Here is a 144179-nt window from a genome sequence, read left to right as displayed (position 1 = left end):
TTGAGAAGTCACTCAAAATATGCCCTAATTTTTCTTTTTGGAGCACTAATCATACATTCCATGGCAAAACGAACCCCTTCATTTTGTTCCTTTTTAAATTAAATGTTTTAATAGTTACCACTTTATTCCAATCAATATGGCTTCAGGTGTGCCATACGTTTGTCATAAGTAGGACTGTTAGCGCTCTAGTTGTTCTTTAGAACACTCTGGGAAGCTGCAGTAGAACACAAAGGAATCAACTGACAGTCTCTGCTCTTGTTGGATGTACATGTTTTACTGAGAATGTCAGACGTCATTCTCACATGACTGAGAAAGATAATGTGAATTTACAGAAAATATATTCTCAGTTTAGCTTATAGATCTCCTTCCAAACCTCTGTGTTTTCTCTCATGATATCCCAGCAGAAGGCTTTTTCACATGGTAAAATCACCTTAGAACACACCACAATTCCTAAAATGAGTATGGTACCATCAACAAATGATTTATAATGTAACTACAGTCTTAAACTTTCTATTAACTGAAATGCTTTTAAATGAGGTGCTATTATGCATATTGGTCCCATGATGGCTGCCAACACTTCTTGGATGAAGTGCTGACAGCCAATCAGATCTCACGATTGTTAGAATTGGGGGTCTCTGGTTGGCGCAAGTATTCACTTGTGACAAGCAGGGACCCTCTCCTCTAAGTCAGGGCGAAGGATGACCCCTTAGAATTACCCTTGCTCACCCTCTAGGTGCATGGCGTGAGCAGCCAAGGCTATTCTCCAGGCGTTTCTGAGTTAAGCATTTGTAATAACACACACAGTAAAATGTACCAATCCCCCCACAAATGGACACCAGGCTGTGAATATATTAAAATGGATTCCTTTATGTAAAAATATATATGCAGGTAAGACTTATCACAAGACCAATAATAAAGTTTTTAAATTAGGCCACAAGATTGTAAATAGGCAAGTGTTTCTCAGTTACAGTTCCAATGTATCTTTTGTCTTGTTCAACTCACTTGTAAACAGTTCTCTCAGTTCCAGTTATGCAATAATTGGGGACTCTTGCCCCGTTCCTGGAAGGTATGGCGCTCCCAAGCGCCTCTGTGGGCTTCGCAGCGCTCCTCTGTGCTCCACACGGAAGAAAACCCCGGGCCCTACCAATGCTCACGCATCTCGCGGTGTGGGTTGAATGGAGACCAGAGAGGGGCCTCGGGAAACCCTGGGCCTTTTACGGAGGTGGGAGCTGAGCTGCGGAGCAGCAAGCAGGCGATGAGAGGAGCCTGGAGGAAATTCCGGCGGGAGGGGCAAGAGCACTTCAGCGCGCTCCAGTGGCAGGCAGGGTAAGGAGCAGGCAGCCTGACCCGGGGGCAGAGAGCGACTCCAAGGAGAGAGGCTCTCACGGGTGAAGGACAGGCGAGCTCCCGAGTGCCACAGCCCTACGAGGGGGCGATGAGGGGCGCAGTCTTACTCCGGCGGGAGGCACACACGGCTGGCAGATGGCAATGAGCGAAGACACAATGAACCCACTAGTCCTGGGGTTCAGTTCAGGGGGCAAGCTCAGTCAAGCCCTTGGAGAAAGTTTCTAGCACAAGTCAGCAAAGTCTTTTCAAAGTCTTTTCCTCTCCTTCCTCAGCAAGGCAAGCAGCAGGCCAGTCCTTCCAGCGTCTTCTTCTCCTTCTAGTTGGGCAGATGTTCGTTGTGGGAAACAGGATTCTGATTTACAAGGAGCAGGGCTCCTACTTTTATACAGCATTTCCTTTGTCTTTTCAGGCCAGGTGGTCCTTTGCATAACTTCATTCAGTCTCTGAGCACTTGTTGGGTATACTCTGGCTTCTGCTTTCAGTGTGAGGGGCAGGCAAATCAGACGCTCCACAGGAGGTGGAGCCAGCATTGTGTGGACAGGGGCAGCCAGGAGTATCTTGTTGACGGTGCTTCGCCCTTCCTGGGCCAGGTGCAGGCTGAGTCATCAGTCGCTCCCCAGGGGGCGGATCCAGCATTGTGGTGGCAGAGCACAGCCCTATTAAGAGTCATGGGGCACTCCTACCTCCCACTAAGGTGTAATCCTTCCATTCACCACCTGTCATCCCCCAGCCCTGTCACTCACACATCCCAGACAGTCAGATACACATACTAGCAGAGGCGGGCTGAAATGGTTAGGCAAGCAAATGCTAACTTTCTAAAAGTAGCATTTGCAAACACAGGATATTAAAATAAACTTTACTAAAAGAAGTATTTTATTATTCAGAGTTCAGGCATACTAAACTTTATTTTCTACCATGTTCCCTGAGCCAGCTGGGATTATAGAGTGTAATAATTCCAGCAGCCCATCTGGCCTATAGAGAACAGGTAGCCTTACAATAGTGAAAAATCGAATTTGGCTGTAATTCACTATTAGGACATGCCACACACATCAGAGCATGTCCTACCTCACACTTACAATGCACCCTGCCCTTGGGCCTACCATGGGGGTGACTAATATGAAGTTAAGGGAAGGTTTAGGGGCTGGCAAGTGTGTGCACTTACCCAGCCAGCATGACAGTACCAGACTGCACGCAGGTTCTGCCATGGCAGACCCTAGACACATTTTAAAAGGCTGCTTCTGTGGGTGGCGCAACCAGCGCTGCAGGCCCACTAGCAGTATTGGCATTTACAAGCCCTGGCACTCCTGGTGCACTTTACTGGGGACTGACAGTAAATCCAATGAACCAATCATGGAAATCAATCACAGTTACATTTTACATTGGGAGAGCATATGCACTTTAGCACTGGTCAGCAGTGGTAAAGTGCCCAGAGTCAGTAAACCAACAAAAACAGGTCCGAGAGAGTATTGGAGGAAGGCAAAAAGTTCGGGGATGACCCTGCCAAGAGGGCCAAGTCCAACACAACCCCCTTCCAGCCAAAACGCAGGGTAGACCATTCACCACTGTGATGGGCTTCCCTGCTTTGGGCGATAGAACATGGACCTGGCCCGCAACAAGAGGGGCACATTCCAGTTCTACGCCAATCTGAACCTATTTCAAATCCTCTGTCCATACTCTCAGGGTCCACCAAGCTAATCCATGGGGCACCCTTCTCTTCCTCTGTGGACGCCACCTGTGCAGCCTCTAACCTCAACTTGCTCACAGGTGTGTCCCAACAGACAGTCATCAAATAATAGTGGCCACTGACAGTAGTCAGGGATGAGACCCAGGCCTTATGCCTCTCAGGGCTTTCAAACCTCTGGGGCATTAAGGAGCTGGGGGCAGTAGCCCCAGGTGCTTGGCACCTTTTGTCCACTCTCCCTCCTGTCAGGTCAGGTATGTCATCCTGGCACTGACCCACCAGCCCCAGGCCTGTACCTGGCGGCTGGACCAAACACGGGGGTGGCCTCTCCCACATCCGGTCCTCCTCCTTGGGGCTCTGTACCCTCCCACCTGGAGTGGTACCCCCTTCCAGAATTGTCAGGGCACCTGTGGCAGGTGACCTGCACAATTCGCCCACCAGTTCAGGGGTGCTATCCTGCAACTGGGGCACCAGGTCAGGGGGGACACCCTGCACCTGGCCCTCTATCCTAGGGTCTAAACCCTCAAACCACACCGGGGTCAGAGGCAATGACGCCCTCCCTCTGCACCCCCTTCCAGAGTACTACCCACTCCCCACTGGAGGGGTACCCCTAGAAGCGACATGGGCCAGGACACTGATTACAGTGGTCCCACCCTCCAGGTCAGACAACACCTGAACCTGGCTCTCCAACTCAGGGACCCAGCTCTGCAGTTGAACAATTGCCTGGTGCACCAGGACTTCCCGGGGAGCACGCATGCTCCCCCTGAGGGTGGCACATAGCTCATGTGTCGTGCGGCAATCTGCCTGGCGCAGACCTCCCAACCCCTGTCCCTCTGACAGTGTGGGAAGATCCCCCAAGACAGAAGTAGTGTCCCCCTGGTCATTCACTGGTGACACAGCCCTGCTGGCTGGCCCCTGACCCACTGGTTCTTCCACTGGGGACTCTTTCCCCCTCTCGCCCCTCCATCTGGACCTCTGCACCCTCCCAACTGGAGCGGTACTGCCAGACACCAGAACTACTGGAGCTCTGCTTACAGAGCCTCCACGTTCTCTAGCCACTGGGGGATCCCCCTCAGAGGGTGACTCATCCGGACAGCCTAGGCTCCCCACCTGGTGTTCCCTTAAAGAACCATCCAGGCTCTGAGACTGAGGTTGGGCACTACCGGGACAAAACCCATTCTCACTCCTTCCCCTTAAGGACAGGACGTGAGGCCCTACCCCCCTCTCACTACTACAGGATCTAGCTGGGCTACTCTGCGCCACTTCCACCACTCTGGGCTGGAAGATACCTGAGCCACTCCCCACAGGATCACACCCCAATGCCTCTCCAGACCCCCTGGAATCCACCACAAGGTCTGCCTCCAATGTGAGCTCCCTGGGGTCAGAGAACTCACTCTCACACAGGTGTTGGCATAGCTCTGGAAAACTGGGACTTACATTATGGTCTCCCACAATTGGATTACACAGCCCCCTAGCAGGGTTAACCAATCTATCCTTCACCTCACCATCCAGTGCCTCACACACATACTCCACACCATTCTTCTGAGACTGGCCAGACAGTAGCGAACTGTCTCTGTCACACAACCCACACTCTTCTGGGTGGTCTTTACACTCACCCACCAGGACCTCAACCATGGGGGAATCCCTCCCACCACTAGGACCATGAACTCCCACGCCAGCCACCCTATTCCCTTCAGGGACGCTGCGCACTGCTGGAGCTCTCTCATGCCCTTGAACCTCCTGGTGTATGTTAACCCCCTCCAAGTCAGGTGCCATATCTCTAGGTGGGCGCACTATGCTTTCAGCACTGATACCTGAATGTTGCTGCCATCAGCTGAGCTGGACTCCACCTCCAAGTCAGCAAAGCTCAATCTCTGAGCTACACAAATCTCTTGTTGCGGGGCTGAAGCCCTCCTGGCTTCAAGCTCCAAATCAAGTTCTCTCATTTTCAAGAAGTGATCTCTTTGGCGTTTTTGCACCTCCATTGCCAATTTTTGCTTTTCCATTTCCAATTGTCCAGCTAACTTTTCCATCTCCATTGCATGTGCCCTGACTGCTGCCATGTCTGCCAACTCCTCCGGCGACAGGCATCTGGTTGCTGCCTTTTCCATCCTCACAGAACCAGGCATGACGTTTCAAAAACACATGGAGATCTCCCAGCAAAATTATAAAAAATGGAAATCTGTGGCTGCGTTATAGGTCTGCTCTCACTATGTGGTGATCAGCAATTCACTGTATGTCAACTACAAATGCAAATTCGCAAATCCTCACCGCTGCGTCCAATGTTAGAATTGGGGGACTCTGGTTGGTGCAAGTATTCACTTGTGACAAGCAGGGACCCTCTCCTCTAAGTCAGGGCGAAGGATGACCCCTTAGAATTACCCTTGCTCACCCTCTAGGTGCGTGGCGTGAGCAGCCAAGGCTATTCTACAGGCGTTTCTGAGTTAAGCATTTGTAATAACACACACAGTAAAATGTACCAATCCCCCCACAAATGGACACCAGGCTCTGAATATAAAAATACGTTACTTTATGTAAAAATATATATGCAGGTAAGACATATCACAAGACCAATAATAACGCTTTTAAATTAGGCCACAAGATTGTAAATAGGCAAGCATTTCTCAGTTACAGTTCCAATGTATCTTCTGTCTTGTTCAACTCACTTGTAAACAGTTCTCTCAGTTCCAGTTATGCAATAATTGGGGCCTCTTGCCCCGTTCCTGGAAGGTATGGCGCTCCCAAGCGCCTCTGTGGGCTTCGCAGTGCTCCTCTGTGCTCCACACGGAAGAAAACCCCGGGCCCTACCAATGCTCACGCATCTCGCGGTGTGGGTTGAATGGAGACCAGAGAGGGGCCTCGGGAAACCCTGGGCCTTTTCCGGAGGTGGGAGCTGAGCTGTGGAGCAGCAAGCAGGCAATGAGAGGAGCCTGGAGGAAATTCCGGCGGGAGGGGCAAGAGCACTTCAGCGCGCTCCAGTGGCAGGCAGGGGCAGAGGAGCAGGCAGCCTCACCCGGGGGCAGAGAGCGACTCCAAGGAGCGAGGCTCTCACGGGTGAAGGGCAGGCGAGCTCCCGAGTGCCACAGCCCTAGGAGGGGGCGATGAGGGGCGCAGTCTTACTCCGGCGGGAGGCACACACGGCTGGCAGATGGCAACGAGCGAAGACACAATGAACCCACTAGTCCTGGGGTTCAGTTCAGGGGGCAAGCTCAGTCAAGCCCTTGGAGAAAGTTTCTAGCACAAGTCAGCAAAGTCTTTTCAAAGTCTTTTCCTCTCCTTCCTCAGCAAGGCAAGCAGCAGGCCAGTCCTTCCAGCGTCTTCTTCTCCTTCTAGTTGGGCAGAAGGAGATTCTGATTTACAAGGAGCAGGGCTCCTACTTTTATACAGCATTTCTTTTGTCTTTTCAGGCCAGGGGGGCCTTTACATAACTTCATTCACTCTCTGAGCACTTGTTGGGTATACTCTGGCTTCTGCTTTCAGTGTGAGGGGCAGGCAAATCAGACGCTCCACAGGAGGTAGAGCCAGCATTGTGTGGACAGGGGCAGCCAGGAGTATCTTGTTGACGGTGCTTCGCCCTTCCTGGGCCAGGTGGAGGCTGAGTCATCAGTCGTTCCCCAGGGGGCGGAGCCAGCATTGTGGTGGCAGAGCACAGCCCTATTAAGAGTCATGGGGCACTCCTACCTCCCACTAAGGTGTAATCCTTGCATTCACCACCTGTCATCCCCCAGCCCTGTCACTCACACATCCCAGACAGTCAGATACACATACTAGCAGAGGCGGGCTGAAATGGTTGGGCAAGCAAATGCTAACTTTCTAAAAGTAGCATTTGCAAACACAGGATATTAAAATGAATTTTACTAAAAGAAGTATTTTAATATTCTGAGTTCAGGCATACTAAACTTTATTTTCTACCATGTTCCCTGAGCCTGCTGGGATTATAGAGTGTAATAATTCCAGTAGCCCATCTGGCCTAAAGAGAACAGGTAGCCTTACAATAGTGAAAAACGAACTTGGCTGTAATTCACTATTAGGACATGCCACACACATCAGAGCATGTCCTACCTTACACTTATAATGCACCCTGCCCTTGGGCCTACCATAGGGGTGACAAATATGAAGTTAAGGGAAGGTTTAGGGGCCGGCAAGTGTGTGCACTTGCCCAGCCAGCATGACAGTACCAGACTGCACGCAGGTTCTGCCATGGCAGACCCTAGACACATTTTAAAAGGCTGCTTCTGTGGGTGGCGCAACCAGCGCTGCAGGCACACTAGCAGTATTGGCATTTACAAGCCCTGGCATTCCTGGTGCACTTCACTGGGGACTGACAGTAAATCCAATGAGCCAATCATGGAAATCAATCACATATACATTTTGCACAGGGAGAGCATATGCACTTTAGCACTGGTCAGCAGTGGTAAAGTGCCCAGAGTCATTAAACCAACAAAAACAGGTCCGAGAGAGTATTGGAGGAAGGCAAAAAGTTCAGGGTTGACCCTACCAAGAGGGCCAAGTCCAACAACGATGAGATGTGTGGTTAGGCGCCACACAGATATATGTATTTCTTTTGAAATAATATTTAAAAAACTACTCAATAGATTTACACCATTTAACAAAAAGAGTTGTAATTCCGTTCAGTTTTTTGTGCCCAAAGTACAGAGTACCAGTGAAGTAACTGGCTGAAAAGCCCGCATATCACCGTAGAGACCACTGTGATACAAACGTGTACGAAAAGGGAAATGGTTCAAAGATGTGAGAATCAGAACCAGATAGGCCTTTATTGTGGTTGCCAAATTACCCAGAATACCAAGCAGTAAAATGACGTTTAACATAATTCTCATAGGACAAAAATACCTGGAAACAGGTGGAAAACAAATTACCACCGGGTCAAACTAAGCAAGAAGATAAGGAAGATGGAGCTCCACACTTGGATCTGAAAATGAAAATAGAGATACCAAATACAAAATGCTTAAATGAAAATGCACAAAAGTTTAGTATCTCCAAGGGACAGGAGAGCAAGAGCATATCTGTATAGCTATATTATAACACAGCTTACCCAAACTTGCTAAAAGGAGAACCGAGAGGTATAATGATTTTTCAAAGAATACGGACAATAAAGATCTTGCTGGTTGGGGCCCGGAACGGGCGCTATGCTGTAGATATGATGAATGAGACAGAGAGGATTCACCTAGACAAACCAAAAATTAACAACCAATGAGGCAAGAGCAGGTAGCTAAAACAGGAGGTTCAAAGACGGGATGATCTGAGGATCACAGGATGTGTTCTGCTCTACAGTGATAGGGAACGCCACTCTCTAGGGGCACACCATTGTATGGACTGATATGCAAAAGGGCAGAGTGTAACTGCATAAGGAGGTCTAAAAGTACAGGGTCCAGTACTTGGGAAGCTAATAAATATAAGATAGACATGAGGGCAAGGAGCAAAACCGCAGAAAATGCTGAAAAGTAGGAATGCGATCGTAAAATCCCATACGGTGACAAAATGGGCAAGATACGAATATGTCGATAAGTGTTGCTACTGCATGTTAATAGACTGGTATGCATGATCAGAAACACTGCAATATGGACATGCAGACTACTGAGAACTGGTACACGGCAGAGGCGGTTAGGTCAATTAAGGTGCGGGACACAAGGGCTTTCTCTCTCCCATCTCACCCACATAGGCTAGATTGCAGGGGCACAGGATGATATATATATATATCATATTAGAGGATCTGCAGTTTGTAATTTCTTTAAGGAAGACCGTTGTTTTGTTGTGAATGTATCTAGGACCCTATTTAAATATTCCCGATTCATGCCCTTATGTGGTTATAACAAATAATATCCTTATAAAGGCATAAGAATCATCTCCATATTTAGTCATAGCCAATGCATTCCAAATACGGCAAGGCTACTCCCATAGACTCCTAGAAATTACAACGCGTTCTTTAAACAAACCAAGCCTCCAGCAGCCCGGGAATTCTCCCTGCTTTTGTTTTGATTTGCACAAGGACTCCTGGAGTCCAGAAAGAACTGTTAGTTCTTAGTGACGTCTTATGTCCAACCTTACGTCAAACTCGGCACCTTTCAGGTATAAATATACCAACACTTGCCTTAAGCAAACACACTGTGGTTTGGAGCAGAGCGGCTATCTACTTGCCCGATGCCCAGCTGATGCGAGTGCTGAAGGAAGCCGACCCTCCCATTGACGCACTGAGAGAGACGCTACCTTTTCTCCTGCCAATAAATCCAGCTCCAGTGTTTCTAGTCACCCTTGCAGGTTGCTGGGAGAACGAGTCCTGAGGGTGAGATACAAGACCTCCTACATTCTATAAACAAGGTACGGAGCTGATTAGATCCTTAGAGAATTCTTGATTCAGATTCTTGGCAAAAGCTATCTTAACTTACTTACTCCTTCCCACGTATTAGGCTTAGGTCAGGTAGACCGGGGTAGGCTTATTTTAGAAACACCAGTTGAGCACGTTTAGTCAACCTTTTATCGTTGTATGTATTTTATGTGTTTTATCCGTTTTAAGTATCATATGGCTCAAAAACCATATCAATGCTTTTACAGTATCATTTTATAATACTACTTTTACTTTACGCACTTTACTTCATGATAAGTATTTCAAATGTGGCAACTCATTTCTCTTGCATGAGAAAGAGGACTGTTCAATAAATAACAACTTTTATTGAAAACGCTGGTCTCTATTTCTCTGCACTCCTGGTCAAATTAAGCATGCACGATTGACTGAGTGAAACAGCTGTCTATTGTTTTCACACGACTCTGGAGATATACTCTTTATTCTGAGGGAGCAAAGTTGTCATGTTTATGCGGTCGTCAGAAACTAATCCCTTCTTGTCTAATCAGGAAAGTTAACTCCTGAATATTCTAGAAAGTTTCTAGTGACCTCTGAGCTAGCTGGCAAACCTAATTAAGTCTAACATATTCAGTAGAGACCTAGATGACTTCAGTCCTAAGTCTAAACTGCTGTTTATGTTATTCCAATGCGCAGAGCCTATTGTGAATATGGAACTACACTACATGGTGCCCAACGTTTGTTAAGGCGATAATCTAACGCAATATACTAGAGTAACTCAGTCGTGCTTTTTCACACAGACCCCTTTTCCCGTAAAAACTCCAAAAGACGTCTGGAGTGGGTAAAAGGTTAATATCCGCCGGAACTTAGTAGGAAGAGATTCCTATGTATTAGTTTTTGGTTTTAGTCAATGTTGAAGGATACAGTGTTCCAAAATATTGTGCACCTAATCTTTGTTTCCTTGAAACTTGCTCTGCAACAAAACTTTCTGTCAGTAAAATGGGAGAAAGTGAAGACGAAAGGGAGAGAGCTAGAATAGCAGCTCAACTCCTAGCGGATGACACAAGTCTCCGAGAAGAAGACCCGAATGCTATAATCATTCCGATAAATGTAAGTAAAACTATAACTCTTACATTTATAGAAAATGGACTATCAACAAGAGGTGGTACAGTCATATTTGTGGTAGAGGCCATGAATATAGGCAGACAGAGGTATTCTATTCATGGATACATTTTCCAGCAGCACACGCTGTGACACAAGATTTCCACTATTACAAAATAGAGGAATCTCTGGATGAATACGCTCCTTTCGAGGACGTTGAAATTCCACTAACATACCAAGAGCACCTGCTCTGGTTTACTGGCGCCCTAAAACTTCAAAATCACATCACCAGGCTCGGTCCACTAGGTAGACCAGGAGCCACGTGACCGGTTCTAGCCAGCTACACACCTCATCCCGACATTGAAAAAATGTCAGACCGGGAACTTTTAGCTCAGCTAAAACAACTAATTAAAATACATAGACAATTGGTCCAATATGTCATGTGGACTTCAACAGTCCAACCAGCAATAAAAATTCCACAGACCACCCCTCACCAGGGGAACACAAATAAAATCACACCACAGAATATACAATCAGCCATTGGCAAAATACCCGCAAAACAGGAACAAATTCCATGCTGGTTAGCTCAGAAAATCACTCAAATAGAGGCAGTATTTCCTGATACTACACCTCATGAGAAACCCAGAATTCTGACTATCTGTCTTCCAATGGGAATCTCACCACATGTGGAGGACTGTGACACTTGGGGCACAGACTTTGCTTCGATATACACAAAAACACATGGTGTTCCGTCCATGGTGGTTATACCAGATGTACTAAGACAGATTCAAAATGAATACGGTCCAGAACCTGCTTTAACTTCAGGTATGAAATTACAGAAAGACTTTAAGCAGGTCTCGGCTATATTACTAGCCAATATAAAAGGAGAAGCAGCATCTGTGGCGATCCACCAGAAGTTGAAAGAAACAGATATAGCTGCACAACCTTTTGAACTTGCCAGAATCATAGAAAAATCCTATGAAGAACTAGGTAGAGATAGTTTGGGTGGGAAACCACTAAAACCCCAACTAAATGAAAATCCTGAAAAAAACATTTATTAAAAATAATCTCAACACTCCAAAAAAGAGTTGGGAGGGTTATAAACAATCCACTCCCAGAGAAAAACGGTTTCAGTCCAGAGGAAGGTCTCCTCAACGGAGAGATAGATCTCCAGAACGAGGTGGCAAGTCTCCCCACAGGGAACCCTCTGAAAAAAGATACAACCTTAGAGATAGGGATAAATTAAGAAAACCTGACAGATATCAAGATATTGATACGCGTCCCTCTCGATCTTTTCAGACTTCCTCACAATAATCGGAAAGAAGAGGACGGTCAGAACACAAAGAAGAGCACGTCAAGTCCAAAGACAAGGAACCTGCTCATCAAAGTAAAAAATGACAATATCCAAAGAAGAAGGTAGCTAGTAATAAAATAAAACATACCGAGAATTCTGAGGACAGAACTGAAAAATGGAGAATGGGCCCAGGGAGTGCTAGACAGTGCAGCAGAAGTGACCATAGCTCGCAAGATCCTGATGAATCTTCTGGAGACAGTGGACACGAATGAATACATTCAGGTGGAAACTGCAGACACCAGAGTTAGCAAACCTCATAAATTATACGAAATAACATTACGTATAGAGGAGGATAAAACTAGGAAAATAAGGGGTCTCTTTTGGGATAACCTTTCGAAAGGCTATGATATCCTTCTAGCAGAAAAAGACTGACCACCAGAGTTTGTCAGGGAGTGCCCAAATGGCGAAGTAATTATTATGCCTGCCTTCTCAAATCACATTCCAATTCATAAAAAATACACATTTGCAAAAAAATGGGCAGTAGCCCAAGCCCCTGCATTATATAAAAATCACGTAGGATGGGATGAGGATTCTCCACACCACAAAATCCAGTTAAAAAATCAACCCACTGCACAAAGGCAGTACCCAGTTACGCAAGAAGCTAAAAAACAAGTCAGGGAGATCTTAGATAAACTTGAATATCAGGGGGTGATTGAAACATGCACCTCACAAATGAACAATCCTTTGTTTCCTGTCTCCAAGCCAGACGATTCATATCATCTAGTTTTGGACTACAGACACCTAAACTCCTGCTGCAAAACATTTGCAGTACAGAACTCACACAGTGCAGCACTAATGAATAACATCGTGCGCAAAAAATATAAAACGACATTAGACATTTCAAATGGTTTCTTTTGTCAAAACATTGCACCTGAAAGCAGGTATTTGACCGCTTTCTCAACAATGGGAGCGCAAAAACAATTCTGTCGACTCCCACAGGGATTCAAGAATAGCCCAGGATTATTCTCAGCAAGGGTAACAGAGTTACTCCAAATGTACGATGATGAGGCATTATCTTATGTTGATGAAATCTATCTCACTGACGATGACCTGGAGACTCACTTAAAAAGAGTGAACACCATAATACTTGGGTTCGCAGCTGAAGGGTACAAATTCAACTTTAAAAAGTCACGAATTGCTCATCTAACTGTCCTGTTTTTAGGATATGAATTATCAAGTGAAGGCAAAAGCCTAGCAGATAACTTATTAGAGAAGTGTGCTGTACTCCAAGCTCCAAAAACACTGAAGAACTTACAATCAATACTAGGTTTCCTGAATTTCAGAAGAACATACATTCTAAATTATGCAGAGAGGGTTAAACCTCTCTACGAATTAATAAAACCTGATTTCAAACCAATCAATTGGACTCAAAAACACACAGAAATGTTAAGATCTTTACAAACAGACATGTTAGCTAAAACAAAACTGCGAACAAGCGAAAACGTATGCAACCTTGTAATCCGAGTCATCCCAGGAAGATGCGGATTCACATACCTGTTCTCTAATGAGGGAGAAACGGTACCAATAGCTTCTAAATCAAACTTGTACGCACAAGCTGAAATGAAATTCAGTTCAACTGAAAAAATTCTAACTGCGGTTCAAACTGCTGTAGCAAAAGAAAGAGCCCTAGTCCAAGGGAGACACATATCTGTTTTAACAGCTGTATCAGCCCTTGAAGCAGTAACAAGACCACGCATTCCAAATGCAGTGGCATTAGATCCAAAATGGATACAATGGGAAAATTCTCTTGCTGCAGAAGACGTGAAACACGCTTTTGTTCTGAAAATGAAAAAACTAGAAGATCTAGAATATGAACATGAATATCCTCTGCCAATCGAAATTCTGCCTCTAGAACAATAGAGCTATGTAATCTACACAGACAGATTTGCACAACACTATGTTGTGGATAAAAAATCTTACAATGCAGCATGTGCGATTGTCAAAGGTCGCTGGCGCTTAGGTAAATTCAGACCGATAATAACAAAAACTGAATCACTCAGAAACTGTACAGCTCAGCAAGCTGAAATAAGATCTTTAAAGATGGCGCTTGAAAATGCCGATCGTGAATTCCCCACACTAATAGTATGCGATTCGCATTACTGCGTCAGGTATTACAATAGTGACATGCAGACATGGATCAAAAATGGTTACAAAGATGACACAGGTGCCACAATAAAGCATAAAAAACTTTGGGAACAAGTAGTTCTTTCGATGAAAGAACTATGAAAGACTCACGTGATACATACACTGAGTCATCAATGTTATGGCGTTCACGTTGCAGGGAATTCATTGGCTAACAGAGTCACAGCGGCAGCGGTTCAACCGGCTTCCGTAGCCACAAAAAAGCATTAAAAAAAACACATAGATGGAGAAACCATGCTGGCAGTAAAGCCTCATTAAAAGGCGACTATGCAGCATTACCTCTCAACTATCCACTCAGTAATACATACATAATTGATGCAAACTCCGTTCCTTTTGCTCAAATCCCTGGAGTGGGGGACAGAGTAATTCCAAACATGAAACGGAGGGCTTACTTGATTCAAGAAGCACACATGGGACAGGGTCTGAGGCACCAAGAAATCTTGAAATCTCTAATAGAATTACAATCAGAGTACTGGTGGCCGGGGATGAGCTTGCAAATTTACAACTTTGCAATGGATTGTCACGACTGCAACAGATATCGCAGTTGTGAACCGGACCAGACTATTGCCAGGACACCTTTATTAGAAAGCATCAGACTATCTATACGCAGAAATCCAGCCGGAGAAATGCGTTCCCATGATTATTAGGACTAGATACACTTATAATGTAGGCCCCAGCGCTCGGCTGACGCCAGAACTGTTATAAAAAGATTTGCGAGTCTTTATCGGCACATACGCAATTGGCATGCTACATTCTGACCTGGGTCCTGCGTTTAGCTCTAGAGCTTACAAAGAGGCCATGACCAGCATGGGCATTGCATTGCGGTACTCTTCTCCCTTCCATCCTGAGGGAAATGCGGTAGTGGAAAGAAAAAACCGTGACATAAAGCAATCTATAACGGCGAGGGTATTAGTTTCGGGTGATGGGTGGGTGAAACTTCTAACAAGTGTCCAACGTAGTCTTAACAATCTGCCAAGAAATTCTCTAAGAGGTATCACTCCATACGAACTATTGTTCGGTACTAGAATGAAAATCCAGGACTTAGATTGTCAGACTTCAGTGGTAAAAGAAAAAGCCTTTGATATCAAAGATCGTTTGGCTGATTTACAGGACTTAAATGAAACAAGAAGAAGTCTAAGTAACATAAAGTTAAAGCCAACAGCCACTGAAGAAAAACCACCTGTCCCAGCAAGACCTGTCTGGATTCCAAAGACTGGGGATCTAGTCAGAGAAAAGATCGCGGTGAAGAAGGAATTTGGGCCTTCTTACAGAAAAACAGTACTTGTCTTAGCTGTCAGTGGAGCAAGATCAGTAGTACTACCGCCCCTTGCTGGTAAAAAGGAGAACAGAGCTGTATCCATCGACCTGGTAAAACCACAATCATGTGGCCAATAATAAGTAGTAGGCCCAGTGGACTCCCAAGAAATAGCAGAAGATCAAATCTTGCTACAATCCAAGACGTTCAAACTGAGAGACTAATCATATTTGATAAACCTACAGTGAATAAAAAAGGACTATGCAACAAAGCCATGGAACTTGTGCCTCTTGAAACCCAAATTGCAACAGTTGTTAAGAAACCCCTGTCTACAATGATGTAGCCTCAGACTATGCTAATAAAACAAAGAAAAATGCAAAGATTAATGACAATCCGGAAGCAATTCCAACAATTGACAGAACTGCATCTGGCTACTTCATCAATTTCGATGACTTTTCCGATGATCCAAGTGAGCATGAAGAAACGCCAGCAACAAAAACTTTCAAAGAAAAAATGACTGAACTCGTTCATCAACTCAAAGAAACATATCTGATTTCACCGTGGATTGAATTTTGGATTGTGTTAGGTGTACTTTTCCTCCTACTTTGGCTCATCATGGTTTTATGTTTTGGTAGATTTATTGATGGAAAATATAGTACAATGGACACAGCAAGTCAGAACATCAACTTGGTCCTAAAGCCTCACAGATCCTCACACATCGAAAAAAGAGAACTGTCATCAGTGAACATCACAGCCAATCCTATACCCGGTTGGGTAGCATGGGACAAAACGGATTATGAAATCTATGGCCCGATTGAGCTCTTGAAATATCCATATTAATTCAAGGTTTCCTTAAGTGACTTTGTGACACCAAGTACTTTCTCTAATGATTGGGACTTTGAAAATATTAATAATATGATGTCAGATTTAGTAATGTCAGCAAAATTCACAGAACACGATTATTTGCAGGGTTCATCTTATTATGAAGAAATGTACTGTTTTAACCACTATGGTCATCACTATTTGCATAAATCTGCTCAACCTAGAAATGTTTTAACTTATAACCAATGGAAACATTGTCCAACACCGCCAAAAGGCAGTTCGAAAACATTTTATAAGAAATGCCAATACTTCTCAGGGTTTGACAACAGTGATCCAGAAACGTTTTATTTTAAAATGTTAAATAAGACAGGTATGAAAACAATGTTGACAAATACTAAATTGATTTATTCAGAAAAAATTTATGATAAAATGTCTATATTTGGTTTTGAATTTTGGAAAAACAACATTGAGACAAAAACCATCTGGGGTACAAAAGACTGGCTGGTACAAGGTTTAGAATCATTATTTAGAGCCTGCATGATCCCAGAACAGATAATATTCCTGAATAACACCATTCAACAAACAAAAGACTTAAACAAACCATCTATTCCGAAGCCCATACTTGATAGTAATAGCACTACAGATGTGGAGATAGACGTATCCCATATATTACACCAAAACAGAACAAATCCTGATTGGAAAAAATGGTTGATCTGGCCCACAGACACAAATAACTGTCAAGATATATTCCTGAACAAAACACAGGGGTTCAAACAGAACAGGCCAGACCCAAGATATTCCCAGAGACAACATCCAGGGATAGTTACAACATACAGTGTAGGGAAACTATGCCTTGAGTGGCTACAGAAATCCACACTGCCTGAAATTAAGCAACACTTGACTTTACTTAAAGAAGGTGCTGACTTGCGAGATTTCATACTGGGACCTCGCAAACAGCGTCAAAAACGTTTCATATACGCCGGTATATACGCTGCTTACAACGAAGCTTGGAAAGTGACGCAAATTGAAACTGCAGAAAAAATACGAGACAATGATCGTATAAATTTGGAAAAATCCCTTTCTGTAGTGGACAATGGGTTAACGACTCTGTCCTCCAGAATATATTCACTGGACAGCATTGTATCATCTGCTATTGATATAATAGAGCAGGACTTGCTAATGTTACAAAATGGCCAGTCCCAATTGCGTTCTATTGTACAGCTAGGCTGGACGTTGCAAAACCTGCATTCAGGCTACGTGCCATGGCGTCTAATCAACACAACGTCATTATTTTCTATCTTTAACCTTACTGATAAACAAATCAGTTTGGCACAAAAAGGAGCAGACTATACGATTCTGAGCATTGAAAAACTTGAGAGATTACCATTGACAATGTCAGAGAGACCTGTCATTGAATGGATAATACATGGAACGATTACAATCCCAATAACAACTTTCCAGTTTAAATGTTGCCAAAAGTATATACCAGCAGGCCTGTATGAAAGGTTGGGTAAAGGATACATCAAATCAACCTGGAATTTACCTTATACACACAAATGTTATAGTGAAGGGAAAAAAGAAGTATTTCTTAGCGGTAACAACTGTAAAAAAATCACTAAGCGGTACACTTCTGTGTCAAGGTATTAACTTGCATGGAGCCTGCGAAGGGTCGTGAAATAACCTTTCATGTCACCTGCATGGCACTCCTGCAACACAGATAGAGCCTTTTTTCAGACAGCTTTCCAACGGTAGTTACGTTATAATAAGTGACCACAGCTGTTGTGGCATGGGGCCAGGAAAAGCCTATCTTGTAACTGTTACTTCCAGTGTCATTTGCTGTATGCAAGTATTGTATCCAAACAGCAATCCAGACATGGAGGCAGCCATATGGCCTTCTCTGAATATCTCTTCTATTCGAATTCATACTTTAAGCAGAATGAAGTCTATTCTTTTACAGACAACTTTAACCTCGTCCAAAGAGACGTATGATCTGCAAGTTGCAAGGACAGCAGCAGAGATACATACCCTATTATCGACAAATTGCCCCGTGCATTTCGTAGAAATGTTAAGCCAATTTTTAAACATGTCTGATACCAGTGGCATCGCACATGTATTTAAGACAATTTTTCCGGGACTGTTAGCACCTTTTGAAACAGTTCTGGGCATCTTCCCGAATTTTGTGCATTCGTTATTCAGCGGCCTGCCTCTTCTTTTGGGACTCGTAGCAGGAATTTTATTTTTGATCCTTCTGCTCCGATATGGCAAGCCAAGCCACAGACAAAACTCCAGCTACAATGGAAGAAACTATCCTAGCAATACGCTACTGAGACCGAATCACTGGAGTCCTCGGATTGGCCCGGCTAAGAGATCTGAATACAACTTGGTTTCTTTCATTCAGACCAATCTGGCAAGATTGCATCTTACCTGTGCTTCGATGTCTGTTATGCGGAGAAGAATGCGTGTTGGACGTCTGTCTTACACTACCATCAGCAGTACCTATGGATATCGGTACTTTGCTTGGTTCGGTAACGGCTCATGCATCGTGTTGTCCCCAGCGGCTACCTATTCTGATGACGACATTCATTGAGACTTCACCATTACGATTAGGTGGCGGTGAAGTACGAGATGAAAGCAGCATCACCAAGGTACAACCGTCTGTGAGCATTGCTGATCCAGACATCGAGATAGCAATGATTCTCACATTTGCACTAGTTCAGCTTTTTCGAACTTGGTCGAACTTTCACCTACTGTTGTAGACCAATTTTTCGCAAGCCTGTCTGATTTGATGTTCTCTCCCAACAACGAGAATAACTTTTAAAACAAACGAGCACACAGCGTTCCCTGAACTCTGAATTCGGCCTTCAGTTTTTGATAAACAACGCTACTGAAAACAATTGGCACTATTTTTTCCCCGGAAAGCGAAATTATTTTTTCCACTTCCAAAAAATTTACCTTTATTCTGGCACATGGTACTCTGCTTAAAGTAAAACTATTCTTAGAGAACAGAACTTCTATTTTTAGAGACACTAGAGACATGGAGCCAGATTCATGAAGCTAAATTGCGATCGCAATAGCTGCGAAAAAGCAATTGCGATAGCAATTTCCAGAAATGGAATTCAAGACAGTTGAAATCCAGAAATAGCGAATTCGCAAAACATTATTAGCGATATCGCAATAAAATTCGCAGAATCCTTGAAGAAGCTCATTAGCGAATCTGTAATAGCGAGAAAGCACAGATTCTGCGAATGAAACTGCGATATCGCAAATAAATCGCAATAGCTAATCATGACAAATCGCAAATAGCGAAAAACCCAAAAATCGCAATTTGCAACGCGCAATTTAAGGAGAATCCAAACCAGGTGGTAACCAGTAAGGAAAAAAAATTTGGGGGGAAAAACCATTTCCTAATTAGCAACAGGTGCAGGCCTGACCAAACATACTTAAGGACATGCAGCTGGAGCCTGAGGACTCTCACAATGCCGGGACTCTACATGGTGGTCAGGCGGCGAAGGCTACAGCGAGCAGCACGGAACAGACGTCGCATCCAGGAGCGGATATTCCGTCAGCGGGTCACCCTACTGGGCCAAACCAGGGAGCAAATCTACGCCAAGTACGGGCTAAATAGGCCAATGATCCGGAAGCTGATCCGGGACCTACACCCCCTCCTGCAGCACCCAACAAGGAGGACAAATGCCGTTCCCACCCATGTGCAGGTATTGTGCAGCCTGCACCTACTGGCCTCTGGAAGCTTCCAGGGGATAGTCGCTGTTGCAGGGGGAATATCCCAGCCCACCATGTCCCGCTGCCTAAGGAGTTTCCTGGAGGCCATGCTGACCCGCCTACACCACTACATCTCATTCCCCACCAGCCAACAGGACTTGAATGACACCAAGCTGCAATTTTACAATGTAGCACAATTCCCACATGTAATAGGATGCATTGACTGTACCCACATCCACATCTGCCCACCAGCACAAACGGAATACATGTATCGCAACCGCAAGTCCTACCACTCCCTCAATATCCAGATGGTATGCAATGCAAAGACAATCGAACGACAATCAAACGAGTCCGGTTCAGAGGTTAAGATAGGTGCTTAGCGGGTGGCGAGCGTTGAGGGCGGTGTGCCAGGTACGCTCCTACCCCCCTCCCGAGACCCATGGTGCAGCTAGCGCCATAACCTAAAGTGCAGAAACACTCCTAAATCAGGAGCTTTTTAGGAACGGGCTATTTGCTCTTCCTCCCCCCTTTTCTTTTGCACTTCACTACACTTTTTACTTTTTCATTTTCACGTCCCCAGGTTAGGGTGGACGATTAGAGAGTCCATACCGCCGGGGTTTACACTAGTCCTGATGAATGCCTAGGTAAATTAACACCACTGTAAAAGGCTGAAACATGTTGACTGACTTAATGTAATTTCTGAATTAAACCAAACCATTACCTTTGGATGTAAATCCAGACACATAGGAACTTTTTAACCGTGTCTTAGGGATCTATCAATAAAAAAAATGTTGTTTTGAGATACTCTATAGGCACTTTTATCTTTATACCTCACTGCACGCCCACTCACACAACCAGCTCCGCAGTCTTCTGGCGTCGTAGCACACCAAAGAGGCACTCGGCCTCTTTGGTGGGGCCCTATGATGAAGCATGACACTGACTAGGTCGGTGTGTGAGGGCTTTCTTATCTACCCAAATTGGGTTTGATATTCCTTCCTTGCATCGCTCCGTCTCTGTGGCTTCTGAGACACATTTAACCTCTCTTCTTTTGTTTATATACGATAACCGGGGACTAAGAGAGTGTTCCTGAATCTCCCTGCCTCTCCTTTTGTTGTTTCATATTTAGTCATAGCCAATGCAGTCCAAATACGGCAAGGCTACTCCCATAGACTCCTAGAAAGTACAACACGTTCTTTAAACAAACCAAGCCTCCAGCAGCCCGGGAATTCCCCCTGCTTTTCTTTTGATTTGCACAAGAACTCCTGGAGTCCAGAAAGAACTGTTAGTTCTTAGTGACGTCTTATGTCCAACCTTACGTCAAACTCGGCACCTTTCAGGTATAAATATACCAACACTTGCCTTAAGCAAACACACGGTGGTTTGGAGCAGAGCGGCTATCTACTTGCCCGACGCCCAGCTGTTGCGAGTGCTGAAGGAAGCCGACCCTCCCATTGACGCACTGAGAGAGACGCTGTCTTTTCTCCTGCCGAGAAATCCAGCTCCAGTGTTTCCAGTCACCCTTGCGGGTTGCTGGGAGATCGAGTCCTGAGAGAGAGATACAAGACCTCCTTCATTCTGTAAACAAGGTACGGAACTGATTAGATCCTAAGAGAATTATTGATTCAGATTCTTGGCAAAAGCTATCTTAACTTACTTACTCCTTCCCACGTATTAGACTTAGGTCAGGTACACCGTTGTAGGCTTATTTTAGAAACACCAGTTGAGCACATTTAGTCAACCTTTTATCGTTGTATGTATTTTATGTATTTTATCCGTTTTAAGTATCATATGGCTCAGAAACCATATCAATGCTTTTACAGTATTATTTTATGATACTACTTTTACTGTACGCACTTTACTTCATGATAAGTATTGCAATTGTGGCAACTCATTTCTCTTGCATGAGAAAGAAGACTGCTCAATAAATAACAACTTTTATTGAAAACGCTCGTCTCTCTATTTCTCTGCACTCTGGTGAAATTAAGCATGCACGATTGACTGAGTGAAATAGCTGTCTATTGTTTTCACACGACTCTGGAGATATACTCTTTATTCCGAGGGAGCAAAGTTGTCATGTTTATGCGGTTGTCAGAAACTAATCCCTTCTTGTTTAATCAGGAAAGTTAACTCCTTAACATTCGAGAAAGTTTTTAGTGACCTCTGACCTAGCTGGCAAACCTAATTAAGTCTAACATATTCAGTAGAGACCTAGATGACCTCAGTCCTACGTCTAAACTGCCGTTTATGGTATTCCAATGCGCAGAGCCTATTGGGAATATAGGAACTACACTACAGTTTCATTGATTCGAATATTGTCACTGACGATAGCAATGAGGCATGCTTGGCAAGAACCACATCTGTGTTTGCCTTTGATGGCTTCACCCACTGTGATGGATTTCTGGCAAGAGTTGTTACATTACATGGCGTTTTGCTCTCACCAAGAAGTTCCTGAGGTTTTTGTTCCTTTCAAATGCAAAAAGAGGTTTTTGTAGTTTTTGTTCCTGGCCATCAATGTTTAAAAGGTGCCATTGTGAGTTTAAGATTTGGCAAACCTTATGGTGAAAATTAGAGTGTTTTGTAACAGAGACAAGTTGATCAAGTTCCTCGGAATTCTTAGGTCTGAACATTGCATCCAAGTTGTAAAATCTGGCTCTCATGAGAGCGTCTTTGATCAATTGGTGGGATAGCCTCTTCTTATGAGTTTCTCTTTCAGGATATCTGCTTGTTCTAAGAAATCTCTGACATTTGTACAATTTCTTCGGACACAAAGAAATTGGTTGAAGGGTATCCCCTCCTTCTGGCATCGAGGATGGGAGCTATTAAATTGCAATAGCGTGTTTCTTGCCGTAGGTTTAGTGTATAAGGAAACCTGAAAGTGTGAGTCCTGATGTTTGACCCTAACGTCAAGAAACTCCACCTTGGTGTTACTCGAGGGGGCAGTAAACTTGAGGTTGGGGATCTGCCACATTTATTCATGGGGTGAATTCATCTAGGGCCTCAGGGTTGCATTTCCAGATGAAATAAATATTGTCAATGAAATGCGACCACTGATGAACGTTCTCAAAGAACGGGGCCATTTCATTGTATATATTCTAGTCCTCAAAGTGTCCCATGTAAAGACAAGCTAGACTAGGTGCACAGGCAGCGCCCACACTTATACCCTAATGGTAGGGTCATTGTATCTCCGAGCACGATCTCAAGACATTGAAGAATGAAGGAAGAATTGGTAATGGCAGGATCAGATTTGAGGATTTCCTTTAATGCTCTCATGGTTTTTGTGATCCATCTGTGTAGAGTTCAGTGGCGGTGTTGGGGGCGTTGTCTTCCATGGTGGTTGGGGTGGAGTTGCTGAGTGAGGAGGTGAGCTGGTATTCAATGATTTTGGTCCAGTTTCTTAGTGGGAGCCGGTGCTGGTGTCTGTGGAGGTTGGGTGTTCTGAAGGTGAAGTGGATGCATAAATGGTCTGTCCACAGAAGCGAGGATCAAGGGTGTGTCCCGCTGAGTGCATGGATTCAGTCACAATCTGGTGAAGTCCAATGTTGTGGAGGTTGTCTGAGAGGAATGTGGTGTTGGGGTTTAGTTGATTGTCGAGGAGGACATTGAGGTTTCCCAGCAGGGTGCAGTTAGTGGATGCAATATCATGCGGAAGATGATGTCTGTGATGGAGTCAGTGAAAGCTCTGTGGGGTCCATGGGGTCAGTAGGTGAGGGTTCTCTGAAGGGTGATGGTAGGGCTGGCCTGTATCTTGAAGTGCAGGTATTCCATCAGATCTGTGGGCTCGTCTGGGAGTGTGCTCAGGCGTAGGGGTAGATTTGAGGATAATGGTGATTCCTTCTCCTGGGCGGGTGAGGCAGTATTTCGTGGAGATCTTGTATCTGTGGGGAATGGCAATGGCGATGTCTGGCCCGGAGGTGTTGTAGGTCCAGGTTTCAGTGTTGAAAGCTATGGCCGGGCTGGTGCTGTCAAGGAGGGCGCTGATTTCTGTAGCATGTTTGTGGAGTGATCTGATGTGGAAGTGGAGGCATTGCAGGGTCTTCAGTTTGGGTGCGTTCTTGTTTTTGGGTTGCACTGGGTCCATGTTCCTGGCGGTGCTGTAGGTGTGCCGGCAGCGGTGACAGGTGAAGGGTTCGTGGGTGGCGGCTGCTGATGCTAGCTTGCAGTTATTGTTGAGGCTTGGTTTGAGTGTGTGGAGTGCTGCTGGGTCATCGTGTTGGCTGGCGGAGTCCAGGGTTCCTGGTGCTGGTTGCAGTTGGGTTGCAGACGGTTGCATACAAGCTTGCCATTAGCGCACCACCGCACGCCAGCTGTGCGCATCTGCTGGCTATGTATAAACTCAATGTGATCTTGATGTTTGACTTTGTTATCTCTCAAGCCATTTTCGTTCTTTAAACATGTTTTTTTCCCGGATGTTAGAGGTCACTATGGGTGACATGTGTAGTGTAAATATGATGCCTGAGTTCGATTGACAGTATAAATGTATATGAGATGTGAGCAGCATGTTGTTTATAGTGGATCTTTATGCGTATATTTAGGTATAAGTATTGTTGTTTCCTTTATTTTTCTTTATGTAGTGAGTTGTGACCCCAAGGGACACTATTGAATTCTGTTCTATTCATAGCCTTTTTTGTACATCTATGATTGAATAGTATTGTGAATAAATAAATTGAAATACCGTTTTAATATATAAGATGTCGTCATTTATTTTATTTTTTTAATTTCAAGGCTGTTTTAAGTCTTCTTAGCGCCATAGATTTTTAGAGAGATAATCCTGATCTATACTTCCAAGTAGGGAGTCTGTTCTGTTTGTATTATGGTCCTCCCAGGTTTGCCCCGGGAGCTCCTTGGTGTTCCCACTCCCGCCTTCCCCTAGCATGCCTGATCGGTCTTATTGCTGCCCCAGAGTGCTCCAAGCTCGTTTCCGGTCACTAAGGTGGGTCTCCAGATCCTCGCTTTCACTGAGCCATTTGCGAGAGCAAGAAGCTCACGCGTCCATGTTTGCCTGCGGTCAGGCCTATTCTCAGGGCCCGATTCACAGAACTAACTTAAGACAAAATCCTAAACTTACTACTTTTGGTATTCACAGAAGTTAGGATTTTGGGCCCGATGTAGGTAAATCTTTTTTACCACTTCTTAAATACCGATTCACATCGAATCGGTATTTAAGAAGTGGTAAAAATGAGGAGGGCAGATGTAGGTAATTGTATTTTTACAATTACCGAATCGGAAGGATCCGGTATTTACCGATTCGGTAAATACCGAATCGGTAATACCCATTGATTCCTATGGGCATTGAAGCCCATAGGAATCAATGGGCATTACCGATTCGGCATTTACCGAATCGGTAAATACCGAATTTTGCAAGGGTGCAGGGGGCGTCACTTTGACACCCTCTAGCACCCCAAAGATGGGCATGTGTGCCATGTGGCACACAGACATGCCCTAAGGGCATGTCTGTGTGCCACATGGCACAGGTGTGCATGCACAGATGTGCATGCACACCTGGATTCGGTATTTCGCCACCCAATTGGATTGGGTGGTAAAATACTGAATCTAAAAGGCCTGTAGCACTGGAAACAGTGCTACCTACATCAGGAAGTTTCCGAATCGGTAAAATTACCGATTCGGTATTTTACAGAATCGGTAAATTTACCAAATCGGTAAATTTACCGATTCTGTAAAATATAGCCCCCTACATCTCAATGACCCATTTACCGGTCGGTAACGGCCGAATTCGGCCGTTACCGACCGGTAATGGCCACCTACATCGGGCCCTTTGTCTTAAGTTTGTCTTAAGACAAACTTAAGACAGACTTAAGACAGACTTAAGACACAATTCTAACTTACACGTGAGGTCTCATTACAGCATTTTTCCATTTCAACCATCTCCTGGAAGGTGTAATATGATACTTTATAAACTGCAAATCTATGATTTATAACGAATGCTACAAGTTCGAAGAAACAGGTTTATTAACATATAAAATCCCCTATCAAACAGAAATTGAATATGTGGGCAGAGGATGAGAGCTGGGGACCATTAAAGTGGCAGCATTGTTGATGCATTACACAGTCAATACATCAGGCGAAGAGAAACTCGCTTTTCCTTTTCCAAGTCGATTCGTGTAGGCTGAAATTGCTGCTACCTATTGAGCAGTGCCTAGTTGAAATAGGACTCCAGGGTGCCTCGGCGACGGATGTCACAGGTCCAGCAGTGGAAGCCTCCTCCCAGGGAATTAGCATGACGGATATTCACTTTGATGGTGGATATACCTGTGCAAAATAAAAAGGAAAAAGTGTGAGTTGTGTGGACATTTACTGTACAGATACTAAAAAAGCTGTCTATTTTTATCACATGTAGCATGCGAGGGTTTGCAAAATTGGTGTAATTAAGTGAAATTTAGGCACAATCACACGTAATTACGCAAAATGCAATCATCGAGTGCCATATTTAATCGCAAAATGCGCCCTTGCATCAATTACTGAGGAAACATTTTGCAGTTTAAAAAATAGCATGAAAAAGTCAACACAAGCAACATTTTCTGAGCTAGCCGTTCGTGTTATTTCTGCATGCTACGGGTAAAATGTTGTCGCAAACTGTTCATAAATAGGCAATGTGGCATAATTCCAGGAACTCAAAATTCCAGAAATGATGCTAATTGTGCCAGAATAAATTAAATTCGACTAGGTCTAGTAGAAAGCACTTTGCATGATTCTAGTAGGTATCATGGAATATTTGTGAAATGTACAAATCGCATTATTTAACATAATACCTTCTAGACAAGCACCATTCTGGAATGCTGAATGTTGGTGATCTGTGCAGGTGTACAAGTGAGTAAATGGGCTGTTTTTCTTGAACACTGGAAGCCCCCTTTAAAGAGTGACTGTTGCAGGTCACTGTTTCCTTGGCAATTTTGGATATACCCTCACACTAGACCGTGGGTATTCTCATACTACTGACTCCTTCCTACCCTGGAACAGTCAGGGAGTACATCTTGCCACGGTGGGAAAACTGAGGCAGTTCTCCCAAAATTGGTGGAAAAGTAGGTAAAATGCTTAATTTTGCCTGTGAAGTAAAAAAAAGAAAACAGAAATGCAGCAATGCACAAAAGCAAGGGAGATGCTCCTCTGCCTTAGCGGAGGAGCCGCCTGTGGCCAAAAGATGTAAAAGGACGGTCGTTCTTTTACCCAGAGCAGTACACAGCCAAAGATTTCCTCACAGAAAAATACAATAGAGATGGAAAGCTGCAGTTGTCCTATACTACTAAGAGGTGTCCTCAGAGAAGATGGAAGACCGAAATTGTACTACAGGGAAGAAAAGGTATGCTCTCGTAAAAGTATAATGTAAATGGTGAAGAAAACTGGAGCTACACTAAACAGCCTCTTAAAAAAGACTAATGCCTAAAGAGGGCAGAAGGAGGAGTGCAATTCAGAGGATGGCAACACTTTGGGAGTGTCAAGGCCATTCTGGAGTGAGCACTGTTACCAATTTGGGTTACTGGTTGACTGGGGTAACAACATTGGTCAAGTTGCGATCAAAAACGTAGTCAGGGTTAGGGGCTGCCAAACCCTAAATTAACTTGTGCACACCCTCTGGTAGCTTGGTACAGAACAGTCAGTCTTAACCTAGAGGCAATGAGTAAAGTAATTGTGCAACACTTTAAACAGTAACACAGTGAAAACATCATACAAAGAGGATCCCACACCAAGTTAGAAAAATAGAACTGAGTTTAATAAATACAACAAGACCAAAATAACAGAACTACAATAAGTAGAACTGGGATTATTGAAGTTTACGTTTTATAGTGTGAAACTGCACCAAAAGCAGAAAGCGCTATATGGATAACTGGTCATGCTGGACTGGGGCCAAGTTTGATGTTTGGCTGGGGCGTGATAAAGCACAGGCCATCTACGGGACCCAGTTGCCTGCTTGATAGACTTGAGGCGATGCAGTGGTTCAGATGTGGCAAGGCTGTGGTAAAAGGTACTGTTGCATCAACATTGAGGATTCCGTTGACTGGTCTTGTGAAGCGAAGTCCTGTGTAGGGATGTGATGCACAGCTGAGGAGGTGCATCAATTCCAACGAGCAGTGTAAATACGATAAAGATTCTCAACGCAATCACCGGGGCTGCCGTTGACGAGATATGTGAGGACCTCCGCTGGGGAATGCAGAACAAAGTGGTGGTTCTGAAGGCGATGAGTCGGACCCAAGATATGGGATGTGGTGTCGATGCAAGTCTATTGCCATGGGTTCAATTCACGCAGCAACAGCAATGTGCTGCTTCTGCTCATGGATGTGCCGCTCAGCCAAAGTAATGTGTATGTTCTGCTTGACGATTCGTTGCTCAGTGGAGATGCATCGATTTTGCTCTTCAGCACCTTTGGCCCACTTCCAAGGGGCCAAGCGTTGGGTGCGACCACTCGGCAGGGTACACTCACAGATCACAGAGTCCTGGTACAGGGGTTGAAATCCTCTTATGTCCTTGAGGATTCAGATCAGGAGACCAGCAAACTAACCCTTGGAGTCATTCTCGTTTGAGGGGTCAAGAGATACAGGTTCAGTCCTTCTGTCTGGGGTGAGAGGGCAGCAGATTACCACATCAAAGTAGGAGTCCAGCAGAGTGGCAGTCCTTCAGGAGCACAGCAATGCTTCCTGGCAGGGTAGGTACAGGTCCAGAAGTGTATTGCAGTGATGGAGTCTGAGGCCCAGTACTTATACGCAGTGATGCCTTTGAAGAGGGGGAGACTTCAAAGACATGCCTTTTGCAGTGCACACATGTCCTCCCTTTCTGCCCTGGCCCCAGACTCAATACAGGGAGAAATGCAGCCCTTTGTGTTTAGGCAGGACACAGCCGATTCAGGTATAAGTGAGGCTGTGCCCGACTCCCTCCTCCCCTTCCTCCGGAGAGGGTCCTTTGAGACACACGTAAGCTCCCATTGCGAGTGGCTGTATGTTAGAATACACAATGCACAACTACCAACTACACCAGTCATGTGATTAGAGACAGGTACCAAATGGCTAAGGAAAGAAAATGCCAACTTTCTAAAAGTAATAAATAATATGCAGCTGGAATGCACTCAATGATTCTAATTTAAACAAATTAATCTCTTTACCAACTTGAAAGATAATCCTGTGTGCACCGGGTGAGGAGCTCTGTGGCCCACCTGATTCAAAGTGAAAAGGAGCAAACCCAGATGAGTATCCAGGAATACCCAGTGTACTACTAACAAGTCACTGTATAGTGTACACAAAATTGTCCAAAGCGATTATTTATAATACACAATATCTCAATTGTAAGCAACAATAAACCAAACAATCTTCATTGAATCCAAAGATGCAAGTAAAATCTTCCAGACATGGAATTGATTGTAATCTGCTTTATTCTTGATAGTTGCAGATGACAATATTATTCCAAATAGCAAACAATACAGCTTGTAATCAGCATAAGAAACAAAACTTCAAAAATCCCAATGCATTACGGGCTATGTAATGAGCCCTTCATCAGGGAAATCTGCAAGGCATCAATAATCTTATTTTATTGAAAAGTTGACAACAATAGCTGAAGCAATCGTAAAAAATATATGTGGGTAATATTGGGGCTCAATGGAGGGCAGGACGAAAAAAAGCGAGCGAAGAGTCTCCACCTTGTGCTGTGACATGAGACCGACATCTAACATGCTTGGTGCAAAAAAACAGATTTGTGTTGAAATGAAACTAAATGTGCAAATTAAAGCGTGAACAAAATAGAGCACAAGTGCTCATGAAATTAGAAAGTGCATGAATAAATCATGATGCGGATGGTGCGCAGCATACCTCTAACGCTTGTGTTCGCGAACTAAAGACAAAACGCAGAGGCCGTCGACACACCAAAAGTAACTGCAAAGAAACAAGACTATTGAAGAGTGCGTTTACACTTGAGTGGAAATAAGTAAAAAGCGTTCTGATACTCCGACGCTTACTCTGATTGCAAGCTGTATCGTTTGTTATTTGGAAACATATCTGCAACTATCAAGAATAAACCAGATTAAAATCAACTCCATGTTCTGAAGATTTTACTTACATCTTTGGATTCCTCGAAGATTGTTTGGTTTATTGTTGCATACAATTGAGATATTATGTATTATAAATAATCGCTATGGACAATTTTGTGGACATTATACAGTGACTTGTTAGTAGTGCCCTGGTATTTCTGGGTACTTATCTGGGTTTGCTCCTTTTAACTTTCTAAAAGTCGCATTTTCAGAAGTTTAATTTAGAATCCAACTTCTTAAACAGTTAGGATTTTAAATTAGTGGTCCAAAGACACTAAACTTGAACCAGTTATATCTTTCCAATGTTAACCAACGGGAGATATTGGTTTTGCAGTAGTGAAAAATGCATTTATGGGTTTTTCACTAATAGTGCATGTAAAACTTAAAAGTACAAATCCTGCTTTTAAATACAGTGCACCCAGTACCTTGTGACTGTCCTGGGCCTACCCTAGGAGTGGCATATATATTGTAAAGGAAGGTTTGGGCATGACAAAAGGTTTATTTTGCTAGTTCGAAATGGAAGTTTAAAACTGCACACACAGGCTCTACAATGGCAGCCCTGAGACATGGTAAGAGGGCTAATCAAGTGGGTGGCACAATCAGTGCTGCAGGCCCACTAGTAGGCTTTATTTTACAGGCCCTGGGCACTTTACTAGAGACTTATAAGTAAATAAAATAGGCCAATTTGAATAAGAGACAGTATTACTATGTTTAGAGGCGAGATCACATACACTTTAGTACTGGTTAGCAGTGGTAAAATTCTCAGAGTCCTAAGGCCAGTAAAAACAAATAAGTATGAGGAAGACAAAATGTTTGGGGTGACCCGGCAAAAAGGGCCATTTCCAACACATACCTAATGGCTCTTTCAGTAACAATTTGACTGCAATCTGGTAGTCGCAATATTCCATTAATAACTATACACAGGAATAGCAGTATTAGACCAAAAAGAAAATAAAGCTGGCCTTCTTGCACTCTTCATACATAGGCCTTGGAGGCTGAATTATGTAGTCTCTGTATCTATCTTGTGTAAATGTGAAACCATACTTGCAGCATACGCAACAAAGGCATGAGTGTGTGCTGACAAAGTTGACATCTTGAGGGAATACATACAGAAGAACTTTGTATCTAGGTCCATGATATTCACAGCCTCAGATAAGTGCTGGAAAGCTGAAACATTAATATACAGCCTGGAGAGGACCTTGTGGGAGAGTAGTATGGAGGGGAGAAAGCTTGTTGCACTGCAATTCAAACAGTTGTCCTCAGACAAGAGCACAAGAATGCTTGAATGCTGAAATTCCAACAGAGGTCATCATAGAAGAGTGCAACAGAAATGGAAAATGTGTTGCAATCTACTCCCAACAGTGGTCCTCTCAGAAGAGTACAATGAAGATGAAAAGGTGAGTTTGCACTATATTACCAATAGAGGTCCTCACAGATGAGTGACATGGAGATGTAAAGCATGTTTCATTATTACACGAACACTAGTCCTCTCAGACAAGTAAAATGGTTTCATAGCACTTCCTGGGTATATACTTTTTTAGAAATGTAAACTTTATTGGCATTTTCAATAAAGCGACATTGCAACAATTTCACACGTATACATTTTAGCATTGACAGGTTACATCACATTGTTTGCTCAATACAAATGTTGCCCCCCTCCCTTCGTCCACACTGTTCCATAACCCTGCACCATATTGACCAAAAGAAACTGCAACCCCAACTCCCCACCTCCCCACCTCTCTCCCCCTAGTCGATAACTGTTTAGTGAACTGCACTCTCTGTCTTCCATATGCGGTCTCTGACCACTAAGTCACTCATTTCAGTAACCTCCAGTCGTGTATTCTCAAGAGTCTGTGGGCTGTCTGTCCCCGTCTGTGAGGTCTCTACCCTAGGGGGTTATAAATCCGCTATCATTGTCGACCATGCCTGGATGTCGTCCTCTAGTTTTTCATCCCTCCTAACATGCACCATGCGGACACTCCTGGCGATTGCCCATTCAGTCATGTCTTTCAGCCATTGGTCAAGCATTGGGAGCAACGTTTTTTGCCATTAAATGGCATTGCATCTCTCTGCAAGTATTAAGCCTAGATTCACACATTTCCTGCTCAATTTTCTATTTTTCAGTGTTGGTAAAAGTCCCAGTATTACGGTCCGCACTTCTTTGGGAACCTCCCAAACTGTGGCAATTCTTAATTTTTGGAGAACTTCCACCCAAAACACTTCCACTTCCTGGGTGTATACTTACATTTTAGAAGGCTGGTTTGTGCAAAAGGCACACAATATTGACATCTGGAGAAAATACGTACAACACTACTTTACACCAAGGCTCATGTTTTCCTCAAACAATTGCAATAAATGGAATATTAACTTTCTGGAAGATCACATTTGCCATGCACTGACTTCCACGGTAAACCTTTCCTTACTCTTTAGGAATTAGAATGTGCACTCAAATACGTAATGCCAGCTGCACAACTATTCAGGGAACACCCTACTATTCTGGAATTTGTTCACACAATGAACACATGTTACTGCAAAACGAGTGTATAGGAAAGACAACCTACCACACACAAGTATTAGTAGTTACTGGTAAGTACAAGTGTCCAAAAAGACCTCTTATTGGGTAACTAGTTTTTAGGTGCCTGTATACATGTGCCAGAGCAAAATGCATTCACTCAAAGTAAAGACATCCAAATGCTGAACTTAGCTTATCCACTAATCTACACTTTTTGCAGTGTGGGAGGCAGCATGATTTGTGAAGCATTCCATTTTCGGTGGCCTCCGGGTGGCGGTACTAGCCGGTTAGCACACTAGCTCCCACAGACTAATTAAAACCTGGCATTTTAGTTGTGCAACGGACGCGCGCTGATGCATGACACTCGCACTATTTGTGATGAATATTTCTAGTGAATTAGGATTCTGTTTTCTGTTTTTAAAATGTTCAAATCAATTGCCGCTCATTTCACTTTCTGGGCATTGTGTTTTATGAGTCCCAGAAGCTTCTCCACTCCTACTTCTCACGCCACACGTTGGTATAGACCTTGGCATAAACTAAAGCCCAACCAATTCCTGTCCCCTTTCTGCTCCTGGAACATTGAAACTAACACTTATAGTGTAGAGGAACAGCTAGCTCATTTTAATTCCATTGTAAGGGCCACCATAGATAATGTAGCCCCTGTGAAGCCTCTGACCCACTCTCCAAAACACACACCCACTAGCTGGTGTTCCCCTGCCTTATGATCTGAAAAGGAACAGGGATGGAGACACTCACACAGTGGGCTAGACAAAGAGAGATATAAAACGGCACTCTCCTCCTATCATAAAAATATTAAATCCTCTTGCAAGCTACACATTACTCATCAGCTGGAACAAGCTGGGAACAATTCTAGGACTCGCGATCAGATCCATAAGTCTTACACCAATCCCAGGGCTTGCAAACGGTGGTATCCACCTCACAGTTGCTGTGCGAGAATATAGCTTCCTTTCTTACCCAGTGAATCTAAGTCATTTACCAAACGATTACCTCATCCAATGAAATGTCATCAAACCCTACAACAGTATATCCTAATTCCCCTAACAATACCTCACAGCTCGTCTGCTTTCCCTTACTCACTCCGGTAGAGGTTGATTCTCTCCTTACCAAAATTAAATCTGGTTCCCCTTAGATATTATTCCTGCAACATTCTCTTCTACATTTTCCACACAGTTTGCAAAACCCATCTGTACCATTCTTAACAGTTACTTGAGGACTGGCAGACCCCCCTAGAATGGAAAGCGGCTCAAGTTGTACCTATTCATAAAAATCTTAAGATCTCCACCACCAAGCTCTCCAATTACAGCCCCGCCTCTTTACTCCCCCTTCAGAGCAAGCTTATTGAAAAGTACATAAACAGATATTTGTCTGATTTTGTTGAAACCTCTCGCTGCCTTGACGTCTCCCAGTCAGGTTTCTGGGCCAAGCATAGTACCCAATCTGACCCAATTGAGGTAACTGATAACTTCAGAATGGCCCTGGACAATGGTCAGGTGGCACTGCTGGTGCTGCTTGACCTATCTGTGGCGTTTGACACCACCTCGCTCAACATCCTAGTGGAGAGACTTCATGGCATTGGAGTACAGATAGAACCAAGACGATTACATTGGGGACTTTTTGATCTAAAACCACCATGGGGGTACCGCAGGGTTCTTGTTGAGCTCTACTCTCTTCAACATTTATGTTACACCCTTGGCCAAACTCATGAGAAACTTAGGGTTCAGTCCCATTTCCTACTTGGACGACACGCATCTCCTCCTTACCTTTGATAAAAACAGACCTCATATACAAGTCAGCTTTTCTGAGGGCATAAAGACCATTGCTGCCTGGATGAGGATGAACTTCCTTCAACTGAACGCCGATAAATCAGAGTTCATGCTGTTTGGAGGAGCAGCTATAAGCTGGACTCCCATATGGTGGCTGGGGGAGCTGGGCACGGCCCCTTCCCCTAAAGAAGTGGTCAAGAATTTAGGATCACGATCGACCAAAACCTCACAATTGATGCTCATGCTACTACTACTGTGGCACCTGCTTCCACACACTAAGTTTGCTCAGAAGAGTTTTCCCCATGTTGCCTTCTTCCACTAAAAACACATTTATGCAAGTCCTAGTATTACGTCGTCTGGACAATTGTAACGCACAGCTAGCCTTGGCCATCAAAGCCTCCTTAAACACATTACAAGTCGTACAGAACGCAGCCACTCATCTAGTAGCAAATGCCCTCCACAGACCGGCTTCTCAATGGACAGGGGTCTTCCTACTTGTCTGCCAAACTTACCAAGTACACTCCCCCCACGGCCCCTTCGATCAGGCTCCAAGATTCTTCTTTGTACCCCTAGAACTAAAAAGGCTTGCAAAGGTGGCAAAGCATTTTCACATTTTCACATTTTGCCCCTAGTCTCTGGAACAAATTGCCCATCTAGCTTCGTGATTGTCAGAGCCTCTCTAAATTCAGGAAACTTTTAAAGACCTTTATTTTTTAGTCCCTTGGGTTTGGCTGCAGCACACCTTTCTAAGCGCAGAGATACCCCTTTGGTGTGATTCAGCACTATAGAAATTAATAAATATCACATTTGAATAGACAAATGACAAGAAACATTTGACTGAATGTCTCTATATATGTATGCACTCTTAGGAAACCATGAGGTTGGCTAGACAGTGAAAGCTGGATCTGAAACAATGAAATAAAAGAGCCTTGGACAGAAAAATGAATAGTGCGGAGTAAGTATGGATAAGCCGAACCCATTTAGGATCAGTGTGGGCAGTACAGATGGGGGAACAGCACTCTTGCTGAGCCTGGTGCCCTCCGCTGCCGCCAAATACAATGTTTCTACATAATCCAACTCCTCATTGACATGTCCTACTCTAATTTGAAATGTGGAGTATTAAAATGCATTCTGCAGGGTTTCTAGGTAGTCAACATTTCGGCATGATTTTATCAAATATTTCTATACTTAGTCTTAGTCTTAATTCATTTCCAGTGAATTTTATGGATCTTTGTCCATCCATAAAATTCACTGGAAATGAATTAAGACTAAGTATAGAAATATTTGATAAAATCATGCCTAAATGTTGACTACCTAGAAACCCTGCAGCCCCTTTTTCGACTGGGTTTGCTCGCTTTATGATTCACCACGGGCGAAGATCAGTTACGGGGGAGCGGAGTCAGCTACCTTCTTGATAGAAAGGGGAACAAGGCAAAGCTGTCCTCTGTCCCCTCTACTCTTTGCGCTATCTTTGGAGCCTTTCTTAAATGCCTTGACAGCTCAGGATAATATTATACCTGTACAACATGGTGGTAAAAATCTGAAGATAACTGCTTTCGCAGATGATATAGCGATATATACTACTGACTTGGTTACAGCCATTCCGGCAATAATACAAGAGGCTGAAAGTTTTGGAGCTGTGTCCGGCTATAAACTTAATGTAAGCAAGACACAAGTTATTGCAAACTACAAACCATTGGAACCAATCTTGGGTTTATGCCAAAGCGCGACTTATCTTGGAATCAAGTTGGCAGCTAATATAGACAAGGTGATAACTAGGTATTATGACTCTATGCTAAAGGAAATTATGTTACTCTTAACCACATTGGTGCTAAGGCAATTCCCGCTGGGTGCTGAAATTTACAAGATCCCATTCTTCATGACAAGGTCAGCTCGTCATTAGCACAGCTCCAGTGTGCCTCATGACGAGCTGACCTTGTCATGAGCATGGAAGGGGTTAAAAAAATGGCACATGATACCGCTCAGCCTAGTGGGGCGAATAAATTTAATTAAAATGAAGATTCTGCCCAAATTATTATATCTATTTAGATCAATCCCCTTGCAAATTAACAAACTTTTCTTTAAGAAACTAGAAGGCATCTGTAGTAGCTTTGTATGGGGCTATAAAAAAGCGCGAAGATCCATCAAATATTGGAGTTACCAATTGAAAAGGGAGGCTTGATGTTTCCTGATTTTAGATTATATTATTTTGCCACTTTTGTTCTACGTATACGGAGCTTGCTGAAAAATGAGAGTTCTTTATTCTACCACCACTACATGCTGGGATCTGACTGCAATCAATTTTTATTTCGTGTACACGATCCCAATTACTTCAAAAGAGACAAATTCAAGACCGCTAGGCACATTAAGAAAATTTGGGACCAAATCATGAATCTAGGAAAAATGTCTTACTATAATGCTGAGCTTAGACTCTGGGGTAATCCTGGGTTGCCTTGTATTTTTTCAGATGGCTTGGGGAAGACATGGGCTAGGCATGGAATTACCACTCTGGGAGACCTTTATGGCCCGAATCGTTTTCTAGATTTTGACACACTTAAACTTATTTTTGAATTAAATGATGATATGTATTTTAAATACATCCAAATCAGGGATTTTCTACGCCGCAAGATGAAGGTTGTAGAAGTATCACATTCGGACTTTTTAACGTGTCTTTACTCAGATAAAGTTAAATCACTTATCAGCTCAAGCTATGGCCATTTGATTGCAAACAAAAGGGACAATAGTGAGAAACTAGCAGCTAAATGGTCATCGAGATTAGGCGTCAACATCAACCCTAAACAGATTTCAGCCTCGTTATGCCAAATAAACCGGGTAGTCCATTCTTCCAACTTGAGGCTCCAGCTATATCGAACAGTCACTCAGTTATACTACACCCCACAAAGAATATTTAGTTGGACACGTGACAATCAGACCAATGATCGTACCAAGTGTCCGAAATGCGATACGGAAGCAGCAGGTATTGAACATATGTTGGTCCTATGCCCAAAGTTGTCTATATTTTGGAATGGGTTAACTGACGTTTTGTCGAAGAAACTAATTAATACTCCGCCGATATCGCCACAGTTGATCTTACTCGATCTTCATGATAACCCTAGCCAACATAGGGATCTATTAACTATAGTATATGCATGTGCTAGGGTAGTCATAGCGAGATCTTGGATCTCAAAAGACCCTACCAGTGTAATGGAATGGTGGAGTCTCATAAATGAAATTAATGTTATGGAACTCTCTCTAGCAAGACTTAGATGTCCTAACGCTTTGACAAAGAAGGAAAAAATCTGGGGAACTTTTTTTGAATTGTAAATATGTTTACAGACCAGTGTCAAATCTGCTGTTGCAATTACGCTTTTCTAAAAAGCATTTTTTTGAAATTATATATGTCTATTCTCTGCTTTAGCTGTTAAAGGAGAAATTGTATTTTCTTTTTGTTGTATTGAAATTTGATGAAGATGTTCTTCCTGCAATAATAAAAAAAAGAGTTAAAAAAAAAAGGATCTTTGTGCGTGGATTCTTTTCACTGTTTTCCATTTAGCTAGAAATGTCAGCAGTATTGACTACAGATCACCATCTCCTGCTACTGCAGATCATGTTGATATTTACGAAGCACTGCAATTTTATCTACAATTTGGACCTGAAAAAATGTGTGGTTTCATGCTTCATGAACACTCTTGGTCGCTATTCGATAATTCTTCTTGATAAAAATTTCATTATCCTTCTTAGCACCTCGCTAACTTGTTTTCATTGAGTTTTATTCTCTAACTCATGGGATATTTGAATCACTTTCTTTATATTGGCATGCACAGTTTTAAACGTTTGCCATCTAAATGTCCCTTTTAATTTACAAAGCTACTAGGATTTCTTGGGGTGTATACACAATATTGAAATCTATTGTTTGAACTTGATATCATTTATTTTAGTGTTTTGTAGCTGAAGTCAGATTACTGTTATTGACTTGCTTGTACTAGGTTATCGTCCAAATTTGTACTCTTATATAGCTGGTGATCCAGATGTATCCTGTCAGCTCCCTGGTTTGTTTTATCTTCCAGTACAATGGGATCTGGTATACTGAGGGATAGCACGTCTATTAATAGTGGTTGTTAGATCTGGGGGTCTCTAGTTGGCAGAGGTAAGTACCTTAGACCAAGTAGGGACCCTTGCTTCTAGTCAGGGTGAAGGAATACACACAGTAGACAACCTCCGCTCTCCCTCTAGGTAGCTTGGCGCGAGCAGGCAGGCTTATCCCCAAGGCAATGTGTATAATATTTGCACTTAACACAACAGTAATCCCCATCCACCACAAACTGAGACCACACAGGTAAGTCTATTTTATAAAAAATATATATCTTTATCTAGTTTCAGCCAGGTAAATAAAGCAGTTGCACGATAATCACTTTGTCAATAATATGTTGATCTTAATCTTGTGGTTGCAGTTACATTCAGGAAGTCTCTTTATCAAAAAACGATAGTCTCAAGTCTCTTGTCTCTTCAATACCCAAAAACGAGTGATATTGATTCACTGTACCAATGTGCTCTTAAAAACAAGCAGTAAACACAATGCCCACGTACGTTTTTATATGTGCCTTCAAGCGCTGCCAACGCGCATTACCGCGAGGTCCAGGGACTCTTCCTTTCCCCCGGTACAGCCTCGCTCTTTCTTATGGCCCCAGGCGTACCTCGCCGAGCAGATCGCACTCGTCCCCGCCCCGGCCGGTCCCCTTTCCTCTCCCACCCGCTCTCGACAATCCAACGAGCGGCGGGGGAGGTGGTGCTGCTCACCTTGGGGGGACGGCAGGCCAGGGGTGCGGGACGCTCTTAGATTCCCTCGGCGAGGTCGGCTCTCGCAGACGGGTCGTCTCCTCTCCTCCTTCTCTCCTTGCCTGGACCAGCCAATCCCGTCGCGGCTCCTGCGACGAGCCCCTCTGGACGGGAGGCCGCCAACCAATGGCAGCGCGGCCTCGCCGATGACGCTACGCTCCACGGGCCAATTCCGTCGCTGCTCTGGTGAGGGGGCTCGGCTCTCTCACCCAATCAGAGCGCGGCGGGCTCGATCTTCGTGGCGTCAACACCGGCAAAATACGGGGCACTTCCACGGGGGTTTACTGACCCCGGGCTGCGACGGTGACACGGCCCACAATTGTTTTCAGCGCTTCTTGCACTGGGGAGGCCCACAAGTCTCCGGTCTGCACCCCACACGTGTCGATGAACACGTCGATCTCGGCCACACAGCAGGCTGGGTCAGCGCGGCGCCCTCACTCAAATTAGAGAGCAGCCAGTGCGCTAAGAAGTCAAACTACAGGGTTTCACGATCTCTTCGCCACACAGCAGCTTCAGGGGGCACAGCAGAGTCTTGTAGTCCTTGGGCAACCTTTATGTCCCTGGGTTGCAGACAGGAGGCCAGCTCTTCTCAGGCCCTTGGAGATTCAAGTTTGCAGACACAGCACACAGCAAAGTCTTGGCAGTTTAAAGCAGGTAGGGTCACAGCACACAGCAAAGTCCCTTTCTCCTCCTCAGCTTTCAGTTGCAACAGCAGAACAGGTCAGCCCTTAGAGCACACAGCAAGGCAATCTTCCTCTTGTTCTCCAGCAGTCCTTCCAGCAGAGGTTCCTTCTTGATGGTAGAATCTGATTTCCTGTAGTCAGGGGTCCTTCTCTTATACCCCAAAAAGTCTTTGAAGTCCTTTGAAGTCCTTTGAAGTCTTTGTGCAAGTGGGCCCTGATCCCGGTCTAAACCAGTTCTGGGGGTAGCTGAGGCACTGGGGGTTTCCTGGCTTCCTTCTTCCTCTCAGTATCAGGGACAGAGGTGACAGTCGCCCAGCAGGGGGGTGGAGCCAGCTTTGTGGTCAGGCAGGCACAGCCCTGTCACTATCAGGTGTGATCTCCTCCCACTTCCCTGGCAGCAGATGCTGCCTTTCATCCACGGGCTGACTCAGACAATCCCCTGGGGGCTCTGCAGCCCCTGTCACACTCGGGCCAGACAGTCAATCCACAAACAGGCCCAGGCACACAGAAAGGTTAGACAAGAGAACAGCCACTTTCTAAAAGTACTATTCTCAAACACAGGATTTAAAAACAACCTTAACTAAAAGATGTGTTATTAAATTCTGAGTTCAGGGATATCATTCACTTATGTCCCATCTTGTTCCTATGGGAAGATAGGGTGGTATCCATTGGGACCAGCCTCCCCCATGTTACTCTATGGAGCAAGATAGCCTTACAGCAGTGAGCACACAAAATGGCTGCCGCTCACTACCAGAGCATGTGACCTGCACTAGTACATGCTCGACCTTATCCATACACTGCACCCTGCCCAGGGGGGTACCTTGAGCCTTCCATAGGGGTGACTGATGTGCAGAGACAGGGAAGGGTTAGGCCCAGCCAGTGGGGACACTGGCCAGGCGGACATGGCAGTTACTGACTGCACACAGGCCCTGCGCTGGCAGGCCTGAGTCACCACTTTAGGGCTACTCAAGTGGGTGGCGCAATCTGCGCTGCAGGCTGTCATCACCAGCCCTGGCACACACAGTGCACTTTACTAGGGACTTCATGGTGATACAAATATGCCAATCAGGTATATCCAATCAATATGACAATTTACAGAGGGAGCACTTACACTCTGGCACTGATCAGCAGTGGCAGAGGGTCCAAAGCATCTAAACCAGCAAAAACGAAATCCAGCACAGCATCAAAAATACATGAGTCAGAGGCAAAAAGATGTGGGGAAAACCACGCCAAAGGTGTCAGGTCTAACAGTGGTCCTATACACTTTCTATAGTCCTGGTGATTAATTGAGCCCAGTGCTTTGTGTGTTTGTGATTCTGTGGAAAGGCAGGTGCAAGTGTGAAAACGAATATCAGTGTCACTAATTACCTAATTTTTCAAACATCTGATGGATCGAGTGCTCGTTGACATCCACCATCACGCGCTTTTGATCAAGCATTAAGATGTTCATAGAGAGCCATTTGGATGCCATCCAAAGTGGGTGATCTAAAACCAGAAAACCAACACTATTAGAGATGCTGATACGGACTCACAAAACAAATATTGGGATTTTACATTTCAGAAATAAGCAAAGAATACCTTCAGGCATAAGGGGGGGTGGAGGAGTGACTATAGTCCAGCCAGCCTTCTTGAAGAGGTCAATCTAAAAAAACAACCCCTAAAATATAAAGCTAGTGACAACTTTTACAAATATATATTCTTCACCATGATTTAATGCTGCACTGGTCTTCAGATAATCTAAGGTGTAAAACTGTACCTGGTGGCAAGGACGGTCTGGGTTGGAAAGCACTAGGCCAGGTCCAATGATATTGAAGGTAGCATCAATGTGCATTGGGTTAGCATTCTTAAAAGAGATGATGTGGACTCTGTACTCTGGAGCAAGATGTCTTCGCATCCACTCAATGCCCTGGTAATTTGTAACCTAGAAGAAAATGTATTTTTTGTTAGAGTTCAAAGGTCCTGCTCAAGGTATTTTGCTGAATGCTCTAATTAGTGGAAATCAACTCTTTCAGCAACTCATTTTTCTTTCTCTATTACCTACTTAACAATTGCCTACAGTGTGCTGCTGGCAGTTCCCAGTACCAGAAGCATTTTCACTGACTCAGTGCAGAGGCAGAAAAGCATGAGAGACTGGCCTTGACACAGGTATGCCGTATTCTTCCAGACTAATTATATGTGATCCATTAAAGAAGAAGAGGGAAAAACCGGTTAGGACCCTGGTATCAAGCTCCACGTGGGAACTGAACATGACCCAGATGATTGTGTCTATTGAGTGTAGCAGAGAAACTCTGGAGCTCAAGACAATGAGACTTTAGGACAATTCCATATTTGTAGGAGGTCATTAGGCACTTGGAGGCAGGTTCACATAGATTTCTTTGTGCATGTGAAGCTGGAAATAAGGTTGAAATAGTAATTTATGAGTGACAACCCCTTTTGAAATTCATAAAACTTAGGCACTAGTAAAAGGATTTACTTACAAGGAGACTTCGTATGAGTAAATATCCTGTTGGCTGTGGGAAGTTGGAGTTCTGGTTTGCAGATGAGCTAGGAGTTTGTGAGCAGGCACAGTCATATGTGTTTATGATTTGCGTATGTGTGTTGTATTCATAAACCAATCAAATCAATAAATCAAGGAATTTGTTTAGCGCGCTACTCACCCGGAGGGTCTCAAGGCGCTTAGGGGGGGGTCCGCTACTGCTTGAACAGCCAGGTCTTGAGTTACTTCCTGAAGGAGAGGTGGTCTTGGGTCAGGCGGAGGTGGATGGGGAGGGAGTTCCATGTCTTGGCTGCCAGTTAGGAGAAGGATTTTCCTCCCGCTTTGGCTCTTCGGATGCGGGGAACGGCGGCGAGGGCGTGGCTGGTCGATCGAAGCTGGCGGGTTGGAGTGTAGAAGGTCAGGCGGTCGTTGAGGTATCTGGGGCCTTGGTTGTGTAGAGATTTGTGTGCGTGGGTGAGGAGTCGGAACGTGATTCTCTTGCTGACGGGGAGCCAGTGTGGGTCTCTCAGGTGTCCGGCGATGTGGCTGTGTCGGGGGATGTCCAGGATGAGTCTTGCTGAGGCGTTCTGAATGCGCTGGAGTCTTTTCTGAAGCTTGGCTGTGGTTCCGGCGTAGAGGGAGTTCCCGTAGTCCAGTCGGCTGGTGACGAGCGCCTGGGTGACCGTCTTCCTGGTTTCGGTGGGGATCCATGGAAGATCTTCCGTAGCATGCGTAGGATGTTGAAGCAAGACGAGGAGACAGCGTTGACTTGTCTGGTCATCGAGAGGGAGGAGTCCAGGATGAAGCCCAGGTTGCGTGCGTGGTCCGTTGGTTTGGGTGCGCTGCCCAGGGGAGGGGGCCACCAGGTGTCATCCCAGGCGGAGGGTGATGATGCCAGGATGAGGACTTCTGTCTTATCTGAGTTCAGTTTCAGGCGACTGTTCATCATCCACTCGGCTACGTCTTTCATCCCTTCGTGTAGGTTGGTTCTGGCGGTTGCTGGGTCGTTGGTGAGGGAAAGGATCAGCTGGGTGTCGTCGGCGTAGGAGAGGATGTTGAGGTTGTGTTGGCGTGCGATGGCCGTGAGGGGGCTCATGTAGATGTTGAACAGCGTGGGGCTGAGCGATGATCCTTGTGGTAAGCCGCATATGACTTCGGTGGCCTCTGATCTGAACGGGGGGAGGCGGACTCTCTGGGTTCTTCCGGCGAGGAAGGAGCTGATCCACTCCAGTGCCTTCTCCTGGATTCCAATGTTGCTGAGGCGCTGCACTAGGGTGCGGTGGCCGACCGTGTCAAAGGCCGCGGAGAGGTCCAGGAGGATGAGTGCCGCTGTTTCCCCATTGTCGAGCAGGGCTCGGATGTCGTCTGTGGCTGCGATGAGGGTGGTCTCGGTGCTGTGGTTGGCTCTGAAACCGGACTGCGAGTGGTCGAAGGATCCATTCGTCTCGAGGAAGCTGTCTGTTGACGGTCTTCTCGATGACTTTGGCTGGAAAAGGAAGGAGCGAGATGGGGCGGTAGTTTTTGAGGTCGGTGGGGTCCGCTGATGGTTTCTTCAGTAGGGCACTGAGTTCGGCGTGTTTCCAGCTCTCTGGGAAGGTGGTGGTGTCGAAGGAGGTGTTGATGATGTCCCGGAGATGGGGTGCGATGATGGAGTCGCCCTTGTTGAAGATGTGGTGAGGGCAGGGGTCAGTTGGTGATCCGGCGTGGATGGAGTTCATTGTGCGGATGGTGTCTTCAGTGTTGATCGGGGTCCAGGCGCGGAGGGTGGTGGTGGGGGGCATTGGTGTGGTCGTAGGGTGCGTCGGCTGTGTGCTGAAGCTGTTGTGTATATCTGCGATCTTGCTGTGGAAGAACGAGGCGAGCGAGTTGCAGAGGTCTTGCGATGGGGTGATGTTGTTGTTTCCGGCGCTAGGGTTCGAGAGCTCTTTGACGATGTTGAAGAGTTCCTTGCTGTTGTGGGTGTTGTTGTCTAGTCGTTCCTTGAATGCGGTTTTCTTGGTGGTGTGGATCAGCTGGTGGTGTTTTCTGGTGGCGAGCTTGAGGATGGTCATGTTGTCTGGTGTTGGGTCTCTGCGCCAGGCTTTCTCGAGGGTTCGGCAGTTCTTCTTAGAGTTCTTGAGTTCGTCGGTGAACCAGGATGCTTTCTTGTTGCCGGGTCTGGCGGGGGGGTCTTCAGTGGTGCGAGGTCGTCTGCGCAGTTGCTGATCCACCTTGTGAGGTTGTAGGCGGCTTGGTTGGGGTTCGCTGAGCTGGCGGGAGGGTTCTGGCTCAGGGATGTGGCGAGCTGGTCGGCTGTGATCTTGTGGCAGCTTCTGCGGGGAAACTGTTGCGGGTGGTGGTGAAGCGTTGTCCTTCTGAAGCTGAAGTGGACGCAGCTGTGGTCTGTCCAGTGGAGTCCGGTGGCGTGGCTGAAGGAGATGTCCTTGCTGGAGGAGAAGACGGGGTCAAGCGTGTGGCCGGCATAGTGGGTGGGGGTGGTCACCAGTTGCTTGAGTCCGAGGTTGGTGAGGTTGTCCAGCAAGGTGGTGGTGTTACGGTCGTTGTTGTTCTCCAGGTGGAAGTTGAGCTCCCCTAGGAGGATGTAGTCAGCGGAGGGGAGGGCGTGCGGGCTGATGAAGTCGGCGATGTCTTCGCTGAATAGTGTGCGTGGTCCCGAGGGTCTGTAGATGAGGGTACCTCTGAGGGTGGTCTTGGGGTCGGTGTGTATCTGGAAGTGCAGGTGTTCGGCGGCGGCGAAGGTGTCATCGGAGCTGGTCGTGATACGGATGGTGTTCTTGTGGATGATGGCGATACCTCCTCCTGTCTGGTTGACGTGGTCCCTTCGGGTGATCTTGTATCCGTCCGGGATGGCGATGGCGATGTCGGGCGCTGAGGAGGTGTTCAACCAGGTTTCCGTGAGGAAGGCGACGTCTGGGGATGTGGAGTCGAGGAGGTTCCAGAGTTCAACGGCGTGTCTGTGGACGGAGCGGGTGTTGAGCAGGATGCACTTTAGGTGGTTGCTGCTGGTGCTTGGCTTGGCGGGTGCGGTACAGGTCCGGATGCAGGAGAACTTGCAGGATTGGCAGGTGAAGGGTCCGTGGGTGCGTCCAGGGGTGGCTCGGTGGCAGCCGGGGGTCAGGCCGTTGTTGAGTGCGTTGAGGGTGGCTGCGTCGTAGGTCCGGCGGGTGGGCTGGCCTCTGCGGGGGCCAGGGGTTCTGGCGCAGGGCGCGGTCCAGGCGTGGACGGGCGCAGACGGGCTTACCTTTGGCGCGCCCACTGCGCGTACGCATACACTCTGCCATAAGGAGAGTCAAGTCAAGTCAAAAAAATTTGTATAGCGCACTACATACCCAGAGGGTTTCAAGGCGCTTAGGAAGGGGAGGAGGATTATTTTGGGTGTGGGGGGGGGGGTGAGGGAGGAGCAGCTGGGAGGCGGGAGCGGGGTGGCGAGTGGGGGGGAGCGTGCGGAGATGCTGGAGGGAGCAGGGGTGGGGCCGCGGGGGAGCAGTGGCAGGGAGCGGGGTGGGGCAGGGAACAATGAGGACAATGGGACAAAACTTATCGGACAACACGAAATAAACGAAAAAACGGCAGCAGAACAAACAGCTGACACGAGAAAACCAAGCAGGTACAGGGACAGTCAGGGACAGGGGCCAAACCAAGACAGGGGCAGTCTTGACTCGGCAGCGGTGGCGGCAGCGGGAGGGGATCGGGCACACTCGGGGTGGCCACGCGGCAAGAGGAGCGACCGGACTGACCAGGTCAGGTCAGGTCACAGCTCCTTGTCCCGTGAGCCACTCTTTATGTACCTTTGTGGGAGGGAGGAGCCGCTGGGAGGCGGGAGCGGGGTGGCGAGTGGGGGGGAGCGTGCGGAGATGCTGGAGGGAGCGGGGGTGGGGCCGCGGAGGAGCAGCGGCAGGGAGCGGGGTGGGGCAGGGAACAACGAGGACAATGGGACAAAACTTACCGGACAACACGAAATAAACGAGAAAACGGCAGCAGAACAAACAGTGATCTATCTATCATCCCTTCTCATCCTAGTAATGGTCAGGGTCAGAGTTGGACTTGCGTCAAGAGCTGAAGTAAATTCATTTTTAGAGAAGAAAGGGGAAAGATATACGCGAACCCCCCAGCCTCCTACTGAAAATAGTGGGAGTGTAGAGGAAAGGGTTTCTCCAAATGAAAAAGGTTTGCAAGCAAAAATGTGTGTATGTCCTCGAAGGTAAAGAGAAGTTAAAGGTTATCTTCTTTTTTTTTTTTTTTCCAAAAACCTTTATTTGAAAAAGATTGCACAGTACAATTACATAGTTCCACAAATGCAGAAAATTAGGCACACCAATACATTGCAGCACAGCAGAGATAAGTGCACACTTAACGTGAAGAGTTATCATAAACTCCTGTGTGAGGCAAACGCAGATGATCAGGGGAGGCACCAGACATAGAGGAGAAAGGCAGGGATAATGAAAAGGCCGTGGACTAGAGGGGAAAAGCTTATGGACTAATACCGGCGGACGCTACTGCTGGAGAGCCGGCGGGGAGCACGGCAGGAGTCTCAGATTGCTGAGGGTCATAACTTGAGAGGTAGGTAACAAGTGGACCCCACAAATCAAGTAGACGAGACCTGGCTGGCAAGACGTCCCAGAACTCAGACAGGAGGGTTTTCCAGCAGGATGCATCTTCAAGCCATAGTGTTGCCTTGGGCGCGGGTCTACTGCCCCAAGACATTGAGAACCTGCACCGTGAAAGGACCAAAAGCATGGCAGTCAAACAGCGGGAGACGTCCGGACAAATTTTATGAAGTCGAAGAGGCAGAACACGAGTCATGTCGGAGTGGTGAAGAGGTGATTTCAGAGCTAATTGCACAAACCTACAGCCAATATGCCGAGACTCACGGACACAACCAGGCGAGATGAGCAAAATCAGCCACGGGCGTGGAGCAGCGCAAGCATCTGTCACTTGTTACAAGGCCTAATCTATGGAGTTGGGCGAGGGTGCGATCCTGACTGTGTATGTATTGGAAGTGTATCAGATGCAAGCAGTAGTTGGGGGAAAGGCATTTGATCTGATTGCAACAGTACAGCCAATCCGCTTGTGAGATCTCGATTCCCAGGCCCTTGCCGCATGCAGTGTGCGCCCAATTGGTAGAAATGGAGGACGCTGCTAGTTTTTAAGCGTACATTTTAGTAACCAATTTCTTGGGTGAGGAAGAAGCATAGAGTAGATCAAGAGTGGCTAGCAGGGGGGGAGGTTGGGGAAAGGTGGAGTGAAGCTTCCTGCAAACAGCCCAGAGCTGGTAATATAACAGAGTGTCCAAGGGGCCAGTGTCAGGGCCAAGTGAAAAAAGGAGTCCCCAGGATAAAAGTTTGAAACTGTAGAGAGGTCAAGGCGAGCAGCGTGTTTAGCCATCATGGACATCTAGAGTGGAGGAAAAGCGGTGTGATGTGTAATGGGCATAGAGTTTGCGAATAGCATTTCCAAGCCAGAGATCTTAGAAATGCCTTCCCAGGTCCAGCGCAAGTTCTCGACCGAATCGATCTCAGTGCGCAGGAGTTTCGTCGGGGCAAAGAGTGCAGTTGTGAGCGGCGAATGGGCGGCAAGGTCGGCCTCCACTGCCACATTGGGTTGGAACTAACCCTGGGCATAGTGCTACGCTACGCTCACGTAGTTTGTGAAGTTTGCGCTACTTCGCACTATTCAAATTGCACGTAGCACAGTGCAAACACGCGTAGTGTAGCAGTCATTTTTTGCTTGCTTGAGGTCCTCAGCTTAAAGTTGGCGACTGCGAGTGAGCAAAAAGACATCCAGGTGAGACTTTTTCCTCGTTTGCCATCAGCAACATCAAGTTGCGATCGCGAGCGTGGAAAATAAGCCTCCCGGTGAGCTTCTCAATGCGGGGAGGTCAAGTTTCTCATTGCTAGTGGTCGCGTTTGCTCGCGACCACTCACGATGAGAAACTACCAGTCCACGTTGAGAAAGCTGCCGCTCAAGTACAAATCTACTTGAGCAGCAGAAAACAACCGCTTGCACCGTGCAAGATGCAGTTTGCACTGATTGCCTAGTGCGGACAAGCACCGGCACAGCAATCAGTGCGAACAGCATTTTGCACAGTGAACTATGCTGTTTGCGTAGCTACGCATAGCATGCATAGTGTGAAGTGCAATTTGAGTAACTATGCGTAGAGCTACTATGCAAACTACTCCCAGGGTTAGTTGAAACGGCATGGGTTGGAGTGAGAAATGAAGAAAACACTAAGAGCACAGAGCTTAAAATCCGGGGCTCCCAGCCCGCCACGCAACATTGGAAGGGTCAGGGTGTTGTAAGCGATCCTAGGTTATCGCCCCGCCCAAACCAGGGTAATAAGGAGCGGACCTTGCGAAAGAAACAAGCGGTGAGAGGGATGGGGATGTTGAGGAAGAGATATAACAATATTGGGAGCATCACCATCTTGGAGAGCCGTGGTTTCAAAGAGGGATCTTGGATTCTAACCAATCGACAGAGTGGCCAAAGTTGGCTATCTAAAGTTTATCCACGTCACTGGTCAACTAAATGCCCAGATACTTAGTTGGCTCGGAGGACCACATGAAAGGGTAGTCAGAATTAAAGGGGGTTGTGGCATCTGTGAGAGGAAATAATACGGATTTGTTCCAGTTAACATGACTACTGGAATAGCGGCCAAAGCTTATCACCTGCTTTGATCAAGCTTTGCAGAGCTTCAAAGAAACGTTGTTACTATCACTAATTGAAAGGTACACAAGTATAACTGCCTATGTAGATCTTCCACATAACCCATAACTAAAATTAATAACCTTTTGCTTCCGTGGGGCCGGTCAACATTGAACATAGTGTAAATATAGTAAAAGCAACATGCTGAATCTTGAATTATTTTAAGGAATACATACAAACTTTCGATTTCTACCTGACTCCTTTGAGCAAAAATGTCTCTTCCAGCTCTCATAAAATCAGCAGCATCAAAACACGGCTCAAACTCGGTTGTCACAAATCTTCCCTGAGCAGCCAGTCTATGCCTGTCTTCCACAGTACGTTTTAGATAATCCTGGAAATAACAAATGGGTAAAAAAAGCTAGTGAGGCACAGTTAGTGGACTAAAAACGCAAACCTGGTGCCATGTTTTCAAGGGCAACAAAAGAAATCAGAACACAAGTATAAGATAATATCTGCTGTAATAGATGGTTTAGGCCTGGATTTCTCAGAGAGGTGATGACTGGGTCACGACAAGCGAGGGCGTGGCCACGAAATGCAAGGTCTTCAGTAAAATGTGAGCTGTACTATGAAAGATGCAGCAGAAATACCAGGGGTTTGATTCAACTGTTCCTCGTTTGTATGACATTTAATAGTGTAATTTTCATAAAGTGAATTAAAATACTTCTTCAGTAGACTATAGTCTTCCTGAATACTTTGGGGCAGATTTATGAAGGCCTTGCGCCGCCGGTGCGTCACTTTTTGCCATGTTAAAAATGACGCACCGGCGGCGCAAGGCCTTCATAAATCTGCCCCTTTGACTATAGAATTGGTATTTTGCGTCTTAATAGGAAACAAAGTACAAACACATCTCAGAATAATTGTTAGCAGCAAATAAAACAAGTATTGGCAAATTGAAAACAAAGCGATTAGAAAAGTTAACATTTGTATGCAACATAATGACAAGAAACGTTTTTGCTTTTTTTGACATGTGAAGAGGTTTGCTTTTCTGGCAGTTACGGGTGACACTGTGAAGAAGCATGGAAGATAGTCCCTTGATTTAAGTGAAAGTGAATAAAGCGTAGTTAACAAAAACAAGCTTTGGCATATCCAATTGGTCTCGCATTTGGGACTTGGGACCTTATAAGTTTTACGCCATGCAGCACATTATTCTGGGTGGTTAACATTTACACGTTTTACTACGGGTAGCACTGGGTGGGAGATTGCTTACCTACTGAGTATTTCTGGTAATCCGGTGCTGACCCAGACAAACATCCAGGATAAAAAGGTGAGGAAAGCCCCACAGTATGTTCAAGTGCTACGTTGTTAGGTACATGTCTACCCTTGAAGTACAGTAGTAGACTGCTGCACTTTGGGCTGTTACAGGGACTTTTAGAAAGTATAGGATTAACAGTCAAATGTATGTAAGTGATGAGAGCTCACCCACAAAGATGGGTCAGAACTTTAACTTTTGTGCCTACATATCGAGCCTCTGGTGGAGCGGGTGGAATTGTGTGTGGTTTTTGGTCATTTATTTTGTTGGTAGTTTGTGACTCTACCCCAGTGCCTACTCTTTCCAGGAAGGAATCTGAGATGATGCTTGATGGTCCTGGCCACTGGTTGGGATCTCGCTGCTGGCTGGACACCTGTAATATGTATACATGTACACGTGCAGTTGCACGCGCCATTGTTTCCTTTCAATTCCGACTTCATGCGCACACTTTCTGTTAGGTGCGCATGAAGTCTAATGTTGTTAGCATTGTGTATTATTATTTAAATATGCATTCTCGTGAGGGCGGCCTGACTCTCTGGCATGGACGGTTGTACTTGTCAGTTACCGCTCATGCTCCGGAGAGAAAGGACGCACTCCCGTGATGTTCTGCAAATTACTGGATTAAATCTACTCTTTTACCTGAATACTTTCTGTGGATTATTTCCTGCATAAAACAACACCTCTTTACAATTGGCGACGTTTTCGGCATTTTTTGCACGAACATCACCAGTCTTTTGTGCTTCAAGTTTCCTTCGATCTGCTTCCTGCATCTCTGTTTACCCGGCAGGCATCCTGACCGGAGAGGAAACACATGATTCTTCCTTCAAGCCAAGGGGGCGCCTTGCTGGTAAACCCATTTCTATTGGTTTTCCCTCGTGCGACCACGCCCCCAAATCAAGTGATTGGCTTATCACTTGTTCCTTGTTGTTTAAAGTACTAAAGCACAATCGTTCTCTGGAAAACGATTTTACTGGCTTTTGGAGCAAACCGGAGCACAATTTTGAGACAGAAAGGAACTGTAAGTTAAAAAAAAAAAAAATTACTTTCTTATTCTCTTCATTCCTAAGACTGTTTTCTTAAGAGACATACTTTCTTTTAAAAAAGAATAATGCTTACTTGTGGAAACTGAACCTAAAATACATATTTGACCTTGTAAAATGAAGGAAGTGCTTAAACTTTATTTTCTAAAAGGCAAAGCCTTTATCACTAATGGCAAAACAAGAAATATTTCAATTGGAACATTTTTTACCTCACCAAGGTAAACCTAAAGAACCTTGGAAACTCTGGATTAAATCTTTTGAAAACTATTTAGTAGCCATAGATGCAGAGGACTACTCAGCTAAACGCAAACTTGCCATCCTATACAATTTCTTAGGGAGAGTTGGACGTGAAACTTTTAATAACTTACCGGTCACTATTCCACTTCCAAGTGGTGGTGAAGGATGGAATGTCTATACAGCTACTGTTCAGAGATTAAATAAGAAATTTCTGGAACAAGTGTAATGCTAGAAAGATTTAACTTTAGAAAGAAGAAACAGAGTTCAGACGAGTCAGTTGAAGACTATATATCGATTCTCAGGAATTTGGCATCTGAATGTAACTTTGGAGCAGAACTAGACTATCACATCAGAGACCAATTTGTATACTCTTGTTTTCATAAAAAAATACAGGAGAGAATTCTTAGTTGCAGAGATCCAACATTAACTGAAGTTATTATGATAGCAAAGGGAATAGAACGATCCATCATTACGTCTACTTGTCTGAATCAGGAAAATGTTTCTCCTATTAATGTTGTTGTACATGATTCTTCTGTTAACAATATTTCTTACAGGTCATGCTTTAGCAAGCCTTTTCAAACAAGACAAAACAAAGGTTCATCATTATGTTACAGATGTGGAGCGAAATCGCACTTGGGTGACAGCCCCATTTGCCCAGCGTTAGGTAGAAAATGCACAAAATGTGGTAAAACTGGTCATTTTTATAGTGTTTGTAGAAGCAAGAGAATTGTTAGAGTGAGTGCTTTAGATACTAGAGAAATTTCAAATGAAGATCCTTCTGAACATAATCTCATTCTTTCTAATAGTATGGAAAGAATGATGCTTTCTATTGATATTGATATTGTAAATATGAGTATCTCTGAGAAAAAGGTCAAGGAACCTTTAGGTGAATTTATAATTGGTGATTTAAAAATAGAAATGATGGGTGATTCTGGAGCACCAGTTACGATCATTTCAGACATACTATTTGAAAAACATTGGCCTGGCAAAGAATTGGAAACATTAGATAGTATTCCTAAAGGTTATGGGGGTAAAATCATTGAAATGCATGGTTATTTCCTTGAATTTGTGTCTTGTTTGGGGAGAAAAATGTATACAAAAGTGTATGTGGCTCCTCAAGGGTAAGCACATTATTGGATGGCAAGATCTGGCTAAGATGGGACTAAAGTTAGTTCCTGGTGCTGAAAATCCCATTCAAATCAATTATGATGTTTCTATTGATGTTATTGATAATTCTGAAGAGAATGATGTTTCATCTTTCAAAACAAAAATTTTAAGTGAATTTTCGGATGTGTTCACAACACGCATTGGTAAGATCACAAAGGTAGAGCATTTTATAAAGCTAAAGGAGAATGCTATCCCCATTGTACATAAGGCCAGGCCCATTCCTTTAAGCGTGAGGTCTGATTTGAAGATCTTACTTGATAAATTAGTAGAAGAAGGGATCATAACTCCCACAGACTCCTCTGAATGGGTGAGTCCCATTGTTATTGTGCGCAAAAAAGATAATTCGATTAGTTTGTGTGCTGATTTACGCTCACTGAATAAAAACATACTAGTAGATTGTCACCCATTACCGAAAATTCAGGATCTTTTATCAAATATCTCTGGTGCCACTTGCTTTTCCATTTTAGATTTAAAATCGGCTTATTACCAGATTCCTCTTTCCACTTCTTCCACTGACCTCACGACATTTATAACACCCTTTGGTGCATATAAGTACCTCAGGCTGCCTTTTGGCTTAGCCTCTGCGGCTAGCGTCTTACAGAGGTTCATGGATCACATGTTGGCAGGTATTACTTCAGTTCAAGCTTACCAGGATGATGTCCTGATTTTCTCAAAAAATAAGAATGAACACATTATTACTTTAAGAAAAGTACTTGAGAAGTTTAAAGAATTTGGAGTCACACTGGGTGCAGATAAGTGCAAATTTATGGTTCAATCACTAGATTATTTAGGACACACCATTTCAGCTTCTGGAATCAGTCCCAAATTTTCCCTTACAAAGGCTATTGACGAAGTGGTGGTTCCTCATACCAAGGATTTACTTAGGTCATTTCTGGGTATGACGGAATACTATTCTAGATTTATATCGAACTATGCACTGGTTGTCCAACCACTACGCCTTTTACTGAAGAAAAATGTTCATTTTACATGGAATGATGATGCACAAAGAGCGTTTGAATTAGTGAAGAAATTAATTATTCAGGCTCCTGCTTTGTCTCCATTTTCACCTGGTTTTAAATGTTTATTATCAGTGGGTGCGAGCCAAAAAGGACTGGGGGCAGTCTTATCCCAATGGGTAAATGGGAAAGAGAACACTGTGGGTTTCTCTTCCAGATCTCTCTCTATTGCCGAATCTAACTACAGCACAATAGAGAGGGAGGCTCTGGCTTGTACCTGGGTTGTTGAAAAATTTAGAACTTTTATTTGGGGCACACAGTTTGAAATTTTCTCAGGCCACAAACCTTTAATTCATTTATTGTCAGGAAATGGCACAGGTAAAGCGTCATCAAGGCTGGTAAGATTATTGTCTCGCTTGCATGAATATAATTTTATTATCAAGTATATACCAGGTGGTCGTAATGGTAGAGCGGACTGTTTATCTAGATTATCATTAAAAGATAGCTACTTGCCCACAAGGTTTGATGATGTAGAAAGTGTGGTTGCCACTATTGAGGATGTTATTTCTAACCTTCCTCATGTAACAAAGGACGATTGGTTAAAAGCTTTTGTAGAGGATTCTACTCTTCAGGCAGTTAAGAACATGATTGTGACTGGCTGGCCTAAAGAAAGGTCCTTACCATCCACTTTGAAATCTTTTGCACAAGTCAGTGAAGAACTTTCTATAGTAGGAGGTTTAGTTATGCGTGGAGATTTGGCAGTACCCCCTGTTTCTTTACGGAAAAGGATTTTTGACATAGCGCATGAGGGCCATTTAGGCATAGGAGCAACGGCTAGAAGATTAAAAGAAAGTTTTTGGTGGCCTGCTCTAGAGTCTAATGTTACTGATTGGATAAATGCCTGTGGTACATGTCTTGTCTCAGACAAGCACTGGAAGATTGCGAAACTCCCTCTATACAACTGATAGAGCAAGATTCGCATCGCGACTTGCTCGAGTCATGAACCTCGCCCGTGTGTAATCAATTAATAAATTTTGTACGTCTTACTAATGTTTATTTTTATATTCGACCGAAGTAGATGAAGCTTTTCTATGTGTTTTCTAATATAACTAATCTATGTCTCTAAAACATGGCCGCCGCTTGGAAAATCTCTTCTGCGCATGCGTCAGTCACGCTCACGTGTCCTGACGTAGTTATAAGTTTGGTGGGAAAAGATGCGTAATACACAGCTTTCGTGAATAACGTGGTGATGCTCTTGTGACAAGTGTATATGTTGCTAACATTCAAACTGCATAGTATATTTTTATAATGATAAGTTTAAAGTACAAAACCAATGATGTGTTTTCATACCGTCACTTCTATGTTTTAATTTGTTTTCGCTTACTTTTCATGTATCCTCGACTCGGAAGGGTGCTGGGCTGGGGAGTCCATCTTGGAGGGTATTTCTGCGCAGACTCGCCAGAAGCTACTATGGCATTGAACTGAGGCCAAAGAAGGTGGATGCCAGAGCCACCCTGGGAAAGGACACCTTCGCCCAGCAGCGGCATCATGATTTGTTCAATTGTAACGAAAATGTATTCTCTTCATTGTATTCTGCGCGACTTTCTCATGGGAACCCCAATCTTGCTAGGCGGTGCCCAGAGATGTAAATTAGGCCTCCAAATAGTCTATTCTGATTGGTGTGTTACCCAAATCCTACCTTAGGACCAATCCAAATTGAGGGATTCTGACACTTTGCAACATTGGGGGGTGGTACACCGTCCCAAAACAGTATAACTACCCTGGGTTCACCTAGGGAAATTGTCCGACTTGTCTGGTTTAGCTGACCTGTCACTGACCCAACACACTCAATAGGTGACTGAAGATACAGAGTACTGCGGAGCACTCTGTTCGAAATTGACCATAGACTAAGGTTTTACGCTGGGAGTTCGCTGACCCAAATCGGGGTCTTGATCGATAGCTGCAGAGAGGGTGGAGCGCAGGCGTTGCTTCCGAACTGCGGGTGCCGGTCCTGTCCAGAGGGTCCTGTCCAGAGGGTTTCCTGTCCTGAGGGTTTCCTGTCCTGATTCCTAATCTGAGGGTTTCCTGTCCTGTCCTGGGTGTCCATTCTGCACCTGCTGCCCACTGAGGGGTATCCTTCCTTGAGGGTTTCCTGCCCTTAACTGACCCGTGGCCAGGGTTTGGTTTCCACACCAGTCTAGGTATATATTGCTCTGAATCTTTAAATCTTGCACCTTCCTGAATTTCTGTCTTTTGCTTTAATAAAGACATACCTTTGCATATGTTAAATTTCCATGCTTTTTCCGCAACCATTGAATCATAAAGTCATTTGCATTCATTTCATAAAGTGTTCCTATGTTATCCTACCTGCTAGAAATTATATTTTGCATTGCAGTTTGTCATTTTCTGATATGGTCTAGAACCTCCTTACTTAAACTGTCTAAAGAACTTTTGCCCTAAATGCATAGCATATTCCCGTTGCATCTCATATTAGCATTTCAATGATTACCCTGACTTTATTTCGCTATAGTTATGTACTTTTCATTATCTTGATTATTGATTGTCTTATTCTTGTAAATCTAATGATTTCTGAGAACGAACTTTAGATAAAGACTTTAAAACTTCCAGTTGTCCGTGGTCATTTGCTAAGAATTTGAATGATATTGTGGGGTTTGTATTTTGCTGCCTTTCCTTTTACAGCTAGCTCCCTGATCCATTGTGGTCATAGGTACCCGCATCGGTGGATGGTAAGTCGGGTACTCTGAAGAATAACGAAAGGAACTCACAAACTTTGATAGCAGACCGTGAGGTCATCTGATCAATGTATATGGTGATTTGAAATATATGGGCCCGAAGCCGGAAGTGGCGAAATTATTGGTCGGGTGACCCGCGCGCTCTATCAGTTTTTCTGGTAGCAGAGCTATGGTTAGGGACTAGTTAAAGGTTAGGTAGGACTAGTTAGGCTAGTCAAGTCGGTAGCTGCTAGTATATAGATGCTGCTATAAGAGTAGGCACTTCAGGAGAACTGATCACTCACTTGAAATGTTTGCTTTGGAAAATTATGAAATGTTTTAAACTGTTTTCTAATTGATATATGTATTAACCAATTCGTTTACAATTGTTAAGTGTTGTCAGAACTCCCCGGGGATTTGAATGGCAAAGTGGTGAATAGAATCCATTTGCCTTGAGGTCGCAGGCTCGAGGAAAGTTAGGTGCAGGTTAGGTAGAACCAGGAAGCACTAACTAGGGTTTTTCCTGAATACATGTGTGAATAAATGTTAGTGACGAGGTTCATTGGCAAAATTCCAATAGTGGCGTAACCTAGTAAGGGTCACATCGGAAGAGTAGCAGGTTCATCGGAGCTTGGGTGAAAGCAAAGGGGTCCGCTGGGAAACCTTAGACTCGGATATATCCCGGAAAGAGTGGATGGGTCTAGGGAAGTAACAGGTTCACTGATGCTAGAGTGAAGGGTAGGCGGAAGAGATCTACTCGCAGTGAGTGAAAAGTAAATGGAAGTAGTTTACTTGCAGTAAAACAAACTCTTTCCTGTCTAGACACTTGAGCACTGTGGCGAATGTGTATTCGTTGTAAAATAACCAAGCACTAGCACTTTAGAAAGAAAGAAAGTTTCCGTTACCTTGTGAAGGGAGGGAGTCAGTCGCGAAGCGTCTCTGACGTCACTCCGTGCCGCGCTGGGATTGGTAGAAACAGCGGGCGGGTAGCGGGGCTGGAATTGTGAAGGAGGGGTGAGCGCCGGAGCGTGAGAACTGTCTCACGAAGGGGCCGCGCACCCATTGGCCGAAATTATTTGAACTCGTGCACCCCATTGGTCGCACGGAATTGCAAGACGCATTCTGATTGGAGGTAATTTTGTAAACAAAATTAAGCGTAGAAATCGTATGTGGCACTCGTATACTCCAGAGACTAGACCTGATCCAAGGCACCTAGGGTTTGAAAGGGATCAGTGGAAGGCTAATAGATACGATATTATGTACGGAACTAAGAGAAAAATGTCCCTTGTAAATAAGGTAAAGAATTACTTCAAGAAGGACAAGCCGATTATAACTAGAGAGGGCGTTATTATTCCACCACCAAATACTCCCGCCTCTTTCATGATGTTTGACAGAGGGTACAATACATGTGTGTGGTTAGAAAATTGGGTGAAGTACACAAAAGACGACGGAATAATGGCTTTTCCGTTAGAAGGTACCTTTAATGCTAGGATCCTATTTAATTTAAGAAACCGAATGAATGAATTACATCCCAGACCGAGACTAACGCAGTATGAAGCATTAGAGGAGTGGGAGATTGAGGCTTTCCAAAGAGATAAGCCCCGAATGGACAAAGGACTGACAAAGTTTTACCCAAAACTGAAACAAGAAACTAGAGATAAAAAGATGAAACAGTGGAGACAGAGCATGATTGTTGAGGGTCTGTTTCCCATGATGCCAGCAGAAGATCCTCCTGGGGGGGGGGAAAGGACAGAGAAGTCCAAACACTGGGGGTCCCTGGGAGAATCAGAGGACGAATTGTTAGATGACCTATGCATGAGAAGTCCGCCTCCTTATAATGAAGGATACCGTCCTGCAAGTGCAGGAGATATTCCCCGGAGACCTCTAAAAAGGGAAGAGATCAGGTCCGTAAGTGTAGGAGGGAATTATCTAATTCCTCCTTATACTGAGGATCTAGGACCTGTGGAAACAAGAAGTATTTACCCCAGGAGACTGGTAGGGGGGGAAATGGGATATTCACGGGAAGAAGATTTTTGTCCGCGTCTCCCCTACGGAGGCGAAATGAGGTCCTTAGGTTCAGAAAGGCCGGTATTACAGCCCCAGACTGAGGAAGATCCGAGAATTCTAGGCACAGGAAGTTTGTTTCAGAAGCCTAACTATGGCGGAGGGCCGAGTGAGACTCATCCCACTGCCCCGAGTTATGCTCCCATTCTAACCCCGCAGGTGTTACATGGAAACACTTTGGACAGGTTATTAGAAGAGAAAGAGCGAGAAGCACTGGAAAATCAGAGAGCTGAAATAATACGGAAAATGTCACAACTAAATGCAAGTCCTGAAGCCTTGACAATCCCAGTAACTATCGGGCCAGTGGTTCCGTTGTACGGGGACCGTCAAGGGAGTCCGAAACCTCCAGTAATTACTCCTGTCATTGCACCGACCAAACCAGAACCCTTAATTGTAGACGACCAGACAAGTGAGTGCGAGTCGGAGGTCTCGCTGATAGATCTGCCCGTTAGAAAGACCGGGAAAAAGATGCCGAGGCCGCACACGTTTAGTACGAGAGAAATTCAGATGGAATCGACCGCGGGTACTAGGAGTGTCACATTGGTGACTCCTGAAGAAATTGAAAGATGGAGTCAGGAATTGGAAAAGCAAACGTCCTCCACGAAACCTTTAGATCTCTACAAACTGAGAATAGAAATAGAGGAATTGAGGGCAGGAAACGTAGGATTAGACAGATTAAATACCTACTCTGAAGACGAAATGCTGTTTATCTGCAAAAGTCTCACCCGAAATACCCGAGTACTTCATGAAAAACTGACAGACACTGCTGCTAGCATGGGTATAGATATTTCAAGATCGAAACCGCTGCAAAAACCATATAGGGCAGATTTCTCAGACAAAGATTTGGAAATGCTACAGGGAAAAAAGCACAGGTCAAGGAACTATTGTCAGTATTGCAAAAATGGGGAGATGTGGAAAGATGGAAAGCAAGGTGGGTCAAGAAAAAGGATGAGGCCAGGTCTAAACAGGCAACTCCCGAATTTGTTTTAAGGGAAACTGAAAAACCAGAACAGTTATGCCCTATGCGTGAAGTACCAGGTGGAAAGTATGTGCACGTTCCATGGTCCAGACAGGATATTGTGTCCTTTACTAACGATTTCCCGAAATTGCGCGAAAAGCCAGTTGACTGGTACAGACAGGTGGAAAGGTTCGTAAAGGTACAAAAATGCCTGTGGAAAGACCTGGATGGGTTCTTTGACATTGTGGTCCCGGTAGATCTGTGGACCAAGTGTAAAATAGCCATAGCTTGGCCTAGTGAGGAATACCCGAGAAATGACAAAACAGGGGAACCGTCTGTTGAGGTGATGAAAAAATATGAACAAGTAATTCAACATCTGAAAGCAAAAGTGTCCGCAAAGGAAACTGATTGGACAAAAATAGATAGAACAACGCAGGAGAGAGATGAGACTGTGCACTCCTTTTATGAAAGGCTGTTGCAGGTGTTCAAAACATACAGTGGAATAGATAACATCGAGATGAAGGATATGACACATTTTATTTACAGGTTTGTAAATGGTTTAAGACCCGAAATTTGTCAGTGGATAAAAGACAACAAAATCTGTTGGCACACTAAAAAGATGGATGAGGTCCTACGGTACGCAAAGTACTGTGAGGACGAGATGGCAGAAAAGAAAAAGGCTCTCAAGGAGAAGGTTATGTGGGCTCAAGTGAAGCTCGCAGAACAGCAGGAAAAACAATTGAGTAAAATGGCCAAAACTACTCAGAACCAAGGTCCTGGGGGTGGGGGAGGAGGTAAGCCCCGGCCCAAAATGAGCAGGGAAGAGGCTAAGAAGAAATTTCCCTGCCACCAGTGCGGGGAAATTGGACACTGGCGAGACGAGTGTCCCTATTTGCCGGATGATAACCCCAAAACACCTGATTTAACTCCACAGACGCAGAAAGAAAGACCAAGAAAGACCCAACCACAGGTAAAAACGATTCAGTTGCCCCGAGCACCAAAGCAAGTGTTTAGGGGAAAATCCACGGAGGGTGATGATGTAGAAGTCTGGGAAGGCAATGAGAACAGAAATACAGCAACTTCGCAGTATTTACTAAATGATACCTTCTTTTGTGATGACCAGTACTGACGGGGCCTGAGAGGGGAGGACGAGGAGTGCGTACTTGGTGCCTCCTTGCCGGTAGACCAGTCCGGACCATACATTGAAGGAAAGGTTGACGGAAATGATGTCACTTTTCTGTTGGACACTGGCGCTACCCGTTCTACTGTAAGAACAGTGGACGTTCCAAACCTACCCCTCTCGGGAGAAGCCATCCAAGTAGTGGGTGTATCTAATCAACTGATTAGTACTCCTGTTACCGAGCCCATGGAGATCTCAATTGGAAACTTTAAAGAAATGCATAGATTTGTCGTTTGTGACACCAGTCCAGTGAACTTACTGGGATGTGATTTGCTGTGCAAAATGAACTGTACCATCTTTTGCACACCAAAGGGCGTTGAGATTCAGACCCCAGATGAAGATGGTATTTATAAATTAATGTTGATCAGACCTGACTCAGAAATTAAACGAATGACTATACAGGACTTGCCCAAAGAGCTCCAAGAAAAGGTGAGGCCCGAGGTATGGGACTTTACCGGAAAAGATGTAGGATTAATGAAAAACGTAGACCCCATACAGATAGCCATCAAGGACAATGCAGTATACCCTAATACTAAACCTTATCGAATGAATGCAGAAGTGAGAGCAGGTGTTGCCCTGGAAATACAGAAATTGCTAGAAGGAAACATCATACAGGAAGTAATGAGTAGCCCATGCAACTCACCGATTATGGGCATCAAAAAGCCTAGTGGCAAGTACAGAGTAGTGCAGGACATAAGAAAGGTAAATAAAATAGTGGTTCCTTGCTGCCCTATTGTCCCGAACCCAGCAGTGATTCTGTATCAGATTCCCTGGGACGCTGAGTGGTTCACTGTGATAGACCTATGTCATGCATTCTTTTCCATACCCATGCATCCAGACAGCAAATTTCTTTTCTCATTTGCTTTCAACAGTCACGTGTATGTCTGGAATAGGGTCCCCCAGGGGTACACAGAGACCCCCTCTATCTTTAATCAGATCTTGAAAAAATGTTTGGAAACTTTGGTCTTACCTGGAAATTCTGTCTTGGTGCAATACATCGACGACCTCTTGGTGGCGTCCGAAAGTCATAGGGATTGTGTGGTTGACACCATTGCCCTACTGAATCACCTGAGTGAGAAGGGACATAAAGTAGCCCCTGAAAAATTACAGTTCTGTGCAAAATCAGTGAAATATCTGGGGCACCAGATAGAGAAAGGCATCAGGAAAGTGACATCAGAAAGAGTGAGAATAATTCAAAAGATGCAGTTACCCCGTACTCAGAAAGAAATCAGAATGTTCCTTGGAGTGATAGGATACTGCAGGCAATGGATTGTGGGATTTGCAGTCCTAGCTAGGCCCTTGATAAAAATGACCAAGAGAGGAACACCAGAAATCGTAGAATGGGATGATGAAAGCTTAACAGCCTTCACCAAACTGCGAGACTGTCTGTGTACAGCCCCTGCGTTGGGAATGCCAGACTATTCCAAGGAATTTGCCCTGTTCTGTGACACTCGCGATAATTGTGCATTGTCAGTCCTAACCCAAGAACATGGCACAACCAGAAGGCCTGTGGCATATTTCTCTGCCACCCTGGATCCAGTGGCTGCTGGATTACCAGGATGTCTGAAAGCAGTAGCTGCTACCTGCACAAGTTTAGAGCAGAGTGAGTCCATTGTCATGGGACATCCTGTAACTGTGTATGTTCCACATGGAGTGGTAATTTTACTAACCAGAACGAAAACTCAGTATCTCACCCCTAGTCGTCTGACTAAATACGAGAGGATTCTCGTGGGTGCTGCCAATATAACAATTGTCAGGTGCAACATTCTGAACCCCGCCACTCTGCTTCCCGACTCAATGGATATGGAAGATGGGGAGGAAGATGAGCATAACTGCATTGATTTAACAGAATTGTGCACAAAACCACGCCCAGACATTAGTGAAACACCTTTGCCTAAACATGACATGGAATTGTTTGTGGATGGTTCATGCCTAAGGCATGAACAAGGAGGCCTAAGTGCTGCCTATGCGGTAGTCTCCTTAACAAAAATTGTAGAAGCAGGTTATTTATTTGAAGTAAAGTCTGCACAAGTAGCCGAATTGATCGCTATGATAAAAGCTTGCAAAATTGGAAAAAACATACGCCTAACAGTGTATACTGACAGTCAGTACTGTTTTGGAGTTGTGCATGACTTTGGCCAGTTGTGGCTACAGAGGGAGTTCCTGACTTCATCAGGTACCCCTATTCGAAATGGAAAAGTTGTTCAAGACCTTCTAGAGGCAATCCAGTTACCAAAGGAACTGGCAGTGGTCAAATGTGTTGCTCAGACGAGTTTTGACTCTGTATCTTTGGGAAATGATTTCGCTGATCGAGTGGCCCAATTGTGCGCCAGAGATCGATATATTATAAATCCAAAACGAGGGGGGCCCGGAAACAGCTGCCAACTTCGAGTGTTTGAAGAAGTGCCTACATGGGATGAAGTGAGAGAATGGCAGCAGGCGGCACCCTGGCAAGAGAGAGAGAAGTGGAAGGAAGAAGGGTGTAGACCAAGACGTGAGGATGGTGTCATCTTGGGCCCAAATGGTATGCCTGTGTTACCCAGACACTTGCTTGGCACAATGGCGAGATTGATACATGAGGGATCACACATTGGTAGGGACGCCATGATTCTGATATTCCAACAGACTTGGTACAGTAAAAAGTTCAGGAAAGTAGCGGAGTCCCTGTGCCAGAGGTGCCTGTCATGTCAAAAGATGAACCCAGGCAAGAGACAATGGTGGAACTGGGGAAAATTGGGAGGTCAGGGGGTCCCTTTGTGAGAATACAGGTTGATTTCATCACCATGCCACGTTGTGAGGGGAAACGTTATGTCCTTGTCATTGTCTGCCTATTCTCAAAATGGGTGGAAGCTTACCCTACTCCCCAAAGCGACGCACTGACAGTAGCGAAGTGTTTACTGAAAGAACTGATACCTAGATTCGGGGTTCCAGTCACGATTGAATCAGATAAAGGCCGACATTTTCAGATTGATGTGATCGACCAACTCTGTAAGGCATTTGGAATCTCGCAAAAACTCCACTGTGCATATCGTCCAGAGGCATCTGGAGTAGTGGAACAAATAAACGGGACTATCAAAAACAGACTAGCGAAATTGTGTGATGCATCTGGCATGACTTGGGTGAAGGCCCTGCCTCTGGTCCTGATGGGACTCCGAAGTATTCCAGACCGAAAGACAGGCCTGAGCCCCCATGAAATCCTGATGGGAAGAGTGATGAGACAAGCATGGGTACCAGGAAGCAAACTGTTGAGTATTACTGATGATTTGGTGCTTGAATACTGCAAGAGATTAGGTGACCAAGTGCGTTATATCTCTCGCCAGATCGGAGAAGACGCCGTCGCCAATCCAACGACCCCTCTCCACAAACTGGTTCCTGGGGACTGGGTCAAGATAAAGAAGCATACTCGATCGAGCTGCCTGTAACCAAGGTGGGGAGAGAAGCGCCAAGTGATCCTGGTAACGACCACAGCAGTGAAGTGTGCAGGTGTTCCCCATTGGATCCACGCCAGCCACACCCAGAAGGTATTACCAGACAAGGAGCCTGAAGAAGAAGGCCGCCCAGCAGAGGGGCCTGCAGAAGCAAGACCAGAAGTAGCTGACGACGTACAGCCCAGTACCAGTCAAGCTGAGGGATCCGCAGACGTTGGACCAGGAGTTGTTGTTGACGAACTGCCAAGAGTCCAGCCTGCTGGAGGGTTCCCAGAAGTTGGTCCAGAAGTAGCTGATGACGAGCTGCCAAGCATATGGCCAGATGAGTGGATACCCTTGATTGACCTCACCGAAGACCCAATCCGAACAAGAGAACGAATTTGGAAAGGTAGAGAGTGGGATGGAGAGGAAAAGCAAGGCACAGGCGAAGAACCTCAGACTATTGAGATTCACGTCAAACCTGAGGAAGGAGAAGGTCAGACAGGGACAGAACAAGTGATCGATACTCCTCCACTGACTCCTGATGTCGAAAAGGGACAGACTAGACATAGAATAATAGTTCGAGCGGAAGAAAATCAAGGGATCGAAGTGCTCGAACAGGATCAGCTAGGATTAGAGAAACGTGTTCAGGACACAGAAATAGAGACATTTGAAAAGCAAACACAAAATTCTCCTGAACAAGGCCAGATTAGTAACCAGGCAAAAGAAATAGATGCGAGCCCTGGAACTAGTCAGATAGGAAGGGAAGAAACTGAAGCAGAATTGCCACAAACTAAAGAAAATAAAAAAGCAAGAGAAGAAAACGAAATCCAAGTGCCAACTAAAAGACTAAAGAAAAGAAAGCACATTGAGCCTGGCTTCGTAAAGAAATTGAGGTTGAGGATAAAGACGGTGGAAGAAAAACGTGCTGAAGAAAGGAGAAGTGCTCGCATAGCTGAGCAACAAGAAGACACCTCCAAAAGAAGGAGCGATCGAATAAAGAGACAAAACAAAAAGTACAAGTCTCCTGAATGGACGCTCGTTTTGGAAGAATTTGAAGATCTTGATATAACTGACGAAAGCGACGGAGAACCAGTCGCCGAGTACTCTGCCGAAGAAGAAGAAGAGCCACCGTGAATTTGCACAAAGTAAGATACTTGTGTAAAGTCACAAAGAGGGGTTGAGAAAACTTCTTCTGAGCCAAAATGTCTGATTCAAGCGTGAATGGTAGACCTAGTCGCAGTTGTTGCAAAACATGCTGCAAGGTATGTGTATGTAGTATAATTATAGTGATATTAGTTTGGATAGGACTAACAGTGTTCATTCCTTTTGCGGTGAGCAAAAATACTAATGTTGACCCTACTGAAATTGTAAATACTGACAATGAGGAGCTGACAACACAGAGCGTAGCAAGGCTCAGACAAACAAAACGAGACCTAGAAGCATCAGATGAGCGAGGACTACATTATCATGGAGTTAAGAATAGGACACATTTAAATGTTTTCGCAAACTTGTTAATACACTATGTAGAGACTATGGAAATTGAAGATTGCTATGTCTGCATGAAGCTACCTACCTCTGAAGCTGAAGGCGTGACATACCATCACCTGCCCCTGACATATGGAATCTCCTGTAGCATTTTAGCAAGCTTATTTTACAAAAGAGGACCGTTACAGTACTATTACTCCAACAATGACGTGATCTTTTCTGAACTTCCTATACGTGGGAACCTGAATCCTGTACATACCAAAAGTGACGTTACTCGCTACATGGGCAAATACTTTCTGACTATAGGTAATATCGACATAGGTGACGCACACAGAGATAACTTGACCTGTTCTTTGCGTGAGCAGGAAAAGATGTTCCTGAACATGACAGAGAAGAGGAGAATAAAAATACAAAGAAAGGCAGATGACGAAAGGCAGAAAACGCCAAAATGGGCTGAAAACATGGAAGGCACCTCAAATGGTGGGGCGGGACCTGCTCTGTTGCTGGATTTTGAAAAGAAAGGAAAGCTATGTCTTCACCGCGAGAAGACTAGCTACTATAATAACATTTTCATTGGTTCCAGTGAATGTGAACATAATTACAAGGTAATTGGAGGATGGGGTTTCAAAAATGGGTCAGAGCCTGTGTTTCCCGGAATTTATTATATATGTGGAGACAAGGCTTATTTCAAATTGCCGGATCACTGGTGTGGAAGCTGCTATTTTGGCATTGTCTTCCCGAAAATATACCATGTGAATAAAGTTGCTGGAAGCAGTGAAAATACTAATGGCTTAGTGCGTAGTAAAAGAGAAAGCGTAGGTGAAATAATGGGTAGTATTTTCAGTGCACTGATACCTGGAGTGGGAGTGGTTCTGAACACTCACAGAATTTGCAAATTGTCCACAATAGTAGATGTGTTGTCTACTGACACAGCTCATGGATTTCTGCTGGTCAATACCGAAATGGTTGCGATCAGATCAATGGTTTTACAGAACAGACTTGCTCTTGACACCTTATTAGCAAAAGAGGGCGGAGTCTGCCGGATGTTGAAGGCGCAACATTGTTGCACTTACATTCCGGACAAAAGTGTGCAGCTCAAAAGATATGTGAAAAACATTACTAATTTGGAAAGGGAACTCAAACCACTCGAGGTTGACAGTGCCTGGAAGAGACTGGTAGATGGTCTCTCAAACGTAGGTCATTGGCTTGCTAGCTTAGGTAAAAGCTTATTGTTCAAGGTACTGATGCCAATTGGAATTATAGGTCTTATCCTATTCTTCATATTTGTCAGTTGCAAATGTCGTAAGCACACCAGAAAGCATCAAGTGAATGCCAGAGGAGTGAAACGAAGTGTGGATGAGCTTGAACTAGAAGAAATGAATAATCAGATATACAAAAGGGTGAAAAATTCTCACCCTACCAAAAATGAGAAGGAAAAGTTGAATCGGTTGTTGGAAGAGATAGAGCTGTATAAGGTGTGAGAAGTTGGCATCTGGTTCCATTATTTTTGTGATGATAGTAAATATCATCAAAGAGGGATTGATAGAGCAAGATTCGCATCGCGACTTGCTCGAGTCATGAACCTCGCCCGTGTGTAATCAATTAATAAATTTTGTACGTCTTACTAATGTTTATTTTTATATTCGACCGAAGTAGATGAAGCTTTTCTATGTGTTTTCTAATATAACTAATCCATGTCTCTAAAACGCTTTACAAATCACAATACAATACAATACATGGCCGCCGCTTGGAAAATCTCTTCTGCGCATGCGTCAGTCACACTCACGTGTCCTGACGTAGTTATAAGTTTGGTGGGAAAAGATGCGCATGCGTAATACACAGCTTTCGTGAATAACGTGGTGATGCTCTTGTGACAAGTGTATATGTTGCTAACATTTAAACTGCATAGTATATTTTTATAATGATAAGTTTAAAGTACAAAACCAATGATGTGTTTTCATACCGTCACTTCTATGTTTTAATTTGTTTTCGCCTACTTTTCATGTATCCTCGACTCGGAGGGGTGCTGGGCTGGGGAGTCCATCTTGGAGGGTATTTCTGCGCAGACTCGCCAGAAGCTACTATGGCATTGAACTGAGGCCAAAGAAGGTGGATGCCAGAGCCACCCTGGGAAAGGACACCTTCGCCCAGCAGCGGCATCATGATTTGTTCAATTGTAACGAAAATGTATTCTCTTCATTGTATTCTGCGCGACTTTCTCATGGGAACCCCAATCTTGCTAGGCGGTGCCCAGAGATGTAAATTAGGCCTCCAAATAGTCTATTCTGATTGGTGTGTTACCCAAATCCTACCTTAGGACCAATCCAAATTGAGGGATTCTGACACTTTGCAACATTGGGGGGTGGTACACCGTCCCAAAACAGTATAACTACCCTGGGTTCACCTAGGGAAATTGTCCGACTTGTCTGGTTTAGCTGACCTGTCACTGACCCAACACACCCAATAGGTGACTGAAGATACAGAGTACTGCGGAGCACTCTGTTCGAAATTGACCATAGACTAAGGTTTTACTAAACCTTAAAGTGCTGGCGGAGCACTTTGCTGGGAGTTCGCTGACCCAAATCGGGGTCTTGATCGATAGCTGCAGAGAGGGTGGAGCGCAGGCGTTGCTTCCGAACTGCGGGTGCCGGTCCTGTCCAGAGGGTCCTGTCCAGAGGGTTTCCTGTCCTGAGGGTTTCCTGTCCTGATTCCTAATCTGAGGGTTTCCTGTCCTGTCCTGGGTGTCCATTCTGCACCTGCTGCCCACTGAGGGGTATCCTTCCTTGAGGGTTTCCTGCCCTTAACTGACCCGTGGCCAGGGTTTGGTTTCCACACCAGTCTAGGTAAATATTGCTCTGAATCTTTAAATCTTGCACCTTCCTGAATTTCTGTCTTTTGCTTTAATAAAGACATACCTTTGCATATGTTAAATTTCCATGCTTTTTCCGCAACCATTGAATCATAAAGTCATTTGCATTCATTTCATAAAGTGTTCCTATGTTACCCTACCTGCTAGAAATTATATTTTGCATTGCAGTTTGTCATTTTCTGATATGGTCTAGAACCTCCTTACTTAAACTGTCTAAAGAACTTTTGCCCTAAATGCATAGCATATTCCCGTTGCATCTCATATTAGCATTTCAATGATTACCCTGACTTTATTTCTCTATAGTTATGTACTTTTCATTATCTTGATTATTGATTGTCTTATTCTTGTAAATCTAATGATTTCTGAGAACGAACGTATTTTGCTGCCTTTCCTTTTACAGCTAGCTCCCTGATCCATTGTGGTCATAGGTACCCGCATCGGTGGACTGTAAGTCGGGTACTCTGAAGAATAACGAAAGGAACTCACAAACTTTGATAGCAGACCGTGAGGTCATCTGATCAATGTATATGGTGATTTGAAATATATGGGCCCGAAGCCGGAAGTGGCGAAATTATTGGTCGGGTGACCCGCGCGCTCTATCACAACGTACCAACACCTGAGGAAGCATGGGTGAAATTGGCACTAGATTTTGCAGGCCCGTTTGATCTCCTTCCTAATGATAAAAAATACATTTTGGTGTTAGTAGATTATTACTCAAAATAGGTGGAATTTGAGTTTTGTTCTTCAGCCTCTTCTGCTTCTGTGATTAACTTCTTGGCAAGAATTTTTATGACTGAGGGTTTTCCCAAAGAGTTGGTCACGGACAATGGTTCACATTTTACCTCATCTAGTACGGAAATTTTTTTGTTGTCTCATGATGTCAAACATTTAAAAGTTGCTTTGTATTCCCCAGCAGCCAACGGTTTAGTTGAACGCATGAATAGAGACATAAAAGAGGGGATACAGACAGCTTTAACTGAGAGAGTTCCTGTGGATATTTGTCTAAAAAAAAACTTTGGGCATATCTTGTTACCCCACACACAACATCTGGTGTTTCTCCCTTTAGACTTTTGAGGAAAAGGGAACCCAATGGTACTCTGTGTCCTTCATGGATCAGGGATTTGAAGAAAAGTGGCAATTCATGTTTGGTTTGTAAAGATAAAGAGAGGATGCTCAAGAATGTTGGTTCCAAACAAGCTGTTCAAAAGAAATATTATGGTGGCAGGAAATTTAAAAATGATTCTGATTTTGAAATTGGAGATTGGGTGTTGATTAAGTCTCCAATGAAAGTCAAGAAGGGTCTCTCTAGGTTTTCTCTTCCTGTACAGGGTTTAAAAACTTCAAAGGGATCTTTATTCCTTGGTCAAAGAGGTTGGTGGAGTAAAAGAGTTTTGGTGAGGTTGACACCAGATCAAGCTAAAAGGATTATTGGAAAAAAAGAAGTGTTACAAGATGATTTACACTTTTCACATTTCTTGGAAGATTTAGGTGTACAAAGTGAGTTTCCTATTGAACCGGTTTCCCAAAACACAGGTTTGAAAAATAGTTTAGACTGTCAGGTTCAACCTGCTCCTCCTCAGGATCAGGAGTTGGGAAACTTTTCAGTTAGTCCGACAATTTCAAGTTCTTTAAGTAATGATCTGGAGTGTACTGAACAAATAAGACCCACACGTAATTGCTCTTTTCCTTCAAGGTACAAAGATTCTTAATTTTTGTTTATTTGTTTATGAAAGGGGAAGGGTGACATAATATGTATACATGTACACGTGCAGTTGCACGCGCCATTGTTTCCTTTCAATTCCGACTTCATGCGCACACTTTCTGTTAGGTGTGCATGAAGTCTAATGTTGTTAGCATTGTGTATTATTATTTAAATATGCATTCTCGTGAGGGCGGCCTGACTCTCTGGCATGGACGGTTGTACTTGTCAGTTACCGTTCATGCTCCGGAGAGAAAGGACGCACTCCCGTGATGTTCTGCAAATTACTGGATTAAATCTACTCTTTTACCTGAATACTTTCTGTGGATTATTTCCTGCATAAAACAACACCTCTTTACAACACCCTCACCCTGCGATCCTGTTTTAAAGGGTGGTGGGGTGCTGTCGAGGTAGGATTTGATGTTGCCAGTGGAGGACTGATGGCCGAGGGCCCGGAGCGGGGATTCCCCGGCCATGTTTACTTTTCACCCGCCACTCTGCATGCCTTTATGAGTGCATCAGTCTTGGAGGGAAGGTGCCCAGGGGAGCAGAGGCCGAGAGACGGCCTAACCGGCAGAGACACCGGGAGGTAAGGGTGAGAGGGCAGGAAGTGATCGAGGGGAGGTTAAAGGGGAAAGAGATAGTGACACAGAGGGAGATGTGACGCAAGATGAAAGGGGGCATCGGTACCGGGAGAGAAGAAAAGTTTGACGAGGAGAGGGCCCAGCCAGAGAGAGGGGCGGGCACACTGGCTAGCACGAGTCTGAATATGAGAGGAAAGAACAGCTGAGGAACTTAAACGAGGAGGAGAGAGCAAGAGTGAGGTGGAGGTTGTGAGACGAGCAGTGAAGACTGTTGGGCAAGGGGTGGTTGGTGAATACAGAGTAGTGACCGTCACAGCACGAGGACATGTGGGCGACAGGGTATATATTTTGCAGGTGACAGGCGAGACAGGCTGTGATTGGTGGGGACATGAAAGCCATGCTGAAGAGAGAACGTCTACGGAGAGTCGACTGCCTGCCGTAAGAAGTGGGGACGGCGGGAAGAGGGTAGAATTGGTGTATTTCATTTTCTCTTTGCAGTTTACTTGTGCAGTTATACACAGGGCATATGTAAGAGTAGAGGGTTGCAGACGCGCGGTGCTGCACCGTTGGGCTGCTGTCACTGCACTAGGTTCATCCTAAAAATAATCTTTCTTGATAAAAGGAGTGTTGAACCGAGATTGAAGCTGGCCTTAGATCCAGGGTCCAATTCTGCTCTGTTACTCCTTTTCCAGACATTCAGGGATGTGATCAACCCTAGATTCCGTAGTTTAAAACCCAGGACTGGACATGCTAGAAGTCGGTCACTGGTAACATCACATGTGATCCAAAGGGTTGCATGTCTGTAGGCCAATCACCACCGTGCACATAAATAGAAGTAATTGAGATACCTGGTCATAAAGTTCATCAGCCATCGTGGGTTTTGGTGCAGTGGTCCATTTGGCACCGCGGCGAAAGTATTCCTTGATAAGAGGTCGATATGCTCTGTATTCAAAGAAGCGAGAACGCCACGCCATAGGTGCCTCAATTATTTCATTTCCAACCACCAGTAGAATGTCTCTTGGCATTGCAGCATAAAGGCCTGCATAACAAATATAATTCTATTTAAAATACATGGGAATAACAGCATGTAATCACATCATAAAGCTCTTTTTTCAATAAGGGTCCACTGTTCCTTAAGACCAGGTTGTGAAACTCTACTTCCTTGCAATTGACGTTTGAACTATGGCGCTGAATATCATTGCAATGGCATTGATATAACAATTTCCATGAACGCCACTTCACTTCATGGATAATTCATGGCACCTAAGTGTTGTGCGCAGAATCTTGGGACTCTTGGCAGGCCCACAACTGTATTGACGGGAAGAACTTTCTTAGCACTCTTATAATTCTGAGAGAGGCCTTCGAGAAGAAATGCAAGACACCTGACTTCTGCCAGGTCTTCTTCTCTTCAATGAACCTTTCACCCGATTTTATGTGACAGCAAGTGACCTAGTAGTAAAGGTGAGGTATAGAGATAGATGATAAATAGACAAGACGTAAGATAAGACTGTACTATTGATGTCTTTAGAGAGAAAATACAATTTAAAGCAGCCTTTGCTTTAACCCTTTGTGAATGACTCCACATTTTCTCCTTTTGTCCGCTTTACCAGTATGTGAGAGATCTGAAGCAGCAATCATTTGTTTGACATCTTTTCTTGCATCCATGACCGGGCCCAAATTATATTGATCGCCCTGGATTGGCCAAGAAGGGTGTGGTACACAGATCTTATCCACCTCACCTCGTTTCCGCCGCTCCGTCTCCCTTTCAGGGCAGATCTCCTCTCTCAGATGGAGGGGTAGGTTCTACAACCCCAAATCCAGACCTTACACCTTCATGCCTGGAGATTGAATGGGGCAACCTGAATTCCTTTTATCGTAAATATGTTGCGTCAGCAACATTCGGAAATTCTTTTTTGTAGCTTCGCGCCGAAGTGGACGACGTCATAGAGGCACGGCATCACATGCAACTCCGCTGACGTCACCGACACCATAATAGGCTCACGCTGGCGTGATGACATCAGTTTCGCCCTTTTTTCCGTGCCTTCGAGGCACACGAACGGACCAATGACAGTAGATATATACACAGTATAAACAGTACATAAATGTCAAGATAACACACACAGTGTGAAGCAAATGAAGGAAAGCAATTGAAACAAAACATTTCCTTGACAATAAAATATATATACATTACATTACAGCAACTCAGGTATAGAAAAGTGGACAACGGGGAGGCGGGCGGGTCAGTGAGGAATCCACAGGCAGATACTGTATCTACCAGAAAAAACATTACCAAAGGTAAGTAATTTGTTCTTCTGATAGATACATCTGCCAGTGGATTCCTCACCTTGTGAATAGATTCCCACAGCAGTCCCCACTCCCGGAGGAGGGTGTCCACTCCTCTATACCAGGAAATCCTGGAGGAAAGAGCGCGCAAAGTGACTGTCCCTCCTCACCTCAGCATCCAAACAGTAATGCTTTGCAAAAGTGTGGAGGGAGGCCCAAGTAGCCCCCCTACAAATGTCCTCAACAGGTACACCTCCAGACAAAGCAGATGTTGCTGACTTTGCTCTAGTAGAGTTAGCTCTTATACCCTCTGGAGGGTCCTTACCCGCCAAGGAGTAGCAGATCTTGATGCATAGAATAATCCATATTGAAAGAGTGCGCTTGTGCACCGCTCTTCCTTTCTTGTTGCCAGCAAATCCAACAAAGAGCTGGCCATCCACACAATAGTCTTTAGTCCTATTGAGATAAAACCTTACCGCCCTCTTAGGCAGTGGCGACTGGTGACATTTGAAAGTGGTGGGGCGTAAAAGTTCACAAGCGTAGCGAGTGAGCCTGACTGTCATTACAAGGGTTCCAGGGATTCTCCCCTGGGAACATTTTGTAAAATGTGTGGGCAAATGGTGCATTTTCAAGTACAAATTAGAAAGCAAGAAGAGTCATAAAGCAATTGTGAAACTGTAGTTATGATATCAATAAAAATATTTCCTATGATATTGTCGGTGGTAACTGCTTATTCTGTATAATCAGAGAACTGCTATGCTAACTCACAGGCCTGTTTACGAGAACACAGTGCATGCTTTCTTTTTCAAATTGCCACTAGTGAGGCACAGGGTTGGAAAGCACTGGAAAGGGAAGGTTACGGCTCTGGAGCTGGCATGATACTGGCAGCAGTGCTTCCCTGTGCCTCACCCACACCAAGGTCAATTTTATCATCCTGTTTCAAGCCTCACTAAACATAAACAACACAAAATAGCACAATCCTGCCAAGGTCAGTACTTGGTACAGTGCAAACATAAATAAACTGAACACCGAACATTCACACAAAAAGATTGGCTTGCTTGCTGCTGAACCGTGTTGTCATAATCATGTGCACACTTTCTTTCCTGACCTGAGGTTCGCTCCAAATAAACTAAATGAGCGATTGTCATGAAATTAGAACTTCGAAATGGTGAGCAGGAGGTAGAACTGGCCTGTACCTGCCTTCAAGTTGCCCGATTCTTCCCCAGTACCTGCCTTTACACGTGACCCATCCTGCCCTGTCTACGGAGATGCAAGCTTCCGGCAGAAGTTCCCTTTGCTGGCAGCGGTCACACTCATAGCAGCTGAGCTGATCTAACACAGCCTATAAGTCAGTAAGTTAGACCCGGGGTTCCTTTAGGCCCAGCATGGGACTCCAAGCTTTCAATGAAGCACATTTAGTATCAGCAATAAATAGATGGATGGGGTTTCCATTAGGGCCCGGGGGCTATAGATGAGCAATGATTGGTTAAGGCTACAGGGTGTTCGGGATATGAGTCTGCCAGTGCCCATGATGGTGACACCGCCTACCGCGAGCTGTTGAGTGATGCACAAGTTCAATAAATAAACTAAATAGCCTTCCTTTGAAGTTGGAAATGTATTTAAGGGCAGCATTTAATGTCAGAAGAAAGTACTTTTAAATATACAGTTGCATTAAACATTACACAATTCAGTTTACTATACAAGTTGCAGTCCATGGGCGCACTTTTTCTTTGAGGTGCAACAAATAAATAAACCAAATAGCCCTTCTTTGAAAAAGCAAACGTGTTTACGGGCAGCATTTAATTTCAGAATAAAGAGGTGTGGTTCAGTCTCCCTGGATATGAGGATGATTGCCTTAGATCGCGTTGCTTTGATTTCCTCCGAAAATGATCTTGCACCCCACATACTCTTCTGGCTTCTGTGCGGCACAAACCCATTCAGACAACCTCTCCTGGGCCAGCACTAGGCCTGCTGTGCAAAGCACTCAACCACGCGCCGCTGGCAAATACCGCAAGAAGCTGCTGTTGTCTTACACCATGAAGTGCTACTGTCCAACAAACTGAGCAAAGCACTGTGTTGTCCCCACAAACTAAACACTTCTGTCCAACACCATTTGCTATACACTGGGGTCTGACTCCAAAACCATAAATCAAGCGCCACTCTTCAACATCATGAACAAATTCTGTCAAACACCATGAGCACTGGGGTCCAAAAAACCACAAACCGCTAACACCATGAATAAGGTGACCATAATTAGAGAACCGAAAACAGTGAAGTAGACATAGAAGTAGGGTTAGCCGTCAGCTCACACTTATGTTCTGGGCTCTTACCACTTCAATTTGTTCTACTCGTCTCTCCAAAACAGCTGGACTGGAGTAGCATTGATCCAATGCTGATTAGGGATGGCAATGCAGAGGTCCGTCAGAGTGACTCAGAGGAGGTCTGGTGGCACAGTAAAAAACTTACGTGGACGCGGTGGTTACCATGATGACGTCGACTTCTACTCGATGTCTTCCGACTTCCGACCGACGACGCAGATTCGCAGACTCAGTGGCAGTGCAGACAGTGAGTGGTACACACATTCACAACAAAGCACCAGGTGGTCCGGACCGTCCGGACTCCGTAGTAGGCACACAACAACAACGACAAACTGGCCTGGGGTCACGCTCTCTCAGACTCTGACTCGTCATCTACTTACTTCTTCTACTTTCACTTTAGTTGTTGTGTTGGCAGTGGGCGCCACGCGCGGTGACGTAGGAAATGGCCAATCACCTCGACATGGCTGGATATAGCCATATGTGATTGGCCATACAGTGCGGCCCCTCAGCAGAGCAACCAACACCCACGGGCGGCACCATCCTGCTGCAGCAGCCAATCCTGGTGCAGCGTGAACAGCGCCACTGTGCCAGGATTGGCTAAGAGCAGGATACTATCTGCCCCATGATGAGACCGGAGCCCCGGGTCCCTGCCTGACAAAGTCTGAAGGTCTACCACTGTGCGCATGCGCCACTGCGCCAGGATTGGCTAAGAGCAGGATACTATCTGCCCCATGATGAGACCGGAGCCCCGGGTCCCTGCCTGACAGAGTCTGAAGGTCTACCACTGTGCGCATGCGCCACTGCGCCAGGATTGGCTAAGAGCAGGATACTATCTGCCCCATGATGAGACCGGAGCCCCGGGTCCCTGCCTGACAGAGTCTGAAGGTCTACCACTGTGCGCATGCGCCACTGCGCCAGGATTGGCTAAGAGCAGGATACTATCTGCCCCATGATGAGACCGGAGCCCCGGGTCCCTGCCTGACAGAGTCTGAAGGTCTACCACTGTGCGCATGCGCCACTGCGCCAGGATTGGCTAAGAGCAGGATACTATCTGCCCCATGATGAGACCGGAGCCCCGGGTCCCTGCCTGACAGATTCTGAAGGTCTACCACTGTGCGCATGCGCGGGCCAGTCTAAATAGCGAGTACTCCTGGATTTTACATGTGCAGTGAAGTCTACTACTCCTCCGCTATTCAGCTCTGCCTGTGCGCTGCCTGTCACTCTCTGCCGCAGCCCCGCCCCCCACGGCCCACTTCCTATGCGATGCCCGAGTCTGTCAGGTTTGTCCCGGGGCCGGTAGGGAGCAGTGCGCTGAGATTTATTTTACTCAGATTTATTTAAAAAAATCCTTTTTATTTGCATGTGTTGGCAGTGCGGTCATCCATGGCTAGTGGGGCAACGCCCCAACGCCCCCAATGGACGCACCGCCACTGCTCTGGGTCCAGACGGTGTAGTCTCTCCTCCTCCTTGGAAGGGTGAGGGGGAGGATAAAAGGTAGGAAGGGTAATAGACTGTCCTAGATGGAAGGGAGTTACCACCTTAGGGAGAAAAGCAGCCCTGGTCCTAAGAACCATTCGTTCATCATCAATGGTCAAGAATGGGGGCTTTGAACTAAGAGCTTGAAGCTCACTTACCCTCCTTGCCAAGGTAATTGCGACCAGGAAGACCATCTTAAAAGACAAAAGTCTCCTGGGACACTTGTGCAAGGGTTCAATGGGAGAACCCATCAAGTAGGTTACGACAAGATTTAAGTCCCATGGAGGCACAATAAAGGGAGTAGGAGGGAATTTATTAGTGAGATCCTTAAGAAACCTTAAAACCACAGGAGATTTGAATAGAGACGGCTGATCTGGCAAACAGAGAAATGCCGACAATGCCGAAAGATAACCCTTGACTGTACCCACAGCAAAACCTTGCTGTGGCAAAGAAAGTGCAAACTGTAGTATATCAGACAAACGAGCCTTCAAAGGGTCAACGCTGCTGGTTAGGATTTCTCTCCACACCAAGATACAAATTTAGACCATCTGTACGAATAGATAGATTTAGTGGAGTCACGCCTGGCCGAAAAAATGACATCCACCACATCGTGTGGGAGAGAAAAGGAATTCAGGTTGCCCCGTTCAATCTCCAGGCATGAAGGTGTAAGGTCTGGAGGTGGGGGTGTAGAACCTGCCCTCCCATCTGAGAGAGGAGATTTGCCCTGCGAGGGAGACGGAGCGGCGGGCACAAGGAGAGGTGGAGAAGATCTGTGTACAACACCCTTCTTGGCCAATCCGGGGCGATCAATATAACTTGGGCCCGGTCTCGGCGAATCTTCCTCAGAACCCGAGGAATCAAGGGTATGGGGGAAACGCTTAAAGGAGCCGTGAGTCCCTACTCAACTGAAACGTGTCCCCCAAGGCTCCCCGCATCGGATACTGGAGGCTGCAGAATGACAGGCAGTGAGCATTCTCTTCAAAACAATCATCTTGAAGCTCACCTTCCTCCATCTCAGCCTCAGCCTCAGCCTCAGCCTCACTATACATTTGTTCTTCCAAGAGGCGCTGAGCATCCCTCCTAGATCTCTCCTTCAACAGCCGCGCCGTTTTACAGTGGGTTCACAGAACTACCAGTCTGTGGTCCTACCGTTTGGTCTTACTACTACTGCGCCTCGAGTTTTCACCAAGGTGATGGCTGTGGTGGCGGCACATCTCAGAAGATTGGGGATAGCGGTATTCCCGTATCTGGACGTTTGGCTGATCAAAGCCGAATCCCCAGAGATAGTGCTCCATCATTTGGAAGAAACAACTCAGTTGTTACACAGGTTGGGTTTTTCGATAAATGTACCCAAATCTTACCTGGTGCCCACCCAGCGCAACCTGTTCATAGGTGCGATACTGGACACAATTGTGTGTCGTGCATTCCCTCCACCTCAAAGGATTCGCGACATACAGGACTTAATTCCTTTATTTCACAATGGAGCGGTCGTTCCAGTCCTGAAGGTCCTTCTCCTGCTCGGTCTGATGGCTTCTTGCATTCTGTTGGTCAACCATGCACGCTGGCACATGAGGGCGCTCCAGTGGTGCCTCCGCAGGCAGTGGTATCAGCACAGCGGAGATCTCAGGGAGTCAGTGAGGGTCTCCAGAGAAACTGCAGCGGATCTGTCTTGGAGGGGCGTGGAAGGCAACCTGTCTCAGGGGAAGCCTTTTCAGTTGCCTCCTCCGGTGGCCACAGTGATAACGGATGCATCCACTCTACGTTGGGGTGCTCATCTGGGGGATCTGGAGGTCAAGGGTCTTTGGACTCCAAAGGAAAGGTTGCTTCACATCAACCTTCTGGAATTGCGGGCGATACGTTTGGCGCTCACGGCCTTCCTCCCTTCCCTTCGCGGTCCGTCGGCTCAAGTCCTGACGGACAACACCACCGCGATGTGGTATGTCAACAAGCAGGGAGGAGTAGGGTCGCAGTGTCTCTGCAGAGATGCTCTGCATCTCTGGTCCTGGGTTCAGGACCATTAGATTTGTCTGATGGCAAATCATCTGGCCGGGGTTCCGAACCTGCGTGCAGACAGTCTCAGTCAGCAGTTTTCGGCCAACCACGAGTGGAGGCTTCATCCAGAGGTGGTTTGTCACGTCTTTCGGACATGGGGGTGTCCTCAGATGGACCTGTTCGACACTCGCGAGAATGCTCACTGCCTGTCATTCTGCAGCCTTCAGTATCTGATGCGGGGAGCCTTGGGGGACGTGTTTCAGTTGATTTGGGACTCACAGCTCCTGTACGCATTTCCCCCATACCCTTGATTCCTCGGGTTCTGAGGAAGATTCGCCGAGACCGGGCCCAAGTTATATTGATCGCCCCGGATTGGCCAAGAAGGGTGTGGTACACAGATCTTATCCACCTCTCCTCATGCCCACGGCTCCGTCTCCCTTTCAGGGCAGATCTCCTCTCTCAGATGGAGGGGCAGGTTCTACACCCCCACCTCAAGACCTTACACCTTCATGCCTGGAGATTGAACGGGGCAACCTGAATTTCTTTTCTCTCCCACACGATGTGGTGGATGCCATTCTTTCAGCCAGGCGTGACTCCACTAAATCTATCTATTCGTACAGATGGTCTAAATTTGTATCTTGGTGTGGAGAGAAATCCGTTGACCCTTTGAAGGCTTGTTTGTCTGATATACTACAATTTGCACTTTCTTTGCCACAGCAAGGTTTTGCTGTGGGTACAGTCAAGGGTTATCTTTCGGCATTGTCGGCATTTCTCTGTTTGCCAGATCAGCCGTCTCTATTCAAATCTCCTGTGGTTTTAAGGTTTCTTAGGGGTCTCACTAATAAATACCCTCCTACTCCCTTTATTGTGCCTCAATGTGACTTAAAACTTGTCTTAACCTACTTGATTGGTTCTCACTTTGAACCCTTGCACAAGTGTCCCAGGAGACTTTTGTCCTTTAAGACGGTCTTCCTGGTCGCAATTATCTCGGCAAGGAGGGTAAGTGAGCATCAGTTTCTTAGTTCAAAGCCCCCATTCTTGACCATTCATGATGAACGAATGGTTCTTAGGACCAGGGCTGCTTTTCTGCCTAAGGTGGTAACTCCCTTCCATCTAGTACAGTCTATTATTACCCTTCCTACCTTTTATCCTCCCCCTCACCCTTCCAAGGAGGAGGAGAGACTACACTGTCTGGACCTTAAGAGGGCGGTGAGCTTTTATCTCGATAGGACTAAAGACTATTGTGTGGATGGCCAGCTCTTTGTGGGATTTGCTGGCAGCAAGAAAGGAAGAGCGGTGCACAAGCGCACTCTTTCAAGATGGATTATTCTATTCATCAAGATCTGCTACTCCTTGGCGGGTAAGGACCCTCCAGAGGGTATAAGAGCTAACTCTACTAGCGCAAAGTCAGCAACATCTGCTTTGTCTGGAGGTGTACCTGTTGAGGACATTTGTAGGGCGGCTACTTGGGCCTCCCTCCACACTTTTGCAAAGCATTACTGTTTGGATGCTGAGGTGAGGAGGGACAGTCACTTTGCGCGCTCTGTCCTCCAGGATTTTCTGGTATAGGAGAGTGGACACCCTCCTCTGGGAGTGGGGACGGCTGTGGGACTCTATTCACAAGGTGAAGAATCCACTGGCAGATGTATCTATCAGAAGAACAAGTTACTTACCTTCGGTAACGCTTTTTCTGGTAGATACAGTATCTGCCTGTGGATTCCTCACTGACCCACCCGCCTCCCCGTTGTCCACTTTTCTATACCTGAGTTGCTGTAATGTAATGTATATATATTTTATTGTCAAGGAAATGTTTTGTTTCAATTGGTTTCCTGCATTTGCTTCACACTGTGTGTGTTATCTTGACATTTATGTACTTTGTATACTGTGTACATATCATTTTGTCATTGGCCTGTCCGTGTGCCTCGAAGGCATGGAAAAAAGGGCGGAACTGATGTCATCACACCGGCGTGGGCCTATTATGGTGTCGGTGACGTCAGCGGAGTCGCGCGCGATGCCATGCCTCTATGACGTCGTCCACGTTGGCGCGGAGCTACAAAAAAGAATTTCAGAATGTTGCTGACGCAAGGGGGATATTCTCTCTTATACGTCTCTTCTTTCCCTCATAGTTTCTTTGACTACCAGCTACAAATATTCCAAAGTCACCCCAATCTGAAAAGTCCGAATGGTCCAAACCCAACATTGATAGATCATAACCTTTGCACATAATCCTCTCTCCTCCATCCTCATCCTTCTCAACCTCCAAGTAGTTGATCATGATGTGCTATTCACTATTGTGCCAAGTCGGGCATCACTGACTCTGCACTCTACTAGCTTTCCTCTCACAAACTTCATAAATGGTACTTGCAAGGAAATCTCTAGGATTCACCCTTTTCCATGCGTAGGATTACTGTAGAAAAGTGACACTTTTTAGCAGGGTACCCGATGCAATTTTGACAGAAAGCACACTGGGTTCCTGCTGTCCAGTTGCCATGTGCCAGATCTCTTTACCAATTCTGTACAATTGGTTCCCCATTTGGCAATACCTTTATCACCCCTTGTACATCCCTCGTAAATAGTACCCCTGGTACCTAGGGCAAGGAGAGTAAAGAGGGTCTCTAACAACTGCAGCATGTATTGTGCCATCCTAATGGATGCACACTGTCATTGCAGCCTATGTGGCATTGTGCAGAGAAAAGTAAAAACACAATATGGCACACCCCTTGTGTGCCATTCCTGCAGACTTTGCATGCAGTATAGGTAAGCTACCCACACAGCAGGCCTTACAACACTATGGCAGGGTGCACTTTACTACATGTGTGGACTCATCTACATGACCAGATCGGCAGAGAGGCTCGTCACTTGTGCAATGAGCACCAAGACACCGGTCTAGCAGTGGAAATCAAACACTAAAAATATAAGATATGCAACAGGGGAGCATGTACCTTACTAGGAAGAAAGCCTTAAAACAAGACTAACCCCTTCGCTGCGCCCGCCGGCCAACGGCCATTGTGAGCACTACCCCCATAGTGCTGCCCACGTCCGTTGGCAGATGCGGCACCGCACACTTATTCAAACTGCCGCAGCGCAGCTCAATTCATGCCACGGTTAAGCGGCTAAATTACTCTGATGAATTTACAAACGCCTGTGATTCTGGACAAATCACTTTTAATCTCCCAGTGCCTAACAAAACTGAATGTGTGCTCATGTAACACAACTGGTTCTTGTGTAAAACACTCTGCTACCCAATACCTTCAAGTCAAGTTTGCGCTAAATAAAACTGGTAAGAAAAATAATAATAATAATAAAAAACAAGCATTAGAAATGCAGTAGCTATTGTCATTGTAATTGGCTAAGTCTTTTTCCTATGTATTATGGAGTGTATGTATGTGGTATGTATTGGAATTATGAGGGTGGGATTGATTTTGCTAGTTGTGTAATTGTGTGGCATTGAATGCTGTGGAGTTGTTTTGTGTAGAGGTATTATCTGGCATCTGGGGCTGTGGAATTATGTGGATAGTTATTATGTGGTATTGAGTGTCCTTGAATTATGTGGAGTGGGATTGTGTGTCATGGAGTGTAATCATGTGGAATGGTATTTTGTATTGTTGAGTGGTATATAGTGGAGTGTAATTATGTGGTGTGCTGTTGAATTTTGTGGTAAGAACTTGAATTATGTGTTGTGAGTCGGATATATGTGGGTTGTAGTGGAATTGTGTTGTGGAGTGGAATTATGTGGGTTGGTGTTGAATTATGTGGTGTAGAATGCATTTGTGTGGAGTTAAATAGACTGGCATGCAGTGTGGCGTTGAGGCTATTTATGCGGAGTGTTGCTACATGGCATAGAGTGTAGTTTTGAAGAGTTTATTTATGTGGTATTTGCGTCCTTCTCTCAAACTGTTTTATAACACTGAATTCAATGAACTAGTCAAAGCGAGTAGACCATCTGGCTCTCCAGCAGCCCTCTCAGCAACAAATGTTTTCAAAAGCAGTGTTCTAACATGTGCTATGTCTAAACCAAGACTCAAGACTGTTTCAGACTGGCTACATTAGAAAAACTATAGAGCAAGATTTGAGATCTTGAGCACATTAGCCTAAATTCTGTGGTTCTCTGTTCTGTCTGTGAAATGTAAGGCAACTTTTAGAGATGAGCACTTCTCAGTAGCCATTATGTTTGACAATATATTAACTTCTAGTGATGGAGTTATGCAATGCCCGGGACATTTCAGTGAGTATTACAGTTTATGTTTTTTAGATGAGTAAGAGAGGTGAAATGTGACATGCATTAAAAAATGCAAGTGATCACTGTTTATTTCACTTTGCAGCCCGCATGTTAAGTGTTCACCCTTTCAATCTGTTTGTATTAAATATTTAGTGTCACAATCATAAATACCTAACTGGGTTACAGGCCTAATTGCACACCACACTATTAAAAAATAAATGAATGGTCACTTCAAACAACACTGATGTGCATTAACGCTGACATGCTGCGTTGCCCAGGCTTCAAGATGTACGTGGGTCAGTGTAGGTTGTGCCTGACAAGCACTGAGTAAACAGTATGCCGGCTGGAGCTGGCAGGAAGTGCAGGTAAATCACCTGTGGAATGAGACAATCAGAGCCGGCAGCTGTGGCCCATTATCAAACAAGCTGCAACAAGATAACTTTCTTTCTTTTGTTTAGATGGCAAGCTATGTTATGTTATGTTACTTCCATTTCTAAAGCGCACAGCTGCCCCAGCAAAGGGGCGTCCCGGCGCTATACCTGGGGAAGAAACATAACTCAGTAAAGGCAAAGAATTTGAAATAGAGTCCTAAAATCCAGTAGGAAAAATAAACGCAAGCAAGCAGGAGCCCATTTTAAATAAACTCCGTTTCACCAACTCAGTAAATAGATGTGTAAAGTGAAAGCAGCCCGTGTGTCTAACAACCTCACACGAGTTACTGTCAAAAAAACTAAGTTCCACAAACTCTTTGTAAAAATTGACCGACTGATAATTGTGAAAAAGAAGATTTTGTGTAAACTTATGTTTTTGAAGTTCCAAAACGTATTTCTCGCAGACATGTGACCTCTTTAGCGGCAGTCGTGAGCTGATACACAAAGCGTGAATGCGTGGGGGATGATTGTGTGAAAAGTAGTCCTGCCCTGAGAGCCTGAAAACGGATGTGAGGAACGCGTCTCAGGCAAATATTTGAGAGTGTCCGGAATTACGGGAGCGTTAACCTAGGAGTCTGTCTTGACAACCTCACACCAGTTACTGGAAAAAACCTTCAACAAGCACCTCCCAAAATTTACCAACTGTTAACTATTTAAAAACATGGTATAAATTTGCATACCTGTGTCCACAAAAATTAATTAACCGTTAATTAAGACTTTTTTAAATATATACTCACGTTTCTGAAGTTCTAAAAGACACGTGTTTCCACCAGAACCGTGACATTTTCAGCTGATACACAAAGCGTGAATGCCTGGGGGAGGATTGTGTGAAAAGTAGTCCTGCCCTGAGAGCCTGAAAACGGATGTGAGGAACGCGTCTCAGGCAAATATTTGAGAGTGTCCGGAATTACGGGAGCGTTAACCTAGGAGTCTGTCTTGACAACCTCACACCAGTTACTGGAAAAAACCTTCAACAAGCACCTCCCAAAATTTACCAACTGTTAACTATTTAAAAACATGGTATAAATTTGCATACCTGTGTCCACAAAAATTAATTAACCGTTAATTAAGACTTTTTTAAATATATACTCACGTTTCTGAAGTTCTAAAAGACACGTGTTTCCACCAGAACCGTGACATTTTCAGCTGATACACAAAGCGTGAATGCCTGGGGGAGGATTGTGTGAAAAGAAGGAGTGCCCTAAAGCTTGAACACTGATATGAGTATCGCACCTGGGGCAAATGTTTTGTGGGGAGAGCGCTAACCTAGCTGAAAGAGGGACTTCAGTGCCTCTGTTTATATCAAGATGTCTACTGTTTATTTTTCACTCTATAACTCATTTTAGATTACCTTTAACCTTGCCACTTCAAATTCAAATTTTCTTTATTCGGTACTTAAAAAGATAGCATTAAAGAGCATGAAAATCGATACATACAGTATTTAAAAGCATTTTAAATAACATTTGTTTAAAAATTACGGTTAAAACAAAATCTAAAAAAACAGGGGAAAAAAACCTTGCCACTTGTTGAAGGCAAGAACGCGATGGGAACCGCCCAGAGTGAACAGCCTGCACTGCATGCCAGTATATAGGCTGCTCATACCTAAAGACTGTTGGCCGAGCACTGCGACTGCCCTGCACAGAAGCAAAGGGGTTGGGCACGCTCTCATCACCAAGTGCCTAGTGCTCGCGCCTATAAAGCATGCTGCTTGTACAGAGGGGGCACTGCAGTAGCAGCTTCACAAGAGTAACAAGTCCAAGACTCCTTAAAACAAAGCCCCAAAACAACTAACACCTTACTAAAAAAAAGCCCAAATGACATTCAACAAAAAAAACTGTTAAACGCCTAACAAATATAACCTTCACGGAAACATTTGGAACTGCCGTGATTTTACCTGTTCAAAAAGGGGGTGGTGATGGACAGAGTATCTGAGTCAGATCAGGGCTTGATCTGTTGACTGGGTAGGAGTGTTCTGATTAACTCAGATACTCTGTCCATCACCACCCCCTTTTTGAATCGTTTTGGCCACCACAAGTGTGGCAGGGTATACTCAGATGTGAGTCCCTTGCTCACTGCACCATCAGGATTAAAGCAAGCCAGGCCGAAGACGGCTGTAATGCCAGAAACCGGTCCCCGGAAGCTTGTTTCCTTCCCAGTAAAGAATTGGCTTGGTAGTTTGGTCTGCCCTGTTCCCATGATGCACTGGGCCAGGGACAGACTAATTTGCATATAGCCAGGTTCTGAACTGGGATGGTGCAGTGAGCTAAAAAACGGTGATGGATCAAGCTCTGATCTGTTGACTGGGTAGGAGTGTCCTGATTAACTCAGATACTCTGTCCATCACCACCCCCTTTTTGAATCGTTTTGGCCACCACAAGCGTGAAAGGGTATGCTCAGATGGGAGTCCCTTGCTCACTGCACCATCAAGATTCAAGCAAGCCGGGCCGAAGACGGCTGTAATGCCAGAAACCGGTCCCCGGAAGCTTGTTTCCTTTCCAGTAAAGAATTGGCTTGGTAGTTTGGTCTGCCCTGTTCCCATGATGCACTGGGTCAGGGCCAGACTAATTTGCATATAGCCAGGTTCTGAACTGGGATGGTGCAGTGAGCTAAAAAACGGTGATGGATCAATCCCTGATCTGTTGACTGGGTAGGAGTGTTCTGATTAACTCAGATACTCTGTCCATCACCACCCCCTTTTTGAATCGTTTTCGCCACCACAAGCATGGAAGGGTATGCTCAGATGTGAGTCCCTTGCTCACTGCACCATCAGGATTCAAGCAAGCCGGGCCGAAGACGGCTGTAATGCCAGAAACCGGTCCCCGGAAGCTTGTTTCCTTTCCAGTAAAGAATTGGCTTGGTAGTTTGGTCTGCCCTGTTCCCATGATGCACTGGGCCAGGGACAGACTAATTTGCATATAGCCAGGTTCTGAACTGGGATGGTGCAGTGAGCTAAAAAACGGTGATGGATCAAGCCCTGATCTGTTGACTGGGTAGGAGTGTTCTGATTAACTCAGATACTCTGTCCATCACCACCCCCTTTTTGAATCGTGATCTTACCTGTGGCAGTTAAATTGCTTGTTAGACACCGGAGCCGCCGCGTCAGCCTGCCTCCCGCCGCCGCACACTCTGTCACCCTGAGTGTGGCCGCTGTGCGGAGAGCGGGTCCAGGTGCTCCAGGGTACTCCAACTCCCAGCACCCTTTGCGGCCGGAAGCCGCGCATCAGTCAATCGCGCCAGGAGGCGCATAAAGATCAGCGTGACTCGTTGCGGAGTGGGGAACTTTCACGGAAACATTTGGAACTGCCGTGATCTTACCTGTGGCAGTTAAATTGCTTGATAGACGCCGGAGCCGCCGCGTCAGCCTGCCTCCCGCCGCTGCACACTCTGTCACCCTGAGTGCGGCCGCTGTGCGGAGAGCTGGTCCAGGTGCTCCAGGGGACTCCAACTCCCAGCACCCTTTGGGGCCGGAAGCCGCGCATCAGTAAATCGCGCCAGGAGGCGCATAAAGATCAGCGCGACTCTTTGCGGAGCAGGGAGCTTTCACGGAAACATTTGGAACTGCCGTGATCTTACCTGTGGCAGTTAAATTGCTTGTTAGACACCGGAGCCGCCGCGTCAGCCTGCCTCCCGCTGCCACACACTCTGTCACCCTGAGTGCGGCTGCTGTGCGGAGAGCGGGTCCAGGTGCTCCAGGGGACTCCAACTCCCAGCACCCTTTGCGTCCGGAAGCCGCACATCAGTCAATCGCGCCAGGAGGCGCATAAAGATCAGCGTGACTCCCTGCATCGCTGGAGCGCGCAGGCAGCGCCGGGTGAGGCCCGGGCGAAGGGCAGGTCGTCTGTAGCCATCCGGGGCCGGATGGGCTGGGCTGGGCCACCCCCCTTGACTCTTCACCAACACAGAACCTGGAGGTAAGACTTTTTGACATTTATTCAAGGTTTACGTGGTGGAATCTATACATACACCATGACTGATATCCTGAGCTTAGGACAAAGAATTTCTATAGGAGGATCTGTGCAAGGGACTCATTTATCACAAGGGCTAGCTCAGTTTTAGAGAAAGAAATTATGTTAACTGAGCGACGTATATCGCTAGAACTGCAGAGAAAACGCTCATCTATAGGGACTATTCAATCAGTCAAAACCCCAACGCATGTTAGCACCCAGGGCCGGAATGGCCATAGCGGGCACCGGGCGTTTCCCCGGTAGGCCGCTAGGGCAGGGGCCGGTTTTGGGTCCCTGGGGGCCGTTTTTGTTACCGGGGGTCAGCAATATCGGCCCGGGTAACAAATTCGGCCGGAACTGACCCTCGCAAACTGCTCGGCTGCACTCCCCCTCACCCGGGGGGGGGGGGCAGCTGAGCAGTTTGCCAGGGCCGGCTTATGTTCCCAGTCCGGCCCTGTTAGCTCCCGCTCTGTACTAACTAGCGTTATAGGTATTCCCCCTCAGTTACAGGATCTCCCAGCATCCTTATTGAACCAACATGATTCCGCTAGCATTGACATTAGCCTGGACACTATATCTCTTTCCTCACCGGAAGAATCGTTAATATCAGTTCCTAGTAGCCAGGCTTTAGAAAAGCCGACCAGTATTAAACAACCAGGGCCGCCTATCCCCATGAAAAGAAAGAGAGGTGGGACAAAACAAAAGGGAAGTCGAGCTAAAGCTTGCCGAGCTGAAGGGACGCCCATCAAGTCTAAAAGCGTAGAAACAAGTGAATCCATCCAGGGTCACCTTATAACATATCTTGAGCAAGTTTTCATGAAAAATTTTGAACATCTGAATATGTTGTTGTCTTTGCCTCTAATTGAGAGGATTAAATGTATGACTAAGCAAAAAGGGTCCATTACAGACATGGGAATTGCCAACTCTAATCTACTGAAAGAAATGGCAAATAAAAGAAACACCCCCACTGTAGCGGAGACAACGATAGTGTCAAATGCCCCCAATAATGTAGCTAATAGAAAGCTGCCACCTAAAACCCATGTTCAAACCATTACGGGCGCTCATACAAGGAACCCAGCCCCCAAGCCTATCACCCTTGGGGAAACATCAGAAAAAATGCAAGTCAAATTGATAAATCAGGAAATACAGGGTAAGAATCAGAAGAATACCCACAAGGAGAGACAGATCATAGGACATGCTCAGTACATAGACCTCCCACCGGAGGCTGAACCCTTTGTTATTGTCCTTACCGGGGTACCACAGCTGACGGCAGGATCATTTGAAAGTTACCAGACTCTTAAAAACAAAGTCATGTACTGACTAAGAGCTAATAGGCCTTTACCGCCCAATCTGGATGGTGAAATTCTACATGTCAGAAGGCTGGACTGGATGGGAAAAAGACCGAAGGATGTATTGGGGAATATAATTGTTATAAACTTTAGGGATCGTAGGGTGTCAAACTACATCCGAGACTAGTTTCCAGGAGACTGCGAGGGAGGGATATCTACCAGAGACTTAGGTTATTTTTACCCAAAAGCCCTAATGGGAAACCCACAGAGACCAAGAAATTGTAACACCCTCTTTGATATGCCCCCCATGTTTAATGTCGCTACCTCAAATCGCTTCTCTTCATTGATGGGGATGGAGGGGGTCGACTGACTGCCGTCAGGTAGTGATAACATTGTGAGGGATTGTGGACTCCTCCCAATCTCAGGTGATAAGAAAGCAAGTAAGAAAACCGGGCAAACTAATGTAAATAGCATGGTGGAAGGGGCAGGTAATATTGTAAATAATACATACAAAAGTCAATTAGTTATTTCCTGGAACATCGCGGGATTAAGGAATAAAATGGGAGATCAGGAATGGCAAGATACAATATCTTAAATATAACATTCTGTGTTTCCAAGAAACGTGGCTGGCTTATGAGTTACATCTGAGGGGCTATCGAACCTTCAATACACCAGCCACCCCAAGCAAAAATAGTATCAACGGTAGAAATAAAGGTGGGTTGTGCACCTATACCTTAAACACATCCGACATAACAGTTCTCAAATTTATCTCAGCAGAGTACTATCAAATTATATTAGTGAGCTGGCCGGGAATAAAAAAGCAAGCTATCATAAATTTTTATAACAACGCCCATGCTCCCTTATGGGACGGCATTATTTGTAACTTACGAAGGCATATAAAAACATTAGAGCAATTAGGTGGCGGTGATTTGATTCTCTTTTGGCTGGGCGATTTCAATAGTTTTATTTGTACCAGCAATAATACAGGTACATGCCTTCTGAAGGATAATAGAGAAGAAGCTTTGACCCACTTCATTCACTCAGGGATAGGGGACCTGTTGAACAGTTTGATTTCTGAGTTCGATATGGGTTTTATTAACGAATTTTGCACCCCAATGGCGGATATTGCACCAACTTCCAATGGAAGAGGGGTAAACTCGATAATTGACTTTACCCTTCTGTCACGTATGCACAGGTTATTAGTGCGATCCTGGGAGACTCTAGATCTTGCATATAGTGATCATTACCCAATAGCGGTCTCCCTGACATCTCAGGCACAGGCAAAACCTAACAAGATGACTTATCACAAGCCTATAACTTTAGGTTGCACAAATGGTTACACCATCAAGTGGGGGAGAATTGACCCAAAAATCTTCCTAGAGAGGCTGGTCACCAAAGATTTTGAGCATTTGTTAATCTGTTTGTCTGAAACTGAAGGTCATCAACAAATCCTTGCATCCTTTGTGGTGATTACGGGCGAGATAAAGAATCTGTTGATTGCCACCTACATAAACCGCCCTCCTAAAGGGAAATTGCTCGAAGGCCCACAAAAAATTAATATCAGCTTTGCATGAATCCCCAAGGTCACTGGAATTAGTCAGACAGGCAAGAAAATCATACAGAGATGCCATAGCTAACAGGAAGTTAGAACTAAAGCAAGAAATTTGGCAGAGCCTCCATGAAGCTTGTTTAAAAAATGATAAAACTGCATTCTGGAGGGCAGTAAATGCTCCCTTTTTCTCAGAAAGAGACACTGACATCATTGAAGTAGTAGTCCCAGGAGATGTATGGGTTAACCATTATTCTAACTTTTATAAAAGATCTGACACAAGGCTGCATAATAATCCCATTGATAATCAAGAGAATTCAGAGGCGTTTCATTTGGGGATTATTTTTGACCATAAGGAGGTTATAAGGGCCATTAAAGAAAGTGCCCCTGGAAAGGCACCGAGACCAGACTGCGTCCCGATTGATATATACAAATCGGAACTAGCATTGTGGTCACCTATCATAACTAACGTCTTAAATAGTGTTAATGCCTTAGGCTTTATTCCAATTTGGCCGGAGGCTATAGTGGTGCCGATTTGGAAGAAGGGAGACAGGAACGATCCTGCCTGCTACCGACCAATATCCCTCTTGGACGCTTTAATGAAGGTAGCAGGCAGGATCGTTCTTAAAAAGTTACCGGAGTGGGCGGAAGAGAATGAGATTATCCCTAATTTACAATATGGCTTCCGCTCAGGTAAATGGACGATTGGACAGGGCCTTAACATAGCCTTGCTAGCAGCAAAATACACACAAGCAAAAAATGAAGCCCTTTTCGTAACGTTCGTGGATTTAAGCTCCGCGTTCGACTGCGTAGACCACTCCATGCTATGGGAGACATTAGCCGACATAGGCATGGAGTTGCAGATTATAACATTCATTAAAGAACTATATAGGGACGCAGGTGCGAGGGTGAGGTATGGGAGGGATGGTGCATGCTCTAACAAATTTAAAATCAAAAGAGGAGTAAGGCAGGGGTGCATTCTGGCACCCTTCCTATTCATTCTTTATATTAATAGTGTGGGCCAGCACCTCAAGTCCTTCCAATGCGATTACCCGGCGGTGGGGGGATTCCTATCCCCATCCTCCTTTACGCGGATGACGCCGCTATTATATAACGAACAGTTATTGGTCTCCAACGGGCAGTGGTCAAGTTCTCAGATTATATGGATATGCGGGGGCTAGAGATCAATGTCTCCAAGACATACTCCATGAGATGTGGTACCTCTTTAAAATCTAATAAGGCAATCTACCTGAATAAAAGAAAAATCGAAAATACTACTAATTTGAACTACTTGGGAGTAACCTTCGATAGTGGGGGTAACTGGACTAAGGCGGTACAGGCCAGAAATCTGGCGATCACTAGAGCAAAGGGAGCCTTGAAAAACTTTTCAAGGAAGTTAGGTGGTCGCCCCGTCAAAGAACTTTTGCAAATATATAAAGCTAAGTGTATCCCTACTGGCACTTATGGAGCGGGCATCTGGGGTTTTGTTAAAACCGACCAGATACAACGCACAGAAAATGATTTTATTCGCTACCTGCTCGCGACACCAACATCTATGTCTATTTTTTTTAGCCATAGGGAACTGGGCATTGCACACATAGAAGATACAATTAAATCCGCTCCACTCCTCCTGTGGTACAAAATCTGGGTTACCCCAGAATCATCACTTAATAGAGAGGTTATCTCGGACTGCTTACAGTTAGATGGAGGGAGAAATATTAAATGGCTGCAATATGTAAAAACTATAGCAATAGATATTGGTCATATAGAATATTTTGAGAATCCTCTGTGTTTGGAATTTGTCCCAAGACGGGTGTTGAAAAAGATGATCATGGACTTCTTAGATAATAAAAGATGGCTCTCCGTAAAACACAAACTCACTGCCAAAATGTGTCAGGGTTTTACTTTACTACACAGGCATACAGCCATATCTATTGCTGGACCCTAGTCCTTTTTCGAGAATGCTACTGACCAGGTTTCGGGCCGACACTTTTTTCCGACTGATAACATTCTCCAATCGTAATGACTGGTCAAAACATCTGGGGAAATGCCCTTGTGGCGGTCGTTCACAGCAATCGAATATTCATTCGATTCTTTTCTGTACATTTTTTGAGGCACCCGGGATATTGTTTTTGAAACCAATCTTTATAAATTGGGGCACAAGAGGATGCCGGGCAGTGCATTATAAATTAAAGCAGCTGGAAGCAGCCCTGGAGGTCAAAGCAGTGGCTTCTTATCTAAGAATTTTGATTGCCTTGAGGAAGACCATGTAACTTAGGAGAATTGTTCAGAGTGTTAGCAAATTCATGTTTTTTATTGTGACCTTTTTAATCTTGTTCTTACACTAAACAACTTTTATGTAATATAAGTAATTTTATCTGTTTTTAAACTACGCGTTAACAGTTTTATTTAAAGTATGTAATATTAGATTAGCTAGCTTTTCAGTATGTCTTGTTATTCGTAACAATAGGTACACTGCTGGGAACATAGTATATCTTTGTGAACTTTGCTGATTAATTGAATTGATTTTATTGAATATATTGTATGTATGTGCTTTTATGATTTTGTCTAAAAATCGAATAAAGCTAAATAAACTGAAACTGAAACCAACAAAGAGGATCATTGCAAAAGACATACTCCCAATACAACTCTGGAATTAGGAGGAGGTGGGAGGCAGGAAAACTATATTTAAATGTAATCAGCTATGGCAAATAGAAACAGAGCAGGAAACGAAAAAAAAGTAGTCCCCTGAGAACAGACAAATAACTGTAGTGTGATGAAATAGTACTTAGTTCCTGCTGCATGGGAGGAACGGAAGAGAAAAAGGAGGGACAAAGAGGCAGGACAGACCACTGGCAAGCAAGGATTTTTGGAGGACACTAAAACAAACAAATCAAAAGCAGGAGTATAGCTGTAAGCCACACTTACAACAGCTCGACCTAAAAAGAAAAGAAAAGAAGAAATAAAAATCCACACATATTAATGTATTATAACGGCAAACCTGCAGACCAGATTCAAACACCAGGATGCACGGCCCCTCGATCTTTTGCATCTCAAGCAAACACGTCATCACACCCTTGAATAACAGAATGTTAAAGGGGCCATTAGATATCGAGTTCAGAAACTGCAAACCATCCCTTACTGGTGCTCTTTTAGGTGTTTTGGGAAGTATCTATGTTATATCGCTGTGGCTTACCAGAAGACTCAAAATCCGGAGTTTTATACTGGACTGACCAGTCAACTATTTCTGGTCTCCTCACAGTCACCCCTTCCATTTTCAGTATATGGCACATTTCCTCTATCTCAGCAACAGCCTTTTTGACATGTTCACAAGGGAAGCTCTGCCCCCCATGCTTCTGGTAAAATGGCCAGAGTTTTTCATGAATGTTTGCCTAAAAGAGAATAGGACATATTAATAAAAAAAGAAAAAGTCAAACGTTCTCTCTCCAACATCTTAAATCAATGGAACACGATCTTGCAAAGCATGTTTTCTAAAATGCTATTTCCTCTTTTTGTGCACAAACAGTCTATATGTTTCAGTGCTTTAATTGCACTAAAATGCAATTGCTTCAAAAACCATATTTTAAAGGGACAGAGATTTTTCAAAGTATTGAGGAAAAGACATAATGCCAGCCTCTGAAGAAATGGGCTATTGCCCATTGTTTAATTTGTAAACTCTTCATGAAAGCTGAAGCAAAACCAGATAATTTAAACTGAAATCATTGCTCATTGTTAAATGAACGTCCCAGGAGAAATTTCAAACACCTCTGAATTTAGTAAATGTTTATTGTTTAGTTGGCAGGCTATTGAGAAAGGTAAGCAAAATCTGAAAATCCTATCTACAATGAGGGCCCATTGTTAGTTGAATACTGCAGAAGTAGTCTAAAGAATCTCTCAGCACAACCACAGCATATTATTTAATCAATAGTCTATTAATGCTATTATTGAAAGCAAAACACAGTGAAAGCAATCAAGGCTTTGTTAGTTCTAGAATGCTGACAGAGGGCTCAATAATCTCTGATTCGTATAGTCAGAATTTTAAGAAAGCAAACATTGGAACCATGTATTATTCTTAGCTACATTATTAAATATTCCCTCTTCTTTTGACTACAGACAATCAATATAGTTTAGTATTTTACTAGCTGCCTTCAAACAATCTTACCCTGTTTAAGAAAATCATGTATACTAAGTGCACTATAACATGTAATAGACAACATATATGTCAGGTAACTTTTTTGAAACATTCTTATATTGCTATCTCAAGGTTCTGGTGACATTTACAAACCATCCAGCTTTCTGCTCTGTATATTATAAACTCACCACCAACCCGAGGGGTCAATTTTTATGGGATAAAGCATCCCCTGCTGTATGACCTAACAGTGAAACAAGGCAAAAGCCCAGGGGGCATATTACCAACGTTAAGCGATATTTATCGCTAACGATGCTTAGCAACGAATTCTTTAACGCTAAGCATCGTCAGAAATTATCGCAGATAAACCTTGCTATTATCAAGGTTTATTGCAAATGCGATAAAAAACGGCCGCAATGCCTGAATATCGCTGAAAAGTCTGCGATATTCATGCATTACCGAGCTAATGATCTTAGCCATGTTATCCACCTCCCATTGGATAACATGGCTAAGAACTGCTCAGGGCAGGTGTTAGTTTTTGGAGATATTCGCGCTTAGCGCGAATATCTCCAAAAGTTGGTAATAGGAGATGCCCACTTTGCATGTCATTAGTGATAAATATCTCCGACATGTAAATGTAGTTGAGCTTATATAGCGCACAGCTACCCGCAGTGGGTTTCCGAGCGCTTGCTTAGGGAACCCATCCTGGTATTCCCCTGTGAGATAGCAGGGTATCCACAAGGTGAAAGTCAGGCATCCCGCCGCGAGGGGCCGTTGTGGAGATTAAGCAAGCTATTGCCCAGAGTCGCAGAGTGTGAACCCGTGAGTCGAGGAGGCACCGGGGCGAGAATTATCGAGTCCGTGGAATTTTTAGCCCAAGACCCGCCGAGGCGGGGAATTGAACCCTGGTCTAGGACTGATCTCAGCTTCCGGGTCTGCTGCCTCTAACCCCTGAGCCACACTTCTCCACTATGCAAAGCGGGGCCCAAGATGGTCGCTATCTCCTACTAGCTGTCGCTAACTGGTGTTAGCGACAGCTAGGTAATAGGGAGATAATTTTATCTCCGCTTTCTTGGCTTTTAAAGCCAGAAAAGCGGAGATAAACCCCCTTGATAATATGCCCCCAGGTTCCTTAATATGGTCATGAAACTCTGAGATGATTTAAAATACCCTTATAATGTACATCAGGGAGTACTTTATTCCTTAGAATGCATGGATTCCCCATAACACTTGGGAGGGCATAGGGTGTTATGGCCAGACCTGCTGACTCTAAAAAATGGGGAACCAGGTTAGAGTCCTGGCATTGGCTCAATTTTCTATGATTCTAGGCAAATCCCTAACACAATTAGAATCTCAAGTGAAAAATTAAATACAGTAAAAAGCAGTTAGATATTTTTTGCAAACTGTATTACTACCCCAGTTTACACATGCGAAATAGTATTGGGGATATCTTCATGAGTCACTGATTTGCAGTATATGCACATGTTTCATCTACCTACAACTTTTTTCTTATGGCTGTTCTCTTGTTTTTTGTTTTCTTTGCCTCTATATGTTAGTTTACCGTTACAGTGTTGACGGCCACTGTTATAAATGCAAAAATAAAGTACCTTAAAATGAATATATTTGTTGAAAAAAGATATTAGAATAAGCTTAATGCAAGTCGCATTTAAAAAATTGCTGTAACTCAGAATTTATAGAAACCCCGAAAAGTGAATCGGGCTTTCCTATATTACCTACAGCGTGTAGAAATAACATTTTCCCATAAATATCTCTTGACTGCTTTTCACTGTTCATCTAGAAAAAAGCTCTAGACATGTAATGGTTCTAAATGAATATTCCAGGTAAATGGTGGGGTTAGCAATGCTAAATTTATAAATGTTTGAGGGTAAACTGTTCTAGAAAAAGTGAATCTTAGCCCAAGTACCCATCCTCCAATCTGACTTCGTTATTTGAGTAGTTTGTTTTCCTACTCTAAAATTTTGAGGGCAACTAACTGACTTTTATATGTGAATCCATTAGAGTGGTGACCGGTTTAGATTCAGAAGGGCTGGATTCATGACAGATTTTCAGGCTAATCACGGCTTTAGCAATTTAGTTTCGTTTAGAGTCATTACCTGTAAATGTAACTGTTGTGACTCAATCAAGAATCCTGGGGCAGTTGCTGGTAATGGGCCACACCCACCCAATGTTTGACAGATATGTGGATTGTAACTGCAAAAATTAATTCCCATCCATATTTCTTTAATAAAACATTGCCTGTGTTTGCCTGATGTGGGGCATGTTAACACGGATGCCGTCACACAAGCCAGACAGTTTTTCCAAGACACATGTCTAATTGTACATATCCCAGTCATTGTGACTAGTAAGCGAGCCCCGGCTATCACTACTTGAGGGTCCTTGTGGACCACCCACTGATGACACTAAGAAGTGTCAGATTTTGAAGTGTCAGCCTTGTCCTCCTGGGGCGGTCCCTTTACTGCTTTAGCTGCCTCTACCCTACCCTGCTCCCAAGTCGTCACTCAGTGTGGTCATCAAACAATATTGACATCACCCACCCAAGCCTGTGAGGAGTTGAGAAATGGAGGGGCTACCAGAGGCGGTCATTGCAATGGGACATACCAGTCTGTGAGTGACAGGATGTCACTCTGTCAAAAGCTGTAAACAGATACATAGAGCATGCTTCCACTGTGCCTCATGGGTCTGTTCAGAGCCTTTCAGCTAGAGAGTGCTTTCGTCTCTTGAACTGGACTGGTGTACAGCAACCACTGACTACTGCTGGGACTGGACTGGTGTACAGCAACCACTGACTACTGCTGGGACTGGACTGGTGTACAGCAACCACTGACTACTGCTGGGACTGGACTGGTGTACAGCAACCACTGACTACTGCTGGGACTGGACTGGTGTACAGCAACCACTGACTACTGCTGGGACTGGACTGGTGTACAGCAACCACTGACTACTGCTGGGACTGGACTGGTGTACAGCAACCACTGACTACTGCTGGGACTGGACTGGTGTACAGTAACCACTGACTACTGCTGGGACTGGACTGGTGTACAGCAACCACTGACTACTGCTGGGACTGGACTGGTGTACAGCAACCACTGACTACTGCTGGGACTGGACTGGTGTACAGCAACCACTGACTACTGCTGGGACTGGACTGGTGTACAGCAACCACTGACTACTGCTGGGACTGGACTGGTGTACAGCAACCACTGACTACTGCTGGGACTGGACTGGTGTACAGCAACCACTGACTACTGCTGGGACTGGACTGGTGTACAGCAACCACTGACTACTGCTGGGACTGGACTGGTGTACAGCAACCACTGACTACTGCTGGGACTGGACTGGTGAACAGCAACCACTGACTACTGCTGGGACTGGACTGGTGTACAGCAACCACTGACTACTGCTGGGACTGGACTGGTGTACAGCAACCACTGACTACTGCTGGGACTGGACTGGTGTACAGCAACCACTGACTACTGCTGGGACTGGACTGGTGTACAGCAACCACTGACTACTGCTGGGACTGGACTGGTGTACAGCAACCACTGACTACTGCTGGGACTGGACTGGTGTACAGCAACCACTGACTACTGCTGGGACTGGACTGGTGTACAGGAACCACTGACTACTGCTGGGACTGGACTGGTGTACAGCAACCACTGACTACTGCTGGGACTGGACTGGTGTACAGCAACCACTGACTACTGCTGGGACTGGACTGGTGTACAGCAACCACTGACTACTGCTGGGACTGGACTGGTGTACAGCAACCACTGACTACTGCTGGGACTGGACTGGTGTACAGCAACCACTGACTACTGCTGGGACTGGACTGGTGTACAGCAACCACTGACTACTGCTGGGACTGGACTGGTGTACAGCAACCACTGACTACTGCTGGGACTGGACTGGTGTACAGTAACCACTGACTACTGCTGGGACTGGACTGGTGTACAGCAACCACTGACTACTGCTGGGACTGGACTGGTGTACAGTAACCACTGACTACTGCTGGGACTGGACTGGTGTACAGCAACCACTGACTACTGCTGGGACTGGACTGGTGTACAGCAACCACTGACTACTGCTGGGACTGGACTGGTGTACAGCAACCACTGACTACTGCTGGGACTGGACTGGTGTACAGCAACCACTGACTACTGCTGGGACTGGACTGGTGTACAGCAACCACTGACTACTGCTGGGACTGGACTGGTGTACAGCAACCACTGACTACTGCTGGGACTGGACTGGTGTACAGGAACCACTGACTACTGCTGGGACTGGACTGGTGTACAGTAACCACTGACTACTGCTGGGACTGGACTGGTGTACAGCAACCACTGACTACTGCTGGGACTGGACTGGTGTACAGCAACCACTGACTACTGCTGGGACTGGACTGGTGTACAGCAACCACTGACTACTGCTGGACTGGACTGGTGTACAGCAACCACTGACTACTGCTGGGACTGGACTGGTGTACAGCAACCACTGACTACTGCTGGGACTGGACTGGTGTACAGCAACCACTGACTACTGCTGGGACTGGACTGGTGTACAGCAACCACTGACTACTGCTGGGACTGGACTGGTGTACAGTAACCACTGACTACTGCTGGGACTGGACTGGTGTACAGCAACCACTGACTACTGCTGGGACTGGACTGGTGTACAGTAACCACTGACTACTGCTGGGACTGGACTGGTGTACAGCAACCACTGACTACTGCTGGGACTGGACTGGTGTACAGCAACCACTGACTACTGCGACTGGACTGGTGTACAGCAACCACTGACTACTGCTGGGACTGGACTGGTGTACAGCAACCACTGACTACTGCTGGGACTGGACTGGTGTACAGCAACCACTGACTACTGCTGGGACTGGACTGCCCAAGACTGCATGGACTGGATGGAGGACAAGGCTTTCCTGTCTTGAGCTTCACCCAGGAATGTGAGCAATTCAAAACTGACAGGGAAACGGGTCCCTTTCGGGCACTATCTTCATGTCCTTATACTTAAAGTTTTAAACATTCAATGTTCAGAAATCATGCACTGTTTTTTTGCCAGTAAACTCTTGCCTGGCAACAACACTGAAGAACTTCTAAACAATGAATGCTAATAACATTAAAGCAATCCTTAGCGTTTTAGTGCCTGTCATTTACATTTCATGAATGTATCTTGCATTCACTAGGAGTTTTATATTTAAAAGATCTTGCGTTTCTGTGTTTTTTGTGTTTTGAATATTACTCTTGTCTAATGCATGCTTTTAACTGAGTAGCCAGTGTTTGTGAGTGCGCAATCCACGAATGAAAAGTTTTGCGTGTTGCAATATCACTCTTAAATAGTGCATACGTCAAACTGAAATGCCTCCAGCTGTTCATAATTGGCCCCATTTGGTCTCCCAGGGGAAGTAGCCTGCAAACCCTGCTTTAATCTCTCAGGTTCACTCCCTTTGCTCACTTGCTACTTTAAACTCATCCACAATTGTTATGCCTCACCATTTTCAAATATTAGCAGCCGCCACTGTAAGAATCGGAGGCGGGCATGCCCTCCTGCCCCTACGATAGGCATGCCTGCAGCAGTCACCAAAAAGCTGACTGGGTTATAAGGCTTACAATGAGGTGGCTCTCATTACCTAGTCTGATCTGGGCACTATATACGCTTTTCGATAAAGCAGACACAAGAAGGTACTTGTTCTCGCTAAGACTTAACATAGAGAGTGAGAGAATCAGATCTATAGACAATCTGATTGTCTGATTTGAGAAGCAGAGGATCTTGGACTCTACTAAAAATGTGAGGCTCGAGGATGTAGGCGCTATTCTAGTTGGGAGGGGAAGAATGATTGTGTGTGCCTGTCTCTACAAACATGAATTCTCCATGTTCTATCCTTTAAAGTTGCAGTGTATCATGGAATGATGGGGGGTATGAAGACTGGTCTTGTTGAGTAAAGAAGCTTGAGATGGACAAAAGGGATTTTGTGTCACAAAGTGTTGACAACAGAGAGTTTGTAAGGCAGCTAACATGTGATATCAGAAACGTCTGGAAACATGGCTCCTGCAACTGTGCAGAACTACAAGGAGAGAGCCTCAAGGCCTAAGGATTGAAGGCTGCACAATTTTATGTCAGGATTGAAGGGGAGGAATATTGCCTTCTTTCTTTCCTTTATGTGGAATAGCAGCTCACTTTAAAGGTAACAAGAACTACATTTCCTATGAACCCTTGGGAAAGGTCGTTTAGGAACAACATGGTAACAACCAATTAGGACAGTACAACTATGTCCAATCAGGGGGCTCATGGCCCCACCATAGTCCCCTCTCACTGGCCCTTTGCCATCTGTGTTCGCTGCTATGCAGCCGAGATAAGTACCTTTCAGTTTGTCTTACTGTTGGTGCTTAATTTATTGAGATTGTGCTTATATTTTGGTGCTTGTCAGGAAATTGTGCCAATAATTGTTACCTTGATTCGCGCATGTCAACGCGTCTTGTTCTTATTGCTGCCACTGTTTGTAGGAGGCGCGTTGTTTATTACCGAGTGCTCGCGCCGCTGTCATTTACTTATTGCGCCATTGTTCCCTCAATAGCCTCTTTTCCATCTATACCATCTAAAGCGTTCCTCACTCCTACAAGGCTGTGCTGGTGTTTGGCTTGCAGCGCTGACCTTCCACCGCCAGGGGACGTGGGCGGCAACGCGGAGTGCAGCGCAATGATTTACACTGTAGGGCCTGCTCTGTTCAAAGATGACGCCAGGGGCGCGGAGATACTCCTTCGGGAGTCGATTCCCAGCGCGGTACAAGCTTGTAATAATAATAATAATAATAATAATAATAATGATTTGAATTCCTCAGAAAGTCTCTCTGGGAATTCCTGTCAGGTTGTGTATTCCCCTATGAGATGCTCCTCTGAGGAAAGACGCCCTGCTGTGTCTGTACGTGATCGCGCAGCTCTCCTAGCAGCCGATCGATTTGAATGACAATAAACACGCTGCTGCCCAGTTTTGAGTTGGCAGCAGAGGATGTACCATTGTTTTTCATATACCCTGAATTGGGTCTGTATTATTGAGGTCTAGAGGCCTGTGGAGACACTGCCCAGACCGGCTCCCTGGTGACAGGGATAATTTTCTGATAAAAATTGGTTATACACCAGCATGAGTGTCCTAGGGGCTAGAAACCCATCCTAATATTGTAAGATGCTCGCACTAAGAACAGGCTGACAACCAGCCCTAATAAATATACTGCCTACCTTACCTTTAACCTTGTTGTTACCCAGACACCCCTAATTTGTGCCGGACCCTCCAATTCACTTTTTACAACATGGAGTATCAAGAGGACTACTAGGACATGGAGGACCCTTTTCCTGAGGCAGTAGACACCTGAATCTACCGCGCAGTGGCAGAGGACATGACTCTGTTAGAGGCTAGACTCTCCTGCCAGATTGATCAAGCCTTTGAGAGGCTAAAGCCCAAATCCACCAAGCCCCCCACTTCTATCCCGAATGGATAATGGGAATGGGAATGGGGAACCAGCCTGGCTCTACCCAAATGGTAGTGCGATTTGGGTGGTTTAGATGCCTTTGCCAGGCTTAAACAGGCTTTCCTAGACAGTCAACCTGTGCTGCCAGCAGGAAATTCCCCTACTCCACCACTGGTAATGACATATAAATGCTGCAGGGGATGCAGATGAGGAGCCAGGCCCATCCATGCCATGGCTTCCATCTCACCCTTCCCAGACTACCCAGAATGCATCAGACATGCTTGACCCTGATAATTTCATACACCCACATTACTCCAAATGGCCCCCAGCTGACAAGGTTGGTAATTATGTGGCGGGTCGCATTCGTAGGCCACTGGAGGAGGAGGCCTGTAATTGCCTCTAGGCGGAGTGTCCCTACCCTTCCCTCAAGGGGAAGGTGGCACTTACCCCTGAGATTGACCCTCGCATGGCCACTTTCTTGCATAAATTCATCAGGGACCGTAGGAAGGGTATTGACAGGTTATGGCTCCTGGATGCCTTAGGCCCATGACAAAAATCTCGGATATGGCTGATGTGGACAAGGATTCAAGCTTCATAATTTCTCCAGACAAATCAGGGTGGGTCCAGAGAGTCTTAACTTTTTTGGGCAACACTAAATACTCCCTGTCCACCGAGCGCTGCTGCTCCTTCCGCATTAAAGTCACCCCAAAATTGGGGGACCTGGAGGATTCAGATGCTGGCGCCATAGAACCAGGGGGTCTCTTTGGGGAGCCTTTCGTGAAAGAATTAGGAAAATTTGTCAATACTTTCACGTCACTTGACTAGGCCCAAACAACCATTAAAAGGGTGTTCCCTCATGTTTTTCATGTGGCCGGTCGTGGTAGGGACCGCTTGACTGGTCGCCGGTCACACCAGAACTCCCAAAGGGGGCACTGCTCTAGACAGGCCAGTATCAGGATTAGTCCTGATTCAGGAATTTCCACTCCACTAGAGGACGTTGTGGCAAGGGCATAGGTTTCTGAGTAGTAGCGCCTTCCGCAAGTCCAGGTGAGTGTTCTCCCTTCTTCCCAACTAAAAATAGGGGGGCGGCTGGCAAATTTTTTCCTGTCTTGGATTTTCCCATCACGAGATGCGTGGGTACTTCAGACATTGCAGGACTTCCACATAGAACATCATGGGATCCCCACCTAGCAGACCAGGCTCCATCCCATTCAGTTTTCCCTCAAAGACGCCATCCTGGTAGACAAGGAAGTTTCATCCCTCCTCAACAAGGGTGCCATCTCCATTTCCTCACCACACCCCAGGAGGTTCATCAGCATCATATTTTTGGTCGACAAGACCGATGGGGCCTAAGGTCGGATATAAATTTAAGCGAATTCAACAAGTGGCTGCTAAACTGCCATTTCAAAATGGAGAGTATTCACCACCTCAGAGATGTCTTACATCCTCTGGATTGAATGGTCTGTCTAGACTTCAAAGATGCCTATATAGTGATCCTGATTTTTTTGCCTCATCAGCGGTTTCTCCAGTACATCTGGTGCCACCAGACTTACGAGTTTACAGATCTTCCATTTGGCCTGTCCTAAGCCTCTTGGTGATCACCAAGGTCCTCAAGCCAGTGGTGGAGTTCCTGAGAGCTTGTGGCATACGGATGATTGTGTATCTGGATGACCTGCTACTAATGGGTATTAGCCCTCTCCAGCTGTCATCCTACCTCTAAATGGCGGTTTGCCTTCTTCAGAGTTTAGGCTTCGTTCTCAAAGTCACTTTTAAAGCCCTCTCAGTCTGTGACCTTTTTGGGGTTCGTAATAGACTCCCCCTCTTCCTCTATAACGCTTCCTTCCAGGAAAATGGCAAAGATCCGGCACAAGCTAAGACGCACCCATTCCAGACACAGGTGTCTCTCCGCCAATTTGCTCAGGCGGTGGGCCTCCTATCTGCATTGATTTAGGCCATCGTCCAAAGGCCGCTCCACTATTGGGCCTCAAGGCATATTACCTTTGCAAGGGGTATCCCTACTCACACAAGGTTTCCCTGATCGGCAAAGCGCAAGAGGAGATCAACTGGTGGTTGTACCACACGGAGGCCTGGAACGGCTGTGCAATTTTCATTTTGGCACCGGATCTGACCAGTAGGTCAGGCTGGGGAGCCAGGTGCAGCAACCTCTCTCAGGGAGGATTGTGGTCTCCTGAAGAACAGAAGTTGCATATCAATTGTTTGGAACTTCTGGCAGGCTACTTTGCCGTCTGTTGTTGAACGAGAGACTCGGTTCCGTCATGCGTCCCTCTCAAGATGATCAACATTTCGGCAGTCCAATATATAAATCACTTGGGAGGCACCAGATCCAGAGCTCTTTTAGACTTAGCTGCGAGTTTCTGGCAGTACTGCATGGACATCCAAGTTTTGGTCACAGTGGAATACTTGCCAGGATGAGAGACCCAGGAGGCGGACTTTCAGTCCCGCAATTTCAGAGATGTTAGCCTCTGGAAGCTCGACCCAAACATCTTTGTGATGTTGATGACCGCTGCGGTCCTTCCTCTGTGGACTTGTTTCCCTTTACACTGGACTATCAACTCCCCCGCTTCTTCAGCTAGAGGCAGACCCTCCGGCAGTGGCCACGGATACCTCCCTCCAGGACTGGAGCTCAGAGAAGGGGTACGCCTTTCCTCCCTACGCAGCAATCAGTTGAACAGCACAGGGTCGATAACAGTGGGCGGATTTAGTCATGATCACCCCGCCTAGGAGGTCGCAAATCTGGTCTCCAATTCTTTTGGAACTTTCCTGGGATTCTCCAATCCTATTCCCCTAGTTTCTGACTATCCTCTTAAGTCCTAACAGGGCTCCACACCCTCTGGTTCAAGCAAAATCACTGTGGCTTATGGCGTGGTGGATTTCAGAGGATATTGGGAGGTCCAAGGCATTTCGCTGGAGGCTGAAATCTTCATTTCCATGGCTTGGGCAGACAGTACTGTCAAGACGTACAGATCTGTTTGGGGCAGATGGTTCCATTGGTGTATGCGGTGGGGTCTTACTCCTCGGGTGACAGATGTAGTGCATGGTATGAATTTCCTGGCACAACTAGCTTCCAATGGGATAGCTTACAGGTCGATAAACTATTTTTGTCAGCCATCTCTTCTGGCCATATGCCAATTAACAGCACAATTGTGGGTGAACACCCAATGGTTTGCAGGTTATTATGTGGTATTTGGCTTTCTTTACCTCCAAAGCCTTGTTACTCCACATTTTGGGACATTAACCAAGTGCTTAACTTGTTTCTGTCCTGGCAGCCGAACCGTTTTCTCTCAAGGAAAGAGTTATTGGTTAAGCTGGCTACGCGCCTTTGTCTCATATGCTGGCAAGTCTCCAATGTCAAAGCTTTACACATCACAAAGGGACTGTTTACTCCTGATGGAGTGAAGTTCACTTTCAATTGAAGAACAAAGTGTCACACTAGGGCTACTTCCTTCCCAGTACTTTCAGACTCTCCAAAACTGTGTTTTGTCAGATGCCTCAAGGTTTATGAAGAAATGATGAGGTGTTTTGTCTCCCAAGAAAAAGCCAGCTACTCATTGCACTCCATAAGACTTTTCAGGTTGTCTCATCTCCTGCCATTGCTAGGTGGGTCAGAAGGGTGATGCAGGAGGTAGGCATTAGCCTTTGGTACTTTGGGGCACATTTGACACCGGGGGACAATGGCATTTGGCTTGGGTGCTTGTTTGGAGGATATTCTCAGTTTGGTCTTTGGACTCCAAATTTAAAAAGTTCTATTTAAAGCCAGTGCTGGGCATGGCTTACCTTGTATGAGCAAGCTGTTAACTAGCATATTCTTCACCTCTAGTCCTAGGTACCTTAACGGAAAGTTTCAATTCTATTATGGACTTAAAGGCAAGGATTATACCACTCTAGGGTTTCAAAGAAGGACATCCCTCTCCATATTTAAGTAAGTAATCTTGCTTGTCTATAAGGGGCTCGGTGGGACAAGTTTGCTCTATTGCGCACTCACTACTTTCACTGCTAGCTGTTGCAGGTTTTGTAATTTGTGTTCAGATGGTAATATGTTCTCTATCTTTGCAGGTTCTGATGCAGACAGACAGGATGCATGAAGGTGATGCGACGGCTGACTTCGCACAACGAAAGAGGGTGAAGGGCCAGTGAGAAAGGACTATGTTGGGTCCATGACAACATGATTGGACAGTGGTATAATGTCCTGATATGTTGTTACCATGTTTTTCCTAAACTACCTTTTACCAAGGGTTCATGGGAAATATAGTTTTTATAACTGTTAAAGTGAGCTGCTATTCGAAATAAAGTGAAGAAAGAAGGCATAATCTGAGTCCTAAATAGAATTGAAACGTTCCGTTACAGTAGCTAAGACATTTTTAATTCTTGGTGACAAAACAATGGACTGGGTGAGTGTTCTTTCCATTTGGGGATATAATAGGTGGATTGTGTGCTGTGTTAAGGAAGATGTTCCATGGTTGGGCTAGCTCATAGGACTATTGAATAGAGAAAAATTAGTCAATTATGACATCTAGGGTGAAAGCCTGGATACTGGAAGAAATACACTGCCTATGGAAGCTGTATGAATGGAGTATAAGAGCTGGAAGATAATCTTGTCTGTTAAGAATATATTCTTTAGCAGCAATAGGAAAATAAAGAAAAGAGAATGAAAAAGGAAATCTGTGGTTTGAGTTTGGACTGAGAGGGTGTGTGGATTGAAAATGTAGTGCTAAACTTAATGATCTAAAAAATGCTAGACAAAATGCAATGCTTTTTTACTTGGTAAGATCAATAATGTACCAAGACGAAACTGCATACTTATTAGGCTAATAGTTAGGCCTTGGTGGTGGATATAGGTGGAAACCACACACTGGTAAATCCAATATGTCTTGCCAATGCAAGAGCTATTGGATTTTCCAATCTGTTTTAGCCACGTAGTACACTAGTGTGGCTGCTTTTCAGCATGGCTAAACGTTAGTGGTATAGAGGAGAGTTGTGTGCAGTGTTGTAGAGTGGAATGGCAAAAGAGCAGAATAGAGTGTTGCAGTGTGGAGTGGCAGAGAGTGTTATGTATTGGAGTGGCATAGTGTGGAGTTGAGTAGAGTGGCATACACTTGAGTGGCATAGAGTAGAGTGGACTGGTGTAGAGTGCACTGGCATAGAGTGTTTGGGAGTATAGTGGCGTGGGGCCTAGTGGCATTGAATTTAGTGGTATGCTGTGGCGTATAATGAAGTGGCATAGTTTAGAAGTGGTGCAAAGTAGAGGGAAGCAGAGTAGAGTGGGGCAGGGCAGAGAAGAATTGCTTACCAGTAAAAAATAATTCCCTTTAGAAACAACTATATTATTAATTGAACATCCAGACACCCTAACAAAACACATTCCTATTCCCAACCTTAACTGAGTAAGAGGTTGCATAAACAATTCAATATTAAAAAAATATATATATTCAATCAATGTATCAAAAAATAGAATACAATAAACTCAAAAAACAATTCATGACAACTTAGAAATCAGACAATCCTACAAACATGGACACAATAATTGAAAGAGAGAAAACATATAATAACATTTGTCATTGGTTTGGACTAATTTGTGGGAATCGATGAAAACGCACATAGTGGAAACCAACTCCTTATCTAATGTGAGTCTTTTCCACAAATTTAGTACAGTAATTGCGTCGACGAGTTTCAGTGGAAATGAAATATAGCACCAACTTCTTCAGGACAACAAAGATTGTCCCTCTTAGGAGCAATATCTAAAATTCCAATGAAAGGCACAAAGTTGTATGATGATGCCAATGTGTGCCTACTACAGATAAACAATGTCTATGGATGATACATTATTTTACACCTTAAATTAAGGATTAATGTTCATAAATTGAGAAAATTAAACTGCCAAATCGCATCTAAAAAGATGTTACATCACCCGATAGGATTAAGGAGACTAATACATTGTAGTTACACCATCCGGCACTACTGTGCTGCACTGAAAAGGGCCTGACATTGAGTGGGTCACTCAATGTCAGACGCTTTACAGTGTGGCCCAGCAGTGAAGGATTTGGAGAGCCATTTTATACATCCAGGTAGGGAGACTCACCGCAACAAGTGCAGTCACCGCCAGAGTGAAAATAAGAAAGCTTTTTAGCTTCTATGGATGTCGCTTATTTGAAGCCCCACTCGATGAATATTTGAGATGACCTGACAAACACTGCCTTCAGGGACGGTATCGCCAAAACTGCTGACATACCTGCCAGCTCTCGCCAGGCAGTTTGGCTGACGGTATTTCCGGCACGCTCCACCATCAGGATGGCTGAGGACCACATGACTTCTCACAACCTTGTAACATGGTGGAGAGCGTAGAGTTAAGGGGATGTGACATTTTCTTACAGAGGTACATCTCGACATGATGCCCTAACTTTACTTCATACGCTTATCATATCTGCTGAAGGATAAACAACTCACTGATAAAGGCAAACCTATTTACATCCATTGGTTCAGATTGTTACCTTAACTTCCAGTGAGAAAGGAGGCACACAGGCATTTTCAGCTCTTCCCACAATGACTTCCTCTAATGGGTCCCATTCATTATATGAGCAGACAGGAGAGTCCTCTGGAATAGGGTCTGTGACCTTCTCATCAGCAGCACAAGGACTCTGGGATGCGGATGCTTCTTGGGTGCTCTGGAAAGTTTGCTGCACCCATCCTGTAAATCCTTGACTCAACTAAGAAAACCAGACATAGAGAACAATACCGGTTAATAATCATTCACAAACGATGATCCGAAAATATACTGCATATGGTGGAGTCTTCTGATGCCAGTGCAATACATCGTTCAACTAGGCTTGTGCCCTGCCCTGCTGTGGACGCACTTTAAGTATATTGTGCCTCCTTCTTAATGCATTGCATCCATAGCATATATACCTTCATAAACAATGTCCATAGTAAGCACATGCATAGGACTTTAGTTGATGTTCAAAACAAGGAGGAAAATGTAGACCTGTAATTCGTTCAGATAGTAAGATTTCAGTATCATACCCTAAATGCACACTAAAGATAGTTCCCATAGATCACAGTATAACCATAAAGTAATAAAACATACATAGGTGCATGAGCCACAACAGCAGAGTTAATGGCCTGGCCTAATGCGTGGGTTGCAGATTGGGATAGTGCATGTGGATTTGGATGTGACCTTTACAATATCATGCTGCATTGCAAATTGTACATTCGCAGGGGCTCGCAAAATAACCTACTTAATGAATATTAAATAGGATTCTCGTAATTGCGACTCATTGTTCTTGGGAGCAAATGCAGGTATATAGACCTGAAAGGGACCTGGGAACAACTTCCCCTTGCTTACCAGTAACCACCCCCAACCCAGGGCAACAGACTTATTAATGGTTTGCCATGTCAACGGTGCATAAAAGTCCATAACACATTCAATAACAAACATCAAACAGAAGATGAAAACTTCTTTCACGTTCCCTCTAATTTGTGAGTAGTAAAAGTTTGCATAAAGCCTAATCATTTTCTGATCCATAAAAGGGCTTTAATGTTATGTTGCACTCATAACCTCTGTGTTTTTGTGACTTGCAGACGTTGCGCCTGCAAAACACATTTGTACACAAGGTTCCATACATCTCAGCCTTAAAATGTAGCCAATCTTCTTTGTATCAGTAACCAATTCAGTGATTGCAACACTGTGGTAATGGCTCAGTTGTTAGGTCATAGTAATGTTTTTCTATTACTAATCCCTACCACCCCATATGACAAATCTGCCCATAAACTGCGGCAAAGATTGAACTTGATGAACTTGATAGATGTGACTGAGGTTTTCTGACCTGTCTCAGACCAGTATAGTGTGGGCGTGATTCACAAAAGTAACTTAAACTTTGGAGTAAGTATACTACTTTTAGTGTAAAAAACAATATACAGAAGGAGCGTTAAATATAAGACAAAGAAAAATATACACGTGTGGGAACTTCACCCTCAAGTTCTCCTCTCATTATACAATTTCACAACTTATATTCAGAGATATTAACTCCAAAGAAAAGTCCTCCAAGCTGCACATGTTCAATTCATTTTCTTTATTCTGAATGATGTCAGTCAGATTCCAACCAAGATTATTACAGATACAACACAATTAACAGCCAACGCGTTTCGTCCCCATTTGGGACATCATCAGGGCTGAAAATAAGGAAAACAATATATCATAAAAATTATAAAAAGAACAGAATAGATAGTACAGAAATAAATACAACCAGTCTACTTTCTTTTAACAAAGCACCAATCACATACCCAGTCTACCTATTGAACATTCTAAAATTGAAATATACATCAGTACAGCAACCCGTATCTTTAGTGAATTAACATTCCAAAGGAAAGGAGAAACCTGACAATTCTAAATCGGATTCATACCATTTAGGTCCTAATTGGGATACTCCAACATTTGTCTGAATGGAAAATAGTTCTATTATACAAAGTAAAGCAATCCTACAAACTTGAAACTTGGATCCTAGTGACCCCTTTCGGACAGTACTGTTATCAAATATCCCAAATCTATCCTGCAGGTGACATTTGGTCAATTAGTATTTCTTATATTCACATATGAAAAGCTCACCTCCTCGAGTATATTCGACTTTTAATCCTTGCTGTAAATACTGAAGTTGAGTCTGTTGTTATCTTAATGCTTTTATACCCTGGCAATAATACTGTAATTAAAAAAATGAAATATAAAAGACATGAGGTCATATAACCTATATGAGTCTATCGGACCATAACGCCCAATGTCCGATAGACTCATAGATAACAGATCCACGTGTGGGAACTTCACCCTCAAGTTCTCCTCTCATTCTTTCAGATGTGTGGTTTCCCAGATATAGATATGTCTGCCACACATGAGAAAGCAAAATACCCAAACTTTGCCTCAAAGGTATCCACACCTGTTATCCAAAGGCAATGCTCTATGGATGAACTGGTTAAGGATAATTGCTTACGCTTTTCCACCTCTCCCACTCAATCCACTAGTAGTTCTGAAGCTCAAGCAAACATCCCTCAAACTTATCCTGGTAGCTCCCACTTGGGCCCGTATGCCCTGGTTTACTACCCTGTTGGATCTCTGAGTAGCTTCTCATCAAAAACTACATCTCCCATCCATTCTCCTCACTCAGAGCCATGGAGAGGTAAGACATCCTGACCCCAAGCCTCTCAACCTTGCGATCTAGCCAGAAGACCTACTGCAAGAGCATGCTATGCAGCAAAATGGAAGTGGTTCATTGTTTTTGTAATAACCATATCAACCCGCTTGATACTTCCGTTCAAGATATCATTTGCTATTTACTACATTTACAACGCTCATATTTAGCGTACACATCTAAACGCTTTCATTTTGCTGCAATAGCTGCTTTTCTTCAAAATAGACAACAACTGTTTCTTTTCAGAGTGCCTTTTATTAAAGCTTTCATGGAAGGGCTCAAAAGAGTTATTCCTCCCAGACTTCCACTGGCCCCAGCCTGGAATCTTAATGTTGTCCTTACCAGACTAATGGGTTCACACTTCGAGCCATTGCATAATTGCGAAATGCAATTTCTCACTTGGAAATTGCTTTCCTCATTTCATTACATCGCTGAGGAGAGTGAGTGAGCTTCGGACATTAACCATTTTTACAAGTACACCAAAACAAAGTGGTTCTTTGCACTAACCATACATTTCTACCTAAAGTTGTTTCTGCCTTCCACATCAATCAATCCATTGAGTTGCATGTGTTCTTTTCCCAACCAGATTCTGTGGCAGAAGGTGCTCTAAACACACTGCCATTAGGATTGTTTCAAATACCGTTAGTATTGTTTTTGATTGAGATTCATCACTGGTTTAAGACATATTAAATTAACATTGAATTTGTCCAGGGGGACTCGATTTGATCGCGCCCTTCTGGGCGAAAATTCTCTTATATGTTTTTCTAACAAAATTACCAAAAGGTGGTAGAACGGACACCTTTCAAATTTTGTCCTTTGTGTTACACAAAATTCCCACACACAGATTTACACAATTTGTGTAATTACTGTTAATCTCCTTGTCATCAAGAAGACTTTTTACACAGCTACAAGTGGTTCCAATCAAAGAAGACTTTAGGGGATCGTAAACTCAGATGACTTTAAATGTCTTGATGCTGCATCGAAGACACACTGGACATTTTTGGTTTGGAGGAACAGGAAAAAGAAATGGAGGCACATCCGTTGGCTGCAGAGGAGGGTACTCTCCGTAACAATGCTCTGACTCGAGAGGCAGAACAAGATACCATCACATCAGGGAAACAAACCGTGAAAAAACTGCCCCGTATGCCTCCCCCCAAACAAACACTCCAAAGGTCTGCTGTTGGGATGCCACTGTCTTCAGGACATGGTGGATATCAATTGGCTGATTCTGGAATGTCTGGCCTAGGCTCGGCTCTAAAACAAAAGCCCAAGGCAAAAGTCTTCGATCCAAAACTATCCACATTGGAATAGACTCTACTTTCTGCACCACGACAATCAAAAGCAGACACTTGCACATTTTCAGAACCAACATTTTTGGACCTGAAAAACGACCAGACTTTGCATAAAAAAAGATGGCTTTGGAATCCGAAAAACTCAGCAACAAAGGTTGCTAGAGATAAACTAGGATCAGAGATGAAAAACAAGCAGTTGCACATTCATCCAGTACTCGAGGTATTAACTCAGCAACTAGATTCTTGGCAAAAACTCTATATTGCTTCACCCTGATACAGGAAAAAATCTTCACCAGGTCCCCTCGGGAACATGTAAAACCAGCAAAAAGACAACTTTTTTCAAGAGATAGTAGATATTCCTGTTCCTGATAAAAAAACACAACGCTCCATAAAGTATCTTCCCATACTTAAAGGTTTATTCGGACATACTACCCATATTTTTAATGATTCAGTTAAATTTAGAATTCGAACTCCTAGAGTTGATAAAAAGTATATCACAGCCCAATACATTCGAGTATAAATTATATACACCTGATTGACTATAAAGAAACCCAAAAATATAGGATTTTATAAATACAGTTGAAAATATCATTAAAGAATAAGAGGCATGTAAAATCTGTATATACAATTAAAAACAACAATAAAAAAGTTATTACAGAAAAAAACACTTTGAGTAACTGATCCATAGAGTTAATAAAAAAGTTTGCTAGAAAGAAGACTTTTACTCTACGGGAGTCTGTAGCAAGAATTCTTAGCACATCTAGATAGTGGCCAGGTCCGACAAGCCTATGCGGTGGAATAATCCACTTGACCTTCAAGTTCTCATAATGTGTGCAAAAAAATAACAAATGTGCTTAGGATTCAGAGCTACCTTTACAGCTCAGACATTTATCATCAAGGGATACATTAGTTTGCGACTTGCTACAGAACAATTTGGTACGAAGGGTCGTATATCTGAATTGGAGGAAAAGTTTGCGTGCAAATAGGAATATCTAATACATTGAGAGGGAGTCCCAACTATGCCACCGACTTCTAGAGTTTAGATTGAGGGACTAAGTCAAAAGCCATGCACAAACCCACAAAGGCTACTTATAGCCCCCCCACCCCCTTTATAAAAACATCTTTCCAATAAATGCAGAGAAAGTAGAAGACCTAGTCCGGGGTACTGATGTCGGCGTGAAAATCCGCCTGGTAATCGGACAGGATATTTCTTTCTAAGATCCAGTCCTGGACACAGGCCAATAACTCTTTGCAGAAGATGTTCTGCAGAGTCAATTAAGCTAATAGGTCTCTAGCTGGCCAGGGTTTCCCTATCTCCTTTCTTATAAATAGGTATGAACTCAGCTGAATTCCAGGAAATAGATGTTCATACCCGAAAGGATGGCGTTAGAAACATAATGTATGGTACCCAAACTTCTAAATCCTTGTCTATTTATGCGTCAGTAGGGATTCACTCAGGGCCTGGAGCTCTGGCTGGGATACAGGAGCTTATAGCTACACAGATTTCCGCAAAGGATATTTCTAGAGCTTCCACAGTGCCAGATGGTACAATCTCTCTCATGCCTACAGTCTCCTCTTCCTCCTTATTTCCTGGAGCATGTAGGCCTCCAAAGTGGGATACTAAATCTTCTAGCTAGACTGTAAACTCCAAAGCAGACTTAGGTCAATCCAGACATAGTGATGCTTTCCTCCAAAAGGACTTATTGTCTTTGGCTACCAGAGCGCTATGAAGAAAGGGGCCATAGGGGAAATTCCCATCGTTTTTTTGCATAATCTAATACCTGTCCGTATCTAGCGGATCTTAGATTTCACTGCTTGTAGGAGCTTACCATTGGCTTCTCTACATTCCTGATTATACCAGTCTGCCATAGGGGCCCGCCTTTTCCCTCCAATTTTTTACATGCCAACCGCTTCCTTTTTAGGTCTTGCCTGGCGTTGGAGCGCACATGCGCTCCTCGCCTGCGAGAGCAATAGTCAACAAGTCAGTTTTGAGAAGGGGACTCGAGCCCCACCACTCATTTTCATTGGGTAGCGTCAGCGTTTATGTTAAACGCTGGCTTCCCATTGAAAAGGAGGGTTCTTGGTTTCCGCCCTTTGTTTTTTTGGACGGCCCCTAAGGACTCAGTCGCCTGCATTATGGCTGTTGTGACGAAGTTTCTTATCAGAAGCTTTGTCAAGCAGCTGTGCACGAGCCAGTCAGGCTCTCTTATTGGGCACTCTGAGAATGCTTGTCCATTCTTAACAGGCTTCTTTTGGTAGGACGCCCACATGTTTGTGCGTCTTTCCAAGGTGCACATGGCTTGTTTGTTTTTCTTAACATTTATATAGCGCAAACTCGACCCCAAGCTTTTGGAGCGCTTCACATTGCATTTTTAATTCTTGTTTTCTTTCTGTGGACAAGAACTTGGAAGCCAGGAAAGTTGAATTTTGAATGTACAAAGTTAGTGTGCCGAACAAATCTCCCGCTGCACCATGTGTGATTAATTGTAGGGAGCACGGGCAGAGCGCTTCTCATTGCATTTTTAATGCTTGTTTTCTTTCTATGGATGAGAAGTTAGAAGACAAGAACATTGAATTTTTTACGCATAAAGTTAGTATGCCGAATGAATGTCGTGCTGCACCATGTGGTATTAATTGTAGGGAGAAGGGCAGATGGCAGATGGAGCCTACGCAAGCAAATATTTCCACAGAGCCATCGGAGGATACTCCCCCCTAACGGACACATGTCCATTGCCCCTTTTCCTTCCTTTCTTTCCTCTCAGTTTCTTCCCTCCCAGATTTTTTAGAGCTGATTTCACATCTCTATCTCCCTTCTCCGGTGAACAGCCATTAGTGCGTGGCTGTTTGTGCGCATGCCGTTACTTTGCAAGCGTTACTACGCATGCGCTGTAACAACGAATTGCCTTTAGTAAGCGTGCTGTTACATCGCATGTGTAGTAACGCCGCATGCTTAGGGGGCTGGCACCTCTTTTGGAGGTCGTCACAGCAGCCATTTGCTCAAGTGAGGATGTGAGGGGTCTGCTGCTGCTTTTCCCAGTGTCACTCTCTGTGCCTGCCCTCTAGCACCCAATCAGCCTTATATCCTGCCTGCCCATGACGGAGGGAGCCAGAAGGGGGAGACGATTGGAGGGTTTGGCAGGGTAGTGTTTAGGAGTAGGGACAGGACTGGGTATTGGGGCAGTGTTGTGTTGGTGGTAGTGTGTTAGGGTTTAGGGTAATGTTGTGGGGTTAGTATAGTGTAGGGTAGTGTTTTAAGGTTTAGAGTAGTGTCGAGGGTGTGCAGGGTAGTGCATAGGAGTAGAGAAAGGACTGGGGCTAGGGGCAGGGCCGTGCTGGGGGTAGTGTTTTAGGGTTTTGGGTAGTGTTGTGGAGTTAGTATAGTATGGAGTAGTGTTTTAGGGTTTAGGGTAGTGCCGTTGGTTGTGCAGGGTAGTGATTGGAAATAGGGACAGGACTGGGGCTAAGGGCAGGGTCGTACTGGGGGTACAGTTTTAGGGTTTAGGGTAGTGATGTGGGGTTAGTGTACTGTAGGGTTTTAGGGTTTAGGGTAGTGTTGTGGGGTTAGTGTAGTATAGTGTTTTAGGGTTTACGGTAGTGTCAGGGGTTGTACAGGGTAGTGTTTGGGAGTAGGGACAGAACAGGGGCTAGGGGCATGGTTGTGCTGGGGGTATTGTTTTAGGGTTTAGGGTAGTGTTGTGGGGTATGTGTAGGGTTTTAGGGTTTAGGGTATTGTCAGGGTTGTGCAGGGGAGCGTTTGGGAGTAGGGACAGGATTGGGGATAGGGGCAGGGTCGTGATGGGGGTAGTGTTTTGGGGTTTAGGGTAATGTTGTAGTACTAGTGTAGTGAAGTGTATTGTTTTAGTGTTTAGTGTAGATTTGGGGGTTGTGGTGGGTAATGAATGAGTGTAGGGAGCATAGTAGGGGAATGTGTATGTTAGTTCAGGGGGTAGTGATTTAGGGTTTAGGGATGTGTTGTGTTGTTTCAGTAGTGTAGGGTAGTGTAGTGTTTCGGTAGTGTTTTAGTGTTTTAGATATGTAGGGTAGTGTATTTTCTGTAGTGTTGTGTTTTGTTTGTTTTGTGTATGCAAAGTAAAAACTTGGATAGTAACGGTTATTGCTAAGTAATAACCACATAGTAATAGCATGCAAAGTAATGGCATGCGAAATAGCATCTCATATTCCTCTTCTCCTTGCGTCAAACTCAACCCAAATCTTTCGGAGTGCTTCATATTGCATTTGAAATGCTTGTTTTCTTTCTGTGGACAAGAAGTTAGAAGCCAGGAATGTTGAATTTTGTATGCACAAAGTTAGTGCGCCAAACGAATGTCCTGCTGCACCATGTATGATTAATTGTAGGGAGCATGGGCTGAAAGTCTACAAGGAGTCATGTTCCTCCTCCTCCTTATATTTTTTTATTCCCTCTCTCCTTGCTATCTCTTGTAGCCCTTTCTCTCATTTACTTCACTTTTCCACTTTTAACTTTGACACATTCCGTTGCTTCCCTTTCTTTCCCTTTGTCTCTTTCTCTTGTCTATCCTGCACACCAAAGAATGAAATGATGCTTGTGTGACAAGACTTGTAAATGGTACACAGAAACCTTGCTTTTTTCGGTTGTATAGCCAACACGTTTAACTGCAAAAACCTACAGTGTACATCAAAGAGGGATAGTTCTGGGGTAAAATTTGTATTTTCACGATATGTTTAACATTTGATAGAGAGAGAGAGCATGCCAGCAGGGCATCAGTGCACAAGACAGGGAACTATTGGTATTGTATAGCAAAGCAAATGGCTTTAACTTAATCAAAGGTGAGACCGATTGCATTTTCAATGCTTGTTTAAATTGGCCACTGATTTCCCTGATCTGCATATAAAGAATCCTATGCTGGTTACTCAAATTCTATATTATTTCCAATTTTGAAAGTTTAGACAGCACCTCCACCTCCTCAAAGACTTTGGATTTAACATCTTCCAAAAACCCTGGGTTTTCCTCCACCCAATTCCATTTAATTGTTCTCAGGTTATTGGTAATGGATATCTTGCCCACATCCGTCTAACTACTAATATCAGGTTCGCATTCGCCATGATTTAATAGGGAAAGGCTCAGGGCACTGTCAGATTATTATTATTTTATTATTTTTATTGAATTCAACATCAATCATGCACATAGTAGCGATTTGTAGAAAGCACAGTTACTAATACATTTGAATATTATGCAGGGGTAAGCAAAGCATATACATTAATTGATTACATCTCTGTTCTCGCTTCTGCGCATTTCCAACTCCACCATTGGGGATAGACATGTCTCCACGATAAACATTCCATTTGGTCCATTTCCCTCCCATATTTTGGGGCACCTTCAGGTTATAAATACTTCCTTCTCCGCTATCATGCACTTGTCTAATTATTTTGCTCATACCGGAGTGGAAGATGAAGTTGCCCCCCCCACCCTCTTGCCAGTTCCCGCTTGACCAGTGTGCATCCTAGCATCACCAGCTGTTGTTCAATTTCAGTAAGGTCAGCCGCTGCCCAGATGTTTAGCAGTCCCAGCTGTGGTGTGACACAGTGAGATTTTTTAACCACTATCATATCGGACACAGTGGCCCATAGGCTAAGGTTAAGCAAACAGTAATTGATCATACTGGGATAGCCAGGTCAATTGAAGGTCATTTCACAATTAGGATCTGATGTCATCCTGCCATTTGTGGCCTTCAAAGCATGCTGCAATGTAAGGGCCAACACTTGGCCTTCTCCCTTCATCCACCCAACCACAGGGAGATCTAACTCTCTCTCTAATTAGTTAAGAACTGTCCCACTCCTCAGTCAAATCTAAAAGGGCAGGGGCAAGAGGTTCAAGAGTTAAATTAAAATCCTTTTCTACCAATAATGGGGTATTCCCAATGCATGCAGTCAGGATGTGATCCAAAATGCCTATAGTACTAGTTTCCTCTGTACCCAGGTCCACTATTATATACATAAAAAGTTACATTTTTAAGCATGTGTATAAAGTAAAATTAATTGCCAAGATTTCCTGGCAGTCAATAGGGAATAGTTTGACTTTGCACAGAAGTGCAATTTTCACCCCGATCACTAGACCACCCTAGAGTCTCCCCTTCCCTTTTCTGTGTGCATGAATACCCACATCCATAGGGGGTACAACACCACAAAATTGACCCATTTTGGTTGTACTAAATTTCCGGCGAGCCCCACAACAGGACTCTTCACTGCTCATGGGGTACACTGGTGGAGAAAGAATCAAGCCTATGCTCCAACTTTACACCACTTTCCTCCTCATGGGTAGTGCCACTGGCTACCCCTCCTACTAAACCTTTAGTAGTTGTGGCCCGAGTGACCTGGGGTTTGGCAAGGGACACACACAAGGAGGAGTGCCATAGTTGTTTCTTATTCCCTAAGCCCTGGTTTCTTATCCTTTCCCACTTGCACTCCAGGCGCAGTTTCTTATCATCCTGTCCCTGTTTCTGATACTCCTCACCTCTGCCTCATTTTGGTTTCTTACCCCATCCCCCGTCCCCCAATGTTAGCCACCCCATCTGATTGCCAAAGATAGTAGCTCATCCATGGGTGAGATATATTCACTGTGCCAATGCTTGTTTGATTTGACAGCCCACAGAATGGATGTTACAGTCAATGTAACAGGTGTCTAAATCTCTCATTTAAACATGCACTCTAAACCTAGCAGAAATACACAACCAAGGTAAAAAATGTCCTGGGTGGTATTACCATTGTCTGCTCCTTCATAGCGGAAAACTAGAGCCAATGTTGACACATTGGTCACTAGTGCAGCAGTAAATCAAAGAGTGTATGTGGCAGTCTCTCCTAGAAGACACCATGGAAATTAGCAGTGATGTAACACTAAATGATGCCCCCTTTATTCCCGCAGAATGTGAAGAGAGAGGAGGCACTTTGTTTCCCATAACGCTTCGATATTCTTCGGCTAAGCAGATCTGCGGACCCCCACCCTCAATGCCTTGAGACCCTGATTGATTCATTGATTGAAGGGCATAGAGCATCTGAAGGGCTGCTGCCATACCTAAATGCCTGCCTTATGTCCAGGCCAGGGTGGACCTTGGACATGAGTGAGCTGGGCACAAGCCAAACAATATTCTGAGGACCTTAGCAGGGAGCTGCCTGACTTAATGCTATGTAAACAGCAGCTTGTCCACCCCACATGGTTTCAATTGGGTCCTCGCATCATCTTTGGGACCATATAAGTATTTTACCATGTAGAATGCAGTTTCACTTTCATTTGTTGGGTGCTTGTGTGCTAACCCTCCATCTCGGAAAACGAGATGGAGGGTTTGCACACTGAAAGTTCTAGGTAGCGCATTGCTTAAAAGTTAGTACTGTATTTTTCAGGGAAGAACCAGACAAAATACATCCCTCGACTCTCAGGTTGGGATTTGGATTTTTCTTTAGTACAACTGATGGAGCAAGGATTCGCACGTAAAGCGACTTGCTTGTATTCAAGAACCTCGAATAACAGTATTAATAAGTAACCAACATGTTTGTCCTACTAAACTTACATTTTCCCGTACATACCGGGTGTACGAGAGAAGCTTGCTTATATGTTTACTAATACTAAAACGCTTGCATCTAAAATGGCCGCTGCTACGCGGTAATTAGGACTGCGCATGCGTCGGTCATACCCATGTGACGTATTCGTTGTCTTGGTGGGAAACTGTTCGCATCTGCGTACTAGAGATAAAATGGCTGCTTTGTGTTCTCACATGCGAGAAGCTTGCACTGCTGCTTTTGCCAAGCTGTTCGTTCTGCTTAATCTTAATGCTATAGTTTATTATAAAGTAATGGGAATAGTGTAGAGATCCATGGTATACAGTGTATTCATTTATTCTGTATTCTAAAACTGTTTCTTTTCCATTATATGTTGCTCTTTGAAACATGGCCTATTGTCCTATGCTGCACCCCGTCTTTCTTAAAACTGCGTCTGCGCGAGATACGCGAGTCTCCATATCAGTAAACTTTGAAATCCAGCCAAGGAGCTGTTTGACTGGGAAGATGCTCCTGGGAACCTCACCTAGTGAACTCTGGAAAATTACATTGTATTTGTCAATAGAACATCCATTGTTATTTGAAATAAAGAAGTTATGTGAACCTGAATTTGATGGGCGGGAGCGCAAATTTGAATATGAGACAGGAAAATTCGAAATGTTAAGATGGGGTGATGACCTGTCCTCTTCTTTTGTCCAATCGAAATTGGGGATTCTTACACTTGCAACATTGGGGGGTGGTACACTGACCTGGAAAATAGTATAACTAGCCTACGTTTAGCTAAAGGAATTGTCCGACTTGTCCGAAAAGCTGACCTGTCACTGACCCAACGCACTCAATATCTCATCGAGAACAGAGGTGCTGCGAAGCACTCTGTCAGAAGACTCGCTGACCCAATCGGGGTTCTGGGACCTGAAGTGCTGGGGAATTCGATAACCAAATCAGGGTTTTGACTGATAGCTGCAGACTTTTGGTGGTCCGGTTCTGATCCAAATCTGGCTTTCCTGCCCTGATTCTGACCTACACTTGCTGGCCTACTGGCGTTTGCAACTTTCGGGGTTTCTGTCCTTAACTTACCCGAGGCCAGGGTTGGTCTTCACTCCGTTCTAGGTAAATATAAATCTGTAAGGGGAACAAATAGTATCAATTATGTCCTTTTCTCACCCTCCCTGAAGTTTTGCCAAAGTCTTAATTGCATATTTTCTTTTCTCTTACCTTTCCCCTGTGACAAATTACTAAATCGTGAATCTTGCCTTTATTAGCATGTTCCATTTTTTCCCTTCCTTAGAATCGGATGTTAAGTACCGTCTTTGAATAAATAGATGATCCCTTTCTTTACCCTCCCTTTAAGGAAATCTGAAGTGGTTATCCTGAATTATTAGTGTGTTCCATTTTCTTACCTTCCCTATAGGTAAATTCAGATACGTCATTATAATTTGTGTTCCCTCTTCTTACCCACCCTCTTGAAAGCGATTAAACTGTGACTTATAGCATGTCCCTTATTTTTCGCGGTCCTTTAGAAAGTATCATTTCAAGTCTGATTTCTAAGAAGTTCGTTTCAGTATGTTCCTTGTTCCTACCTTCCTTTTAGAATTCTAAATGGTTGGCATAATATATCTTTTGCATAGTTATACGCTGTTTGTGATTCTGAGTATTGATAGTTTGCTTGCTGTTAATCTTTGACTTATGACTTTTGATGAAGATTAGACAAAGGTTTTCAAAACTTCTCGAGTCTGTTTGTATTATATGAGTGCATATTGTCGTATTGCTACAATACCCATTATGCTAGACTCCATGATCCCATAGGTCCACAGATACTGGTGACTAGGAGTGTAAGTCAAAGGTATAGACCTAGGAAGTACAAATATCTGATAGTCAGAGCCCAGGTTACCTGATCTAAGAAAATTTGATTTTATTTGAATATGGGCCTAGGTGAGTATTTGGTATATTTATAGTTGGGTGACCGCGCTCTATCACAACTTTCCTCTGAGCCCAAATTGCATGGTCACACATTAGCAAATGCATTGCGGGAAAAAACTCCTGCTTAGTTAAGCAAGCAGAGTTGTCCCACTCCTGCCAGAAATACAACTGCCTACCAGTCTCTCAGTCAACACTCACAGTTTTTCCGAGGCGGAGAAATATACACTTGGTGCCCTCGATATTGCAAGCATGGTAGAAAATATATCACCTTTTGATTGTTCCTTGTATGCATTCTGTAGGGAAGTTGAATCCGTCAAATAAAACACATTGACAACTGTGTTTATAGAGGAGAGATTTAATGCAGCCTCTCATGTCATAGGTTATCAGTTAATGCCGTATTCTCCCCCGTGATCCCACTCGCCAAGCAAACCATAACAATTCCTAAATAGAACACTATCTTCCACGAGCACGGAGTGCACGTGGAAGATAAATACATAACAATACATATGTAACACATCTTCCCCCTTTTTTTTTTTACCCTTTAATAGTCATAACAAAATCTTTGAACCTACCCGGCACATGATGATCCCTTTTCTCCCTTTGTTTTTCCACATTTCCATTTGAACAACCTGGATTAGAACTAGGAGGAGCACAAGATCGTACAGTTTCCCCCAACTCTAATCCTCTTGCAGTTTTACAAGAACGATCAAATCCTTTATACAATGAAATCCTATTGAAATTCCACACACTTCCCTCTTCTATCCTGACCGCATTATTAAAGACCTCAATAACTTCCTTAGGATCTGACCAACACTGAGATCCCTTAGAGACATTGTTGTTTCTTTTAACTCGAACAAAATCACCAGTGACCACCTTTTGCTGGCTCGGATGACCTCTTTTGTTGTCCATGTCCACTTTCATTTTACTTTTGTACTTCTCAACTCTTCCCTTTACTACATCATAATCAACGTTGTTCCATTTACCACTTGAAACTTTCCCTTTTAACCACCAAGGAACCAAAGTAGTACTAGGCTTCCTCCCCCTCAAAAGTTCAAATGGACTGACTAAAGTAACCGAATTAGGAGAGGTCCTGTAAGACAGGAGCATGGAACCTAAAGCATTCTTCCAATTCAGACCACTCTTAATAGAAAGTTGAATGGCCTCTTTCACCACCCGATTAAAGCGCTCCACCTGTCCATTTGCTTCAGGATGGAAAACAGCAATCCTCTTGTGAGTTATTCCACACTTATTGAAAAAAACTTCCATGTCCTTACTAATAAATTGCGGACCATTGTCTGTGACGATTACTTGCGGAATACCCTCTCTACAAAAAACACTATCTAAAAACTCAATAATTCTCTGAGACGTGACCTCTCTGACCATTTTTATTTCCGGCCACTTAGAAAAGTAATCGATCAAAACAATACCAAAACTCTCTTCCCTAGGCAACACATGAAATGGTCCGACAATATCAATGCCCAACTTCCTCCACGGCCCGTCTGGGAATTCCACAGGGATAGATTCAGCAGGCAGAGGAAAAGCAGACTTGTCACTATTCGCACAACTACTACAGAGTCGTACAAATTGTTCAATAGAAGAGTCAATCCCCGGCCACCAAAACATATCCTTAATACGTCTCCGCGTTAAAGAGATACCCAAATGTCCCTCGTGGCCAATCTCCATGATGGTGCGCCTAAGATTAAAAGGAGGAATTATTTTATCTTCCCTTAGAACAATACCATTTTCAATAGCTAACTCACCATTAACCTTAGCGAAACTCATTAACTCCCCAGACAATTTCCTCGTCTCAGGCCAACCTTGAACAATAAACTTCTTTACTTCACTTATCACCACATCTTTCTCCATTTCAGAGATCCAAGTTTCTTCCTTCAAAAAATGCTTATCACTACCAATCAAGTTCACATCACGAACAGTAAACGCTACCTCACAATCATCTTCCTGAAAAACACCTTCTTCTACAATGGGCAACCTGGACATGCAATCAGCGTGGAAATTGGCTTTCCCCTGGACATACTCAATAGAGAATCGAAAGGATTGTAATCTTGAGGAAAGTCTTGCCAACCGCGCCGACATAGACCTACCTCCACCCGGGGACATCAGAAACACAAGAGGCTTATGGTCCGTTTTAATTACAAACTCAGTTCCCCAATGGAAACTTCTAAAATGCTCGGCCCCCCACACACAAGCTAGTAATTCTCTTTCGATCACAGAATAATTTTTTTCAGCTTCCCTCAACGCCCTAGATGCATAAGCAACTATCCATTCATTGTGATCGTCCCTTTGTAAAAGAACTCCACCCAGTCCTAAACAACTTGCATCCACCATCACAATGCATTTCTTCCCAGGGATGAAAGGTTTTAAGCATGGAGCATTAACAATGAACTCCTTCAGCACATTAAATGCAACAGACATCTCTTCAGACCATTTAAAAACAGCATTCTTCTTAAGTAGACATCTAAAAGGATCAACCTTGACTGAGTAGTTAGGAATGAATTTAGCATAAAACTCAGTTAACCCCCAAAACGCCACTAATTGTTCCTTAGAAGATGGAAAAGGCGCATTCACAATGCTTTTAACATGCTTTCCCTTAGGCCTAATGCCGTCCCCACTAATATTATGACCAAGGTACTCAACTTCCTTCGCCTTGATGTTGCGTTTTTCTAACCTGAGCGTGAGACCCTTCTTGGCTAATGCAGCAATAACACAGTACAAATTGCTATCATGATCCTCATCACATTTCCCATATACCAAGATGTCATCTTGGAAAGCGACAGCCCCGTCCAATCCGTCCAAGGTATCCTTCATTAGCCTCTGAAAGACAGAGGCTGCACTCGCAAGACCAAAAGGCATTCGGCAATACCTGTAGAGACCCTCAGGAGTGATAAAAGCAGTCATATTTTTAGATTCTTCCGACAATACCACTTGGTGGTACGCACTAGTCAAGTCAATGCAAGAAAAGACCTTCGCATCCGCTAAAGTGGAAACCATCTCATGTAAATTAGGTAAGGGATGAGCATCAACCCAAATAGAGCGATTCAAACTGCGTAGATCGACACACAATCTGAGCTCACCAGAAGGTTTGACCGAAATCACAATCGGAGAAACCCACGGTGAGGATTCAATAGGCTCTATTATACCATCATTACATAAATTTTTCAACATATCCTTTAATTTACCACGATAAGAAATTGGAACATTTCTTACCCTATGTCGTATGGGAACAGAATTTTCGTGTAGCTTGATGGTGTGCTCAAACCCAAGATACTTGCCTAATTTCCCACTGAACAGTTCAGGAAATTCCCTTCCTAGCTTCTCAACCAAGGCATTACTATTTTGCGTTGGTAGTTCAATAGCAAACACAGGAGGGTTTGCTCTAGGGTCAAGCTTAATTCCTAAATCAAATTGTTGTGACCATCCAAGTAATGATTTCCCACTTTTTGTCACATAAACTTTGCCTGATGCATGGTTTTTGCCAAATACTAACTCAGCTGAAAAATATCCCACTAAATCCATTTTATGGCCCGTATATCCACCAGGAGATACATCTGGTGATGTTAAACACCTCCCAGGCCAATTGTCCTCAAAGATCTTGCGGGAAATAATAGTAACCAAGCACAAGAGTCAACATAGAAGTCTAACTCGATACCATCTACTTTGACGATGCAAGATGGAAATTTGGAAACACCTTCCACACAATAATCCATGTAATTAACTTTTTTTTGTGATGACTTACAGAATTTAGTGAAATGCCCGTTTCTATTACATTTAGCACAAACTTTATCAAAGCCCGGACAATTCTTGTAATTGGCTAAGTGCGAATTACTACCACATCTAAAACACAACAATGTATGACTGCGTTTCTCACTATATTGATTCATACTCTTATGATTAGTATCAAATTTGTTGGAAGTGTTACTCCCTTGACTGGAAAACATCTTTTGTTTATTCTGTTCTTTCAGTTCCTTATTTACATTAAAAACATCACTTTTATCCTTACCCCTAATCTCACTGACTCTTGCTCTCTCACTGACTCTCTCTCACTGGCTCTCTCTCACTGACTCTTGCTCTCTCACTGACTCTCTCTCACTGGCTCTCTCTCACTGACTCTTGCTCTCTCACTGTCTCTCTCTCACTGACTCTCTCTCACTGGCTCTCTCTCACTGACTCTTGCTCTCTCACTGACTCTCTCTCACTGGCTCTCTCTCACTGACTCTTGCTCTCTCACTGACTTTCTCTCACTGGCTCTCTCTCACTGACTCTTGCTCTCTCACCGACTCTCTCTCACTGGCTCTCTCTCACTGACTCTTGCTCTCTCACTGTCTCTCTCTCACTGGCTTTCTCTCACTGACTCTTGCTCTCTCACTGACTCTCTCTCACTGGCTTTCTCTCACTGACTCTTGCTCTCTCACTGACTCTCTCTCACTGGCTTTCTCTCACTGACTCTTGCTCTCTCACTGACTCTCTCTCACTGGCTCTCTCTCACTGACTCTTGCTCTCTCACTGACTCTCTCTCACTGGCTCTCTCTAACTGGCTCTCTCTCACTGACTCTCTCTCACTGGCTCTCTCTCACTGACTCTTGCTCTCTCACTGACTCTCTCTCACTGGCTCTCTCTCACTGACTCTTTCTCTCTCACTGACTCTTTCTCTCTCACTGACTCTCTCTCACTGGCTCTCTCTCACTGGCTCTCTCTAACTGACTCTCTCTCACTGGCTCTCTCTCACTGACTCTTTCTCTCTCACTGGCTCTCTCTCACTGACTCTTTCTCTCTCACTGACTCTTGCTCTCTCACTGTCTCTCTCTCACTGGCTCTCTCTCACTGACTCTTGCTCTCTCACCGACTCTCTCTCACTGGCTCTCTCTCACTGACTCTTGCTCTCTCACTGACTCTTGCTCTCTCACTGGCTCTCTCTCACTGGCTCTCTCTCACTGGCTCTTGCTCTCTCACTGACTTTCTCTCACTGGCTCTCTCTCACTGACTCTTGCTCTCTCACTGTCTCTCTCTCACTGGCTCTCTCTCACTGACTCTTGCTCTCTCACCGACTCTCTCTCACTGGCTCTCTCTCACTGACTCTTGCTCTCTCACTGACTCTCTCTCACTGGCTCTCTCTCACTGACTCTTGCTCTCTCACTGTCTCTCTCTCACTGGCTCTCTCTCACTGGCTCTTGCTCTCTCACTGACTTTCTCTCACTGGCTCTCTCTCACTGACTCTTGCTCTCTCACTGTCTCTCTCTCTCTGGCTCTCTCTCACTGGCTCTTGCTCTCTCACTGACTCTCTCGCACTGGCTCTCTCTCACTGACTCTTGCTCTCTCACTGTCTCTCTCTCACTGGCTCTCTCTCACTGGCTCTTGCTCTCTCACTGACTCTCTCTCACTGGCTCTCTCTCACTGGCTCTTGCTCTCTCACTGTCTCCCTCTCACTGGCTCTCTCTCACTGACTCTTGCTCTCTCACTGACTCTTGCTCTCTCACTGACTCTCTCTCACTGGCTCTCTCTCACTGACTCTTGCTCTCTCACTGTCTCTCTCTTACTGGCTCTCTCTCACTGGCTCTTGCTCTCTCACTGACTTTCTCTCACTGGCTCTCTCTCACTGACTCTTGCTCTCTCACTGTCTCTCTCTCTATGGCTCTCTCTCACTGGCTCTTGCTCTCTCACTGACTCTCTCGCACTGGCTCTCTCTCACTGACTCTTGCTCTCTCACTGTCTCTCTCTCACTGGCTCTCTCTCACTGGCTCTTGCTCTCTCACTGACTCTCTCTCACTGGCTCTCTCTCACTGGCTCTTGCTCTCTCACTGTCTCTCTCTCACTGGCTCTCTCTCACTGACTCTTGCTCTCTCACTGACTCTTGCTCTCTCACTGTCTCTCTCTCACTGGCTCTCTCTCACTGGCTCTTGCTCTCTCACTGACTCTCTCTCACTGGCTCTCTCTCACTGACTCTTGCTCTCTCACTGACTCTCTCTCACTGGCTCTCTCTCACTGGCTCTTGCTCTCTCACTGTCTCTCTCTCACTGGCTCTCTCTCACTGACTCTTGCTCTCTCACTGACTCTTGCTCTCTCACTGTCTCTCTCTCACTGGCTCTCTCTCACTGGCACTTGCTCTCTCACTGACTTTCTCTCACTGGCTCTCTCTCACTGACTCTTGCTCTCTCACTGACTCTCTCTCACTGGCTCTCTCTCACTGGCTCTTGCTCTCTCACTGACTTTCTCTCACTGGCTCTCTCTCACTGACTCTTGCTCTCTCACTGTCTCTCTCTCAGTGGCTCTCTCTCACTGACTCTTGCTCTCTCACTGACTCTCTCTCACTGGCTCTCTCTCTCACTGACGCTTGCTCTCTCACTGACTTTCTCTCACTGGCTTTCTCTCACTGACTCTTGCTCTCTCACTGTCTCTCTTTCACTGGCTCTCTCTCACTGACTCTTGCTCTCTCACTGTCTCTCTCTCACTGGCTCTCTCTCACTGACTCTTGCTCTCTCACTGACTCTCTCTCACTGGCTCTCTCTCACTGACTCTTGCTCTCTCACTGTCTCTCTCTCACTGGCTCTCTCTCACTGACTCTTGCTCTCTCACTGACTCTCTCTCACTATCTTTCTCTCACTGACTCTTGCTCTCTCACTGACTCTCTCTTACTGGCTCTCTCTCACTGGCTCTTGCTCTCTCACTGACTTTCTCCCACTGGCTCTCTCTCACTGACTCTTGCTCTCTCACTGTCTCTCTCTCACTGGCTCTCTCTCACTGACTCTTGCTCTCTCACCGACTCTCTTTCACTGGCTCTCTCTCACTGATTCTTGCTCTCTCACTGTCTCTCTCTCACTGTCTCTCTCTCACTGACTCTTGCTCTCTCACCGACTCTCTTTCACTGGCTCTCTCTCACTGATTCTTGCTCTCTCACTGTCTCTCTCTCACTGGCTCTCTCTCACTGACTCTTGCTCTCTCACCGACTCTCTTTCACTGGCTCTCTCTCACTGATTCTTGCTCTCTCACTGTCTCTCTCTCACTGTCTCTCTCTCACTGGCTCTTGCTCTCTCACTGTCTCTCTCTCACTGGCTCTCTCTCACTGACTCTTGCTCTCTCACTGTCTCTCTCTCACTGGCTCTCTCTCACTGACTCTTGCTCTCTCACTGTCTCTCTCTCACTGGCTCTCTCTCACTGACTCTTGCTCTCTCACTGACTTTCTCTCACTGGCTCTCTCTCACTGACTCTTGCTCTCTCACTGACTCTCTCTCACTGGCTCTCTCTCACTGACTCTTGCTCTCTCACTGTCTCTCTCTCACTGGCTCTTGCTCTCTCACTGGCTCTTGCTCTCTCACTGTCTCTTTCTCACTGGCTCTCTCTCACTGACTCTTGCTCTCTCACTGACTCTTGTTCTCTCACTGTCTCTCTCACTGGCTCTCTCCCACTGACTCTTGCTCTCTCACGGACTCTCTCTCACTGGCTTTCTCTCACTGACTCTTGCTCTCTCACTGACTCTCTCTCACTGGCTTTCTCTCACTGACTCTTGCTCTCTCACTGACTCTCTCTCACTGGCTCTCTCTCACTGACTCTTGCTCTCTCACTGTCTCTCTCTCACTGGCTCTCTCTCACTGGCTCTTGCTCTCTCACTGACTCTCTCTCACTGGCTTTCTCTCACTGACTCTTGCTCTCTCACTGACTCTCTCTCACTGGCTCTCTCTCACTGACTCTTGCTCTCTCACTGACTCTCTCTCACTGGCTTTCTATCACTGACTCTTGCTCTCTCACTTACTCTCTCTCACTGGCTCTCTCTCACTGACTCTTGCTCTCTCACCGACTCTCTCTCACTGGCTCTCTCTCACTGACTCTTGCTCTCTCACTGACTCTCTCTCACTGGCTCTCTCTCACCGACTCTTGCTCTCTCACTGTCTCTCTCTCACTGACTCTTGCTCTCTCACTGTCTCTCTCTCACTGGCTCTCTCTCACTGATTCTTGCTCTCTCACTGTCTCTCTCTCACTGGCTCTCTCTCACTGACTCTTGCTCTCTCACCGACTCTCTTTCACTGGCTCTCTCTCACTGATTCTTGCTCTCTCACTGTCTCTCTCTCACTGTCTCTCTCTCACTGGCTCTTGCTCTCTCACTGTCTCTCTCTCACTGGCTCTCTCTCACTGACTCTTGCTCTCTCACTGTCTCTCTCTCACTGGCTCTCTCTCACTGGCTCTTGCTCTCTCACTGTCTCTCTCTCACTGGCTCTCTCTCACTGACTCTTGCTCTCTCACTGACTCTTGCTCTCTCACTGACTCTCTCTCACTGGCTCTCTCTCACTGACTCTTGCTCTCTCACTGGCTCTCTCTCACTGACTGCCTCACTCTCTCTCACTGACAGACAGTGACAGACACTCACTGGCAGACTCTCACTTCAAGACTCTCACTTGCAGTACACCAGGGCGTGTGGTGCAAGTGACCTTTTTTTTTGTTTTTCAATCACAACCTCTTTAAGGAGAAAAACATTTACCTAAAGCAAAAAAAACAACATGCTTCTATTGGGCCATTTGCACATTTGAACATGTAGGGAACGTATTTATTTGCATTGCGTGCAATAGATCTAGGGGCAGATTTACAAGCGCCTTGCGCCACTTTTGGGTCATTTGTAACATGGGAAAAGTGACGTAAGGGTGGCACAAGGGGCTTGTAAATAAGCCCCTTAGCTTAGACTTTCGTGCTTCGGCGGAACAATCGTCAGTGTTTTTGCTTAACGCACTCATGCAGTCACTGTTTCTTCTTCAGAAAGCCGGATGGGCAGCATACAGAGAGATGCAAACATTTCTTTTTTTGTTAAAATGCCTGCCTCCACTCAAAACATTTGGCTGTCTCGTCGGAAGCCCTTGTTCATTATATATGCTGACTTCTTCTGGCACTGTGGAGTCAACACCGACACACAAAATGTTACTTATTTGTAACCCCATTCTGTCACAGTTACACATATTTCCGAAAGATCATTGGGGCCTTTGGTCCTCAGCTTCTTTACAATCATTGTTAGAAATACATGGGGTTTCTGATCTAAACAATACAAAAACAAAAATGTGTACTTGGTAAATGTTTTTATGTTGGAAAATAATGTTTCTTTAACAAAATAGTTTTTTGTTAGAACAACAATTTGCTGAAAAATGATTAAAAAGGAAAGCTGAATCAGACAGTATTTCAAGCATTTTGGATTTCTTTCAGACAGGTAATTCATGTGGCCTTTCCCTCTTATGTGGTGGCTACAGTTTTGCAAAACTCATGGCATCTATCCTTTCAATTACTTTCAGGGATCAGGTTTCAGAGGTATTTGCAAAGTGTCAACATACCACATGCCACATAGTTCAACAGCATGCTACATAGTTACACTCCACATCATAAATGCCACACCACCAGACAAACATGCCATTTCACATAATTACACGCTGACACAAAACCCCCCTCCACATAATTCTACTACACTCAATACCACATCATTACTATCCACATATTTCTATAACGCACATTGCCACACAATTCCACTACCCAAATCCACTCCAAACAATTTCAGCCATATAATTCTATTCCACCCCATTTATTTCCACTCTAATCCAAAACACATGGGTAAATGACATTCTCATTTACAGCACCAATACCTCTACCTCCCACAAATGTGAGACCAACTTTCATTGTAATTGCTTGTTTACTGGAAAAGCATCCTCAAATGTTTAAACAGACGCTGCACAGAAGCAAAAGGCTGGGTTTACAGCAGGACACATTCACAGAGAACTGAAAGCTGGGGGTTTGGAGGGGAGAGGGGCTTTAGGCTAGAGCAGATCAGCTGCCTCTGGAGGGCAGGGGAAAGAGGTGTGTGGCACACAATCTGCAGGCGTGGGGTTATTGCAGTGAAAAGTCACAGAAGAAGACTGACAACTGCTTCTGCTTCTAGGCTCTTGAACCCAAGGATTTAAAGAAAAAACCTCCACACACGTTTCAGTGCCTCCAATCTCGGGGGACGAGCAGCAGGGGAATGTGTTTCCTAAGCTGTCACTGACAGGCACTGGGCGAATACAATGAGCTATTTTTGGTTGAAATCAGAAAAATCATAAGGTATAAACAGAAACTAGTTAAGCATAGAGATAGCCACCATAGTTCCAATGTAGTGGACGGTTTTGTCGCCCCTGCTGCCCCTTTGCATGCATTGCACTCGCAGCATGGTGGCTCTCTCTGGCTCTGAGGAGGGATGTTCTCACGACTGCTGCAGAGCTTGTCAGTCCCTGAATGGACGCAAATGTGCTGGAAGGGAACTGTTGTGCTGGTGGCTTTACATCTGCTCTGCAGGCCCGCCCAGCAGGTGGTGATGCAGGCAGAGCTAAAGGTCACTGAATTCCCATATTGAGGGTTCCTCGGAGTGGCATTCATGAATGTCCGCCCCCTGGCAGCCTCAGGAAATTAGCACATTCCATGGCCAGGCAGCTGCTGATTGGCTGCTGTTGTTTAGGGATGAAGAAGGCGCTCATTTGTGGGTCAAAGGGACATTGATTGTGGTTATCTGAGGCACTTATAGATGTTAATTGCCTCGTTTGTAGCACAAAGACAGAAGCGATGGCTGCTGTGAGGGAAGTCTTAGGCTGGGAGAAAAGATGGAATATCACCAGGGCTTCTGTCCCAAGTGTGGCTGGGACTTGAAAGGAAAAGGACAGCAGCAAATGGTGTGTCAGCCACAGTTCCTGCCTGTGTGTCAAGTGAAGCCAGAGAGCCTCAGGCAAAGGATGAAGTCATAAAGTGAATTGAGCCTCTGCCTGCAAGGTCTCTTCAGTACCATGGGGAGAGTGAGGGGCAGAGCTCTGCTGTATTCAAGCAAAAGGTTTCTTAAAGGAGACAAGCAAATTCAAGGGAAAGTTTTCAGAGCTGAAAATAGCTCAGCTTCTCCCCCCCGGTGGTAAAGTTTTGCCTAACCATTATTTCATGGATGCACAGGTTAAGAGTGGACTTCGTCATGCTAAGGATATACATTTTTTGGGGGAAAAATGTCTAAATACGGGTAGCGCTAAATTGTCATTGACTGTGGATAGAAGACTTTCAGACATGGGGCCTCATTTATGAGGCCGTGCGTGAGTTTTGCGCTTCCGATGCGTCACTTTTTGTGACGCATCGACGGCGTAAAACTTGCCTCCTGATGCGCACTATTTACAAAGTGACGCATCTAAGCAGATGCGTCACTTTGTAAACCCCTGCGCTACATTATACCTGCGTCAGGTATAATGTGTGCAAAGGGGGCGTTCCCCCGCAAAAAGCCTCGTAATAGTGACGCAGTGAAATCTATGAGATTTCACTGCGTCACTTTTAGGACGCTGTTGCGTCAAAATCTTGCGCCTGCCTCACAGCAGGCGTAAGACTGACGCAGGCCCTTTCACATGGGGCTTGCCCCATGTGAAAGGACGCATTGCTGGAGTTGCGTCACTTTTGTGACACACCCCAGCAATGCGTCACTTTTGCGCCAACAGATACGTCAGAAATACTGACGTATCTGTAACTCCTTGCGACATGATGCGTCATATTATAAATATGACGCATCAATCATGTCGCAGGGAGGGCGCAGTGAAAGTGACGCATCGCTGTTTTCACGCAGCGATGCGTCACTTTTCATAAATAAGGCCCATGGTTTCTAGTGAGTCTGGTGACAGGGTGTTACAGCCAGTTTTGACAAATAATAGCATAAATGTGCCAAGCTCAAAGGCAGTTGAGGAAGATTGTGTTTCCCTCAAAGAATTAGCACTGGTGCATGTAGAAGTAAATAAAGGAAAATAATTGTCAGGAATCAAAAAATAAAAGCGGTTCAGAAACATTTTGTGAGCGGATTTGGGTCCCCAAAGAAATTAAGAAGGAAAAGCGATAACTTGTTTGAAGAACAAAGGAGCACCGGTGTCTTTAGGTTTTGGGCGGCTCTCAGACCAACGTGGGAGAAATGCTGACAAACAAAATAAAGGGCAGTAAAGAAGTTTTGGACAGGTCACTAGGGTCCTGCATCACCCTAAGAGAGGAGGGAAACATGTCAAAGCAAATGTTCCCACAATGATGGAACAAAAGCGAACAGCGCCACGTTCTAATTCAATACATTGGAAAGTGTACGATGGGGGTGTGGGGATGGGGAGTGTCCTGGGGAGAGTATGGTGGAAAAAAGGGGTTCAATCAGAGGGATGGGAGGTGATGAGGGGGAATGGGGTGATGATTATTTTGAATCTTTGGAGGAAGGCGAAATTGAGGATGATGGAGAAAATTTGAAGTTTGCAGAAAAGTAAAATAGGGGACAGGGGGGGGGGATGTTAAAAGCTTGTCCATAGATTATTTTTCACAGGATAATGAAATCAAATGGGAATGGCGCAGAAATAGCGTAAAGAAAAACTGTCAAGAGGGGGAAAAGAAGAAAAGATCAGAGCCTCAGATCCGAAAATTGGCGTTGACACTGACAATAGAAATAAAAGTGATTAATTTTCAAAATATTTCTCGAATCAGGAGGATACAGATGGTTCTAATACTGCAAAAGATAATATAATAGACAGAAGTGTATCAGATAGCAAGAAGGATGGCGAAAAAACAATTTCAACGCCGTGGAAATGTTTACCGTATATGGGTTTATCTATGCCTCTCACACTTAAGCAGGTGTACTGAAGAAAAGATTTGGAGAGGGGAATTTGTAGATGTTTTCAAATAACTACACAGGGATATTTCATTCAAAACAGGGTTACAGAGAAGAGCCATGGGAGCTAACAAAGAGGCCAGGGGTACCTACAAATATTGATTCATGGACTTCAGCTTTCCTCATTTTCACTAGCGTATATTGTGAAAAGTTTCCAGAGAGATCTGTGGCATTATTCAAATACCTGGAGACAATAAGGAAAGCGTACACTGAATTCTGCCATTTTGATTGCTTTCATTAAGATGAAGAGTTTAGAGCTAGATAGGTACTTATTCCTGAAGAGGCATTGTGTGCAGTAGACAACGAGCTTTGGGTTCAATTGATGTATCCTCATATGTCTCCTCCTTCGATGCATACAGCGAGCATGTTGGTGGTGGCTCATCTGCTTTTTCTTGGTAGACCCACGTCGGTGGGTGCTGAGCGGAATTAAATCTCAAGGATTCGTGCCAGGTGCCTGTTGGAATTTCAACAGGAGTTATTGCCAAAAGAGCCCTTGCAAATATAAACATGAATGCACTAGATGTGGTGGCAAACACGCCATATTGCAATGCTTTGGGGTTTCGAGCAATTGGAGTGGGTCTTACCAAGACGGGGGGAGAGGTTTCGCATTTCAACCCGGACACGAGGGCTTTTAAACCAATTAATGTAGAAGTGTTGGGTTTCTGGATGAAGTTTTATCCTAATTCTAATAATGCATCCAAATTGGAATGGGGTTCCAAAGAAGAATTTAGAATGATTCAACATTTATCTTGGCCGCAAGGTTTGTCTATAAACGATGTCATTTCTAAAGAAGACACAATGGTTAAATTTGCTTCTGTTGACACAGCCTTGAGTATGATAAGTAAAATGGGTGCCAATACTGAAATGGCAAAATGCGACATTAAATCTGCTTTTAGGCTATTGCCGGTGCAGCCATTAGACTTTTCATTGCTTGGTATCTATTTCGAAGGACTATTTTTTGTAGACAAAGTACTAACTATGGATAGTGCCATTTCCTGTAGTTTATTAGAGACTTTCAGTATTTTCCTGCAAGGGCTTTTCTCATTCAAAACTAGTCATTTGGAGGTGATGCATTACTTAGATTACTTTTTATTCATGGGGGCTGCAGGCTCGCTGCAGTACATGAAAGCTTTACGAGATTTGGAATTCATAGCAAAAGACCTGGGTGTGCCATTGGCAGTTAAAACAAGCATTGGTACAGCCAATAGGTCTCGCTTTTGGGACCTTATAAGTATTTAGTTATGCAGAACAATATCCTTGGTGCTACAATATCAACCGTTGCATGGCTAAACACTTGTAAGATCCCAAAGGCGAGACCTATTGGCTATGTCAATGCTTGTTTCTTTTTATTAGCGTTGATATTGGAGTTGACAGAAATAACAGTTTATTAAAAAGTAAGCAGCACTGAGGGAGGAGGAAGGACGGGGCAACAAGCAATGTGGCGGGGGGATGGAGAAAAAACAAGTACCTCAAACCAACTGCGAACAGCCGAAGTTCACATAAATAAATGTATGAATTCAGTACTTGGTCTATGTTCTCTATCAAAGGCAAAAGACAAAGAAGAAAGGACCTTTTCAAGTGTTTTTTTAAGACACAACAGGCCACCAGGAAGCAGCAGTGCACATACGCTGCTTGCAGGTTCGATCTAAAAACGAGCAATGGGGAAAGAAGTACAAGCAGTAAGGCACACAAGTAAGGCACACATTGGAAAGCAATGATGAGAAGGGATTGACAAGGAGGGAAACATTTAAAAACAAGACTCCTCCCACGCCCCACAGAGCGAGAACTGCCAGTTTTGCTGCAGCGCCGCTCGAAAGAGGGTGATGCGTCATCTGTGACATGTCCCATTAAATAATTGAACACGTCAAAAAAGCCATAATCTGAGCAATTCCAGATCTTCTTGTGTACAAGCGCATTAATTACTGTGGTGATTAGGATACTTGAACGCAGATCAAAAGCAGTAAATGACATGTAAATGTCAACATCCCATAAAGCATCAACAGGAGAGCATAAACAACCACAAAAAAAAACAAGTGGGAGGGGTGGGGAATGCAATCACGCTAAGCAGCAGTTGTTTGCTTTTTTTCAAAGCACACGCTCATGCTTGTAGCACACCGCTGTGCCCTCCCACAAGCTGTACGATGCCACAAGCACGAGTATGTGCTTGGAAAAAGAGCTGTATGATGGCTAAATGTCTCCTATGCAGTGCTTGGATGCCACATAGGCGAGACCTAAGAGATGATAAAGACAGAAAGGCTGTACATTTCACACATGTTAGCTCTATAAATAGTGAAGCATGTGGCAGAAGGGAGCCAGATGTTTAACAATTATTTATAGCCATTGTTAGAAAATATTGCAGGTAAGTAACACGTGCCAAAAGAAACTGCAGATCTCCTATCAGACCGGCACAACTAATCAACGAAGCACATGTCATACAGGGTGCAGAAAAATATAACACTCTGGTGTTTCGGGGTAGTAATGCAAAAACAGCAATAATCTAAAGCAATAAAAAATGAGTACATTGGTTTTTTTTACATTCCACTGCAGAATTTTGATTATTTTATATTTAAAACCTTCACTTCAGAAATAGTTGATACGGCTGCAGGGAACTTTTTAATACTGTGCCCGTGTTAACAAAATTCCAGTGTACTTTATAAACGCATATGCTATCAGCATCTCCCTCAAGAGTGGACTGCTGTCAGTAGATCTCTCTAAGTGTATCCATCTCTGAGATTCGCGGGTTAGGAGGGAGAAGCATCATTGGGCACACTCACCATATACCATGGCCCCTCCTGTCTCGTGCAAGAAGCAAAAGCGATGGTTTTTGAAGAGCCATATGGTGAGGATGGTTAGAATAAGCAAAAAGTTGAATATCAGCAGCTCCAACTCACCCTGTTGAAAATACTGTGACCCGCTCTGTGAAGATGAGGAGGTCTGTGACTACCCCATGCCCCTTGTTCAGTGCTGCTGCAAAACCAACAGCGCTCACCAGCCTTGCATTTAAGTGCAATGCAAGCTGTACGGACTGCTGCTTCCTTGTGGTCCAGCCGCAGATACACAGTTGAACACTTGTATGCTAGGAAATGTAGACCAGCCAACAAGCATGCAGGGACGGTGTTGTGATAAATCCAAGTCTCAGTGGGAATCCGTTCCTAAGCACCCACAGCACATGCGTACAAGTGTGCTCTAGCAGGGCGCTCTGCTTACAACACATGCGTCTTGAGCTAGTGAGCCCGCGCTTACTCAGCTGGATGTCTGTTCTAAGGTAGAGGGTATGAGAGCATTATTGAAGATTTAAATCCATATAAGAGACAGTAGGACGGTAATTGAGGAAACTAAATGTCTGTTGTCAGAAGGAATCGAACACAAGATCTTTGCCCTGGCAGACACAGCAAGACAGAGGAAACTGCATCAAGACCAGCAGAGGTAACTCAGAGCATGTCAGTGATGAACATTTCCAGTTTCATGACGAAGATAAATCTGAGCACCGGATGTTTGCTTGTTTGTTTGTGTGAGACATTAACAATGGCGCAAGGCAGGGAGAGAAGAGAAGGAGAGATACAGCGAGCTAAAGTCAGAAAGAGACAGGCAGCACCAGATAAAGCAAGAGACTGGAAGACAGAGAGCCAAAAGGAGAGAAAGTTAGGACACAACTAGAGCAAGCTACGTACTATTAACAAGCGCGCGTCTCGCGCTAAAAGTAAAAAAAAAAAGCAAGTGACAGCGGGAACAAGCAGCACCAGGAGCTATAATGGATAACACATGGCACCAAAGCTTAAGCGAATGGCCGAACATGCACCGTTTCCATTGAAAGCAATACAACATGGGCTCGTTTTAACCTGCAAAGCTGTGTCGATTACAAAAGGTCTTTTTCCTATGGAGCGCATGAGCGCTGCATAGGCGGGACCTTAAAAACAGAAGGACCTAGTTGTTGCTTGACTTATCTGGTTATAGAATTAGATACAGTTAAAATGGAACCCAGGCTGCCGCACACAAAAATATTGGAAATGACAGCTTTGTTAGAGCATGCTGGATTATAACGTTCAGGCTCCTCACCCATGCACACAAAGCGCTCCGCGACATAGGCCCCCCCAGATACCTCAACAACCGCCTCATGTTCTACACTCCAACACGCACACTCCGCTCCGCCAGCCTCGCCCTCGTCACTGTCCCACGGATCCACAGAATCCACCGCCGGAGGAAGGTCATTCTCCTACCTGGCAGCCAAGACATGGAACTCCCTCCCCGCCCACCTACGTCTGACCCAGGAGCACCTCACATTTAGGAAACACCTCAAGACCTGGCTTTTAGAGCAGTGGCGGCATTTCCCCCCTACCTCCCCAGTGCCCTGAGACCCTCATGGGGGAGTAGCGCGCTTTACAAGTGTATTGATTGATTGATTGATTGATTGATTAACTCATAAGATGACACTGAATGACATGCAATGCTTATTGGGCCATTTAAATTTAGGTACTGTATGGTAAGGGCAGGCAGAAGTTTCTGTAGACGATTAGGCTTTGCCATGTCTGGTGTCTCATTGCCACATCACAGGATCATGATATCAGCTAGCATGAGGTCAGATTTAGATGTTTGGGTCATGTTTTACAAGCTTTCAATGATGTCACAATGTGGTCCCTGGAGGAAGACTTCATTTGGCAGGAACAATTATTTTCTGATGTTTCAGGTGCAAATGGCTTTGGTATTTTTTGGGACAGAAAATGGTGTGCCAAGAAGTGGCCAGTCAGTTGGGTATCTGTGGCAAAAAGCAAAGCCTTTCTGGAATTTTTCCCATTTATGGTAGCACTAGCTGTGTGGGATAAGAGTCTGGCTAACATGACCGTACTGTTTAATGTGGATAACAGGACTGGGGTCAATCTGGTATATGATAGGGTAGGGCGGAATTTGTGTAATAGCGTTGAGCAAATCTCCGCGAAATGGTAAAAAATCTCAGCAAACACGAAGAAATTCTGAAAAAATGCGGAATTGCTTGTTCGCAATGCTTTTTTCCTATTCGCAATTGCTGTTTGTGTGCTTGGGGAAATATCTCACGAACACACATTTTGAGAACGCGATCAAGCAAAAATTTTGCAAAGTCGCGGAACGCAGAATTTTGGGCGATTTTACGTTCTTCGCGGAACGCAAAATTAACCAGATTCCGCAAATTACACGAGAGGAACGGAATTTTCCGCCCAGACCTATAAATGATCAGAGGGCAAATGAGAAGAATTTACTGAAACTACTGCAAAGATTCATGTTAGGCTGCTTAATGCATAACATAGTTTTCAAAGTGAGGCACGTACCTGGAGCTGACAATAACATTGTAGATGAGTTATCTAATTTTCAGTGGCAGAAATTCTGTGGTTTGGCACCTGGAGCAGATCTGCAGAAGACTCAGGTTCCCCAGGAGGTATGGGAGTTAGCAAAATGAAAGCGCATCAACTTATTGAAAATTCTTTGGCAAAGTGTACCAAATTGGCCTACAGAAGAGCATGGCTGGAATTCCTTGAATCCGGTGCTTCATGTGGAACTGGTAATACAGAAAGGATTAGGAAGTGCATGGATGATGTCATTAAGTTTATAAGGTCCGCAACAACTATAGCCAGGAAATTAGCAGGTGTGTCTTTTTTCAGGAAATTCTGTTGGGGTTTTTTTTTTTTTTTTTAAGAGTTTTATATAGCGCGAACTAGACCCGAACTGAATCAGGTATCAGAGCGCTTTACATAGCACCAGTTACGTTACATGAGGACACGCATTCATTTTAGGCACGGGGAGATTAAGTGATTTGCCCAGAATCACAGGAGGTTTTTGGCGTCTTTACCAAGACTCGAACCCAGATCCCCAGGTCCGAGGTCGAGCGTCCTAGCCGTTAGGCCAACTCCTCTTCCCAGGGTTATAAACCTTTAGCCGGTGAGATGTGTAGAAAAATACTACAAGGTTGGGCAAAGATAATAAAAAGAGGTCAAATTTTAAGAGATCCAACTTTTATAAGATATGACACGGAGTTTGCAATAAAAAAAAAAAACAGACTTTGAATGTCGTTTATTCAAGTTATGCATGATTTGCTTATTCTTTGGGGCTTTTGGAATATCAGAACTGTTTAGCAAATCAAAAAATGATAATCTGCTAGTTAATAAAAATGTTGTTACAAAAAACTCAATAGGTATTCTACTTAACCCCTTCGCTGCTAAGCCTCCCCGTGCTAAGCCTTTTTTCGGCTATTTGGGGTAATTTGCACTTAGTCCCCTGTAACCTTTTGACCACATAAGGTATCCACACCAAATTTGTGTTTTTCACTTCCAACATCATGGGGATTCTAAAGGTAACCAGGGTTTGTAGCATCCCCTAGAGGGAACCCAGAAATTATCCAAAAGACACCTAGATTTTTTGGGGGGGAAAATAGGAAAAAAGTGCTACAAATGAAATTGTCTAGTTTTTTCCCTGCAAATGTTATCAACAAAGGGTTTGTTGGGTTGAAATCACTATTTTCCCAGATTTTGGGGACTGACAGACTTTTGTCAGAAAACCAACATTTTTTACAGTTTTAGCATTTTTCTGGGACATAGCCTATTTTTTCTATTTTATGTGTTTTCAACCTTCTTCCAGTTAATAGTAGAAATGGGCATAAAAGCAATATTAGAACATTGGAATGTTGGGAGCTCCATTGAAAACAATGGAGGGCTCCGGGCTTCTAATGGCTGGTATAAGCCCGGAGCACCAACATTCCAATGTTTCTTTGTTCACAGCTTTGGCTGTGAACAAAGGCTTCAGGGAACCTGAGGGGATTCCAATCCCCCCACGCTCCCAAAAGGCTTTGTTTTGTTTGTTAGAACATTCTGTCCTCTAGTGATAGAATGTTCTAATAGCCTTATAGCCCTTCGTAGATGGGCTTTACCGCTATTAAAGTCCCTCTCCCTTGTTAAAGGCCCTCGCCTTCGGCTCGGAGCCTTTAACGCTGGAGAGGGCCTTTAATAGCCGGTATAGCCCTCTACGGCGGGCTATAAGGCTATATTAGAACATTGGAATGTTGGGAGCTCCATTGAAAACAATGGCGTGCTCTGGTCTTATAATGGCTGGTATAAGCCCGGAGCTCCAACATTCCAATGTTTCTTTGTTCACAGCTCTGGCTGTGAACAAAGGCTTCAGGGAACCTGAGGGGATTCCAATCCCCCCACGCTCCCAAAAGGCTTTGTTCTTTTTGTTAGAATATTCTGCCCTCTAGAGGCAGAATGTTCTAAGAGCCTTATAGCCCTTCGTAGCTGGGCTATACCGCTATTAAAGTCCCTCTCCCTTGTTAAAGGCCCTTGCCTTCGGCTCGGGGCCTTTAACGCTGGAGAGGGCCTTTAATAGCCGGAATAGCCCTCTACGGCGGGCTATAAGGCTATAATGGATCCTGCAAAGCTATACATTTCTGAAAAGTAGACAAAATATTGAATTCATTAAGGGGTCATGTGTGTAGATCCTTCAAGGTTTCTATATAGCAGGGGTCTCCAACCGGTCGATCGCGAGCTACCGGTAGCTCGCAGAGTCCCTGTGAGTAGCTCGCGCCGCTTGCTGCTCCATTTAGTAGCCCTCCAGTGTTGTTTGGGCTCTTTAGGCTGTTTTGATGCTCCGTTGCCCGCTCTCTCCCAAACCAGCAGCTCAGATTGGCTTTGAGCTTAGCTGGGGTGGGGCAGGCCGACGAGGATGGCGTCGTTGGTCATGGGAGCCTGGTGATAGGAGAGGCCGCTCTGCGGTATTAACATTGATGCGAATGTAAGTGTTTATGTCTGAGTCAGACACCGCCCATTGCTGCCCCCCTCCCCTCTCTCATAACAGCTCCCTTGTGGGTAGGCATCTCTTGGATGCAAGGGTCAGGTAAAATGATATCATTCACCTCTCTGCCACCGCTGTCAGCCCCCCGTAGATTAGGCCCGGGGAGATAGTGGTAGTGTAGTGAAACTCAAGGAGGGCACGGTTCTCAATCCGTGACACAACTCCAGCGGGTCAAGTGTGCTGAGGCAGTGGCCACAAATCTACACACCTTCCTCTGATGACCTGGAAACAATTTCCTTTTCTAGACAAGAGCCCTGTTCTGGCCTGTCGGTAGCTGGTTTGGGTGGACCCAAGATCGGGATTGAAACTGTTAAGAGTTAATTTTACTCTGTTTTGGTTTTGAGGGAGCGGGTGAATTTTCTACATATTTGGTTGTTCTGATGTATAAGAATTTGAGTGTTGTGCACGTCTTACAAAGCATTTTGAAATGCAGCAGGAAGTTTTCCAGCACTTGCGTCTTTGAAAGCATGGGGCCCGGGCACATTTAGGGGCATATTATCAAGGAGGTTTATCTCCGCTTTTTTGGCTTTAAAAGCCAAGAAAGCGGAGATAAAATTATCTCCCTATTACCAAGCTGTCGCTAACACCAGTTAGCGACAGCTAATAGGAGATAGCGACCATCTTGGGCCCCGCTTTGCATGTCAGTGATATTTATCACTAATGACATGCAAAGTGGGCGTGCCAAGATGTTAGCGACTGGAAACAGTCGCTAACATCGCTATCTCCTATTACCAACTTTTGGAGATATTCGCGCTAAGCGCGAATATCTCCAAAAGCTAACACCTGCCCTGAGCAGCTCTTAGCCATGTTATCCAATGGTAGGTGGATAACATGGCTAACAGCATTTGCTCGGTAATGCATGAATATCGCTGACTTTAAAGCGATATTCATGCATTGCGGCCGATTTTTATCGCATTTGCGATAAACCTTGCTAATAGCAAGGTTTATCTGCGATAAAAATCGCCGATGTGCGGCGATAATTTTTGTCTCCAAACAAGTTAGAGACAAAAATTATCTCTATTTGTTGGTAATATGCCCCTTAGTTTCTGCTCTCAGTTTATTCGAGAGGTGGGTTGGTTGGTGACTGCAAGTTTCTGAGCGCTGCCTTGGGGGTCGGGTGAGGCCTGGCCCATTCATCGTTGCAGGGCCGGCTCGTGTTGCACGCACAGTAGGCTTCAGGGTTTTACACTCAGTACTAGTAATGTATTTGTGTAAGTCAGGCCTGGTGTAAGTGGAAAGGCCTTCCCAATGACGTGTGGAGCTCACACCCAGTGCTCCTGCGATAATTCCAAAGTCCCTACACCAGTGCCCCCTGCTACTGCCCATGCTGCACCAACTTTGCTTCTGTTTGATGAAGTCCCAAGTCCCTTGATAGAACCAACATTTACCTCTCCATACAGTACCCACCCTGCAACTGCCACAGTTTGATCCCCTTCTATAGCGCCCACCTTGCAACTGCCACACAAAGTCCTGACCTTACCTATCCTAGTGCCAACATCGCTGCTGCCGGAGCTAGTCTTTGCAATGCATTCTATCACCAAACTCCCCCTCATCCGACGTACCACAATGTATCTTTTCCTTCCACAGTGTGCCCCACGTGGGCACAAAGCCTCGGCCTTCCTACTACAAGTAATTATCTTTCCAGCTGATATTACTACTTAAAGCAGTGGCCTCCTCTTTCACGGCCCTGTTGTGTTGTGTCACTATTGTGGCTTGTGCTTTACTTTGTTGTCTCACTGTTGTGTCTGTGAGTCTGACGTACGCCCCACATGTCATGGCCCTACTACTTACTACATTTCGACCTATTGGCCAGGAGCCAAGGCTCACACATGCAGCCCAGTAGCCATCCTCTTCCACTATGGCTGCAATAGTATGCCAGCTTGTCTTGAGGCTGGGCCCTGAGGAATGCACTTTTCAGGGGGACTGTGCCATTTTCTTTTTGTGTGGAGTTTTATAGCGCAAACTAGACCTGAAGGTATCGGAGCGCTTTACATGAGCACCAGTTACGTTACAAACAGACACATTCATTTTTGTTAGGCACTGCGAGATTGTGATTTGCCCAGCCCCAGAATCACAGAACCTTGAGCGCCCATGCTGAGATCCGAACCTGGTTCCCCACCTCAAAGTTCGCCCGCCTGAGCCATTAGGCCACATTCTCTCCCCCTCTTTAAAATGGCTGCACTTGATATATTGCCTTGTCTGGTTCTGGTTATTAGTAGGTGTGTGCAAAATACACATCATTTCCATTCACGCAGTT

General features: G+C 44.8%; 1 protein-coding gene across 1 annotated transcript; it reads right to left on the bottom strand.

Moving 5' to 3' along the window:
• Positions 1-25683: 25683 nt before the first annotated feature.
• On the bottom strand, positions 25684-131690 carry LOC144766730 (glycine amidinotransferase, mitochondrial-like). Its single transcript, XM_078650487.1, has 9 exons — positions 131558-131690; positions 108017-108232; positions 93086-93281; positions 71237-71427; positions 48952-49089; positions 41337-41501; positions 41159-41222; positions 40949-41065; positions 25684-26005 (listed from the first exon to the last, which is right to left on the bottom strand). Exons 1-9 carry the CDS (start codon positions 131624-131626, stop codon positions 25893-25895), a joined length of 1269 nt encoding a protein of 422 aa, XP_078506613.1. The 5' UTR covers positions 131627-131690; the 3' UTR covers positions 25684-25892.
• Positions 131691-144179: the final 12489 nt, after the last annotated feature.

Source organism: Lissotriton helveticus, chromosome 1_1 (genome assembly GCF_964261635.1).
Source record: "Lissotriton helveticus chromosome 1_1, aLisHel1.1, whole genome shotgun sequence".
Classification (NCBI taxonomy): Eukaryota; Metazoa; Chordata; class Amphibia; order Caudata; family Salamandridae; genus Lissotriton; species Lissotriton helveticus.
Note: the sequence above shows the minus strand (reverse complement) of the source record. Positions and strands in the feature narration are given on the sequence as shown.

Bases quoted from the DNA above. Each gene is read 5' to 3' on its own strand.
- LOC144766730 (XM_078650487.1), bottom strand. From the start codon at position 131,626: ATGCTGCGAGTGCAATGCATGCAAAGGGGCAGCAGGGGCGACAAAACC. The intron at 49,090-71,236 runs GTATCTCAATTA...TGTTATTTCCAG, and splicing joins CTGATGAACTTTATGACCAG to GATTATCTAAAACGTACTGT. The intron at 26,006-40,948 runs GTAATTAGTGAC...TATTTTGCACAG, and splicing joins TCAGATGTTTGAAAAATTAG to GTATATCCACCATCAAAGTG.